This window comes from Phalangium opilio, unplaced genomic scaffold (genome assembly GCF_054372755.1).
Source record: "Phalangium opilio isolate 3A_F unplaced genomic scaffold, DU_Popi_V2 ptg001170l_1, whole genome shotgun sequence".
Classification (NCBI taxonomy): domain Eukaryota; kingdom Metazoa; phylum Arthropoda; class Arachnida; order Opiliones; family Phalangiidae; genus Phalangium; species Phalangium opilio.
Window position 1 is genome coordinate 4,945,355 of NW_028324255.1, and position 144,179 is coordinate 5,089,533.

General features: G+C 39.9%; 32 non-coding genes and 10 pseudogenes across 32 annotated transcripts; all 42 read right to left on the reverse strand.

Moving 5' to 3' along the window:
* Window positions 1-17,641: 17,641 nt before the first annotated feature.
* On the reverse strand, window positions 17,642-17,714 carry TRNAH-GUG (transfer RNA histidin (anticodon GUG)). The gene has a single exon. It is a non-coding gene; the product is annotated as a tRNA-His (tRNA).
* A 1,103-nt stretch (window positions 17,715-18,817) lies between these two features.
* TRNAH-GUG (transfer RNA histidin (anticodon GUG)) lies at window positions 18,818-18,890 on the reverse strand. Its single transcript has one exon. It is a non-coding gene; the product is annotated as a tRNA-His (tRNA).
* A 1,250-nt stretch (window positions 18,891-20,140) lies between these two features.
* TRNAH-GUG (transfer RNA histidin (anticodon GUG)) lies at window positions 20,141-20,213 on the reverse strand. The gene has a single exon. It is a non-coding gene; the product is annotated as a tRNA-His (tRNA).
* A 1,103-nt stretch (window positions 20,214-21,316) lies between these two features.
* Window positions 21,317-21,389, reverse strand: TRNAH-GUG (transfer RNA histidin (anticodon GUG)). The gene has a single exon. It is a non-coding gene; the product is annotated as a tRNA-His (tRNA).
* An 809-nt stretch (window positions 21,390-22,198) lies between these two features.
* TRNAH-GUG (transfer RNA histidin (anticodon GUG)) lies at window positions 22,199-22,271 on the reverse strand. The gene has a single exon. It is a non-coding gene; the product is annotated as a tRNA-His (tRNA).
* A 74-nt stretch (window positions 22,272-22,345) lies between these two features.
* TRNAH-GUG (transfer RNA histidin (anticodon GUG)) lies at window positions 22,346-22,418 on the reverse strand. Its single transcript has one exon. It is a non-coding gene; the product is annotated as a tRNA-His (tRNA).
* A 1,397-nt stretch (window positions 22,419-23,815) lies between these two features.
* TRNAH-GUG (transfer RNA histidin (anticodon GUG)) lies at window positions 23,816-23,888 on the reverse strand. Its single transcript has one exon. It is a non-coding gene; the product is annotated as a tRNA-His (tRNA).
* A 1,250-nt stretch (window positions 23,889-25,138) lies between these two features.
* Window positions 25,139-25,211, reverse strand: TRNAH-GUG (transfer RNA histidin (anticodon GUG)). The gene has a single exon. It is a non-coding gene; the product is annotated as a tRNA-His (tRNA).
* A 1,103-nt stretch (window positions 25,212-26,314) lies between these two features.
* On the reverse strand, window positions 26,315-26,387 carry TRNAH-GUG (transfer RNA histidin (anticodon GUG)). Its single transcript has one exon. It is a non-coding gene; the product is annotated as a tRNA-His (tRNA).
* Window positions 26,388-27,343: 956 nt separating this feature from the next.
* On the reverse strand, window positions 27,344-27,416 carry TRNAH-GUG (transfer RNA histidin (anticodon GUG)). The gene has a single exon. It is a non-coding gene; the product is annotated as a tRNA-His (tRNA).
* A 221-nt stretch (window positions 27,417-27,637) lies between these two features.
* TRNAH-GUG (transfer RNA histidin (anticodon GUG)) lies at window positions 27,638-27,710 on the reverse strand. Its single transcript has one exon. It is a non-coding gene; the product is annotated as a tRNA-His (tRNA).
* Window positions 27,711-28,519: 809 nt separating this feature from the next.
* On the reverse strand, window positions 28,520-28,592 carry TRNAH-GUG (transfer RNA histidin (anticodon GUG)). Its single transcript has one exon. It is a non-coding gene; the product is annotated as a tRNA-His (tRNA).
* A 956-nt stretch (window positions 28,593-29,548) lies between these two features.
* Window positions 29,549-29,621, reverse strand: TRNAH-GUG (transfer RNA histidin (anticodon GUG)). Its single transcript has one exon. It is a non-coding gene; the product is annotated as a tRNA-His (tRNA).
* A 221-nt stretch (window positions 29,622-29,842) lies between these two features.
* Window positions 29,843-29,915, reverse strand: TRNAH-GUG (transfer RNA histidin (anticodon GUG)). The gene has a single exon. It is a non-coding gene; the product is annotated as a tRNA-His (tRNA).
* An 809-nt stretch (window positions 29,916-30,724) lies between these two features.
* Window positions 30,725-30,797, reverse strand: TRNAH-GUG (transfer RNA histidin (anticodon GUG)). Its single transcript has one exon. It is a non-coding gene; the product is annotated as a tRNA-His (tRNA).
* Window positions 30,798-31,018: 221 nt separating this feature from the next.
* TRNAH-GUG (transfer RNA histidin (anticodon GUG)) lies at window positions 31,019-31,091 on the reverse strand. The gene has a single exon. It is a non-coding gene; the product is annotated as a tRNA-His (tRNA).
* A 1,250-nt stretch (window positions 31,092-32,341) lies between these two features.
* Window positions 32,342-32,414, reverse strand: TRNAH-GUG (transfer RNA histidin (anticodon GUG)). Its single transcript has one exon. It is a non-coding gene; the product is annotated as a tRNA-His (tRNA).
* A 221-nt stretch (window positions 32,415-32,635) lies between these two features.
* Window positions 32,636-32,708, reverse strand: TRNAH-GUG (transfer RNA histidin (anticodon GUG)). The gene has a single exon. It is a non-coding gene; the product is annotated as a tRNA-His (tRNA).
* An 809-nt stretch (window positions 32,709-33,517) lies between these two features.
* On the reverse strand, window positions 33,518-33,590 carry TRNAH-GUG (transfer RNA histidin (anticodon GUG)). The gene has a single exon. It is a non-coding gene; the product is annotated as a tRNA-His (tRNA).
* A 662-nt stretch (window positions 33,591-34,252) lies between these two features.
* TRNAH-GUG (transfer RNA histidin (anticodon GUG)) lies at window positions 34,253-34,325 on the reverse strand. Its single transcript has one exon. It is a non-coding gene; the product is annotated as a tRNA-His (tRNA).
* Window positions 34,326-38,368: 4,043 nt separating this feature from the next.
* TRNAH-GUG (transfer RNA histidin (anticodon GUG)) lies at window positions 38,369-38,441 on the reverse strand. The gene has a single exon. It is a non-coding gene; the product is annotated as a tRNA-His (tRNA).
* Window positions 38,442-39,103: 662 nt separating this feature from the next.
* Window positions 39,104-39,176, reverse strand: TRNAH-GUG (transfer RNA histidin (anticodon GUG)). Its single transcript has one exon. It is a non-coding gene; the product is annotated as a tRNA-His (tRNA).
* An 809-nt stretch (window positions 39,177-39,985) lies between these two features.
* TRNAH-GUG (transfer RNA histidin (anticodon GUG)) lies at window positions 39,986-40,058 on the reverse strand. The gene has a single exon. It is a non-coding gene; the product is annotated as a tRNA-His (tRNA).
* Window positions 40,059-40,720: 662 nt separating this feature from the next.
* Window positions 40,721-40,793, reverse strand: TRNAH-GUG (transfer RNA histidin (anticodon GUG)). Its single transcript has one exon. It is a non-coding gene; the product is annotated as a tRNA-His (tRNA).
* Window positions 40,794-41,161: 368 nt separating this feature from the next.
* TRNAH-GUG (transfer RNA histidin (anticodon GUG)) lies at window positions 41,162-41,234 on the reverse strand. The gene has a single exon. It is a non-coding gene; the product is annotated as a tRNA-His (tRNA).
* A 662-nt stretch (window positions 41,235-41,896) lies between these two features.
* On the reverse strand, window positions 41,897-41,969 carry TRNAH-GUG (transfer RNA histidin (anticodon GUG)). The gene has a single exon. It is a non-coding gene; the product is annotated as a tRNA-His (tRNA).
* A 955-nt stretch (window positions 41,970-42,924) lies between these two features.
* Window positions 42,925-42,997, reverse strand: TRNAH-GUG (transfer RNA histidin (anticodon GUG)). The gene has a single exon. It is a non-coding gene; the product is annotated as a tRNA-His (tRNA).
* A 662-nt stretch (window positions 42,998-43,659) lies between these two features.
* TRNAH-GUG (transfer RNA histidin (anticodon GUG)) lies at window positions 43,660-43,732 on the reverse strand. Its single transcript has one exon. It is a non-coding gene; the product is annotated as a tRNA-His (tRNA).
* An 809-nt stretch (window positions 43,733-44,541) lies between these two features.
* TRNAH-GUG (transfer RNA histidin (anticodon GUG)) lies at window positions 44,542-44,614 on the reverse strand. The gene has a single exon. It is a non-coding gene; the product is annotated as a tRNA-His (tRNA).
* A 1,103-nt stretch (window positions 44,615-45,717) lies between these two features.
* Window positions 45,718-45,790, reverse strand: TRNAH-GUG (transfer RNA histidin (anticodon GUG)). The gene has a single exon. It is a non-coding gene; the product is annotated as a tRNA-His (tRNA).
* Window positions 45,791-50,097: 4,307 nt separating this feature from the next.
* On the reverse strand, window positions 50,098-50,170 carry TRNAH-GUG (transfer RNA histidin (anticodon GUG)). Its single transcript has one exon. It is a non-coding gene; the product is annotated as a tRNA-His (tRNA).
* A 1,806-nt stretch (window positions 50,171-51,976) lies between these two features.
* On the reverse strand, window positions 51,977-52,049 carry TRNAH-GUG (transfer RNA histidin (anticodon GUG)). The gene has a single exon. It is a non-coding gene; the product is annotated as a tRNA-His (tRNA).
* Window positions 52,050-106,809: 54,760 nt separating this feature from the next.
* On the reverse strand, window positions 106,810-106,928 carry LOC149584422 (5S ribosomal RNA; annotated as a pseudogene).
* Window positions 106,929-107,051: 123 nt separating this feature from the next.
* Window positions 107,052-107,170, reverse strand: LOC149584423 (5S ribosomal RNA; annotated as a pseudogene).
* A 137-nt stretch (window positions 107,171-107,307) lies between these two features.
* On the reverse strand, window positions 107,308-107,426 carry LOC149584424 (5S ribosomal RNA; annotated as a pseudogene).
* A 600-nt stretch (window positions 107,427-108,026) lies between these two features.
* On the reverse strand, window positions 108,027-108,145 carry LOC149584425 (5S ribosomal RNA; annotated as a pseudogene).
* Window positions 108,146-108,268: 123 nt separating this feature from the next.
* Window positions 108,269-108,387, reverse strand: LOC149584426 (5S ribosomal RNA; annotated as a pseudogene).
* Window positions 108,388-108,524: 137 nt separating this feature from the next.
* On the reverse strand, window positions 108,525-108,643 carry LOC149584427 (5S ribosomal RNA; annotated as a pseudogene).
* Window positions 108,644-109,003: 360 nt separating this feature from the next.
* On the reverse strand, window positions 109,004-109,122 carry LOC149584428 (5S ribosomal RNA; annotated as a pseudogene).
* A 580-nt stretch (window positions 109,123-109,702) lies between these two features.
* Window positions 109,703-109,820, reverse strand: LOC149584429 (5S ribosomal RNA; annotated as a pseudogene).
* A 123-nt stretch (window positions 109,821-109,943) lies between these two features.
* LOC149584430 (5S ribosomal RNA) lies at window positions 109,944-110,062 on the reverse strand (annotated as a pseudogene).
* A 137-nt stretch (window positions 110,063-110,199) lies between these two features.
* Window positions 110,200-110,318, reverse strand: LOC149584431 (5S ribosomal RNA; annotated as a pseudogene).
* Window positions 110,319-144,179: the final 33,861 nt, after the last annotated feature.

Consider the following 144,179-nt stretch of genomic DNA (forward strand, 5'->3'; position numbering starts at 1 on the left):
CGTATCTCCAGTAGAAACAGAGCTACGAGCCTGCAAAATTTATTTTCAAAAATCAAAAGTAACCTTCTAACAATAAGTGAGACAAAAAATAAGTTGACGACGATATTGCGGTAGCCTCAAGCTTAAAGTATCCTTGTATGGGGAGCAAAGAGTATTATAACATATCCAAAGGAGATCCCAGTATCTCTTGTAGAACAAGAGTTATGAGCCTCCAAAAGTTAGTGCAAAAATCATAAGTAACATAATAAAAATAAGTGAGACGATACCAAAGTTGACGAACATTTTGCTTAATATCTCGGCCAATGTTTGTCGTAGCTCAATGTTTTTAGTATGGTTAGATGGGGGACAATTTTGACTATAACATATCCTAAGGACATCCCCGTATCTCTAGTAGACACAGAGTTATGGGCCTGCAAAGTATAGTCTAATGCATTTCCTATGGAGGGGTTTGTTTGTTTACGATTAGCTTAATTACTCGACTGCTGTTTGTCGTAGCTCAATGTTTTTAATATGGTTAGATGGGGGACAAATTGGACTATAACATACTCAAAGGACATCCCCGTATCTCCAGTAGAAACAGATTTACGAGCCTGCAAAGTATAGTCTAATGCATTTCCTATGGAGGGGGTTTGTTTCGTTACGTTTTGCTTAAGTACTCGGCCCCTGTTTGTCGTAGCCCAAAGTTTTTAGTATGGTTAGATGGGGGACAATTTGGACTATAACATATCCTAAGGACATCCCCGTATCTCTAGTAGACACAGAGTTATGGGCCTGCAAAATATAGTCTACTGCATTTCCTATGGACGGGTTGTTTGTTTACGTTTAGCTTAATTACTCGGCCCTTGTTTGTCGTAGCTCATTATTTGTAGTATGGTTAGATGGGGGACAAATTGGACTATAACATACTCAAAGGACATCCCCGTATCTCCAGTAGAAACAGATTTACGAGCCTGCAAAGTATAGTCTAATGCATTTCCTATGGAGGGGGTTTGTTTCGTTACGTTTTGCTTATGTACTCGGCCCCTGTTTGTCGTAGCCCAAAGTTTTTAGTATGGTTAGATGGGGGACAATTTGGACTATAACATATCCTAAGGACATCCCCGTATCTCTAGTAGATACAGAGTTATGGGCCTGCAAAGTATAGTCTAATGCATTTGCTATGGACGGGTTGTTTGTTTACGTTTAGCTTAATTACTCGGCCCCTGTTTGTCGTAGCTCAATGTTTTTAGTATGGTTAGATGGGGGACAAATTGGACTATAACATACTCAAAGGACATCCCCGTATCTCCAATAGAAACAGAGTTACGAGCCTGCAAACTATAGTCTAATGCATTTCCAATGGAGGGGGTTTGTTTCGTTACGTTTTGCTTAAGTACTCGGCCCCTGTTTGTCGTAGCCCAAAGTTTTTAGTATGGTTAGATGGGGGACAATTTGGACTATAACATATCCTAAGGACATCCCCGTATCTCTAGTAGACACAGAGTTATGGGCCTGCAAAGTATAGTCTAATGCATTTGCTATGGACGGGTTGTTTGTTTACGTTTAGCTTAATTACTCGGCCCTTGTTTGTCGTAGCTCATTATTTGTAGTATGGTTAGATGGGGGACAAATTGACTATAACATACTCAAAGGACATCCCCGTATCTCCAGTAGAAACAGATTTACGAGCCTGCAAAGTATAGTCTAATGCATTTCCTATGGAGGGGGTTTGTTTCGTTACGTTTTGCTTAAGTACTCGGCCCTTGTTTGTCGTAGCCCAAAGTTTTTAGTATGGTTAGATGGGGGACAATTTGGACTATAACATATCCTAAGGACATCCCCGTATCTCTAGTAGATACAGAGTTATGGGCCTGCAAAGTATAGTCTAATGCATTTCCTATGGAGGGGTTTGTTTGTTTACGATTAGCTTAATTACTCGACTGCTGTTTGTCGTAGCTCAATGTTTTTAATATGGTTAGATGGGGGACAAATTGGACTATAACATACTCAAAGGACATCCCCGTATCTCCAGTAGAAACAGAGTTACGAGCCTGCAAAGTATAGTCTAATGCATTTTCTATGGAGGGGTTTGTTTCGTTACGTTTTGCTTAAGTACTCGGCCCCTGTTTGTCGTAGCCCAAAGTTTTTAGTATGGTTAGATGGGGGACAATTTGTACTATAACATATCCTAAGGACATCCCCGTATCTCTAGTAGACACAGAGTTATGGGCCTGCAAAATATAGTCTAATGCATTTCCTATGGACGGGTTGTTTGTTTACGTTTAGCTTAATAACTCGGCCCTTGTTTGTCGTAGCTCATTATTTGTAGTATGGTTAGATGGGGGACAAATTGGACTATAACATACTCAAAGGACATCCCCGTATCTCCAGTAGAAACAGATTTACGAGCCTGCAAAGTATAGTCTAATGCATTTCCTATGGAGGGGGTTTGTTTCGTTACGTTTTGCTTAAGTACTCGGCCCCTGTTTGTCGTAGCCCAAAGTTTTTAGTATGGTTAGATGGGGGACAATTTGGACTATAACATATCCTAAGGACATCCCCGTATCTCTAGTAGACACAGAGTTATGGGCCTGCAAAATATAGTCTACTGCATTTCCTATGGACGGGTTGTTTGTTTACGTTTAGCTTAATTACTCGGCCCTTGTTTGTCGTAGCTCATTATTTGTAGTATGGTTAGATGGGGGACAAATTGGATTATAACATACTCAAAGGACATCCCCGTATCTCCAGTAGAAACAGATTTACGAGCCTGCAAAGTATAGTCTAATGCATTTCCTATGGAGGGGGTTTGTTTCGTTACGTTTTGCTTATGTACTCGGCCCCTGTTTGTCGTAGCCCAAAGTTTTTAGTATGGTTAGATGGGGGACAATTTGGACTATAACATATCCTAAGGACATCCCCGTATCTCTAGTAGATACAGAGTTATGGGCCTGCAAAGTATAGTCTAATGCATTTCCTATGGAGGGGTTTGTTTGTTTACGATTAGCTTAATTACTCGACTGCTGTTTGTCGTAGCTCAATGTTTTTAATATGGTTAGATGGGGGACAAATTGGACTATAACATACTCAAAGGACATCCCCGTATCTCCAGTAGAAACAGAGTTACGAGCCTGCAAAGTATAGTCTAATGCATTTTCTATGGAGGGGTTTGTTTGTTCACGTATTGCTTAATTACTTGACCCTGTTCTTTCGATTAAAAATAATAACATATCTTTAGTGTAGCGGTTATCGCATCCGCCTCACTCTCGGAAGGCCACAGGTTCGAAACCGCGAAGTTTTTTTTTTTGCTTGGAACATGCAAAGACCTTTATAATTATCCGAACATTTGTGTCAAGGTCACATTATTTACATCCCCGTATCTCTGGTAGAACCAGAGTTACGAGCCTGCAAAGTTTATTTTCAAAAATCAAAAGTAACCTTCTAACAATAAGTGAGACAAAAAATAAGTTGACGACGATATTGAGGTAGCCTCAAGTTTAAAGTATCCTTGTATGGGGAGCAAAGAGTACTATAACATATCCAAAGGAGATCCCAGTATCTCTTGTAGAACAAGAGTTATGAGCCTCCAAAATTTAGTGCAAAAATCATAAGTAACATAATAAAAATAAGTGAGACGATACCAAAGTTGACGAACATTTTGCTTAATATCTCGGCCAATGTTTGTCGTAGCTCAATGTTTTTAGTATGGTTAGATGGGGGACAATTTGGACTATAACATATCCTAAGGACATCCCCGTATCTCTAGTAGACACAGAGTTATGGGCCTGCAAAGTATAGTCTAATGCATTTGCTATGGACGGGTTGTTTGTTTACGTTTAGCTTAATTACTCGGCCCCTGTTTGTCGTAGCTCAATGTTTTTAGTATGGTTAGATGGGGGACAAATTGGACTATAACATACTCAAAGGACATCCCCGTATCTCCAATAGAAACAGAGTTACGAGCCTGCAAACTATAGTCTAATGCATTTCCTATGGAGGGGGTTTGTTTCGTTACGTTTTGCTTAAGTACTCGGCCCCTGTTTGTCGTAGCCCAAAGTTTTTAGTATGGTTAGATGGGGGACAATTTGGACTATAACATATCCTAAGGACATCCCCGTATCTCTAGTAGACACAGAGTTATGGGCCTGCAAAGTATAGTCTAATGCATTTCCTATGGAGGGGTTTGTTTGTTTACGATTAGCTTAATTACTCGACTACTGTTTGTCGTAGCTCAATGTTTTTAGTATGGTTAGATGGGGGACAAATTGGACTATAACATACTCAAAGGACATCCCCGTATCTCGAGTAGAAACAGAGTTACGAGCCTGCAAAATATAGTCTAATGCATTTTCTATGGAGGGGTTTGTTTGTTCACGTATTGCTTAATTACTTGACCCTGTTCTTTCGATTAAAAATAATAACATATCTTTAGTGTAGCGGTTATCGCATCCGCCTCACTCTCGGAAGGCCACAGGTTCGAAACCACGAAGTTTTTTTTTTTTGTTTGGAACATGCAAAGACCTTTATAATTATCCGAACATTTGTGTCAAGGTCACATTATTTACATCCCCGTATCTCTGGTAGAACCAGAGTTACGAGCCTCCAGAATTTAGTCTAATGTATTTCCTATGGAGGGGTTTGTTTGTATACGATTAGCTTAATTACTCGACTACTGTTTGTAGTAGCCCTAATTCTTAGTATGGCTAGATGGGGGACAAATTGGTCTATAACATACTCAAAGGACATCCCCGTATCTCCAGTAGAAACAGAGTTACGAGCCTGCAAAGTATATTTTCAAAAATCAAAAGTAACCTTCTAACAATAAGTGAGACAAAAAGTATGTTGACGACGATATTGAGGTAGCCTCAAGTTTAAAGTATCCTTGTATGGGGAGCAAAGAGTACTATAACATATCCAAAGGAGATCCCAGTATCTCTTGTAGAACAAGTGTTATGAGCCTCCAAAGTTTAGTGCAAAAATCATAAGTAACATAATAAAAATAAGTGAGACGATACCAAAGTTGACGAACATTTTGCTTAATATCTCGGCTCTACGACAAACATGACCGAACCACCAACCTATTGGTTAACAGCCGAACGCGCTAACCATTGCGCCACGGAAGCCCAAAAATTAAATGCTCGTCAGGTATTGTGTAAAAACCTTGACTTTTTACGTCACATCTGAGACCTCACAACACCGTTCCCGGATGGGCTCGAACCACTAACCTATTGGTTAACAGCCGAACGCGCTAACCATTGAGCCACGGAAGTTCAGAAATTAAATGGTTGTCACGTATTGTGGAAAAGTTATGACCTTTTACGCTACATCTGAGACCCTACAACACCTCTCCCGGGTGGGCTCGTACCACCAACCTTTCGATTAACAGCTGATCGCGCTAACCATTGCGCCACGGAAGCCCAAAAATTCAATGTTCGACAGGTATTGTGGAAAAACTCTGACATTTTATGTTACATTTGAGACGTCACAACACCGCTCCCGGGAGGGCTCAAACCACCAGTCTTTTGAATAGCAGCTGAACGCGCTAACCATTGCGCCACGGAAGCCCAAAAATTAAATGGTCGTCAGGTATTGTGTAAAAACCTTGACTTTTTACGTCACATCTGAGACCTCACAACACCGCTCCCGGATGGGCTCGAACCACCAACCTATTGGTTAACAGCCGAACGCGCTAACCATTGAGCCACGGAAGCTCAGAAATTAAATGGTTGTCACGTATTGTGGAAAAGTTTTGACTTTTTACGCTACATCTGAGACCCCACAACACCTCTCCCGGGTGGGCTCGAACCTTCAACCTTTCGATTAACAGCTGAACGCGTTAATCATTGCGTCACGGAAGCCCAAGAATTAAATGTTCGTCAGGTATTGTGAAAAACTCTGACATTTTACGTTACATCTGAGACCTCACAACACCGCTCCCGGATGGGCTCGAACCACCAATCTATTGGTTAAAAGCCGAACGTGCCACGGAAGCCCAAAAATTAAATGGTCGTCAGGTATTGTGGAAAAACTTTGGCTTTCTACGTTACATTTGAGATCACACAACACCGCTCCCGGATGGGCTCGAACCACCAACCTATTGGTTAACAGCCGAACGCGCTAACCATTGCGCCACGGAAGCCCAAAAGTTAAGTGCTCGTCAGGTATTATGTAAAAACCTTGACTTTTTACGTCACATCTGAGACCTCACAACACCGCTCCCGGATGGGGTCGAACCACCAACCTATTGGTTAACAGCCGAACGCGCTAACCATTGAGCCACGGAAGCTCAGAAATTAAATGGTTGTCAGGTATTGTGGAAAACCTTGACTTTTTACGTCACATCTGAGACCTCACAACACCGCTCCCGGATGGGCTCGAACCACCAACCTATTGGTTAACAGCCGAACGCGCTAACCATTGCGCCAAGGAAGCCCAAAATTTAAATGCTCGTCAGGTATTGTGTAAAAACCTTGACTTTTTACGTCACATCTGAGACCTCAAAACACCGCTCCCGGATGGGCTCGAACCACCAACCTATTGCTTAACAGCCGAACGCGCTAACCATTGCGCCACGGAAGCCCAAAACCTAAATGCTCGTCAGGTATTGTGCAAAAAACTTGACTTTTTACGTCACATCTGAGACCTCACAACACCGCTCCCGGATGGGGTCGAACCACCAAACTATTGGTTAACAGCCGAACGCGCTAACCATTGCGCCACGGAAGCCCGAAAGTTAAATACTCGTCAGGTATTGTGTAAAAACCTTGACTTCTTACGTCACATCTGAGACCTCACAACACCGCTCCCGGATGGGCTCGAACCACCAACCTATTGGTTAACAGCCGAACGCGCTAACCATTGCGCCACGGAAGCCCAAAAGTTAAGTGCTCGTCAGGTATTGTGTAAAAACCTTGACTTTTTACGTCACATCTGAGACCTCACAACACCGCTCCCGGATGGGCTCGAACCACCAACCTATTGGTTAACAGCCGAACGCGCTAACCATTGAGCCACGGAAGCTCAGAAATTTAATGGTTGTCAGGTGTTGTGGAAAAACTTTGGCTTTCTACGTTACATTTGAGACCCCACAACACCTCTCCCGGGTGGGCTCGAACCACCAACCTTTCGATTAACAGCTGAACGCGCTAACCATTGCGCCACGGAATCCCAAAAATTAAATGCTCGTCAGGTATTGTGTAAAAACCTTGACTTTTTACGTCACATCTGAGACCTCACAACACCGCTCCCGGATGGGCTCGAACCACCAACCTATTGGTTAACAGCCGAACGCGCTAACCATTGCGCCACGGAAGCCCAAAAGTTAAATGCTCGTTAGGTATTGTGTAAAAACCTTGACTTTTTACGTCACATCTGAGACCTCACAACACCGCTCCCGGATGGGCTCGAACCACCAACCTATTGGTTAACAGCCGAACGCGCTAACCATTGCGCCACGGAAGCCCAAAAGTTAAATGCTCGTCAGGTATTATGTAAAAACCTTGACTTTTTACGTCACATCTGAGACCTCACAACACCGCTCCCGGATGGGGTCGAACCACCAACCTATTGGTTAACAGCCGAACGCGCTAACCATTGAGCCACGGAAGCTCAGAAATTAAATGGTTGTCAGGTATTGTGGAAAACCTTGACTTTTTACGTCACATCTGAGACCTCACAACACCGCTCCCGGATGGGCTCGAACCACCAACCTATTGGTTAACAGCCGAACGCGCTAACCATTGCGCCATGGAAGCCCAAAATTTAAATGCTCGTCAGGTATTGTGTAAAAACCTTGACTTTTTACGTCACATCTGAGACCTCACAACACCGCTGCCGGATGGGCTCGAACCACCAACCTATTGCTTAACAGCCGAACACGCTAACCATTGCGCCACGGAAGCCCAAAAGTTAAATGCTCGTCAGGTATTATGTAAAAACCTTGACTTCTTACGTCACATCTGAGACCTCACAACACCGCTCCCGGATGGGCTCGAACCACCAACCTATTGGTTAACAGCCGAACGCGCTAACCATTGCGCCACGGAAGCCCAAAAGTTAAGTGCTCGTCAGGTATTGTGTAAAAACCTTGACTTTTTACGTCACATCTGAGACCTCACAACACCGCTCCCGGATGGGCTCGAACCACCAACCTATTGGTTAACAGCCGAACGCGCTAACCATTGAGCCACGGAAGCTCAGAAATTTAATGGTTGTCAGGTGTTGTGGAAAAACTTTGGCTTTCTACGTTACATTTGAGACCCCACAACACCTCTCCCGGGTGGGCTCGAACCACCAACCTTTCGATTAACAGCTGAACGCGCTAACCATTGCGCCACGGAATCCCAAAAATTAAATGCTCGTCAGGTATTGTGTAAAAACCTTGACTTTTTACGTCACATCTGAGACCTCACAACACCGCTCCCGGATGGGCTCGAACCACCAACCTATTGGTTAACAGCCGAACGCGCTAACCATTGCGCCACGGAAGCCCAAAAGTTAAATGCTCGTTAGGTATTGTGTAAAAACCTTGACTTTTTACGTCACATCTGAGACCTCACAACACCGCTCCCGGATGGGCTCGAACCACCAACCTATTGGTTAACAGCCGAACGCGCTAACCATTGCGCCACGGAAGCCCAAAAGTTAAATGCTCGTCAGGTATTATGTAAAAACCTTGACTTTTTACGTCACATCTGAGACCTCACAACACCGCTCCCGGATGGGGTCGAACCACCAACCTATTGGTTAACAGCCGAACGCGCTAACCATTGAGCCACGGAAGCTCAGAAATTAAATGGTTGTCAGGTATTGTGGAAAACCTTGACTTTTTACGTCACATCTGAGACCTCACAACACCGCTCCCGGATGGGCTCGAACCACCAACCTATTGGTTAACAGCCGAACGCGCTAACCATTGCGCCATGGAAGCCCAAAATTTAAATGCTCGTCAGGTATTGTGTAAAAACCTTGACTTTTTACGTCACATCTGAGACCTCACAACACCGCTGCCGGATGGGCTCGAACCACCAACCTATTGCTTAACAGCCGAACACGCTAACCATTGCGCCACGGAAGCCCAAAAGTTAAATGCTCGTCAGGTATTATGTAAAAACCTTGACTTTTTACGTCACATCTGAGACCTCACAACACCGCTCCCGGATGGGGTCGAACCACCAACCTATTGGTTAACAGCCGAACGCGCTAACCATTGAGCCACGGAAGCTCAGAAATTAAATGGTTGTCAGGTATTGTGGAAAACCTTGACTTTTTACGTCTCATCTGAGACCTCACAACACCGCTCCCGGATGGGCTCGAACCACCAACCTATTGGTTAACAGCCGAACGCGCTAACCATTGCGCCAAGGAAGCCCAAAATTTAAATGCTCGTCAGGTATTGTGTAAAAACCTTGACTTTTTACGTCACATCTGAGACCTCACAACACCGCTCCCGGATGGGCTCGAACCACCAACCTATTGCTTAACAGCCGAACGCGCTAACCATTGCGACACGGAAGCCCAAAACCTAAATGCTCGTCAGGTATTGTGCAAAAAACTTGACTTTTTACGTCACATCTGAGACCTCACAACACCGCTCCCGGATGGGCTCGAACCACCAACCTATTGGTTAACAGCCGAACGCGCTAACCATTGAGCCACGGAAGCTCAGAAATTTAATGGTTGTCAGGTGTTGTGGAAAAACTTTGGCTTTCTACGTTACATTTGAGACCCCACAACACCTCTCCCGGGTGGGATCGAACCACCAACCTTTCGATTAACAGCTGAACGCGCTAAACATTGCGCCACGGAATCCCAAAAATTAAATGCTCGTCAGGTATTGTGTAAAAACCTTGACTTTTTACGTCACATCTGAGACCTCACAACACCGCTCCCGGATGGGCTCGAACCACCAACCTATTGGTTAACAGCCGAACGCGCTAACCATTGCGCCACGGAAGCCCAAAAGTTAAATGCTCGTTAGGTATTGTGTAAAAACCTTGACTTTTTACGTCACATCTGAGACCTCACAACACCGCTCCCGGATGGGCTCGAACCACCAACCTATTGGTTAACAGCCGAACGCGCTAACCATTGAGCCACGGAAGCTCAGAAATTAAATGGTTGTCAGGTATAGTGGAAAACCTTGACTTTTTACGTCACATCTGAGACCTCACAACACCGCTCCCGGATGGGCTCGAACCACCAACCTATTGGTTAACAGCCGAACGCGCTAACCATTGCGCCAAGGAAGCCCAAAATTTAAATGCTCGTCAGGTATTGTGTAAAAACCTTAACTTTTTACGTCACATCTGAGACCTCACAACACCGCTCCCGGATGGGCTCGAACCACCAACCTATTGCTTAACAGCCGAACGCGCTAACCATTGCGCCACGGAAGCCCAAAACCTAAATGCTCGTCAGGTATTGTGCAAAAAACTTGACTTTTTACGTCACATCTGAGACCTCACAACACCGCTCCCGGATGGGCTCAAACCACCAACCTATTGGTTAACAGCCGAACGCGTTAACCATTGCGCCACGGAAGCCCAAAAGTTTTAACTCGTCAGGTATTGTGTAAAAACCTTGACTTCTTACGTCACATCTGAGACCTCACAACACCGCTCCCGGATGGGCTCGAACCACCAACCTATTGGTTAACAGCCGAACGCGCTAACCATTGCGCCACGGAAGCCCAAATGTTAAATGCTCGTCAGGTCTTGTGTCAAAACCTTGACTTTTTACGTCACATCTGAGACCTCACAACACCGCTCCCGGATGGGCTCGAACCACCAACCTATTGGTTAACATCCGAACGCGCTAACCATGCGCCACGGAAGCCCAAAAGTTAAATACTCGTCAGGTATTGTGTAAAAACCTTGACTTCTTACGTCACATCTGAGACCTCACAACACCGCTCCCGGATGGGCTCGAACCACCAACCTATTGGTTAACAGCCGAACGCGCTAACCATTGCGCCAAGGAAGCCCAAAATTTAAATGCTCGTCAGGTATTGTGTAAAAACCTTGACTTTTTACGTCACATCTGAGACCTCAAAACACCGCTCCCGGATGGGCTCGAACCACCAACCTATTGCTTAACAGCCGAACGCGCTAACCATTGCGCCACGGAAGCCCAAAACCTAAATGCTCGTCAGGTATTGTGCAAAAAACTTGACTTTTTACGTCACATCTGAGACCTCACAACACCGCTCCCGGATGGGCTCGAACCACCAACCTATTGGTTAACAGCCGAACGCGCTAACCATTGCGCCACGGAAGCCCGAAAGTTAAATACTCGTCAGGTATTGTGTAAAAACCTTGACTTCTTACGTCACATCTGAGACCTCACAACACCGCTCCCGGATGGGCTCGAACCACCAACCTATTGGTTAACAGCCGAACGCGCTAACCATTGCGCCACGGAAGCCCAAAAGTTAAGTGCTCGTCAGGTATTGTGTAAAAACCTTGACTTTTTACGTCACATCTGAGACCTCACAACACCGCTCCCGGATGGGCTCGAACCACCAACCTATTGGTTAACAGCCGAACGCGCTAACCATTGAGCCACGGAAGCTCAGAAATTTAATGGTTGTCAGGTGTTGTGGAAAAACTTTGGCTTTCTACGTTACATTTGAGACCCCACAACACCTCTCCCGGGTGGGCTCGAACCACCAACCTTTCGATTAACAGCTGAACGCGCTAACCATTGCGCCACGGAATCCCAAAAATTAAATGCTCGTCAGGTATTGTGTAAAAACCTTGACTTTTTACGTCACATCTGAGACCTCACAACACCGCTCCCGGATGGGCTCGAACCACCAACCTATTGGTTAACAGCCGAACGCGCTAACCATTGCGCCACGGAAGCCCAAAAGTTAAATGCTCGTTAGGTATTGTGTAAAAACCTTGACTTTTTACGTCACATCTGAGACCTCACAACACCGCTCCCGGATGGGCTCGAACCACCAACCTATTGGTTAACAGCCGAACGCGCTAACCATTGCGCCACGGAAGCCCAAAAGTTAAATGCTCGTCAGGTATTATGTAAAAACCTTGACTTTTTACGTCACATCTGAGACCTCACAACACCGCTCCCGGATGGGGTCGAACCACCAACCTATTGGTTAACAGCCGAACGCGCTAACCATTGAGCCACGGAAGCTCAGAAATTAAATGGTTGTCAGGTATTGTGGAAAACCTTGACTTTTTACGTCACATCTGAGACCTCACAACACCGCTCCCGGATGGGCTCGAACCACCAACCTATTGGTTAACAGCCGAACGCGCTAACCATTGCGCCAAGGAAGCCCAAAATTTAAATGCTCGTCAGGTATTGTGTAAAAACCTTGACTTTTTACGTCACATCTGAGACCTCACAACACCGCTGCCGGATGGGCTCGAACCACCTACCTATTGCTTAACAGCCGAACACGCTAACCATTGCGCCACGGAAGCCCAAAAGTTAAATGCTCGTCAGGTATTATGTAAAAACCTTGACTTTTTACGTCACATCTGAGACCTCACAACACCGCTCCCGGATGGGGTCGAACCACCAACCTATTGGTTAACAGCCGAACGCGCTAACCATTGAGCCACGGAAGCTCAGAAATTAAATGGTTGTCAGGTATTGTGGAAAACCTTGACTTTTTACGTCACATCTGAGACCTCACAACACCGCTCCCGGATGGGCTCGAACCACCAACCTATTGGTTAACAGCCGAACGCGCTAACCATTGCGCCAAGGAAGCCCAAAATTTAAATGCTCGTCAGGTATTGTGTAAAAACCTTGACTTTTTACGTCACATCTGAGACCTCACAACACCGCTCCCGGATGGGCTCGAACCACCAACCTATTGCTTAACAGCCGAACGCGCTAACCATTGCGACACGGAAGCCCAAAACCTAAATGCTCGTCAGGTATTGTGCAAAAAACTTGACTTTTTACGTCACATCTGAGACCTCACAACACCGCTCCCGGATGGGCTCGAACCACCAACCTATTGGTTAACAGCCGAACGCGCTAACCATTGAGCCACGGAAGCTCAGAAATTTAATGGTTGTCAGGTGTTGTGGAAAAACTTTGGCTTTCTACGTTACATTTGAGACCCCACAACACCTCTCCCGGGTGGGATCGAACCACCAACCTTTCGATTAACAGCTGAACGCGCTAACCATTGCGCCACGGAATCCCAAAAATTAAATGCTCGTCAGGTATTGTGTAAAAACCTTGACTTTTTACGTCACATCTGAGACCTCACAACACCGCTCCCGGATGGGCTCGAACCACCAACCTATTGGTTAACAGCCGAACGCGCTAACCATTGCGCCACGGAAGCCCAAAAGTTAAATGCTCGTTAGGTATTGTGTAAAAACCTTGACTTTTTACGTCACATCTGAGACCTCACAACACCGCTCCCGGATGGGCTCGAACCACCAACCTATTGGTTAACAGCCGAACGCGCTAACCATTGAGCCACGGAAGCTCAGAAATTAAATGGTTGTCAGGTATTGTGGAAAACCTTGACTTTTTACGTCACATCTGAGACCTCACAACACCGCTCCCGGATGGGCTCGAACCACCAACCTATTGGTTAACAGCCGAACGCGCTAACCATTGCGCCAAGGAAGCCCAAAATTTAAATGCTCGTCAGGTATTGTGTAAAAACCTTAACTTTTTACGTCACATCTGAGACCTCACAACACCGCTCCCGGATGGGCTCGAACCACCAACCTATTGCTTAACAGCCGAACGCGCTAACCATTGCGCCACGGAAGCCCAAAACCTAAATGCTCGTCAGGTATTGTGCAAAAAACTTGACTTTTTACGTCACATCTGAGACCTCACAACACCGCTCCCGGATGGGCTCAAACCACCAACCTATTGGTTAACAGCCGAACGCGTTAACCATTGCGCCACGGAAGCCCAAAAGTTTTAACTCGTCAGGTATTGTGTAAAAACCTTGACTTCTTACGTCACATCTGAGACCTCACAACACCGCTCCCGGATGGGCTCGAACCACCAACCTATTGGTTAACAGCCGAACGCGCTAACCATTGCGCCACGGAAGCCCAAATGTTAAATGCTCGTCAGGTCTTGTGTCAAAACCTTGACTTTTTACGTCACATCTGAGACCTCACAACACCGCTCCCGGATGGGCTCGAACCACCAACCTATTGGTTAACATCCGAACGCGCTAACCATGCGCCACGGAAGCCCAAAAGTTAAATACTCGTCAGGTATTGTGTAAAAACCTTGACTTCTTACGTCACATCTGAGACCTCACAACACCGCTCCCGGATGGGCTCGAACCACCAACCTATTGGTTAACAGCCGAACGCGCTAACCATGCGCCACGGAAGCCCAAAAGTTAAATACTCGTCAGGTATTGTGTAAAAACCTTGACTTCTTACGTCACATCTGAGACCTCACAACACCGCTCCCGGATGGGCTCGAACCACCAACCTATTGGTTAACAGCCGAACGCGCTAACCATTGCGCCACGGAAGCCCAAAAGTTAAATGCTCGTCAGGTATTGTGTAAAAACCTTGACTTTTTACGTCACATCTGAGACCTCACAACACCGCTCCCGGATGGGCTCGAACCACCAACCTATTGGTTAACAGCCGAACGCGCTAACCATTGAGCCACGGAAGCTCAGAAATTAAATGGTTGTCAGGTGTTGTGGAAAAACTTTGGCTTTCTACGTTACATTTGAGACCCCACAACACCTCTCCCGGATGGGCTCGAACCACCAACCTTTCGATTAACAGCTGAACGCGCTAACCATTGCGCCACGGAATCCCAAAAATTAAATGCTCGTCAGGTATTGTGTAAAAACCTTGACTTTTTACGTCACATCTGAGACCTAACAACACCGCTCCCGGATGGGCTCGAACCACCAACCTATTGGTTAACAGCCGAACGCGCTAACCATGCGCCACGGAAGCCCAAAAGTTAAATACTCGTCAGGTATTGTGTAAAAACCTTGACTTCTTACGTCACATCTGAGACCTCACAACACCGCTCCCGGATGGGCTCGAACCACCAACCTATTGGTTAACAGCCGAACGCGCTAACCATTGCGCCACGGAAGCCCAAAAGTTAAATGCTCGTTAGGTATTGTGTAAAAACCTTGACTTTTTACGTCACATCTGAGACCTCACAACACCGCTCCCGGATGGGCTCGAACCACCAACCTATTGGTTAACAGCCGAACGCGCTAACCATTGAGCCACGGAAGCTCAGAAATTAAATGGTTGTCAGGTGTTGTGGAAAAACTTTGGCTTTCTACGTTACATTTGAGACCCCACAACACCTTTCCCGGGTGGGCTCGAACCACCAACCTTTCGATTAACAGCTGAACGCGCTAACCATTTTGCCACGGAATCCCAAAAATTAAATGCTCGTCAGGTATTGTGTAAAAACCTTGACTTTTTACGTCACATCTGAGACCTCACAACACCGCTCCCGGATGGGCTCGAACCACCAACCTATTGGTTAACAGCCGAACGCGCTAACCATTGATCCACGGAAGCTCAGAAATTAAATGGTTGTCAGGTATTGTGGAAAAACTTTGGCTTTCTACGTTACATTTGAGACCCCACAACACCTTTCCCGGGTGGGCTCGAACCACCAACCTTTCAATTAACAGCTGAACGCGCTAACCATTGCGCCACGGAAGCCCAAAAATTAAATGCTCGTCAGGTATTGTGTAAAAACCTTGACTTTTTACGTCACATCTGAGACCTCACAACACCGCTCCCGGATGGGCTCGAACCACCAACCTATTGGTTAACAGCCGAACGCGCTAACCATTGCGCCACGGAAGCCCAAATGTTAAATGCTCGTCAGGTCTTGTGTCAAAACCTTGACTTTTTACGTCACATCTGAGACCTCACAACACCGCTCCCGGATGGGCTCGAACCACCAACCTATTGGTTAACATCCGAACGCGCTAACCATGCGCCACGGAAGCCCAAAAGTTAAATACTCGTCAGGTATTGTGTAAAAACCTTGACTTCTTACGTCACATCTGAGACCTCACAACACCGCTCCCGGATGGGCTCGAACCACCAACCTATTGGTTAACAGCCGAACGCGCTAACCATGCGCCACGGAAGCCCAAAAGTTAAATACTCGTCAGGTATTGTGTAAAAACCTTGACTTCTTACGTCACATCTGAGACCTCACAACACCGCTCCCGGATGGGCTCGAACCACCAACCTATTGGTTAACAGCCGAACGCGCTAACCATTGCGCCACGGAAGCCCAAAAGTTAAATGCTCGTCAGGTATTGTGTAAAAACCTTGACTTTTTACGTCACATCTGAGACCTCACAACACCGCTCCCGGATGGGCTCGAACCACCAACCTATTGGTTAACAGCCGAACGCGCTAACCATTGAGCCACGGAAGCTCAGAAATTAAATGGTTGTCAGGTGTTGTGGAAAAACTTTGGCTTTCTACGTTACATTTGAGACCCCACAACACCTCTCCCGGATGGGCTCGAACCACCAACCTTTCGATTAACAGCTGAACGCGCTAACCATTGCGCCACGGAATCCCAAAAATTAAATGCTCGTCAGGTATTGTGTAAAAACCTTGACTTTTTACGTCACATCTGAGACCTAACAACACCGCTCCCGGATGGGCTCGAACCACCAACCTATTGGTTAACAGCCGAACGCGCTAACCATGCGCCACGGAAGCCCAAAAGTTAAATACTCGTCAGGTATTGTGTAAAAACCTTGACTTCTTACGTCACATCTGAGACCTCACAACACCGCTCCCGGATGGGCTCGAACCACCAACCTATTGGTTAACAGCCGAACGCGCTAACCATTGCGCCACGGAAGCCCAAAAGTTAAATGCTCGTCAGGTATTGTGTAAAAACCTTCACTTTTTACGTCACATCTGAGACCTCACAACACCGCTCCCGGATGGGCTCGAACCACCAACCTATTGGTTAACAGCCGAACGCGCTAACCATTGAGCCACGGAAGCTCAGAAATTAAATGGTTGTCAGGTGTTGTGGAAAAACTTTGGCTTTCTACGTTACATTTGAGACCCCACAACACCTTTCCCGGGTGGGCTCGAACCACCAACCTTTCGATTAACAGCTGAACGCGCTAACCATTTTGCCACGGAATCCCAAAAATTAAATGCTCGTCAGGTATTGTGTAAAAACCTTGACTTTTTACGTCACATCTGAGACCTCACAACACCGCTCCCGGATGGGCTCGAACCACCAACCTATTGGTTAACAGCCGAACGCGCTAACCATTGATCCACGGAAGCTCAGAAATTAAATGGTTGTCAGGTATTGTGGAAAAACTTTGGCTTTCTACGTTACATTTGAGACCCCACAACACCTTTCCCGGGTGGGCTCGAACCACCAACCTTTCAATTAACAGCTGAACGCGCTAACCATTGCGCCACGGAAGCCCAAAAATTAAATGCTCGTCAGGTATTGTGTAAAAACCTTGACTTTTTACGTCACATCTGAGACCTCACAACACCGCTCCCGGATGGGCTCGAACCACCAACCTATTGGTTAACAGCCGAACGCGCTAACCATTGCGCCACGGAAGCCCAAAAGTTAAATGCTCGTCAGGTATTGTGTAAAAAGCTTGACTTTTTACGTCAAATCTGAGACCTCACAACACCGCTCCCGGATGGGGTCGAACCACCAACCTATTGGTTCACAGCCGAACGCGCTAACCATTGCGCCACGGAAGCCCAAAAGTTAAATACTCGTCAGGTATTGTGTAAAAACCTTGACTTCTTACGTCACATCTGAGACCTCACAACACCGCTCCCGGATGGGCTCGAACCACCAACCTATTGGTTAACAGCCGAACTTGCTAACCATTGCGCCACGGAAGCACAAAATTTAAATGCTCGTCAGGTATTGTGTAAAAAACTTGACTTTTTACGTCACATCTGAGACCTCACAACACCGCTCCCGGATTGGCTCGAACCACCAACCTATTGGTTAACAGCCGAACGCGCTAACCATTGCGCCACGGAAGCCCAAAAGTTAAATGCTCGTTAGGTATTGTGTAAAAACCTTGACTTTTTACGTCACATCTGAGACCTCACAACACCGCTCCCGGATGGGCTCGAACCACCAACCTTTTGGTTAACAGCCGAACGCGCTAACCATTGCGCCACGGAAGCCCAAAAGTTAAATGCTCGTCAGGTATTATGTAAAAACCTTGACTTTTTACGTCACATCTGAGACCTCACAACACCGCTCCCGGATGGGCTCGAACCAACAACCTATTGGTTAACAGCCGAACGCGCTAACCATTGCGCCACGGAAGCACAAAAGTTAAATGCTCGTCAGGTATTGTGTAAAAACCTTGACTTTTTACGTCACATCTGAGACCTCACAACACCGCTCCCGGATGGGCTCGAACCACCAACCTATTGGTTAACAGCCGAACGCGCTAACCATTGCGCCACGGAAGCCCAAAAGTTAAATACTCGTTAGGTATTGTGTAAAAACCTTGACTTTTTACGTCACATCTGAGACCTCACAACACCGCTCCCGGATGGGCTCGAACCACCAACCTATTGGTTAACAGCCGAACGCGCTAACCATTGCGCCACGGAAGCCCAAAAGTTAAATGCTCGTCAGGTATTATGTAAAAACCTTGACTTTTTACGTCACATCTGAGACCTCACAACACCGCTCCCGGATGGGCTCGAACCACCAACCTATTGGTTAACAGCCGAACGCGCTAACCATTGCGCCACGGAAGCCCAAAAGATAAATGCTCGTCAGGTATTGTGTAAAAACCTTGACTTTTTACGTCAAATCTGAGACCTCACAACACCGCTCCCGGATGGGGTCGAACCACCAACCTATTGGTTCACAGCCGAACGCGCTAACCATTGCGCCACGGAAGCACAAAAGTTAAATGCTCGTCAGGTATTGTGTAAAAACCTTGACTTTTTACGTCACATCTGAGACCTCACAACACCGCTCCCGGATGGGCTCGAACCACCAACCTATTGGTTAACAGCCGAACGCGCTAACCATTGCGCCACGGAAGCCCAAAAGTTAAATGCTCGTTAGGTATTGTGTAAAAACCTTGACTTTTTACGTCACATCTGAGACCTCACAACACCGCTCCCGGATGGGCTCGAACCACCAACCTTTCGGTTAACAGCCGAACGCGCTAACCATTGCGCCACGGAAGCCCAAAAGTTAAATACTCGTCAGGTATTGTGTAAAAACCTTGACTTCTTACGTCACATCTGAGACCTCACAACACCGCTCCCGGATGGGCTCGAACCACCAACCTATTGGTTAACAGCCGAACGCGCTAACCATTGCGCCACGGAAGCCCAAAAGTTAAATGCTCGTTAGGTATTGTGTAAAAACCTTGACTTTTTACGTCACATCTGAGACCTCACAACACCGCTCCCGGATGGGCTCGAACCACCAACCTATTGGTTAACAGCCGAACGCGCTAACCATTGCGCCACGGAAGCACAAAAGTTAAATGCTCGTCAGGTATTGTGTAAAAACCTTGACTTTTTACGTCACATCTGAGACCTCACAACACCGCTCCCGGATGGGCTCGAACCACCAACCTATTGGTTAACAGCCGAAGGCGCTAACCATTGCGCCACGGAAGCCCAAAAGTTAAATGCTCGTCAGGTATTATGTAAAAACCTTGACTTTTTACGTCACATCTGAGACCTCACAACACCGCTCCCGGATGGGGTCGAACCACCAACCTATTGGTTAACAGCCGAACGCGCTAACTATTGCGCCACGGAAGCCCAAAAATTAAATGGTCGTCAGGTATTGTGGAAAAACTTTGGCTTTCTACGTTACATTTGAGATCACACAACACCGCTCCCGGATGGGCTCGAACCACCAACCTATTGGTTAACAGCCGAACGCGCTAACCATTGATCCACGGAAGCTCAGAAATTAAATGGTTGTCAGGTATTGTGGAAAAACTTTGGCTTTCTACGTTACATTTGAGACCCCACAACACCTTTCCCGGGTGGGCTCGAACCACCAACCTTTCGATTAACAGCCGAACGCGCTAACCATTGCGCCACGGAAGCCCAAAAGTTAAATGCTCGTCAGGTATTGTGTAAAAACCTTGACTTTTTACGTCAAATCTGAGACCTCACAACACCGCTCCCGGATGGGGTCGAACCACCAACCTATTGGTTCACAGCCGAACGCGCTAACCATTGCGCCACGGAAGCCCAAAAGTTAAATACTCGTCAGGTATTGTGTAAAAACCTTGACTTCTTACGTCACATCTGAGACCTCACAACACCGCTCCCGGATGGGCTCGAACCACCAACCTATTGGTTAACAGCCGAACGCGCTAACCATTGCGCCACGGAAGCACAAAATTTAAATGCTCGTCAGGTATTGTGTAAAAAACTTGACTTTTTACGTCACATCTGAGACCTCACAACACCGCTCCCGGATTGGCTCGAACCACCAACCTATTGGTTAACAGCCGAACGCGCTAACCATTGCGCCACGGAAGCCCAAAAGTTAAATGCTCGTTAGGTATTGTGTAAAAACCTTGACTTTTTACGTCACATCTGAGACCTCACAACACCGCTCCCGGATGGGCTCGAACCACCAACCTTTTGGTTAACAGCCGAACGCGCTAACCATTGCGCCACGGAAGCCCAAAAGTTAAATGCTCGTCAGGTATTATGTAAAAACCTTGACTTTTTACGTCACATCTGAGACCTCACAACACCGCTCCCGGATGGGCTCGAACCACCAACCTATTGGTTAACAGCCGAACGCGCTAACCATTGCGCCACGGAAGCACAAAAGTTAAATGCTCGTCAGGTATTGTGTAAAAACCTTGACTTTTTACGTCACATCTGAGACCTCACAACACCGCTCCCGGATGGGCTCGAACCACCAACCTATTGGTTAACAGCCGAACGCGCTAACCATTGCGCCACGGAAGCCCAAAAGTTAAATACTCGTTAGGTATTGTGTAAAAACCTTGACTTTTTACGTCACATCTGAGACCTCACAACACCGCTCCCGGATGGGCTCGAACCACCAACCTATTGGTTAACAGCCGAACGCGCTAACCATTGCGCCACGGAAGCCCAAAAGTTAAATGCTCGTCAGGTATTATGTAAAAACCTTGACTTTTTACGTCACATCTGAGACCTCACAACACCGCTCCCGGATGGGCTCGAACCACCAACCTATTGGTTAACAGCCGAACGCGCTAACCATTGCGCCACGGAAGCCCAAAAGTTAAATGCTCGTCAGGTATTGTGTAAAAACCTTGACTTTTTACGTCAAATCTGAGACCTCACAACACCGCTCCCGGATGGGGTCGAACCACCAACCTATTGGTTCACAGCCGAACGCGCTAACCATTGCGCCACGGAAGCACAAAAGTTAAATGCTCGTCAGGTATTGTGTAAAAACCTTGACTTTTTACGTCACATCTGAGACCTCACAACACCGCTCCCGGATGGGCTCGAACCACCAACCTATTGGTTAACAGCCGAACGCGCTAACCATTGCGCCACGGAAGCACAAAAGTTAAATGCTCGTCAGGTATTGTGTAAAAACCTTGACTTTTTACGTCACATCTGAGACCTCACAACACCGCTCCCGGATGGGCTCGAACCACCAACCTATTGGTTAACAGCCGAACGCGCTAACCATTGCGCCACGGAAGCCCAAAAGTTAAATGCTCGTCAGGTATTATGTAAAAACCTTGACTTTTTACGTCACATCTGAGACCTCACAACACCGCTCCCGGATGGGGTCGAACCACCAACCTATTGGTTAACAGCCGAACGCGCTAACTATTGCGCCACGGAAGCCCAAAAATTAAATGGTCGTCAGGTATTGTGGAAAAACTTTGGCTTTCTACGTTACATTTGAGATCACACAACACCGCTCCCGGATGGGCTCGAACCACCAACCTATTGGTTAACAGCCGAACGCGCTAACCATTGATCCACGGAAGCTCAGAAATTAAATGGTTGTCAGGTATTGTGGAAAAACTTTGGCTTTCTACGTTACATTTGAGACCCCACAACACCTTTCCCGGGTGGGCTCGAACCACCAACCTTTCGATTAACAGCCGAACGCGCTAACCATTGCGCCACGGAAGCCCAAAAGTTAAATGCTCGTCAGGTATTGTGTAAAAACCTTGACTTTTTACGTCAAATCTGAGACCTCACAACACCGCTCCCGGATGGGGTCGAACCACCAACCTATTGGTTCACAGCCGAACGCGCTAACCATTGCGCCACGGAAGCACAAAAGTTAAATGCTCGTCAGGTATTGTGTAAAAACCTTGACTTTTTACGTCAAATCTGAGACCTCACAACACCGCTCCCGGATGGGGTCGAACCACCAACCTATTGGTTCACAGCCGAACGCGCTAACCATTGCGCCACGGAAGCACAAAAGTTAAATGCTCGTCAGGTATTGTGTAAAAACCTTGACTTTTTACGTCACATCTGAGACCTCACAACACCGCTCCCGGATGGGCTCGAACCACCAACCTATTGGTTAACAGCCGAACGCGCTAACCATTGCGCCACGGAAGCCCAAAAGTTAAATGCTCGTTAGGTATTGTGTAAAAACCTTGACTTTTTACGTCACATCTGAGACCTCACAACACCGCTCCCGGATGGGCTCGAACCACCAACCTATTGGTTAACAGCCGAACGCGCTAACCATTGCGCCACGGAAGCCCAAAAGTTAAATGCTCGTCAGGTATTGTGTAAAAACCTTGACTTTTTACGTCAAATCTGAGACCTCACAACACCGCTCCCGGATGGGCTCGAACCACCAACCTATTGGTTAACAGCCGAACGCGCTAACCATTGCGCCACGGAAGCCCAAAAGTTAAATGCTCGTTAGGTATTGTGTAAAAACCTTGACTTTTTACGTCACATCTGAGACCTCACAACACCGCTCCCGGATGGGCTCGAACCACCAACCTTTCGGTTAACAGCCGAACGCGCTAACCATTGCGCCACGGAAGCCCAAAAGTTAAATACTCGTCAGGTATTGTGTAAAAACCTTGACTTCTTACGTCACATCTGAGACCTCACAACACCGCTCCCGGATGGGCTCGAACCACCAACCTATTGGTTAACAGCCGAACGCGCTAACCATTGCGCCACGGAAGCCCAAAAGTTAAATGCTCGTTAGGTATTGTGTAAAAACCTTGACTTTTTACGTCACATCTGAGACCTCACAACACCGCTCCCGGATGGGCTCGAACCACCAACCTATTGGTTAACAGCCGAACGCGCTAACCATTGCGCCACGGAAGCCCAAAAGTTAAATGCTCGTCAGGTATTATGTAAAAACCTTGACTTTTTACGTCACATCTGAGACCTCACAACACCGCTCCCGGATGGGGTCGAACCACCAACCTATTGGTTAACAGCCGAACGCGCTAACTATTGCGCCACGGAAGCCCAAAAATTAAATGGTCGTCAGGTATTGTGGAAAAACTTTGGCTTTCTACGTTACATTTGAGATCACACAACAACGCTCCCGGATGGGCTCGAACCACCAACCTATTGGTTAACAGCCGAACGCGCTAACCACTGATCCACGGAAGCTCAGAAATTAAATGGTTGTCAGGTATTGTGGAAAAACTTTGGCTTTCTACGTTACATTTGAGACCCCACAACACCTTTCCCGGGTGGGCTCGAACCACCAACCTTTCGATTAACAGCCGAACGCGCTAACCATTGCGCCACGGAAGCCCAAAAGTTAAATGCTCGTCAGGTATTGTGTAAAAACCTTGACTTTTTACGTCAAATCTGAGACCTCACAACACCGCTCCCGGATGGGGTCGAACCACCAACCTATTGGTTCACAGCCGAACGCGCTAACCATTGCGCCACGGAAGCACAAAAGTTAAATGCTCGTCAGGTATTGTGTAAAAACCTTGACTTTTTACGTCACATCTGAGACCTCACAACACCGCTCCCGGATGGGCTCGAACCACCAACCTATTGGTTAACAGCCGAACGCGCTAACCATTGCGCCACGGAAGCCCAAAAGTTAAATGCTCGTTAGGTATTGTGTAAAAACCTTGACTTTTTACGTCACATCTGAGACCTCACAACACCGCTCCCGGATGGGCTCGAACCACCAACCTATTGGTTAACAGCCGAACGCGCTAACCATTGCGCCACGGAAGCCCAAAAGTTAAATGCTCGTTAGGTATTGTGTAAAAACCTTGACTTTTTACGTCACATCTGAGACCTCACAACACCGCTCCCGGATGGGCTCGAACCACCAACCTATTGGTTAACAGCCGAACGCGCTAACCATTGCGCCACGGAAGCCCAAAAGTTAAATGCTCGTCAGGTATTATGTAAAAACCTTGACTTTTTACGTCACATCTGAGACCTCACAACACCGCTCCCGGATGGGGTCGAACCACCAACCTATTGGTTAACAGCCGAACGCGCTAACCATTGCGCCACGGAAGCCCAAAAGTTAAATGCTCGTTAGGTATTGTGTAAAAACCTTGACTTTTTACGTCACATCTGAGACCTCACAACACCGCTCCCGGATGGGCTCGAACCACCAACCTATTGGTTAACAGCCGAACGCGCTAACCATTGCGCCACGGAAGCCCAAAAGTTAAATGCTCGTCAGGTATTATGTAAAAACCTTGACTTTTTACGTCACATCTGAGACCTCACAACACCGCTCCCGGATGGGGTCGAACCACCAACCTATTGGTTAACAGCCGAACGCGCTAACTATTGCGCCACGGAAGCCCAAAAATTAAATGGTCGTCAGGTATTGTGGAAAAACTTTGGCTTTCTACGTTACATTTGAGATCACACAACAACGCTCCCGGATGGGCTCGAACCACCAACCTATTGGTTAACAGCCGAACGCGCTAACAACTGATCCACGGAAGCTCAGAAATTAAATGGTTGTCAGGTATTGTGGAAAAACTTTGGCTTTCTACGTTACATTTGAGACCCCACAACACCTTTCCCGGGTGGGCTCGAACCACCAACCTTTCGATTAACAGCCGAACGCGCTAACCATTGCGCCACGGAAGCCCAAAAGTTAAATGCTCGTCAGGTATTGTGTAAAAACCTTGACTTTTTACGTCAAATCTGAGACCTCACAACACCGCTCCCGGATGGGGTCGAACCACCAACCTATTGGTTCACAGCCGAACGCGCTAACCATTGCGCCACGGAAGCACAAAAGTTAAATGCTCGTCAGGTATTGTGTAAAAACCTTGACTTTTTACGTCACATCTGAGACCTCACAACACCGCTCCCGGATGGGCTCGAACCACCAACCTATTGGTTAACAGCCGAACGCGCTAACCATTGCGCCACGGAAGCCCAAAAGTTAAATGCTCGTTAGGTATTGTGTAAAAACCTTGACTTTTTACGTCACATCTGAGACCTCACAACACCGCTCCCGGATGGGCTCGAACCACCAACCTATTGGTTAACAGCCGAACGCGCTAACCATTGCGCCACGGAAGCCCAAAAGTTAAATGCTCGTTAGGTATTGTGTAAAAACCTTGACTTTTTACGTCACATCTGAGACCTCACAACACCGCTCCCGGATGGGCTCGAACCACCAACCTATTGGTTAACAGCCGAACGCGCTAACCATTGCGCCACGGAAGCCCAAAAGTTAAATGCTCGTCAGGTATTATGTAAAAACCTTGACTTTTTACGTCACATCTGAGACCTCACAACACCGCTCCCGGATGGGGTCGAACCACCAACCTATTGGTTAACAGCCGAACGCGCTAACCATTGATCCACGGAAGCTCAGAAATTAAATGGTTGTCAGGTATTGTGGAAAAACTTTGGCTTTCTACGTTACATTTGAGACCCCACAACACCTTTCCCGGGTGGGCTCGAACCACCAACCTTTCGATTAACAGCCGAACGCGCTAACCATTGCGCCACGGAAGCCCAAAAGTTAAATGCTCGTCAGGTATTATGTAAAAACCTTGACTTTTTACGTCACATCTGAGACCTCACAACACCGCTCCCGGATGGGGTCGAACCACCAACCTATTGGTTAACAGCCGAACGCGCTAACCATTGATCCACGGAAGCTCAGAAACTAAATGGTTGTCAGGTATTGTGGAAAAACTTTGGCTTTCTACGTTACATTTGAGACCCCACAACACCTTTCCCGGGTGGGCTCGAACCACCAACCTTTCGATTAACAGCCGAACGCGCTAACCATTGCGCCACGGAAGCCCAAAAGTTAAATGCTCGTCAGGTATTGTGTAAAAACCTTGACTTTTTACGTCAAATCTGAGACCTCACAACACCGCTCCCGGATGGGGTCGAACCACCAACCTATTGGTTCACAGCCGAACGCGCTAACCATTGCGCCACGGAAGCACAAAAGTTAAATGCTCGTCAGGTATTGTGTAAAAACCTTGACTTTTTACGTCACATCTGAGACCTCACAACACCGCTCCCGGATGGGCTCGAACCACCAACCTATTGGTTAACAGCCGAACGCGCTAACCATTGCGCCACGGAAGCCCAAAAGTTAAATGCTCGTTAGGTATTGTGTAAAAACCTTGACTTTTTACGTCACATCTGAGACCTCACAACACCGCTCCCGGATGGGCTCGAACCACCAACCTATTGGTTAACAGCCGAACGCGCTAACCATTGCGCCACGGAAGCCCAAAAGTTAAATGCTCGTTAGGTATTGTGTAAAAACCTTGACTTTTTACGTCACATCTGAGACCTCACAACACCGCTCCCGGATGGGCTCGAACCACCAACCTATTGGTTAACAGCCGAACGCGCTAACCATTGCGCCACGGAAGCCCAAAAGTTAAATGCTCGTCAGGTATTATGTAAAAACCTTGACTTTTTACGTCACATCTGAGACCTCACAACACCGCTCCCGGATGGGGTCGAACCACCAACCTATTGGTTAACAGCCGAACGCGCTAACCATTGCGCCACGGAAGCCCAAAAATTAAATGGTCGTCAGGTATTGTGGAAAAACTTTGGCTTTCTACGTTACATTTGAGATCACACAACACCGCTCCCGGATGGCCTCGAACCACCAACCTATTGGTTAACAGCCGAACGCGCTAACCATTGATCCACGGAAGCTCAGAAATTAAATGGTTGTCAGGTATTGTGGAAAAACTTTGGCTTTCTACGTTACATTTGAGACCCCACAACACCTTTCCCGGGTGGGCTCGAACCACCAACCTTTCGATTAACAGCCGAACGCGCTAACCATTGCGCCACGGAAGCCCAAAAGTTAAATGCTCGTCAGGTATTGTGTAAAAACCTTGACTTTTTACGTCAAATCTGAGACCTCACAACACCGCTCCCGGATGGGGTCGAACCACCAACCTATTGGTTCACAGCCGAACGCGCTAACCATTGCGCCACGGAAGCACAAAAGTTAAATGCTCGTCAGGTATTGTGGAAAAACTTTGGCTTTCTACGTTACATTTGAGACCCCACAACACCTTTCCCGGGTGGGCTCGAACCACCAACCTTTCGATTAACAGCCGAACGCGCTAACCATTGCGCCACGGAAGCCCAAAAGTTAAATGCTCGTCAGGTATTGTGTAAAAACCTTGACTTTTTACGTCAAATCTGAGACCTCACAACACCGCTCCCGGATGGGGTCGAACCACCAACCTATTGGTTCACAGCCGAACGCGCTAACCATTGCGCCACGGAAGCACAAAAGTTAAATGCTCGTCAGGTATTGTGTAAAAACCTTGACTTTTTACGTCACATCTGAGACCTCACAACACCGCTCCCGGATGGGCTCGAACCACCAACCTATTGGTTAACAGCCGAACGCGCTAACCATTGCGCCACGGAAGCCCAAAAGTTAAATGCTCGTTAGGTATTGTGTAAAAACCTTGACTTTTTACGTCACATCTGAGACCTCACAACACCGCTCCCGGATGGGCTCGAACCACCAACCTATTGGTTAACAGCCGAACGCGCTAACCATTGCGCCACGGAAGCCCAAAAGTTAAATGCTCGTTAGGTATTGTGTAAAAACCTTGACTTTTTACGTCACATCTGAGACCTCACAACACCGCTCCCGGATGGGCTCGAACCACCAACCTATTGGTTAACAGCCGAACGCGCTAACCATTGCGCCACGGAAGCCCAAAAGTTAAATGCTCGTCAGGTATTATGTAAAAACCTTGACTTTTTACGTCACATCTGAGACCTCACAACACCGCTCCCGAATGGGGTCGAACCACCAACCTATTGGTTAACAGCCGAACGCGCTAACCATTGATCCACGGAAGCTCAGAAATTAAATGGTTGTCAGGTATTGTGGAAAAACTTTGGCTTTCTACGTTACATTTGAGACCCCACAACACCTTTCCCGGGTGGGCTCGAACCACCAACCTTTCGATTAACAGCCGAACGCGCTAACCATTGCGCCACGGAAGCCCAAAAGTTAAATGCTCGTCAGGTATTGTGTAAAAACCTTGACTTTTTACGTCAAATCTGAGACCTCACAACACCGCTCCCGGATGGGGTCGAACCACCAACCTATTGGTTCACAGCCGAACGCGCTAACCATTGCGCCACGGAAGCACAAAAGTTAAATGCTCGTCAGGTATTGTGTAAAAACCTTGACTTTTTACGTCACATCTGAGACCTCACAACACCGCTCCCGGATGGGCTCGAACCACCAACCTATTGGTTAACAGCCGAACGCGCTAACCATTGCGCCACGGAAGCCCAAAAGTTAAATGCTCGTTAGGTATTGTGTAAAAACCTTGACTTTTTACGTCACATCTGAGACCTCACAACACCGCTCCCGGATGGGCTCGAACCACCAACCTATTGGTTAACAGCCGAACGCGCTAACCATTGCGCCACGGAAGCCCAAAAGTTAAATGCTCGTTAGGTATTGTGTAAAAACCTTGACTTTTTACGTCACATCTGAGACCTCACAACACCGCTCCCGGATGGGCTCGAACCACCAACCTATTGGTTAACAGCCGAACGCGCTAACCATTGCGCCACGGAAGCCCAAAAGTTAAATGCTCGTCAGGTATTATGTAAAAACCTTGACTTTTTACGTCACATCTGAGACCTCACAACACCGCTCCCGGATGGGGTCGAACCACCAACCTATTGGTTAACAGCCGAACGCGCTAACCATTGCGCCACGGAAGCCCAAAAATTAAATGGTCGTCAGGTATTGTGGAAAAACTTTGGCTTTCTACGTTACATTTGAGATCACACAACACCGCTCCCGGATGGCCTCGAACCACCAACCTATTGGTTAACAGCCGAACGCGCTAACCATTGATCCACGGAAGCTCAGAAATTAAATGGTTGTCAGGTATTGTGGAAAAACTTTGGCTTTCTACGTTACATTTGAGACCCCACAACACCTTTCCCGGGTGGGCTCGAACCACCAACCTTTCGATTAACAGCCGAACGCGCTAACCATTGCGCCACGGAAGCCCAAAAGTTAAATGCTCGTCAGGTATTGTGTAAAAACCTTGACTTTTTACGTCAAATCTGAGACCTCACAACACCGCTCCCGGATGGGGTCGAACCACCAACCTATTGGTTCACAGCCGAACGCGCTAACCATTGCGCCACGGAAGCACAAAAACTAAATGCTCGTCAGGTATTGTGGAAAAACTTTGGCTTTCTACGTTACATTTGAGACCCCACAACACCTTTCCCGGGTGGGCTCGAACCACCAACCTTTCGATTAACAGCCGAACGCGCTAACCATTGCGCCACGGAAGCCCAAAAGTTAAATGCTCGTCAGGTATTGTGTAAAAACCTTGACTTTTTACGTCAAATCTGAGACCTCACAACACCGCTCCCGGATGGGGTCGAACCACCAACCTATTGGTTCACAGCCGAACGCGCTAACCATTGCGCCACGGAAGCACAAAAGTTAAATGCTCGTCAGGTATTGTGTAAAAACCTTGACTTTTTACGTCACATCTGAGACCTCACAACACCGCTCCCGGATGGGCTCGAACCACCAACCTATTGGTTAACAGCCGAACGCGCTAACCATTGCGCCACGGAAGCCCAAAAGTTAAATGCTCGTTAGGTATTGTGTAAAAACCTTGACTTTTTACGTCACATCTGAGACCTCACAACACCGCTCCCGGATGGGCTCGAACCACCAACCTATTGGTTAACAGCCGAACGCGCTAACCATTGCGCCACGGAAGCCCAAAAGTTAAATGCTCGTTAGGTATTGTGTAAAAACCTTGACTTTTTACGTCACATCTGAGACCTCACAACACCGCTCCCGGATGGGCTCGAACCACCAACCTATTGGTTAACAGCCGAACGCGCTAACCATTGCGCCACGGAAGCCCAAAAGTTAAATGCTCGTCAGGTATTATGTAAAAACCTTGACTTTTTACGTCACATCTGAGACCTCACAACACCGCTCCCGAATGGGGTCGAACCACCAACCTATTGGTTAACAGCCGAACGCGCTAACCATTGATCCACGGAAGCTCAGAAATTAAATGGTTGTCAGGTATTGTGGAAAAACTTTGGCTTTCTACGTTACATTTGAGACCCCACAACACCTTTCCCGGGTGGGCTCGAACCACCAACCTTTCGATTAACAGCCGAACGCGCTAACCATTGCGCCACGGAAGCCCAAAAGTTAAATGCTCGTCAGGTATTGTGTAAAAACCTTGACTTTTTACGTCAAATCTGAGACCTCACAACACCGCTCCCGGATGGGGTCGAACCACCAACCTATTGGTTCACAGCCGAACGCGCTAACCATTGCGCCACGGAAGCACAAAAGTTAAATGCTCGTCAGGTATTGTGTAAAAACCTTGACTTTTTACGTCACATCTGAGACCTCACAACACCGCTCCCGGATGGGCTCGAACCACCAACCTATTGGTTAACAGCCGAACGCGCTAACCATTGCGCCACGGAAGCCCAAAAGTTAAATGCTCGTCAGGTATTGTGTAAAAACCTTGACTTTTTACGTCAAATCTGAGACCTCACAACACCGCTCCCGGATGGGGTCGAACCACCAACCTATTGGTTCACAGCCGAACGCGCTAACCATTGCGCCACGGAAGCGCAAAAGTTAAATGCTCGTCAGGTATTGTGTAAAAACCTTGACTTTTTACGTCACATCTGAGACCTCACAACACCGCTCCCGGATGGGCTCGAACCACCAACCTATTGGTTAACAGCCGAACGCGCTAACCATTGCGCCACGGAAGCCCAAAAGTTAAATGCTCGTTAGGTATTGTGTAAAAACCTTGACTTTTTACGTCACATCTGAGACCTCACAACACCGCTCCCGGATGGGCTCGAACCACCAACCTTTCGGTTAACAGCCGAACGCGCTAACCATTGCGCCACGGAAGCCCAAAAGTTAAATACTCGTCAGGTATTGTGTAAAAACCTTGACTTCTTACGTCACATCTGAGACCTCACAACACCGCTCCCGGATGGGCTCGAACCACCAACCTATTGGTTAACAGCCGAACGCGCTAACCATTGCGCCACGGAAGCCCAAAAGTTAAATGCTCGTTAGGTATTGTGTAAAAACCTTGACTTTTTACGTCACATCTGAGACCTCACAACACCGCTCCCGGATGGGCTCGAACCACCAACCTATTGGTTAACAGCCGAACGCGCTAACCATTGCGCCACGGAAGCACAAAAGTTAAATGCTCGTCAGGTATTGTGTAAAAACCTTGACTTTTTACGTCACATCTGAGACCTCACAACACCGCTCCCGGATGGGCTCGAACCACCAACCTATTGGTTAACAGCCGAACGCGCTAACCATTGCGCCACGGAAGCCCAAAAGTTAAATGCTCGTCAGGTATTATGTAAAAACCTTGACTTTTTACGTCACATCTGAGACCTCACAACACCGCTCCCGGATGGGGTCGAACCACCAACCTATTGGTTAACAGCCGAACGCGCTAACTATTGCGCCACGGAAGCCAAAAAATTAAATGGTCGTCAGGTATTGTGGAAAAACTTTGGCTTTCTACGTTACATTTGAGATCACACAACAACGCTCCCGGATGGGCTCGAACCACCAACCTATTGGTTAACAGCCGAACGCGCTAACCATTGATCCACGGAAGCTCAGAAATTAAATGGTTGTCAGGTATTGTGGAAAAACTTTGGCTTTCTACGTTACATTTGAGACCCCACAACACCTTTCCCGGGTGGGCTCGAACCACCAACCTTTCGATTAACAGCCGAACGCGCTAACCATTGCGCCACGGAAGCCCAAAAGTTAAATGCTCGTCAGGTATTGTGTAAAAACCTTGAATTTTTACGTCAAATCTGAGACCTCACAACACCGCTCCCGGATGGGGTCGAACCACCAACCTATTGGTTCACAGCCGAACGCGCTAACCATTGCGCCACGGAAGCACAAAAGTTAAATGCTCGTCAGGTATTGTGTAAAAACCTTGACTTTTTACGTCACATCTGAGACCTCACAACACCGCTCCCGGATGGGCTCGAACCACCAACCTTTCGATTAACAGCCGAACGCGCTAACCATTGCGCCACGGAAGCCCAAAAGTTAAATGCTCGTCAGGTATTGTGTAAAAACCTTGAATTTTTACGTCAAATCTGAGACCTCACAACACCGCTCCCGGATGGGGTCGAACCACCAACCTATTGGTTCACAGCCGAACGCGCTAACCATTGCGCCACGGAAGCACAAAAGTTAAATGCTCGTCAGGTATTGTGTAAAAACCTTGACTTTTTACGTCACATCTGAGACCTCACAACACCGCTCCCGGATGGGCTCGAACCACCAACCTATTGGTTAACAGCCGAACGCGCTAACCATTGCGCCACGGAAGCACAAAAGTTAAATGCTCGTCAGGTATTGTGTAAAAACCTTGACTTTTTACGTCACATCTGAGACCTCACAACACCGCTCCCGGATGGGCTCGAACCACCAACCTATTGGTTAACAGCCGAACGCGCTAACCATTGCGCCACGGAAGCCCAAAAGTTAAATGCTCGTCAGGTATTATGTAAAAACCTTGACTTTTTACGTCACATCTGAGACCTCACAACACCGCTCCCGGATGGGGTCGAACCACCAACCTATTGGTTAACAGCCGAACGCGCTAACTATTGCGCCACGGAAGCCAAAAAATTAAATGGTCGTCAGGTATTGTGGAAAAACTTTGGCTTTCTACGTTACATTTGAGATCACACAACAACGCTCCCGGATGGGCTCGAACCACCAACCTATTGGTTAACAGCCGAACGCGCTAACCATTGATCCACGGAAGCTCAGAAATTAAATGGTTGTCAGGTATTGTGGAAAAACTTTGGCTTTCTACGTTACATTTGAGACCCCACAACACCTTTCCCGGGTGGGCTCGAACCACCAACCTTTCGATTAACAGCCGAACGCGCTAACCATTGCGCCACGGAAGCCCAAAAGTTAAATGCTCGTCAGGTATTGTGTAAAAACCTTGAATTTTTACGTCAAATCTGAGACCTCACAACACCGCTCCCGGATGGGGTCGAACCACCAACCTATTGGTTCACAGCCGAACGCGCTAACCATTGCGCCACGGAAGCACAAAAGTTAAATGCTCGTCAGGTATTGTGTAAAAACCTTGACTTTTTACGTCACATCTGAGACCTCACAACACCGCTCCCGGATGGGCTCGAACCACCAACCTATTGGTTAACAACCGAACGCGCTAACCATTGCGCCACGGAAGCCCAAAAGTTAAATGCTCGTTAGGTATTGTGTAAAAACCTTGACTTTTTACGTCACATCTGAGACCTCACAACACCGCTCCCGGATGGGCTCGAACCACCAACCTATTGGTTAACAGCCGAACGCGCTAACCATTGCGCCACGGAAGCCCAAAAGTTAAATGCTCGTTAGGTATTGTGTAAAAACCTTGACTTTTTACGTCACATCTGAGACCTCACAACACCGCTCCCGGATGGGCTCGAACCACCAACCTATTGGTTAACAGCCGAACGCGCTAACCATTGCGCCACGGAAGCCCAAAAGTTAAATGCTCGTTAGGTATTGTGTAAAAACCTTGACTTTTTACGTCACATCTGAGACCTCACAACACCGCTCCCGGATGGGCTCGAACCACCAACCTATTGGTTAACAGCCGAACGCGCTAACCATTGCGCCACGGAAGCCCAAAAGTTAAATGCTCGTCAGGTATTGTGTAAAAACCTTGACTTTTTACGTCAAATCTGAGACCTCACAACACCGCTCCCGGATGGGCTCGAACCACCAACCTATTGGTTCACAGCCGAACGCGCTAACCATTGCGCCACGGAAGCGCAAAAGTTAAATGCTCGTCAGGTATTGTGTAAAAACCTTGACTTTTTACGTCACATCTGAGACCTCACAACACCGCTCCCGGATGGGCTCGAACCACCAACCTATTGGTTAACAGCCGAACGCGCTAACCATTGCGCCACGGAAGCCCAAAAGTTAAATGCTCGTTAGGTATTGTGTAAAAACCTTGACTTTTTACGTCACATCTGAGACCTCACAACACCGCTCCCGGATGGGCTCGAACCACCAACCTTTCGGTTAACAGCCGAACGCGCTAACCATTGCGCCACGGAAGCCCAAAAGTTAAATACTCGTCAGGTATTGTGTAAAAACCTTGACTTCTTACGTCACATCTGAGACCTCACAACACTGCTCCCGGATGGGCTCGAACCACCAACCTATTGGTTAACAGCCGAAACCGCTAACCATTGCGCCACGGAAGCCCAAAAGTTAAATGCTCGTTAGGTATTGTGTAAAAACCTTGACTTTTTACGTCACATCTGAGACCTCACAACACCGCTCCCGGATGGGCTCGAACCACCAACCTATTGGTTAACAGCCGAACGCGCTAACCATTGCTTCACGGAAGCACAAAAGTTAAATGCTCGTCAGGTATTGTGTAAAAACCTTGACTTTTTACGTCACATCTGAGACCTCACAACACCGCTCCCGGATGGGCTCGAACCACCAACCTATTGGTTAACAGCCGAACGCGCTAACCATTGCGCCACGGAAGCCCAAAAGTTAAATGCTCGTTAGGTATTGTGTAAAAACCTTGACTTTTTACGTCACATCTGAGACCTCACAACACCGCTCCCGGATGGGCTCGAACCACCAACCTATTGGTTAACAGCCGAACGCGCTAACCATTGCGCCACGGAAGCCCAAAAGTTAAATGCTCGTTAGGTATTGTGTAAAAACCTTGACTTTTTACGTCACATCTGAGACCTCACAACACCGCTCCCGGATGGGCTCGAACCACCAACCTATTGGTTAACAGCCGAACGCGCTAACCATTGCGCCACGGAAGCCCAAAAGTTAAATGCTCGTCAGGTATTATGTAAAAACCTTGACTTTTTACGTCACATCTGAGACCTCACAACACCGCTCCCGGATGGGCTCGAACCACCAACCTATTGGTTAACAGCCGATCGCGCTAACCATTGCGCCACGGAAGCCCAAAAGTTAAATGCTCGTCAGGTATTATGTAAAAACCTTGACTTTTTACGTCACATCTGAGACCTCACAACACCGCTCCCGGATGGGGTCGAACCACCAACCTATTGGTTAACAGCCGAACGCGCTAACTATTGCGCCACGGAAGCCCAAAAATTAAATGGTCGTCAGGTATTGTGGAAAAACTTTGGCTTTCTACGTTACATTTGAGATCACACAACACCGCTCCCGGATGGGCTCGAACCACCAACCTATTGGTTAACAGCCGAACGCGCTAACCATTGATCCACGGAAGCTCAGAAATTAAATGGTTGTCAGGTATTGTGGAAAAACTTTGGCTTTCTACGTTACATTTGAGACCCCACAACACCTTTCCCGGGTGGGCTCGAACCACCAACCTTTCGATTAACAGCCGAACGCGCTAACCATTGCGCCACGGAAGCCCAAAAGTTAAATGCTCGTCAGGTATTGTGTAAAAACCTTGACTTTTTACGTCAAATCTGAGACCTCACAACACCGCTCCCGGATGGGGTCGAACCACCAACCTATTGGTTAACAGCCGAACGCGCTAACCATTGCGCCACGGAAGCCCAAAAGTTAAATGCTCGTTAGGTATTGTGTAAAAACCTTGACTTTTTACGTCACATCTGAGACCTCACAACACCGCTCCCGGATGGGCTCGAACCACCAACCTATTGGTTAACAGCCGAACGCGCTAACCATTGCGCCACGGAAGCACAAAAGTTAAATGCTCGTCAGGTATTGTGTAAAAACCTTGACTTTTTACGTCACATCTGAGACCTCACAACACCGCTCCCGGATGGGCTCGAACCACCAACCTATTGGTTAACAGCCGAACGCGCTAACCATTGCTTCACGGAAGCACAAAAGTTAAATGCTCGTCAGGTATTGTGTAAAAACCTTGACTTTTTACGTCACATCTGAGACCTCACAACACCGCTCCCGGATGGGCTCGAACCACCAACCTATTGGTTAACAGCCGAACGCGCTAACCATTGCGCCACGGAAGCCCAAAAGTTAAATGCTCGTTAGGTATTGTGTAAAAACCTTGACTTTTTACGTCACATCTGAGACCTCACAACACCGCTCCCGGATGGGCTCGAACCACCAACCTATTGGTTAACAGCCGAACGCGCTAACCATTGCGCCACGGAAGCCCAAAAGTTAAATGCTCGTTAGGTATTGTGTAAAAACCTTGACTTTTTACGTCACATCTGAGACCTCACAACACCGCTCCCGGATGGGCTCGAACCACCAACCTATTGGTTAACAGCCGAACGCGCTAACCATTGCGCCACGGAAGCCCAAAAGTTAAATGCTCGTCAGGTATTATGTAAAAACCTTGACTTTTTACGTCACATCTGAGACCTCACAACACCGCTCCCGGATGGGCTCGAACCACCAACCTATTGGTTAACAGCCGAACGCGCTAACCATTGCGCCACGGAAGCCCAAAAGTTAAATGCTCGTCAGGTATTATGTAAAAACCTTGACTTTTTACGTCACATCTGAGACCTCACAACACCGCTCCCGGATGGGGTCGAACCACCAACCTATTGGTTAACAGCCGAACGCGCTAACTATTGCGCCACGGAAGCCCAAAAATTAAATGGTCGTCAGGTATTGTGGAAAAACTTTGGCTTTCTACGTTACATTTGAGATCACACAACACCGCTCCCGGATGGGCTCGAACCACCAACCTATTGGTTAACAGCCGAACGCGCTAACCATTGATCCACGGAAGCTCAGAAATTAAATGGTTGTCAGGTATTGTGGAAAAACTTTGGCTTTCTACGTTACATTTGAGACCCCACAACACCTTTCCCGGGTGGGCTCGAACCACCAACCTTTCGATTAACAGCCGAACGCGCTAACCATTGCGCCACGGAAGCCCAAAAGTTAAATGCTCGTCAGGTATTGTGTAAAAACCTTGACTTTTTACGTCAAATCTGAGACCTCACAACACCGCTCCCGGATGGGGTCGAACCACCAACCTATTGGTTAACAGCCGAACGCGCTAACCATTGCGCCACGGAAGCCCAAAAGTTAAATGCTCGTTAGGTATTGTGTAAAAACCTTGACTTTTTACGTCACATCTGAGACCTCACAACACCGCTCCCGGATGGGCTCGAACCACCAACCTATTGGTTAACAGCCGAACGCGCTAACCATTGCGCCACGGAAGCACAAAAGTTAAATGCTCGTCAGGTATTGTGTAAAAACCTTGACTTTTTACGTCACATCTGAGACCTCACAACACCGCTCCCGGATGGGCTCGAACCACCAACCTATTGGTTAACAGCCGAACGCGCTAACCATTGCGCCACGGAAGCCCAAAAGTTAAATGCTCGTCAGGTATTATGTAAAAACCTTGACTTTTTACGTCACATCTGAGACCTCACAACACCGCTCCCGGATGGGGTCGAACCACCAACCTATTGGTTAACAGCCGAACGCGCTAACTATTGCGCCACGGAAGCCCAAAAATTAAATGGTCGTCAGGTATTGTGGAAAAACTTTGGCTTTCTACGTTACATTTGAGATCACACAACAACGCTCCCGGATGGGCTCGAACCACCAACCTATTGGTTAACAGCCGAACGCGCTAACCATTGATCCACGGAAGCTCAGAAATTAAATGGTTGTCAGGTATTGTGGAAAAACTTTGGCTTTCTACGTTACATTTGAGACCCCACAACACCTTTCCCGGGTGGGCTCGAACCACCAACCTTTCGATTAACAGCCGAACGCGCTAACCATTGCGCCACGGAAGCCCAAAAGTTAAATGCTCGTCAGGTATTGTGTAAAAACCTTGACTTTTTACGTCAAATCTGAGACCTCACAACACCGCTCCCGGATGGGGTCGAACCACCAACCTATTGGTTCACAGCCGAACGCGCTAACCATTGCGCCACGGAAGCACAAAAGTTAAATGCTCGTCAGGTATTGTGTAAAAACCTTGACTTTTTACGTCACATCTGAGACCTCACAACACCGCTCCCGGATGGGCTCGAACCACCAACCTATTGGTTAACAACCGAACGCGCTAACCATTGCGCCACGGAAGCCCAAAAGTTAAATGCTCGTTAGGTATTGTGTAAAAACCTTGACTTTTTACGTCACATCTGAGACCTCACAACACCGCTCCCGGATGGGCTCGAACCACCAACCTATTGGTTAACAGCCGAACGCGCTAACCATTGCGCCACGGAAGCCCAAAAGTTAAATGCTCGTTAGGTATTGTGTAAAAACCTTGACTTTTTACGTCACATCTGAGACCTCACAACACCGCTCCCGGATGGGCTCGAACCACCAACCTATTGGTTAACAGCCGAACGCGCTAACCATTGCGCCACGGAAGCCCAAAAGTTAAATGCTCGTTAGGTATTGTGTAAAAACCTTGACTTTTTACGTCACATCTGAGACCTCACAACACCGCTCCCGGATGGGCTCGAACCACCAACCTATTGGTTAACAGCCGAACGCGCTAACCATTGCGCCACGGAAGCCCAAAAGTTAAATGCTCGTCAGGTATTGTGTAAAAACCTTGACTTTTTACGTCAAATCTGAGACCTCACAACACCGCTCCCGGATGGGGTCGAACCACCAACCTATTGGTTCACAGCCGAACGCGCTAACCATTGCGCCACGGAAGCGCAAAAGTTAAATGCTCGTCAGGTATTGTGTAAAAACCTTGAATTTTTACGTCACATCTGAGACCTCACAACACCGCTCCCGGATGGGCTCGAACCACCAACCTATTGGTTAACAGCCGAACGCGCTAACCATTGCGCCACGGAAGCCCAAAAGTTAAATGCTCGTTAGGTATTGTGTAAAAACCTTGACTTTTTACGTCACATCTGAGACCTCACAACACCGCTCCCGGATGGGCTCGAACCACCAACCTTTCGGTTAACAGCCGAACGCGCTAACCATTGCGCCACGGAAGCCCAAAAGTTAAATACTCGTCAGGTATTGTGTAAAAACCTTGACTTCTTACGTCACATCTGAGACCTCACAACACTGCTCCCGGATGGGCTCGAACCACCAACCTATTGGTTAACAGCCGAAACCGCTAACCATTGCGCCACGGAAGCCCAAAAGTTAAATGCTCGTTAGGTATTGTGTAAAAACCTTGACTTTTTACGTCACATCTGAGACCTCACAACACCGCTCCCGGATGGGCTCGAACCACCAACCTATTGGTTAACAGCCGAACGCGCTAACCATTGCTTCACGGAAGCACAAAAGTTAAATGCTCGTCAGGTATTGTGTAAAAACCTTGACTTTTTACGTCACATCTGAGACCTCACAACACCGCTCCCGGATGGGCTCGAACCACCAACCTATTGGTTAACAGCCGAACGCGCTAACCATTGCGCCACGGAAGCCCAAAAGTTAAATGCTCGTCAGGTATTGTGTAAAAACCTTGACTTTTTACGTCAAATCTGAGACCTCACAACACCGCTCCCGGATGGGGTCGAACCACCAACCTATTGGTTCACAGCCGAACGCGCTAACCATTGCGCCACGGAAGCACAAAAGTTAAATGCTCGTCAGGTATTGTGTAAAAACCTTGACTTTTTACGTCACATCTGAGACCTCACAACACCGCTCCCGGATGGGCTCGAACCACCAACCTATTGGTTAACAGCCGAACGCGCTAACCATTGCGCCACGGAAGCCCAAAAGTTAAATGCTCGTTAGGTATTGTGTAAAAACCTTGACTTTTTACGTCACATCTGAGACCTCACAACACCGCTCCCGGATGGGGTCGAACCACCAACCTATTGGTTAACAGCCGAACGCGCTAACTTTTGCGCCACGGAAGCCCAAAAATTAAATGGTCGTCAGGTATTGTGGAAAAACTTTGGCTTTCTACGTTACATTTGAGATCACACAACAACGCTCCCGGATGGGCTCGAACTACCAACCTATTGGTTAACAGCCGAACGCGCTAACCATTGATCCACGGAAGCTCAGAAATTAAATGGTTGTCAGGTATTGTGGAAAAACTTTGGCTTTCTACGTTACATTTGAGACCCCACAATACCTTTCCCGGGTGGGCTCGAACCACCAACCTTTCGATTAACAGCCGAACGCGCTAACCATTGCGCCACGGAAGCCCAAAAGTTAAATTCTCGTCAGGTATTGTGTAAAAACCTTGACTTTTTACGTCAAATCTGAGACCTCACAACACCGCTCCCGGATGGGGTCGAACCACCAACCTATTGGTTCACAGCCGAACGCGCTAACCATTGCGCCACGGAAGCACAAAAGTTAAATGCTCGTCAGGTATTGTGTAAAAACCTTGACTTTTTACGTCACATCTGAGACCTCACAACACCGCTCCCGGATGGGCTCGAACCACCAACCTATTGGTTAACAGCCGAACGCGCTAACCATTGCGCCACGGAAGCCCAAAAGTTAAATGCTCGTTAGGTATTGTGTAAAAACCTTGACTTTTTACGTCACATCTGAGACCTCACAACACCGCTCCCGGATGGGCTCGAACCACCAACCTATTGGTTAACAGCCGAACGCGCTAACCATTGCGCCACGGAAGCCCAAAAGTTAAATGCTCGTCAGGTATTGTGTAAAAACCTTGACTTTTTACGTCAAATCTGAGACCTCACAACACCGCTCCCGGATGGGGTCGAACCACCAACCTATTGGTTCACAGCCGAACGCGCTAACCATTGCGCCACGGAAGCACAAAAGTTAAATGCTCGTCAGGTATTGTGTAAAAACCTTGACTTTTTACGTCACATCTGAGACCTCACAACACCGCTCCCGGATGGGCTCGAACCACCAACCTATTGGTTAACAGCCGAACGCGCTAACCATTGCGCCACGGAAGCCCAAAAGTTAAATGCTCGTTAGGTATTGTGTAAAAACCTTGACTTTTTACGTCACATCTGAGACCTCACAACACCGCTCCCGGATGGGGTCGAACCACCAACCTATTGGTTAACAGCCGAACGCGCTAACTTTTGCGCCACGGAAGCCCAAAAATTAAATGGTCGTCAGGTATTGTGGAAAAACTTTGGCTTTCTACGTTACATTTGAGATCACACAACAACGCTCCCGGATGGGCTCGAACTACCAACCTATTGGTTAACAGCCGAACGCGCTAACCATTGATCCACGGAAGCTCAGAAATTAAATGGTTGTCAGGTATTGTGGAAAAACTTTGGCTTTCTACGTTACATTTGAGACCCCACAATACCTTTCCCGGGTGGGCTCGAACCACCAACCTTTCGATTAACAACCGAACGCGCTAACCATTGCGCCACGGAAGCCCAAAAGTTAAATGCTCGTCAGGTATTGTGTAAAAACCTTGACTTTTTACGTCAAATCTGAGACCTCACAACACCGCTCCCGGATGGGGTCGAACCACCAACCTATTGGTTCACAGCCGAACGCGCTAACCATTGCGCCACGGAAGCACAAAAGTTAAATGCTCGTCAGGTATTGTGTAAAAACCTTGACTTTTTACGTCACATCTGAGACCTCACAACACCGCTCCCGGATGGGCTCGAACCACCAACCTATTGGTTAACAGCCGAACGCGCTAACCATTGCGCCACGGAAGCCCAAAAGTTAAATGCTCGTTAGGTATTGTGTAAAAACCTTGACTTTTTACGTCACATCTGAGACCTCACAACACCGCTCCCGGATGGGCTCGAACCACCAACCTATTGGTTAACAGCCGAACGCGCTAACCATTGCGCCACGGAAGCCCAAAAGTTAAATGCTCGTTAGGTATTGTGTAAAAACCTTGACTTTTTACGTCACATCTGAGACCTCACAACACCGCTCCCGGATGGGCTCGAACCACCAACCTATTGGTTAACAGCCGAACGCGCTAACCATTGCGCCACGGAAGCCCAAAAGTTAAAGCTCGTCAGGTATTATGTAAAAACCTTGACTTTTTACGTCACATCTGAGACCTCACAACACCGCTCCCGGATGGGGTCGAACCACCAATCTATTGGTTAACAGCCGAACGCGCTAACTATTGCGCCACGGAAGCCCAAAAATTAAATGGTCGTCAGGTATTGTGGAAAAACTTTGGCTTTCTACGTTACATTTGAGATCACACAACACCGCTCCCGGATGGGCTCGAACCACCAACCTATTGGTTAACAGCCGAACGCGCTAACCATTGATCCACGGAAGCTCAAAAATTAAATGGTTGTCAGGTATTGTGGAAAAACTTTGGCTTTCTACGTTACATTTGAGACCCCACAACACCTTTCCCGGGTGGGCTCGAACCACCAACCTTTCGATTAACAGCCGAACGCGCTAACCATTGCGCCACGGAAGCCCAAAAGTTAAATGCTCGTCAGGTATTGTGTAAAAACCTTGACTTTTTACGTCAAATCTGAGACCTCACAACACCGCTCCCGGATGGGGTCGAACCACCAACCTATTGGTTCACAGCCGAACGCGCTAACCATTGCGCCACGGAAGCACAAAAGTTAAATGCTCGTCAGGTATTGTGTAAAAACCTTGACTTTTTACGTCACATCTGAGACCTCACAACACCGCTCCCGGATGGGCTCGAACCACCAACCTATTGGTTAACAGCCGAACGCGCTAACCATTGCGCCACGGAAGCCCGAAAGTTAAATGCTCGTTAGGTATTGTGTAAAAACCTTGACTTTTTACGTCACATCTGAGACCTCACAACACCGCTCCCGGATGGGCTCGAACCACCAACCTTTCGGTTAACAGCCGAACGCGCTAACCATTGCGCCACGGAAGCCCAAAAGTTAAATACTCGTCAGGTATTGTGTAAAAACCTTGACTTCTTACGTCACATCTGAGACCTCACAACACCGCTCCCGGATGGGCTCGAACCACCAACCTATTGGTTAACAGCCGAACGCGCTAACCATTGCGCCACGGAAGCCCAAAAGTTAAATGCTCGTTAGGTATTGTGTAAAAACCTTGACTTTTTACGTCACATCTGAGACCTCACAACACCGCTCCCGGATGGGCTCGAACCACCAACCTATTGGTTAACAGCCGAACGCGCTAACCATTGCGCCACGGAAGCCCAAAAGTTAAATGCTCGTCAGGTATTGTGTAAAAACCTTGACTTTTTACGTCAAATCTGAGACCTCACAACACCGCTCCCGGATGGGGTCGAACCACCAACCTATTGGTTCACAGCCGAACGCGCTAACCATTGCGCCACGGAAGCACAAAAGTTAAATGCTCGTCAGGTATTGTGTAAAAACCTTGACTTTTTACGTCACATCTGAGACCTCACAACACCGCTCCCGGATGGGCTCGAACCACCAACCTATTGGTTAACAGCCGAACGCGCTAACCATTGCGCCACGGAAGCACAAAAGTTAAATGCTCGTCAGGTATTGTGTAAAAACCTTGACTTTTTACGTCACATCTGAGACCTCACAACACCGCTCCCGGATGGGCTCGAACCACCAACCTATTGGTTAACAGCCGAACGCGCTAACCATTGCGCCACGGAAGCCCAAAATTTAAATGCTCGTCAGGTATTATGTAAAAACCTTGACTTTTTACGTCACATCTGAGACCTCACAACACCGCTCCCGGATGGGGTCGAACCACCAACCTATTGGTTAACAGCCGAACGCGCTAACTATTGCGCCACGGAAGCCCAAAAATTAAATGGTCGTCAGGTATTGTGGAAAAACTTTGGCTTTCTACGTTACATTTGAGATCACACAACACCGCTCCCGGATGGGCTCGAACCACCAACCTATTGGTTAACAGCCGAACGCGCTAACCATTGATCCACGGAAGCTCAGAAATTAAATGGTTGTCAGGTATTGTGGAAAAACTTTGGCTTTCTACGTTACATTTGAGACCCCACAACACCTTTCCCGGGTGGGCTCGAACCACCAACCTTTCGATTAACAGCCGAACGCGCTAACCATTGCGCCACGGAAGCCCAAAAGTTAAATGCTCGTCAGGTATTGTGTAAAAACCTTGACTTTTTACGTCAAATCTGAGACCTCACAACACCGCTCCCGGATGGGGTCGAACCACCAACCTATTGGTTCACAGCCGAACGCGCTAACCATTGCGCCACGGAAGCACAAAAGTTAAATGCTCGTCAGGTATTGTGTAAAAACCTTGACTTTTTACGTCACATCTGAGACCTCACAACACCGCTCCCGGATGGGCTCGAACCACCAACCTATTGGTTAACAGCCGAACGCGCTAACCATTGCGCCACGGAAGCCCAAAAGTTAAATGCTCGTTAGGTATTGTGTAAAAACCTTGACTTTTTACGTCACATCTGAGACCTCACAACACCGCTCCCGGATGGGCTCGAACCACCAACCTTTTGGTTAACAGCCGAACGCGCTAACCATTGCGCCACGGAAGCCCAAAAGTTAAATACTCGTCAGGTATTGTGTAAAAACCTTGACTTCTTACGTCACATCTGAGACCTCACAACACCGCTCCCGGATGGGTTCGAACCACCAACCTATTGGTTAACAGCCGAACGCGCTAACCATTGCGCCACGGAAGCACAAAAGTTAAATGCTCGTCAGGTATTGTGTAAAAACCTTGACTTTTTACGTCACATCTGAGACCTCACAACACCGCTCCCGGATGGGCTCGAACCACCAACCTATTGGTTAACAGCCGAACGCGCTAACCATTGCGCCACGGAAGCCCAAAATTTAAATGCTCGTCAGGTATTATGTAAAAACCTTGACTTTTTACGTCACATCTGAGACCTCACAACACCGCTCCCGGATGGGGTCGAACCACCAACCTATTGGTTAACAGCCGAACGCGCTAACTATTGCGCCACGGAAGCCCAAAAATTAAATGGTCGTCAGGTATTGTGGAAAAACTTTGGCTTTCTACGTTACATTTGAGATCACACAACACCGCTCCCGGATGGGCTCGAACCACCAACCTATTGGTTAACAGCCGAACGCGCTAACCATTGATCCACGGAAGCTCAGAAATTAAATGGTTGTCAGGTATTGTGGAAAAACTTTGGCTTTCTACGTTACATTTGAGACCCCACAACACCTTTCCCGGGTGGGCTCGAACCACCAACCTTTCGATTAACAGACGAACGCGCTAACCATTGCGCCACGGAAGCCCAAAAGTTAAATGCTCGTCAGGTATTGTGTAAAAACCTTGACTTTTTACGTCAAATCTGAGACCTCACAACACCGCTCCCGGATGGGGTCGAACCACCAACCTATTGGTTCACAGCCGAACGCGCTAACCATTGCGCCACGGAAGCACAAAAGTTAAATGCTCGTCAGGTATTGTGTAAAAACCTTGACTTTTTACGTCACATCTGAGACCTCACAACACCGCTCCCGGATGGGCTCGAACCACCAACCTATTGGTTAACAGCCGAACGCGCTAACCATTGCGCCACGGAAGCCCAAAAGTTAAATGCTCGTTAGGTATTGTGTAAAAACCTTGACTTTTTACGTCACATCTGAGACCTCACAACACCGCTCCCGGATGGGCTCGAACCACCAACCTTTTGGTTAACAGCCGAACGCGCTAACCATTGCGCCACGGAAGCCCAAAAGTTAAATACTCGTCAGGTATTGTGTAAAAACCTTGACTTCTTACGTCACATCTGAGACCTCACAACACCGCTCCCGGATGGGTTCGAACCACCAACCTATTGGTTAACAGCCGAACGCGCTAACCATTGCGCCACGGAAGCACAAAAGTTAAATGCTCGTCAGGTATTGTGTAAAAACCTTGACTTTTTACGTCACATCTGAGACCTCACAACACCGCTCCCGGATGGGCTCGAACCACCAACCTATTGGTTAACAGCCGAACGCGCTAACCATTGCGCCACGGAAGCCCAAAAGTTAAATGCTCGTTAGGTATTGTGTAAAAACCTTGACTTTTTACGTCACATCTGAGACCTCACAACACCGCTCCCGGATGGGCTCGAACCACCAACCTATTGGTTAACAGCCGAACGCGCTAACCATTGCGCCACGGAAGCCCAAAAGTTAAATGCTCGTCAGGTATTATGTAAAAACCTTGACTTTTTACGTCACATCTGAGACCTCACAACACCGCTCCCGGATGGGCTCGAACCACCAACCTATTGGTTAACAGCCGAACGCGCTAACCATTGATCCACGGAAGCTCAGAAATTAAATGGTTGTCAGGTATTGTGGAAAAACTTTGGCTTTCTACGTTACATTTGAGACCCCACAACACCTTTCCCGGGTGGGCTCGAACCACCAACCTTTCGATTAACAGCTGAACGCGCTAACCATTATGCCACGGAAGCCCAAAAATTAAATGCTCGTCAGGTATTGTGTAAAAACCTTGACTTTTTACGTCACATCTGAGACCTCACAACACCGCTCCCGGATGGGCTCGAACCACCAACCTATTGGTTAACAGCCGAACGCGCTAACCATTGCGCCACGGAAGCCCAAAAATTAAATGGTCGTCATTTATTGTGCAAAAACTTTGGCTTTCTACGTTACATTTGAGAACCCACAACACCGCTCCCGGATGGGCTCGAACCACCAACCTATTGGTTAACAGCCGAACGTGCTAACCATTGCGCCACGGAAGCCCAAAAATTAAATGGTCGTCAGGTATTGTGGAAAAACTTTGGCTTTCTACGTTACATTTGAGATCACACAACACCGCTCCCGGGTGGGCTCGAACCACCAACCTATTGGTTAACAGCCGAACGCGCTAACCATTGCGCCACGGAAGCCAAGAAATTAAAAGGTTGTCAGGTATTGTGGAAAAGTTTTGACTTTTCACGCTACGTCTGAGACCCCACAACACCTCTCTCGGGTGGGCTCGAACCACCAACCTTTTGAATAACAGCTGAGCGCGCTAACCATTGCGCCACGGAAGCCCAAAAATTAAATGTTCGTCAGGTATTGTGGAAAAACTCTGACATTTTACGTTACATCTGAGACGTCACAACACCGCTCCAGGGAGGGCTCAAACAACCAGTCTTCTGAATTGCAGCTGAACGCGCTAACCATTGCGCCACGGAAGCCCATAAATTAAATGGTCGTCAGGTATTGTGGAAAAACCTTGACTTTTTACGTTACATCTGAGACCTCACAACACCGCTCCCAGATGGGCTCGAACCACCAACCTTTCAGTCGGTTAACAGCCGAACGCGCTAACCATTGCGCCACGGAAGCCCAAATATTAAATGGTCGTCAGGTATTGTGGAAAAACCTTGACTTCTTACGTCACATCTGAGACCTCACAACACCGCTCCCGGGTGGGCTCGAACCTTCAACCTTTTGTATAACAGTTGAGCGCGCTAACCATTGCGCCACGGAAGCCCAAAAATATAATGTTCGTCAGGTATTGTGGAAAAACCTTGATTTTACTTCACATCTGAGACGTCACAACACCGCTCCCGGATGGGCTCGAACCACCAACCTATTGGTTAACAGCCGAACGCGCTAAACATTAAGCCACGGAAGCTCAGGAATTAAATCGTTGTCAGGTATTGTGGAAAAACCTTGATTTTTTACGTCACATCTGAGACGTCACAACACCGCTCCTGGATTGGCTCGAACCACCAACCTATTTGTTAACAGCCAAACGCGCTAACCATTGAGCCACGGAAGCTCAGAAATTAAATGTTTGTCAGGTATTGTGGAAAGGTTATGACTTTTTACGTTACATCTGAGACCCTACAACACCTCTCCCGGGTGGGCTCGAACCACTAACCTTTCGGTTAACAGCCGAACGCGCTAACCATTGAGCCACGGAAGCTCAGAAATTAAATGGTTGTCACGTAATGTGTAAAAGTTTTGACTTTTTGCGCTACATCTGAGACCACACAACACCTTTCCCGGTTGGGCTCGAACCAACAATCTTTCGATTAACAGCTGAACGCGCTAACCATTGCGCCACGGAAGCCCAAAAATGAAATGGTCGTCAGGTATTGTGGAAAAACTTTTACTTTCTACGTTACATTTGAGACCCCACAACACCGCTCCTGGGTGGGCCGAACGCGCTAACCATTGAGCCACAGAAGCTCAGAAATTAAATGGTTGTCACGTATTGTGGAAATGTTCTGACTTTTTACGCTACATCTGAGACCCCACAACACCTCTCCCGGGTGGGCTCGAACCACCAAATTTTCGATTAACAGCTGAAAGCGCTAACCAATTGCGCCACGGACGCCCAAAAATTAAATGTTCGTCAGGTATTTTGGAAAAACTAACATTTTACGTTACATCTGAGACGTCACAACACCGCTCCCGGGTGGGCTCAAACCACCAGTCTTTTGAATAGCAGCTGAACGCGCTAACCATTGCGCCACGGAAGCCCAAAAATTAATTGGTCGTCAGGTATTGTGGAAAAACCTTGACTTTTGACGTCATCTTGAGACGTCACAACACCTCTCCCGGATGGGCTCGAACCACCAATCTTTCGGTTAACAGCCGAACGCGCTAACCATTGAGCCACGGACGCCCAAAAATTAAATGTTCGTCAGGTATTTTGGAAAAACTCTAACATTTTACGTTACATCTGAGACGTCACAACACCGCTCCCGGGTGGGCTCAAACCACCAGTCTTTTGAATAGCAGCTGAACGCGCTAACCATTGCGCCACGGAAGCCCAAAAATTAATTGGTCGTCAGGTATTGTGGAAAAACCTTGACTTTTGACGTCATCTTGAGACGTCACAACACCGCTCCCGGATGGGCTCGAACCACCAACCTATTTGTTAACAGCCGAACGCGCTAACCATTGAGCCACGGAAGCTCTGAAATTAAATGGTTGTCACGTATTGTGGAAATGTTTTGACTTTTTCCGCTACATCTGAGACTGTACAACACCTCTCCCGGGTGGGCTCGAACCACCAACCTTTCGATTAACAGCTGAACGCGCTAACCGTTGCGCCACGGAAGCCAAAAAATTAAATGTTCGTCAGGGATTGTGGAAAAACTCTGACTTTTTACGTCACATCTGAGACCTCACAACACCGCTCCCGGATGGGGTCGAACCACCAACCTATTGGTTAACAGCCGAACCCGCTAACTATTGCGCCACGGAAGCCCAAAAATTAAATGGTCGTCAGGTATTGTGGAAAAACTTTGGCTTTCTACGTTACATTTGAGATCACACAACACCGCTCCCGGATGGGCTCGAACCACCAACCTATTGGTTAACAGCCGAACGCGCTAACCATTGATCCACGGAAGCTCAGAAATTAAATGGTTGTCAGGTATTGTGGAAAAACTTTGGCTTTCTACGTTACATTTGAGACCCCACAACACCTTTCCCGGGTGGGCTCGAACCACCAACCTTTCGATTAACAGCTGAACGCGCTAACCATTATGCCACGGAAGCCCAAAAATTAAATGCTCGTCAGGTATTGTGTAAAAACCTTGACTTTTTACGTCACATCTGAGACCTCACAACACCGCTCCCGGATGGGCTCGAACCACCAACCTATTGGTTAACAGCCGAACGCGCTAACCATTGCGCCACGGAAGCCCAAAAGTTAAATGCTCGTCAGGTATTGTGTAAAAACCTTGACATTTACGTCAAATCTGAGACCTCACAACACCGCTCCCGGATGGGGTCGAACCACCAACCTATTGGTTCACAGCCGAACGCGCTAACCATTGCACCACGGAAGCTCAGAAATTAAATGGTTGTCACGTAATGTGTAAAAGTTTTGACTTTTTGCGCTACATCTGAGACCACACAACACCTTTCCCGGTTGGGCTCGAACCAACAATCTTTCGATTAACAGCTGAACGCGCTAACCATTGCGCCACGGAAGCCCAAAAATGAAATGGTCGTCAGGTATTGTGGAAAAACTTTTACTTTCTACGTTACATTTGAGACCCCACAACACCGCTCCTGGGTGGGCCGAACGCGCTAACCATTGAGCCACAGAAGCTCAGAAATTAAATGGTTGTCACGTATTGTGGAAATGTTCTGACTTTTTACGCTACATCTGAGACCCCACAACACCTCTCCCGGGTGGGCTCGAACCACCAAATTTTCGATTAACAGCTGAAAGCGCTAACCAATTGCGCCACGGACGCCCAAAAATTAAATGTTCGTCAGGTATTTTGGAAAAACTAACATTTTACGTTACATCTGAGACGTCACAACACCGCTCCCGGGTGGGCTCAAACCACCAGTCTTTTGAATAGCAGCTGAACGCGCTAACCATTGCGCCACGGAAGCCCAAAAATTAATTGGTCGTCAGGTATTGTGGAAAAACCTTGACTTTTGACGTCATCTTGAGACGTCACAACACCTCTCCCGGATGGGCTCGAACCACCAATCTTTCGGTTAACAGCCGAACGCGCTAACCATTGAGCCACGGACGCCCAAAAATTAAATGTTCGTCAGGTATTTTGGAAAAACTCTAACATTTTACGTTACATCTGAGACGTCACAACACCGCTCCCGGGTGGGCTCAAACCACCAGTCTTTTGAATAGCAGCTGAACGCGCTAACCATTGCGCCACGGAAGCCCAAAAATTAATTGGTCGTCAGGTATTGTGGAAAAACCTTGACTTTTGACGTCATCTTGAGACGTCACAACACCGCTCCCGGATGGGCTCGAACCACCAACCTATTTGTTAACAGCCGAACGCGCTAACCATTGAGCCACGGAAGCTCTGAAATTAAATGGTTGTCACGTATTGTGGAAATGTTTTGACTTTTTCCGCTACATCTGAGACTGTACAACACCTCTCCCGGGTGGGCTCGAACCACCAACCTTTCGATTAACAGCTGAACGCGCTAACCGTTGCGCCACGGAAGCCAAAAAATTAAATGTTCGTCAGGGATTGTGGAAAAACTCTGACTTTTTACGTCACATCTGAGACCTCACAACACCGCTCCCGGATGGGGTCGAACCACCAACCTATTGGTTAACAGCCGAACCCGCTAACTATTGCGCCACGGAAGCCCAAAAATTAAATGGTCGTCAGGTATTGTGGAAAAACTTTGGCTTTCTACGTTACATTTGAGATCACACAACACCGCTCCCGGATGGGCTCGAACCACCAACCTATTGGTTAACAGCCGAACGCGCTAACCATTGATCCACGGAAGCTCAGAAATTAAATGGTTGTCAGGTATTGTGGAAAAACTTTGGCTTTCTACGTTACATTTGAGACCCCACAACACCTTTCCCGGGTGGGCTCGAACCACCAACCTTTCGACTAACAGCTGAACGCGCTAACCATTATGCCACGGAAGCCCAAAAATTAAATGCTCGTCAGGTATTGTGTAAAAACCTTGACTTTTTACGTCACATCTGAGACCTCACAACACCGCTCCCGGATGGGCTCGAACCACCAACCTATTGGTTAACAGCCGAACGCGCTAACCATTGCGCCACGGAAGCCCAAAAGTTAAATGCTCGTCAGGTATTGTGTAAAAACCTTGACATTTACGTCAAATCTGAGACCTCACAACACCGCTCCCGGATGGGGTCGAACCACCAACCTATTGGTTCACAGCCGAACGCGCTAACCATTGCACCACGGAAGCCCAAAAATTAAATGGTCGTCATTTATTGTGCAAAAACTTTGGCTTTCTACGTTACATTTGAGATCACACAACACCGCTCCCGGGTGGGCTCGAACCACCAACCTATTGGTTAACAGCCGAACGCGCTAACCATTGCGCCACGGAAGCCAAGAAATTAAAAGGTTGTCAGGTATTGTGGAAAAGTTTTGACTTTTCACGCTACGTCTGAGACCCCACAACACCTCTCTCGGGTGGGCTCGAACCACCAACCTTTTGAATAACAGCTGAGCGCGCTAACCATTGCGCCACGGAAGCCCAAAAATTAAATGTTCGTCAGGTATTGTGGAAAAACTCTGACATTTTACGTTACATCTGAGACGTCACAACACCGCTCCAGGGAGGGCTCAAACAACCAGTCTTCTGAATTGCAGCTGAACGCGCTTACCATTGCGCCACGGAAGCCCATAAATTAAATGGTCGTCAGGTATTGTGGAAAAACCTTGACTTTTTACGTTACATCTGAGAGCTCACAACACCGCTCCCGGGTGGGCTCGAACCTTCAACCTTTTGTATAACAGTTGAGCGCGCTAACCATTGCGCCACGGAAGCCCAAAAATAAAATGTTCGTCAGGTATTGTGGAAAAACCTTGATTTTACTTCACATCTGAGACGTCACAACACCGCTCCCGGATGGGCTCGAACCACCAACCTATTGGTTAACAGCCGAACGCGCTAACCATTGAGCCACGGAAGCTCAGAAATTAAATCGTTGTCAGGTATTGTGGAAAAACCTTGATTTTTTACGTCACATCTGAGACGTCACAACACCGCTCCTGGATTGGCTCGAACCACAAACCTATTTGTTAACAGCCAAACTCGCTAACCATTGAGCCACGGAAGCTCAGAAATTAAATGTTTGTCAGGTATTGTGGAAAGGTTATGACTTTTTACGTTACATCTGAGACCCTTCAACACCTCTCCCGGGTGGGCTCGAACCACCAACCTTTCGGTTAACAGCCGAACGCGCTAACCATTGAGCCACGGAAGCTCAGAAATTAAATGGTTGTCACGTAATGTGTAAAAGTTTTGACTTTTTGCGCTACATCTGAGACCACACAACACCTCTCCCGGTTGGGCTCGAACCAACAATCTTTCGATTAACAGCTGAACGTGCTAACCATTGCGCCACGGAAGCCCAAAAATGAAATGGTCGTCAGGTATTGTCGAAAAACTTTTACTTTCTACGTTACATTTGAGACCCCACAACACCGCTCCTGGGTGGGCCGAACGCGCTAACCATTGAGCCACAGAAGCTCAGAAATTAAATGGTTGTCACGTATTGTGGAAATGTTTTGACTTTTTACGCTACATCTGAGACCCCACAACACCTCTCCCGGGTGGGCTCGAACCACCAAATTTTCGATTAACAGCTGAAAGCGCTAACCAATTGCGCCACGGACGCCCAAAAATTAAATGTTCGTCAGGTATTTTGGAAAAACTAACATTTTACGTTACATCTGAGACGTCACAACACCGCTCCCGGGTGGGCTCAAACCACCAGTCTTTTGAATAGCAGCTGAACGCGCTAACCATTGCGCCACGGAAGCCCAAAAATTAATTGGTCGTCAGGTATTGTGGAAAAACCTTGACTTTTGACGTCATCTTGAGACGTCACAACACCTCTCCCGGATGGGCTCGAACCACCAATCTTTCGGTTAACAGCCGAACGCGCTAACCATTGAGCCACGGACGCCCAAAAATTAAATGTTCGTCAGGTATTTTGGAAAAACTCTAACATTTTACGTTACATCTGAGACGTCACAACACCGCTCCCGGGTGGGCTCAAACCACCAGTCTTTTGAATAGCAGCTGAACTTGCTAACCATTGCGCCACGGAAGCCCAAAAATTAAATGGTCGTCAGGTATTGTGGAAAAACCTTGACTTTTGACGTCGTCTTGAGACGTCACAACACCGCTCCCGGATGGGCTCGAACCACCAACCTATTTGTTAACAGCCGAACGCGCTAACCATTGAGCCACGGAAGCTCTGAAATTAAATGGTTGTCAAGTATTGTGGAAAAGTTTTGACTTTTTACGCTACATCTGAGACCACACAACACCTCTCCCGGATGGGCTCGAACCACCAACCTTTCGATTAACAGCTGAACGCGCTAACCAATTGCGCCACGGACGCCCAAAAATTAAATGTTCGTCAGGTATTTTGGAAAAACTCTAACATTTCACGTTTCATGTGAGACGTCACAACACCGCTCCCGGGTGGGCTCAAACCACCAGTCTTTTGAATAGCAGCTGAACGCGCTAACCATTGCGCCACGGAAGCCCAAAAATTAATTGGTCGTCAGGTATTGTGGAAAAACCTTGACTTTTGACGTCATCTTGAGACGTCACAACACCGCTCCCGGATGGGCTCGAACCACCAACCTATTTGTTAACAGCCGAACGCGCTAACCATTGAGCCACGGAAGCTCTGAAATTAAATGGTTGTCACGTATTGTGGAAATGTTTTGACTTTTTCCGCTACATCTGAGACCGTACAACACCTCTCCCGGGTGGGCTCGAACCACCAACCTTTCGATTAACAGCTGAACGCGCTAACCATTGCGCCACGGAAGCCAAAAAATTAAATGTTCGTCAGGGATTGTGGAAAAACTCTGACATTTTACGTTACATCTGAGACGTCACAACAACGCTCCCGGGAGGGCTCAAACCACCAGTCTTTTGAATAGCAGCTGAACGCGCTAACCATTGCGCCACGGAAGCCCAAAAATTAAATGGTCGTCAGGTATTTTGGAAAAACCTTGACTTTTTACGTCACATCTGACACGTCACAACACCGCTCCCGGATGCGCTCGAACCACCAACCTATTTGTTAACAGCCGAACGCGCTAACCATTGAGCCACGGAAGCTCTGAAATTAAATGGTTGTCACGTATTGTGGAAAAGTTTTGACTTTTTACGCTACATCTGAGACCACACAACACCTCTCCCGGGTGTGCTCGAACCACCAATCTTTCGATTAACAGCTGAACGCGCTAAACATTGCGCCACGGAAGCCCAAAAATTAAATGTTCGTCAGGTATTGTGGAAAAACTCTGATATTTTACGTTACATCTGAGACGTCACAACACCGCTCCCGGAAGGCCTCAACGATTTTGAAAATGTTATTAAAAATCAAGGTACATTTTTAATTATTGTTCAATCGAGATGAAATCACTTTCAATGAGTGTTTTATAGGGAATTAAGCTGAATTCGGTCAAACATTTCTCCAGAAAAAAATGCATTCAAAAGTGTACCGAAAAAATCGCATGTTTTTCTTCTTCAAGATACAAAATCCGTGACAACGATTTCTTATTGAAAAATTTAATTTTAACAGTTTTTTAAATGAATATCGTTCCATTTGCTTGAATTAAAGCAAAATGTATAAAAATAATGGTTTCAGTGGTTATATTTGAAAATAGTGAAGAAATACTCAAAATATGCTTCTTTGGCCGTGAAACGTCGATTTTGAAAATGTTATTATAAATCGAGGTAAATTTTTATTTATTGTTCAATCGAGATGAAATCACTTTTAATGAGTGTTTTATTGGGAATTAAGCTGAATTCGGTCAAAAATTTCTCCAGAAAAAAATGCATTCAAAAAAGTACCGAGAAAATCGCATGTTTTTCTTCTTCAAGATACAAAATCCGTGACAACGATTTCTTATTGAAAAATTTAATTTTAACAGTTTTTTGATTGAATATCGTTACATTTGCTTGAATTAAAGCAAAAAGTATAAAAATAATGGTTTCAGTGAACATATTTGAAAATAGTGAAGAAATACTCAAAGTAAGCTTCTTTGGACGTGAAACGTCGATTTTGAAAATGTTATTAAAAATCGAGGTAAATTTTTAATTATTGTTCAATCGAGATGAAATCACTTTCAATGAGTGTTTTATAGGCAATTAAGCTGAATTCGGTCAAACATTTCTCCAGAAAAAAATGCATTCAAAAGTGTACCGAAAAAATCGCATTTTTTTTTCTTCAAGATACAAAATCCGTGACAACGATTTCTTATTTAAAATTGAATTTTAACAGTTTGTTGAATGAATATCGTTACATTTGCTTGAATTAACGCAAAAATTACAAAAATAATGGTTTCAGTGGTTATATTTGAAAACAGTGAACAAATACTCAAAATGTTTTTCTTAGGCCGAGTTACGTCGATTTTGAAAATGTTATTAAAAATCGAGGTACATTTTTATTTATTGTTCAATCGAGATGAAATCACTTTCAATGAGTGTTTTATAGGGAATTAAGCTGAATTCGGTCAAAAATTTCTCCTAAAAAAAATGCATTCAAAAAAGTACCAAAAAAATCGCATGTTTTTCTTCTTCAAGATATAAAATCCGTGACAACGATTTCTTATTGAAAAATTTAATTTTAACAGTTTTTTGATTGAATATCGTTACATTTGCTTGAATTAAAGCAAAAAGTATAAAAATAATGCTTTCAGTGAACATGTTTGAAAATAGTGAAGAAATACTCAAAGTATGCTTCTTTGGCCGTGAAACGTCGATTTTGAAAATGTTATCAAAAATCGAGGTAAATTTTTAATTATTGTTCAATCGAGATGAAATCACTCTCAATGAGTGTTTTATAGGGAATTAAGCTGAATTCGGTCAAAAATTTCTCCTGAAAAAAATGCATTCAAAAAAGTACCGAAAAAATCGCATGTTTTTCTTCTTCAAGATACAAAATCCGTGACAACGATTTCTTATTGAAAAATTGAATTTTAACAGTTTTTTGAATGAATATCGTTACATTTGCTTGAATTAAAGCAAAAAGTATAAAAATAATGGTTTCAGTGGTTATTTTTGAAAATAGTGAAGAAATACTCAAAATATGCTTCTTTGGCCGTGAAACGTCGATTTTGAAAATGTTATTAAAAATCGAGGTAAATTTTTAATTATTGTTCAATCGAGATGAAATCACTTTCAATGAGTGTTTTATAGGGAATTAAGCTGAATTCGGTCAAGCATTTCTCCAGAAAAAAATGCATTCAAAAAAGTACCGAAAAAATCGCATGTTTTTCTTCTTCAAGATACAAAATCCGTGACAACAATTTCTTATTTAAAATTGAATTTTAACAGTTTGTTGAATGAATATCGTTACATTTGCTTGAATTAACGCAAAAATTACAAAAATAATTGTTTCAGTGGTTATATTTGAAAACAGTGAACAAATACTCAAAATGTTTTTCTTAGGCCGAGTTACGTCGATTTTGAAAATGTTATTAAAAATCGAGGTAAATTTTTAATTATTGTTCAATCGAGATGAAATCACTTTCAATGAGTGTTTTATAGGGAATTAAGCTGAATTCGGTCAAACATTTCTCCAGAAAAAAATGCATTCAAAAAAGTACCGAAAAAATCGCATGTTTTTCTTCTTCAAGATACAAAATCCGTGACAACGATTTCTTATTTAAAATTGAATTTTAACAGTTTGTTGAATGAATATCGTTACATTTGCTTGAATTAACGCAAAAATTACAAAAATAATGGTTTCAGTGGTTATATTTGAAAACAGTGAACAAATACTCAAAATGTTTTTCTTAGGCCGAGTTACGTCGATTTTGAAAATGTTATTAAAAATCGAGGTACATTTTTATTTATTGTTCAATCGAGATGAAATCACTTTCAATGAGTGTTTTATAGGGAATTAAGCTGAATTCGGTCAAAAATTTCTCCAGAAAAAAATGCATTCAAAAAAGTACCGAAAAAATCGCATGTTTTTCTTCTTCAAGATACAAAATCCGTGACAACGATTTCTTATTGAAAAATTGAATTTTAACAGTTTTTTGAATGAATATCGTTACATTTGCTTGAATTAAAGCAAAAAGTATAAAAATAATGGTTTCAGTGAAAATATTTGTAAATAGTGAACAAATACTCAAAATGTTTTTCTTAGGCCGAGTTACGTCGATTTTGAAAATGTAATTAAAAATCGAGGTATATTTTTATTTATTGTTCAATCGAGATGAAATCACTTTTATAGGGAATTAAGCTGAATTCGGTCAAAAATTTCTCCAGAAAAAAATGCATTCAAAAAAGTACCGAAAAAATCGCATGTTTTTCTTCTTCAAGATACAAAATCCGTGACAACGATTTCTTATTGAAAAATTGAATTTTAACAGTTTTTTGAATGAATATCGTTACATTTGCTTGAATTAAAGCAAAAAGTATAAAAATAATGGTTTCAGTGGTTATTTTTGAAAATAGTGAAGAAATACTCAAAATATGCTTCTTTGGCCGTGAAACGTCGATTTTGAAAATGTTATTAAAAATCGAGGTACATTTTTATTTATTGTTCAATCGAGATGAAATCACTTTTAATGAGTGTTTTATAGGCAATTAAGCTGAATTCGGTCAAAAATTTCTCCAGAAAAAAATGCATTCAAAAAAGTACCGAAAAAATCGCATGTTTTTTTTCTTCAAGATACAAAATCCGTGACAACGATTTCATATTTAAAATTGAATTTTAACAGTTTGTTGAATGAATATCGTTACATTTGCTTGCATTAAAGCAAAAAGTATAAAAATAATGGTTTCAGTGGTTATTTTTGAAAATAGTGAAGAAATACTCAAAATGTTTTTCTTAGGCCGAGTTACGTCGATTTTGAAAATGTTATTAAAAATCGAGGTACATTTTTATTTATTGTTCAGTCGAGATGAAATCACTTTCAATGAGTGTTTTATAGGGAATTAAGCTGAATTCGGTCAAGCATTTCTCCAGAAAAAAATGCATTCAAAAAAGTACCGAAAAAATCGCATGTTTTTCTTCTTCAAGATACAAAATCCGTGACAACGATTTCTTATTTAAAATTGAATTTTAACAGTTTGTTGAATGAATATCGTTACATTTGCTTGAATTAACGCAAAAATTACAAAAATAATTGTTTCAGTGGTTATATTTGAAAACAGTGAACAAATACTCAAAATGTTTTTCTTAGGCCGAGTTACGTCGATTTTGAAAATGTTATTAAAAATCGAGGTAAATTTTTAATTATTGTTCAATCGAGATGAAATCACTTTCAATGAGTGTTTTATAGGGAATTAAGCTGAATTCGGTCAAACATTTCTCCAGAAAAAAATGCATTCAAAAAAGTACCGAAAAAATCGCATGTTTTTCTTCTTCAAGATACAAAATCCGTGACAACGATTTCTTATTTAAAATTGAATTTTAACAGTTTGTTGAATGAATATCGTTACATTTGCTTGAATTAACGCAAAAATTACAAAAATAATGGTTTCAGTGGTTATATTTGAAAACAGTGAACAAATACTCAAAATGTTTTTCTTAGGCCGAGTTACGTCGATTTTGAAAATGTTATTAAAAATCGAGGTACATTTTTATTTATTGTTCAATCGAGATGAAATCACTTTCAATGAGTGTTTTATAGGGAATTAAGCTGAATTCGGTCAAAAATTTCTCCAGAAAAAAATGCATTCAAAAAAGTACCGAAAAAATCGCATGTTTTTCTTCTTCAAGATACAAAATCCGTGACAACGATTTCTTATTGAAAAATTGAATTTTAACAGTTTTTTGAATGAATATCGTTACATTTGCTTGAATTAAAGCAAAAAGTATAAAAATAATGGTTTCAGTGGTTATTTTTGAAAATAGTGACGAAATACTCAAAATATGCTTCTTTGGCCGTGAAACGTCGATTTTGAAAATGTTATTAAAAATCGAGGTACTTTTTTATTTATTGTTCAATCGAGATGAAATCACTTTTAATGAGTGTTTTATAGGGAATTAAGCTGAATTCGGTCAAAAATTTCTCCTGAAAAAAATGCATTCAAAAAAGTACCGAAAAAATCGCATGTTTTTCTTCTTCAAGATACAAAATCCGTGACAACGATTTCTTATTGAAAAATTTAATTTTAACAGATTTTTGATTGAATATCGTTACATTTGCTTGAATTAAAGCAAAAAGTATAAAAATAATGGTTTCAGTGAACATATTTGAAAATAGTGAAGAAATACTCAAAGTAAGCTTCTTTGGCCGTGAAACGTCGATTTTGAAAATGTTATTTAAAATCGAGGTAAATTTTTAATTATTGTTCAATCGAGATGAAATCACTTTCAATGAGTGTTTTATAGGGAATTAAGCTGAATTCGGTCAAACATTTCTCCAGAAAAAAATGCATTCAAAAAAGTACCGAAAAAATCGCATGTTTTTCTTCTTCAAGATACAAAATCCGTGACAACGATTTCTTATTTAAAATTGAATTTTAACAGTTTGTTGAATGAATATCGTTACATTTGCTTGAATTAACGCAAAAATTACAAAAATAATGGTTTCAGTGGTTATATTTGAAAACAGTGAACAAATACTCAAAATGTTTTTCTTAGGCAGAGTTACGTCGATTTTGAAAATGTAATTAAAAATCGAGGTATATTTTTATTTATTGTTCAATCGAGATGAAATCACTTTTATTGAGTGTTTTATAGGGAATTAAGCTGAATTCGGTCAAAAATTTCTACAGAAAAAAATGCATTCAAAAAAGTACCGAAAAAATCGCATGTTTTTCTTCTTCAAGATACAAAATCCGTGACAACGATTTCTTATTGAAAAATTTAATTTTAACAGTTTTTTGATTGAATATCGTTACATTTGCTTGAATTAAAGCAAAAAGTATAAAAATAATGGTTTCAGTGAACATATTTGAAAATAGTGAAGAAATACTCAAAGTAAGCTTCTTTGGCCGTGAAACGTCGATTTTGAAAATGTTATTAAAAATCGAGGTACATTTTTATTTATTGTTCAATCGAGATGAAATCACTTTTAATGAGTGTTTTATAGGCAATTAAGCTGAATTCGGTCAAAAATTTCTCCAGAAAAAAATGCATTCAAAAAAGTACCGAAAAAATCGCATGTTTTTTTTCTTCAAGATACAAAATCCGTGACAACGATTTCATATTTAAAATTGAATTTTAACAGTTTGTTGAATGAATATCGTTACATTTGCTTGCATTAAAGCAAAAAGTATAAAAATAATGGTTTCAGTGGTTATTTTTGAAAATAGTGAAGAAATACTCAAAATGTTTTTCTTAGGCCGAGTTACGTCGATTTTGAAAATGTTATTAAAAATCGAGGTACATTTTTATTTATTGTTCAGTCGAGATGAAATCACTTTCAATGAGTGTTTTATAGGGAATTAAGCTGAATTCGGTCAAGCATTTCTCCAGAAAAAAATGCATTCAAAAAAGTACCGAAAAAATCGCATGTTTTTCTTCTTCAAGATACAAAATCCGTGACAACGATTTCTTATTTAAAATTGAATTTTAACAGTTTGTTGAATGAATATCGTTACATTTGCTTGAATTAACGCAAAAATTACAAAAATAATTGTTTCAGTGGTTATATTTGAAAACAGTGAACAAATACTCAAAATGTTTTTCTTAGGCCGAGTTACGTCGATTTTGAAAATGTTATTAAAAATCGAGGTAAATTTTTAATTATTGTTCAATCGAGATGAAATCACTTTCAATGAGTGTTTTATAGGGAATTAAGCTGAATTCGGTCAAACATTTCTCCAGAAAAAAATGCATTCAAAAAAGTACCGAAAAAATCGCATGTTTTTCTTCTTCAAGATACAAAATCCGTGACAACGATTTCTTATTTAAAATTGAATTTTAACAGTTTGTTGAATGAATATCGTTACATTTGCTTGAATTAACGCAAAAATTACAAAAATAATGGTTTCAGTGGTTATATTTGAAAACAGTGAACAAATACTCAAAATGTTTTTCTTAGGCCGAGTTACGTCGATTTTGAAAATGTTATTAAAAATCGAGGTACATTTTTATTTATTGTTCAATCGAGATGAAATCACTTTCAATGAGTGTTTTATAGGGAATTAAGCTGAATTCGGTCAAAAATTTCTCCAGAAAAAAATGCATTCAAAAAAGTACCGAAAAAATCGCATGTTTTTCTTCTTCAAGATACAAAATCCGTGACAACGATTTCTTATTGAAAAATTGAATTTTAACAGTTTTTTGAATGAATATCGTTACATTTGCTTGAATTAAAGCAAAAAGTATAAAAATAATGGTTTCAGTGGTTATTTTTGAAAATAGTGACGAAATACTCAAAATATGCTTCTTTGGCCGTGAAACGTCGATTTTGAAAATGTTATTAAAAATCGAGGTACTTTTTTATTTATTGTTCAATCGAGATGAAATCACTTTTAATGAGTGTTTTATAGGGAATTAAGCTGAATTCGGTCAAAAATTTCTCCTGAAAAAAATGCATTCAAAAAAGTACCGAAAAAATCGCATGTTTTTCTTCTTCAAGATACAAAATCCGTGACAACGATTTCTTATTGAAAAATTTAATTTTAACAGATTTTTGATTGAATATCGTTACATTTGCTTGAATTAAAGCAAAAAGTATAAAAATAATGGTTTCAGTGAACATATTTGAAAATAGTGAAGAAATACTCAAAGTAAGCTTCTTTGGCCGTGAAACGTCGATTTTGAAAATGTTATTTAAAATCGAGGTAAATTTTTAATTATTGTTCAATCGAGATGAAATCACTTTCAATGAGTGTTTTATAGGGAATTAAGCTGAATTCGGTCAAACATTTCTCCAGAAAAAAATGCATTCAAAAAAGTACCGAAAAAATCGCATGTTTTTCTTCTTCAAGATACAAAATCCGTGACAACGATTTCTTATTTAAAATTGAATTTTAACAGTTTGTTGAATGAATATCGTTACATTTGCTTGAATTAACGCAAAAATTACAAAAATAATGGTTTCAGTGGTTATATTTGAAAACAGTGAACAAATACTCAAAATGTTTTTCTTAGGCAGAGTTACGTCGATTTTGAAAATGTAATTAAAAATCGAGGTATATTTTTATTTATTGTTCAATCGAGATGAAATCACTTTTATTGAGTGTTTTATAGGGAATTAAGCTGAATTCGGTCAAAAATTTCTACAGAAAAAAATGCATTCAAAAAAGTACCGAAAAAATCGCATGTTTTTCTTCTTCAAGATACAAAATCCGTGACAACGATTTCTTATTGAAAAATTTAATTTTAACAGTTTTTTGATTGAATATCGTTACATTTGCTTGAATTAAAGCAAAAAGTATAAAAATAATGGTTTCAGTGAACATATTTGAAAATAGTGAAGAAATACTCAAAGTAAGCTTCTTTGGCCGTGAAACGTCGATTTTGAAAATGTTATTAAAAATCGAGGTACATTTTTATTTATTGTTCAATCGAGATGAAATCACTTTTAATGAGTGTTTTATAGGCAATTAAGCTGAATTCGGTCAAAAATTTCTCCAGAAAAAAATGCATTCAAAAAAGTACCGAAAAAATCGCATGTTTTTTTTCTTCAAGATACAAAATCCGTGACAACGATTTCATATTTAAAATTGAATTTTAACAGTTTGTTGAATGAATATCGTTACATTTGCTTGCATTAAAGCAAAAAGTATAAAAATAATGGTTTCAGTGGTTATTTTTGAAAATAGTGAAGAAATACTCAAAATGTTTTTCTTAGGCCGAGTTACGTCGATTTTGAAAATGTTATTAAAAATCGAGGTACATTTTTATTTATTGTTCAGTCGAGATGAAATCACTTTCAATGAGTGTTTTATAGGGAATTAAGCTGAATTCGGTCAAGCATTTCTCCAGAAAAAAATGCATTCAAAAAAGTACCGAAAAAATCGCATGTTTTTCTTCTTCAAGATACAAAATCCGTGACAACGATTTCTTATTTAAAATTGAATTTTAACAGTTTGTTGAATGAATATCGTTACATTTGCTTGAATTAACGCAAAAATTACAAAAATAATTGTTTCAGTGGTTATATTTGAAAACAGTGAACAAATACTCAAAATGTTTTTCTTAGGCCGAGTTACGTCGATTTTGAAAATGTTATTAAAAATCGAGGTAAATTTTTAATTATTGTTCAATCGAGATGAAATCACTTTCAATGAGTGTTTTATAGGGAATTAAGCTGAATTCGGTCAAACATTTCTCCAGAAAAAAATGCATTCAAAAAAGTACCGAAAAAATCGCATGTTTTTCTTCTTCAAGATACAAAATCCGTGACAACGATTTCTTATTTAAAATTGAATTTTAACAGTTTGTTGAATGAATATCGTTACATTTGCTTGAATTAACGCAAAAATTACAAAAATAATGGTTTCAGTGGTTATATTTGAAAACAGTGAACAAATACTCAAAATGTTTTTCTTAGGCCGAGTTACGTCGATTTTGAAAATGTTATTAAAAATCGAGGTACATTTTTATTTATTGTTCAATCGAGATGAAATCACTTTCAATGAGTGTTTTATAGGGAATTAAGCTGAATTCGGTCAAAAATTTCTCCAGAAAAAAATGCATTCAAAAAAGTACCGAAAAAATCGCATGTTTTTCTTCTTCAAGATACAAAATCCGTGACAACGATTTCTTATTGAAAAATTGAATTTTAACAGTTTTTTGAATGAATATCGTTACATTTGCTTGAATTAAAGCAAAAAGTATAAAAATAATGGTTTCAGTGGTTATTTTTGAAAATAGTGACGAAATACTCAAAATATGCTTCTTTGGCCGTGAAACGTCGATTTTGAAAATGTTATTAAAAATCGAGGTACTTTTTTATTTATTGTTCAATCGAGATGAAATCACTTTTAATGAGTGTTTTATAGGGAATTAAGCTGAATTCGGTCAAAAATTTCTCCTGAAAAAAATGCATTCAAAAAAGTACCGAAAAAATCGCATGTTTTTCTTCTTCAAGATACAAAATCCGTGACAACGATTTCTTATTGAAAAATTTAATTTTAACAGATTTTTGATTGAATATCGTTACATTTGCTTGAATTAAAGCAAAAAGTATAAAAATAATGGTTTCAGTGAACATATTTGAAAATAGTGAAGAAATACTCAAAGTAAGCTTCTTTGGCCGTGAAACGTCGATTTTGAAAATGTTATTTAAAATCGAGGTAAATTTTTAATTATTGTTCAATCGAGATGAAATCACTTTCAATGAGTGTTTTATAGGGAATTAAGCTGAATTCGGTCAAACATTTCTCCAGAAAAAAATGCATTCAAAAAAGTACCGAAAAAATCGCATGTTTTTCTTCTTCAAGATACAAAATCCGTGACAACGATTTCTTATTGAAAAATTGAATTTTAACAGTTTTTTGAATGAATATCGTTACATTTGCTTGAATTATAGCAAAAAGTATGAAAATAATGGTTTCAGTGAATATATTTGTAAATAGTGAACAAATACTCAAAATGTTTTTCTTAGGCAGAGTTACGTCGATTTTGAAAATGTAATTAAAAATCGAGGTATATTTTTATTTATTGTTCAATCGAGATGAAATCACTTTTATTGAGTGTTTTATAGGGAATTAAGCTGAATTCGGTCAAACATTTCTCCAGAAAAAAATGCATTTAAAAGTGTACCGAAAAAATCGAATGTTTTTTTTCTTCAAGATACAAAATCCGTGACAACGATTTCTTATTTAAAATTGAATTTTAACAGTTTGTTGAATGAATATCGTTACATTTGCTTGAATTAACGCAAAAATTACAAAAATAATGGTTTCAGTGGTTATTTTTGAAAATAGTGACGAAATACTCAAAATATGCTTCTTTGGCCGTGAAACGTCGATTTTGAAAATGTTATTAAAAATCGAGGTACTTTTTTATTTATTGTTCAATCGAGATGAAATCACTTTTAATGAGTGTTTTATAGGGAATTAAGCTGAATTCTATCAAAAATTTCTCCTGAAAAAAATGCATTCAAAAAAGTACCGAAAAAATCGCATGTTTTTCTTCTTCAAGATACAAAATCCGTGACAACGATTTCTTATTGAAAAATTTAATTTTAACAGATTTTTGATTGAATATCGTTACATTTGCTTGAATTAAAGCAAAAAGTATAAAAATAATGGTTTCAGTGAACATATTTGAAAATAGTGAAGAAATACTCAAAGTAAGCTTCTTTGGCCGTGAAACGTCGATTTTGAAAATGTTATTTAAAATCGAGGTAAATTTTTAATTATTGTTCAATCGAGATGAAATCACTTTCAATGAGTGTTTTATAGGGAATTAAGCTGAATTCGGTCAAACATTTCTCCAGAAAAAAATGCATTCAAAAAAGTACCGAAAAAATCGCATGTTTTTCTTCTTCAAGATACAAAATCCGTGACAACGATTTCTTATTGAAAAATTGAATTTTAACAGTTTTTTGAATGAATATCGTTACATTTGCTTGAATTATAGCAAAAAGTATGAAAATAATGGTTTCAGTGAATATATTTGTAAATAGTGAACAAATACTCAAAATGTTTTTCTTAGGCAGAGTTACGTCGATTTTGAAAATGTAATTAAAAATCGAGGTATATTTTTATTTATTGTTCAATCGAGATGAAATCACTTTTATTGAGTGTTTTATAGGGAATTAAGCTGAATTCGGTCAAAAATTTCTACAGAAAAAAATGCATTCAAAAAAGTACCGAAAAAATCGCATGTTTTTCTTCTTCAAGATACAAAATCCGTGACAACGATTTCTTATTGAAAAATTTAATTTTAACAGTTTTTTGATTGAATATCGTTACATTTGCTTGAATTAAAGCAAAAAGTATAAAAATAATGGTTTCAGTGAACATATTTGAAAATAGTGAAGAAATACTCAAAGTAAGCTTCTTTGGCCGTGAGACGTCGATTTTGAAAATGTTATTAAAAATCGAGGTACATTTTTATTTATTGTTCAATCGAGATGAAATCACTTTTAATGAGTGTTTTATAGGCAATTAAGCTGAATTCGGTCAAAAATTTCTCCAGAAAAAAATGCATTCAAAAAAGTACCGAAAAAATCGCATGTTTTTTTTCTTCAAGATACAAAATCCGTGACAACGATTTCTTATTTAAAATTGAATTTTAACAGTTTGTTGAATGAATATCGTTACATTTGCTTGCATTAAAGCAAAAAGTATAAAAATAATGGTTTCAGTGGTTATTTTTGAAAATAGTGAAGAAATACTCAAAATGTTTTTCTTAGGCCGAGTTACGTCGATTTTGAAAATGTTATTAAAAATCGAGGTACATTTTTATTTATTGTTCAGTCGAGATGAAATCACTTTCAATGAGTGTTTTATAGGGAATTAAGCTGAATTCGGTCAAAAATTTCTCGAGAAAAAAATGCATTCAAAAAAGTACCGAAAAAATCGCATGTTTTTCTTCTTCAAGATACAAAATCCGTGACAACGATTTCTTATTGAAAAATTGAATTTTAACAGTTTTTTGAATGAATATCGTTACACTTGCTTGAAATAAAGCAAAAAGTATAAAAATAATGGTTTCAGTGAATATATTTGTAAATAGTGAAGAAATACTCAAAATATGCTTCGTTGGCGGTGAAACGTCGATTTTTAAAATGTTATTAAAAATCGAGGTACATTTTTAATTATTGTTCAATCGAGATGAAATCACTTTTAATGAGTGTTTTATAGGGAATTAAGCTGAATTCGGTCAAACATTTCTCCAGAAAAAAATGCATTTAAAAGTGTACCGAAAAAATCGAATGTTTTTTTTCTTCAAGATACAAAATCCGTGACAACGATTTCTTATTTAAAATTGAATTTTAACAGTTTTTTGAATGAATATCGTTACATTGCTTGAATTAAAGCAAAATGTATAAAAATAATGGTTTCAGTGAACATATTTGAAAATAGTGAAGAAATACTCAAAGTATGCTTCTTTGGCCGTGAAACGTCGATTTTGAAAATGTTATTAAAAATCGAGGTAAATTTTTAATTATTGTTCAATCAAGATGAAATCACTTTCAAAGAGTGTTTTATAGGGAATTAAGCTGAATTCGGTCAAACATTTCTCCAAAAAAAATGCATTCAAAAGTGTACCGAAAAAATCGCATGTTTTTTTCTTCAAGATACAATATCCGTGACAACGATTTCTTATTGAAAATTGAATTTTAACAGTTTTTTGAATGAATATCGTTACATTGCTTGAATTAAAGCAAAAAGTATAAAAATAATGGTTTCAGTGGTTATATTTGAAAATAGTGAAGAAATACTCAAAATATGCTTCTTTGGCCGTGAAACGTCGATTTTGAAAATGTTATTAAAAATCGAGGTACATTTTTACTTATTGTTCAATCGAGATGAAATCACTTTTAATGAGTGTTTTATAGGCAATTAAGCTGAATTCGGTCAAAAATTTCTCCTGAAAAAAATGCATTCAAAAGTGTACCGAAAAAATCGCATGTTTTTTTCTTCAAGATACAAAATCCGTGACAACGATTTCTTATTTAAAATTGAATTTTAACAGTTTGTTTAATGAATATCGTTACATTTGCTTGAATTAACGCAAAAATTACAAAAATAATGGTTTCAGTGGTTATATTTGAAAACAGTGAACAAATACTCAAAATGTTTTTCTTAGGCCGAGTTACGTCGATTTTGAAAATCTTATTAAAAATCGAGGTACATTTTTATTTATTGTTCAATCGAGATGAAATCACTTTCAATGAGTGTTTTATAGGGAATTAAGCTGAAATCGGTCAAAAATTTCTCCAGAAAAAATGCATTCAAAAAAGTACCGAAAAAATCGCATGTTTTTCTTCTTCAAGATACAAAATCCGTGACAACGATTTCTTATTGAAAAATTGAATTTTAACAGTTTTTTGAATGAATATCGTTACATTTGCTTGAATTATAGCAAAAAGTATGAAAATAATGGTTTCAGTGAATATATTTGTAAATAGTGAACAAATACTCAAAATGTTTTTCTTAGGCCGAGTTACGTCGATTTTGAAAATGTTATTAAAAATCGAGGTATATTTTCATTTATTGTTCAATCGAGATGAAATCACTTTTATTGAGTGTTTTATAGGGAATTAAGCTGAATTCGGTCAAACATTTCTCCAGAAAAAAATGCATTCAAAAGTGTACCGAAAAAATCGCATGTTTTTTTTCTTCAAGATACAAAATCCGTGACAACGATTTCTTATTGAAAAATTTAATTTTAACAGTTTATTGAATGAATATCGTTACATTGCTTGAATTAAAGCAAAATGTATAAAAATAATGGTTTCAGTGAACATATTTGAAAATAGTGAAGAAATACTCAAAGTAAGCTTCTTTGGCCGTGAAACGTCGATTTTGAAAATGTTATTAAAAATCGAGGTACATTTTTATTTATTGTTCAATCGATATGAAATCACTTTTAATGAGTGTTTTATAGGCAATTAAGCTGAATTCGGTCAAAAATTTCTCCAGAAAAAAATGCATTCAAAAAAGTACCGAAAAAATCGCATGTTTTTTTTCTTCAAGATACAAAATCCGTGACAACGATTTCTTATTTAAAACTGAATTTTAACAGTTTGTTGAATGAATATCGTTACATTTGCTTGCATTAAAGCAAAAAGTATAAAAATAATGGTTTCAGTGGTTATTTTTGAAAATAGTGAAGAAATACTCAAAATGTTTTTCTTAGGCCGAGTTACGTCGATTTTGAAAATGTTATTAAAAATCGAGGTACATTTTTATTTATTGTTCAGTCGAGATGAAATCACTTTCAATGAGTGTTTTATAGGGAATTAAGCTGAATTCGGTCAAAAATTTCTCCAGAAAAAAATGCATTCAAAAAAGTACCGAAAAAATCGCATGTTTTTCTTCTTCAAGATACAAAATCCGTGACAACGATTTCTTATTGAAAAATTGAATTTTAACAGTTTTTTGAATGAATATCGTTACACTTGCTTGAAATAAAGCAAAAAGTATAAAAATAATGGTTTCAGTGAATATATTTGTAAATAGTGAAGAAATACTCAAAATATGCTTCGTTGGCGGTGAAACGTCGATTTTTAAAATGTTATTAAAAATCGAGGTACATTTTTAATTATTGTTCAATCGAGATGAAATCACTTTTAATGAGTGTTTTATAGGGAATTAAGCTGAATTCGGTCAAACATTTCTCCAGAAAAAAATGCATTTAAAAGTGTACCGAAAAAATCGAATGTTTTTTTTCTTCAAGATACAAAATCCGTGACAACGATTTCTTATTTAAAATTGAATTTTAACAGTTTGTTGAATGAATATCGTTACATTTGCTTGAATTAACGCAAAAATTACAAAAATAATGGTTTCAGTGGTTATATTTGAAAACAGGGAACAAATACTCAAAATGTTTTTCTTAGGCCGAGTTACGTCGATTTTGAAAATGTTATTAAAAATCGAGGTACATTTTAATTTATTGTTCAATCGAGATGAAATCACTTTTATTGAGTGTTTTATAGGGAATTAAGCTGAATTCGGTCAAAAATTTCTCCAGAAAAAAATGCATTCAAAAGTGTACCGAAAAAATCGCATGTTTTTCTTCTTCAAGATACAAAATCCGTGACAACGATTTCTTATTGAAAAATTGAATTTTAACAGTTTTTTGAATGAATATCGTTACATTTGCTTGAATTATAGCAAAAAGTATGAAAATAATGGTTTCAGTGAATATATTTGTAAATAGTGAACAAATACTCAAAATGTTTTTCTTAGGCCGAGTTACGTCGATTTTGAAAATGTTATTAAAAATCGAGGTATATTTTCATTTATTGTTCAATCGAGATGAAATCACTTTTATTGAGTGTTTTATAGGGAATTAAGCTGAATTCGGTCAAACATTTCTCCAGAAAAAAATGCATTCAAAAGTGTACCGAAAAAATCGCATGTTTTTTTTCTTCAAGATACAAAATCCGTGACAACGATTTCTTATTGAAAAATTTAATTTTAACAGTTTATTGAATGAATATCGTTACATTGCTTGAATTAAAGCAAAATGTATAAAAATAATGGTTTCAGTGAACATATTTGAAAATAGTGAAGAAATACTCAAAGTAAGCTTCTTTGGCCGTGAAACGTCGATTTTGAAAATGTTATTAAAAATCGAGGTACATTTTTATTTATTGTTCAATCGATATGAAATCACTTTTAATGAGTGTTTTATAGGCAATTAAGCTGAATTCGGTCAAAAATTTCTCCAGAAAAAAATGCATTCAAAAAAGTACCGAAAAAATCGCATGTTTTTTTTCTTCAAGATACAAAATCCGTGACAACGATTTCTTATTTAAAATTGAATTTTAACAGTTTGTTGAATGAATATCGTTACATTTGCTTGCATTAAAGCAAAAAGTATAAAAATAATGGTTTCAGTGGTTATTTTTGAAAATAGTGAAGAAATACTCAAAATGTTTTTCTTAGGCCGAGTTACGTCGATTTTGAAAATGTTATTAAAAATCGAGGTACATTTTTATTTATTGTTCAGTCGAGATGAAATCACTTTCAATGAGTGTTTTATAGGGAATTAAGCTGAATTCGGTCAAAAATTTCTCCAGAAAAAAATGCATTCAAAAAAGTACCGAAAAAATCGCATGTTTTTCTTCTTCAAGATACAAAATCCGTGACAACGATTTCTTATTGAAAAATTGAATTTTAACAGTTTTTTGAATGAATATCGTTACACTTGCTTGAAATAAAGCAAAAAGTATAAAAATAATGGTTTCAGTGAATATATTTGTAAATAGTGAAGAAATACTCAAAATATGCTTCGTTGGCGGTGAAACGTCGATTTTTAAAATGTTATTAAAAATCGAGGTACATTTTTAATTATTGTTCAATCGAGATGAAATCACTTTTAATGAGTGTTTTATAGGGAATTAAGCTGAATTCGGTCAAACATTTCTCCAGAAAAAAATGCATTTAAAAGTGTACCGAAAAAATCGAATGTTTTTTTTCTTCAAGATACAAAATCCGTGACAACGATTTCTTATTTAAAATTGAATTTTAACAGTTTGTTGAATGAATATCGTTACATTTGCTTGAATTAACGCAAAAATTACAAAAATAATGGTTTCAGTGGTTATATTTGAAAACAGGGAACAAATACTCAAAATGTTTTTCTTAGGCCGAGTTACGTCGATTTTGAAAATGTTATTAAAAATCGAGGTACATTTTAATTTATTGTTCAATCGAGATGAAATCACTTTTATTGAGTGTTTTATAGGGAATTAAGCTGAATTCGGTCAAAAATTTCTCCAGAAAAAAATGCATTCAAAAGTGTACCGAAAAAATCGCATGTTTTTTTTCTTCAAGATACAAAATCCGTGACAACGATTTCTTATTTAAAATTGAATTTTAACAGTTTTTTGAATGAATATCGTTACATTGCTTGAATTAAAGCAAAATGTATAAAAATAATGATTTCAGTGGTTATATTTGAAAACAGTGAACAAATACTCAAAATGTTTTTCTTAGGCCGAGTTACGTCGATTTTGAAAATGTTATTAAAAATCGAGGTACATTTTAATTTATTGTTCAATCGAGATGAAATCACTTTTATTGAGTGTTTTATAGGGAATTAAGCTGAATTCGGTCAAAAATTTCTCCAGAAAAAAATGCATTCAAAAGTGTACCGAAAAAATCGCATGTTTTTTTCTTCAAGATACAAAATCCGTGACAACGATTTCTTATTTAAAATTGAATTTTAACAGTTTATTGAATGAATATCGTTACATTGCTTGAATTAAAGCAAAATGTATAAAAATAATGGTTTCAGTGAACATATTTGAAAATAGTGAAGAAATACTCAAAGTATGCTTCTTTGGCCGTGAAACGTCGATTTTGAAAATGTTATTAAAAATCGAGGTAAATTTTTAATTATTGTTCAATCAAGATGAAATCACTTTCAAAGAGTGTTTTATAGGGAATTAAGCTGAATTCGGTCAAACATTTCTCCAAAAAAAATGCATTCAAAAGTGTACCGAAAAAATCGCATGTTTTTTTCTTCAAGATACAATATCCGTGACAACGATTTCTTATTGAAAATTGAATTTTAACAGTTTTTGGAATGAATATCGTTACATTGCTTGAATTAAAGCAAAAAGTATAAAAATAATGGTTTCAGTGGTTATATTTGAAAATAGTGAAGAAATACTCAAAATATGCTTCTTTGGCCGTGAAACGTCGATTTTGAAAATGTTATTAAAAATCGAGGTACATTTTTACTTATTGTTCAATCGAGATGAAATCACTTTTAATGAGTGTTTTATAGGCAATTAAGCTGAATTCGGTCAAAAATTTCTCCTGAAAAAAATGCATTCAAAAGTGTACCGAAAAAATCGCATGTTTTTTTTCTTCAAGATACAAAATCCGTGACAACGATTTCTTATTTAAAATTGAATTTTAACAGTTTGTTTAATGAATATCGTTACATTTGCTTGAATTAACGCAAAAATTACAAAAATAATGGTTTCAGTGGTTATATTTGAAAACAGTGAACAAATACTCAAAATGTTTTTCTTAGGCCGAGTTACGTCGATTTTGAAAATGTTATTAAAAATCGAGGTACATTTTTATTTATTGTTCAATCGAGATGAAATCACTTTCAATGAGTGTTTTATAGGGAATTAAGCTGAATTCGGTCAAAAATTTCTCCAGAAAAAAATGCATTCAAAAAAGTACCGAAAAAATCGCATGTTTTTTTCTTCAAGATACAAAATCCGTGACAACGATTTCTTATTTAAAATTGAATTTTAACAGTTTGTTGAATGAATATCGTTACATTTGCTTGCATTAAAGCAAAAAGTATAAAAATAATGGTTTCAGTGGTTATTTTTGAAAATAGTGAAGAAATACTCAAAATATGCTTCTTTGGCCGTGAAACGTCGATTTTGAAAATGTTATTAAAAATCGAGGTACATTTTTATTTATTGTTCAATCGAGATGAAATCACTTTTAATGAGTGTTTTATAGGGAATTAAGCTGAATTCGGTCAAAAATTTCTCCTGAAAAAAATGCATTCAAAAAAGTACCGAAAAAATCGCATGTTTTTCTTCTTCAAGATACAAAATCCGTGACAACGATTTCTTATTGAAAAATTTAATTTTAACAGTTTTTTGATTGAATATCGTTACATTTGCTTGAATTAAAGCAAAAAGTATAAAAATAATGGTTTCAGTGAACATATTTGAAAATAGTGAACAAATACTCAAAATGTTTTTCTTAGGCCGAGTTACGTCGATTTTGAAAATGTTATTAAAAATCGAGGTACATTTTTATTTATTGTTCAATCGAGATGAAATCACTTTCAATGAGTGTTTTATAGGGAATTAAGCTGAATTCGGTCAAAAATTTCTCCAGAAAAAAATGCATTCAAAAAAGTAACGAAAAAATCGCATGTTTTTTTCTTCAAGATACAAAATCCGTGACAACGATTTCTTATTTAAAATTGAATTTTAACAGTTTGTTGAATGAATATCGTTACATTTGCTTGCATTAAAGCAAAAAGTATAAAAATAATGGTTTCAGTGGTTATTTTTGAAAATAGTGAAGAAATACTCAAAATATGCTTCTTTGGCCGTGAAACGTCGATTTTGAAAATGTTATTAAAAATCGAGGTACATTTTTATTTATTGTTCAATCGAGATGAAATCACTTTTAATGAGTGTTTTATAGGGAATTAAGCTGAATTCGGTCAAAAATTTCTCCTGAAAAAAATGCATTCAAAAAAGTACCGAAAAAATCGCATGTTTTTCTTCTTCAAGATACAAAATCCGTGACAACGATTTCTTATTGAAAAATTTAATTTTAACAGTTTTTTGATTGAATATCGTTACATTTGCTTGAATTAAAGCAAAAAGTATAAAAATAATGGTTTCAGTGAACATATTTGAAAATAGTGAAGAAATACTCAAAGTAAGCTTCTTTGGCCGTGAAACGTCGATTTTGAAAATGTTATTAAAAATCGAGGTAAATTTTTAATTATTGTTCAATCGAGATGAAATCACTTTCAATGAGTGTTTTATAGGGAATTAAGCTGAATTCGGTCAAACATTTCTCCAGAAAAAAATGCATTCAAAAAAGTACCGAAAAAATCGCATGTTTTTTTTCTTCAAGATACAAAACCCGTGACAACGATTTCTTATTTAAAATTGAATTTTAACAGTTTATTGAATGAATATCGTTACATTGCTTGAATTAAAGCAAAATGTATAAAAATAATGGTTTCAGTGAACATATTTGAAAATAGTGAAGAAATACTCAAAGTAAGCTTCTTTGGCCGTGAAACGTCGATTTTGAAAATGTTATTAAAAATCGAGGTACATTTTTATTTATTGTTCAATCGAGATGAAATCACTTTTAATGAGTGTTTTATAGGCAATTAAGCTGAATTCGGTCAAAAATTTCTCCTGAAAAAAATGCATTCAAAAGTGTACCGAAAAAATCGCATGTTTTTTTTCTTCAAGATACAAAATCCGTGACAACGATTTCTTATTGAAAAATTTAATTTTAACAGTTTTTTGAATGAATATCGTTACATTTGCTTGAATTATAGCAAAAAGTATAAAAATAATGGTTTCAGTGAATATATTTGTAAATAGTGAACAAATACTCAAAATGTTTTTCTTAGGCCGAGTTACGTCGATTTTGAAAATGTTATTAAAAATCGAGGTATATTTTTATTTATTGTTCAATCGAGATGAAATCACTTTTATTGAGTGTTTTATAGGGAATTAAGCTGAATTCAGTCAAAAATTTCTCCAGAAAAAAATGCATTCAAAAAAGTACCGAAAAAATCGCATGTTTTTTTTCTTCAAGATACAAAATCCGTGACAACGATTTCTTATTTAAAATTGAATTTTAACAGTTTATTGAATGAATATCGTTACATTGCTTGAATTAAAGCAAAATGTATAAAAATAATGGTTTCAGTGAACATATTTGAAAATAGTGAAGAAATACTCAAAGTATGCTTCTTTGGCCGTGAAACGTCGATTTTGAAAATGTTATTAAAAATCGAGGTAAATTTTTAATTATTGTTCAATCAAGATGAAATCACTTTCAAAGAGTGTTTTATAGGGAATTAAGCTGAATTCGGTCAAACATTTCTCCAAAAAAAATGCATTCAAAAGTGTACCGAAATAATCGCATGTTTTTTTCTTCAAGATACAATATCCGTGACAACGATTTCTTATTGAATATTGAATTTTAACAGTTTTTTGAATGAATATCGTTACATTGCTTGAATTAAAGCAAAAAGTATAAAAATAATGGTTTCAGTGGTTATATTTGAAAATAGTGAAGAAATACTCAAAATATGCTTCTTTGGCCGTGAAACGTCGATTTTGAAAATGTTATTAAAAATCGAGGTAAATTTTTAATTATTGTTCAATCGAGATGAAATCACTTTCAATGAGTGTTTTATAGGGAATTAAGCTGAATTCGGTCAAACATTTCTCCAGAAAAAAATGCATTCAAAAAAGTACCGAAAAAATCGCATGTTTTTCTTCTTCAAGATACAAAATCCGTGACAACGATTTCTTATTGAAAAATTGAATTTTAACAGTTTTTTGAATGAATATCGTTACATTTGCTTGAATTATAGCAAAAAGTATAAAAATAATGGTTTCAGTGAATATATTTGTAAATAGTGAACAAATACTCAAAATGTTTTTCTTAGGCCGAGTTACGTCGATTTTGAAAATGTTATTAAAAATCGAGGTATATTTTTATTTATTGTTCAATCGAGATGAAATCACTTTTATTGAGTGTTTTATAGGGAATTAAGCTGAATTCGGTCAAAAATTTCTAAAGAAAAAAATGCATTCAAAAAAGTACCGAAAAAATCGCATGTTTTTTTTCTTCAAGATACAAAATCCGTGACAACGATTTCATATTTAAAATTGAATTTTAACAGTTTGTTGAATGAATATCGTTACATTTGCTTGCATTAAAGCAAAAAGTATAAAAATAATGGTTTCAGTGGTTATTTTTGAAAATAGTGAAGAAATACTCAAAATATGCTTCTTTGGCCGTGAAACGTCGATTTTGAAAATGTTATTAAAAATCGAGGTACATTTTTACTTATTGTTCAATCGAGATGAAATCACTTTTAATGAGTGTTTTATAGGCAATTAAGCTGAATTCGGTCAAAAATTTCTCCTGAAAAAAATGCATTCAAAAGTGTAAAGAAAAAATCGCATGTTTTTTTTCTTCAAGATACAAAATCCGTGACAACAATTTCTTATTGAAAAAATGAATTTTAACAGTTTTTTGAATGAATATCGTTACATTTGCTTGAATTATAGCAAAAAGTATAAAAATAATGGTTTCAGTGAATATATTTGTAAATAGTGAACAAATACTTAAAATGTTTTTCTTAGGCCGAGTTACGTCGATTTTGAAAATGTTATTAAAAATCGAGGTATATTTTTATTTATTGTTCAATCGAGATGAAATCACTTTTATTGAGTGTTTTATAGGGAATTAAGCTGAATTCGGTCAAAAATTTCTCCAGAAAAAAATGCATTCAAAAAAGTACCGAAAAAATCGCATGTTTTTTTTCTTCAAGATACAAAATCCGTGACAACGATTTCTTATTTAAAATTGAATTTTAACAGTTTATTGAATGAATATCGTTACATTGCTTGAATTAAAGCAAAATGTATAAAAATAATGGTTTCAGTGAACATATTTGAAAATAGTGAAGAAATACTCAAAGTATGCTTCTTTGGCCGTGAAACGTCGATTTTGAAAATGTAATTAAAAATCGAGGTAAATTTTTAATTATTGTTCAATCAAGATGAAATCACTTTCAAAGAGTGTTTTATAGGGAATTAAGCTGAATTCGGTCAAACATTTCTCCAAAAAAAATGCATTCAAAAGTGTACCGAAATAATCGCATGTTTTTTTCTTCAAGATACAATATCCGTGACAACGATTTCTTATTGAAAATTGAATTTTAACAGTTTTTTGAATGAATATCGTTACATTGCTTGAATTAAAGCAAAAAGTATAAAAATAATGGTTTCAGTGAACATATTTGAAAATAGTGAAGAAATACTCAAAGTAAGCTTCTTTGGCCGTGAAACGTCGATTTTGAAAATGTTATTAAAAATCGAGGTAAATTTTTAATTATTGTTCAATCGAGATGAAATCACTTTCAATGAGTGTTTTATAGGGAATTAAGCTGAATTCGGTCAAACATTTCTCCAGAAAAAATTGCATTCAAAAAAGTACCGAAAAAATCGCATGTTTTTCTTCCTCAAAATACAAAATCCGTGACAACGATTTCTTATTTAAAATTGAAATTTAACAGTTTGTTGAATGAATATCGTTACATTTGCTTGAATTAACGCAAAAATTACAAAAATAATGGTTTCAGTGGTTATATTTGAAAACAGTGAACAAATACTCAAAATGTTTTTCTTAGGCCGAGTTACGTCGATTTTGAAAATGTTATTAAAAATCGAGGTACATTTTTATTTATTATTCAATCGAGATGAAATAACTTTCAATGAGTGTTTTATAGGGAATTAAGCTGAATTCGGTCAAAAATTTCTCCAGAAAAAAATGCATTCAAAAAAGTACCGAAAAAATCGCATGTTTTTCTTCTTCAAGATACAAAATCCGTGACAACGATTTCTTATTGAAAAATTGAATTTTAACAGTTTTTTGAATGAATATCGTTACATTTGCTTGAATTATAGCAAAAAGTATAAAAATAATGGTTTCAGTGAATATATTTGTAAATAGTGAACAAATACTCAAAATGTTTTTCTTAGGCCGAGTTACGTCGATTTTGAAAATGTTATTAAAAATCGAGGTATATTTTTATTTATTGTTCAATCGAGATGAAATCACTTTTATTGAGTGTTTTATAGGGAATTAAGCTGAATTCGGTCAAAAATTTCTCCAGAAAAAAATGCATTCAAAAAAGTACCGAAAAAATCGCATGTTTTTTTTCTTCAAGATACAAAATCCGTGACAACGATTTCTTATTTAAAATTGAATTTTAACAGTTTGTTGAATGAATATCGTTACATTTGCTTGCATTAAAGCAAAAAGTATAAAAATAATGGTTTCAGTGGTTATTTTTGAAAATAGTGAAGAAATACTCAAAATATGCTTCTTTGGCCGTGAAACGTCGATTTTGAAAATGTTATTAAAAATCGAGGTACATTTTTACTTATTGTTCAATCGAGATGAAATCACTTTTAATGAGTGTTTTATAGGCAATTAAGCTGAATTCGGTCAAAAATTTCTCCTGAAAAAAATGCATTCAAAAGTGTACCGAAAAAATCGCATGTTTTTTTTCTTCAAGATACAAAATCCGTGACAACAATTTCTTATTGAAAAATTGAATTTTAACAGTTTTTTGAATGAATATCGTTACATTTGCTTGAATTATAGCAAAAAGTATAAAAATAATGGTTTCAGTGAATATATTTGTAAATAGTGAACAAATACTCAAAATGTTTTTCTTAGGCCGAGTTACGTCGATTTTGAAAATGTTATTAAAAATCGAGGTATATTTTTATTTATTGTTCAATCGAGATGAAATCACTTTTATTGAGTGTTTTATAGGGAATTAAGCTGAATTCAGTCAAAAATTTCTCCAGAAAAAAATGCATTCAAAAAAGTACCGAAAAAATCGCATGTTTTTTTTCTTCAAGATACAAAATCCGTGACAACGATTTCTTATTTAAAATTGAATTTTAACAGTTTATTGAATGAATATCGTTACATTGCTTGAATTAAAGCAAAATGTATAAAAATAATGGTTTCAGTGAACATATTTGAAAATAGTGAAGAAATACTCAAAGTATGCTTCTTTGGCCGTGAAACGTCGATTTTGAAAATGTTATTAAAAATCGAGGTAAATTTTTAATTATTGTTCAATCAAGATGAAATCACTTTCAAAGAGTGTTTTATAGGGAATTAAGCTGAATTCGGTCAAACATTTCTCCAAAAAAAATGCATTCAAAAGTGTACCGAAATAATCGCATGTTTTTTTCTTCAAGATACAATATCCGTGACAACGATTTCTTATTGAAAATTGAATTTTAACAGTTTTTTGAATGAATATCGTTACATTGCTTGAATTAAAGCAAAAAGTATAAAAATAATGGTTTCAGTGGTTATATTTGAAAATAGTGAAGAAATACTCAAAATATGCTTCTTTGGCCGTGAAACGTCGATTTTGAAAATGTTATTAAAAATCGAGGTACATTTTTATTTATTGTTCAATCGAGATGAAATCACTTTTAATGAGTGTTTTATAGGCAATTAAGCAGAATTCGGTCAAAAATGTCTCCTGAAAAAAATGCATTCAAAAGTGTACCGAAAAAATCGCATGTTTTTTTTCTTCAAGATACAAAATCCGTGACAACGATTTCTTATTGAAAAATTTAATTTTAACAGTTTTTTGATTGAATTAAAGCAAAAAGTATAAAAATAATGGTTTCAGTGAACATATTTGAAAATAGTGAAGAAATACTCAAAGTAAGCTTCTTTGGCCGTGAAACGTCGATTTTGAAAATGTTATTAAAAATCGAGGTAAATTTTTAATTATTGTTCAATCGAGATGAAATCACTTTCAATGAGTGTTTTATAGGGAATTAAGCTGAATTCGGTCAAACATTTCTCCAGAAAAAAATGCATTCAAAAAAGTACCGAAAAAATCGCATGTTTTTCTTCTTCAAGATACAAAATCCGTGACAACGATTTCTTATTTAAAATTGAAATTTAACAGTTTGTTGAATGAATATCGTTACATTTTCTTGAATTAACGCAAAAATTACAAAAATAATGGTTTCAGTGGTTATATTTGAAAACAGTGAACAAATACTCAAAATGTTTTTCTTAGGCCGAGTTACGTCGATTTTGAAAATGTTATTAAAAATCGAGGTACATTTTTATTTATTGTTCAATCGAGATGAAATAACTTTCAATGAGTGTTTTATAGGGAATTAAGCTGAATTCGGTCAAAAATTTCTCCAGAAAAAAATGCATTCAAAAAAGTACCGAAAAAATCGCATGTTTTTTTTCTTCAAGATACAAAATCCGTGACAACGATTTCTTATTTAAAATTGAATTTTAACAGTTTGTTGAATGAATATCGTTACATTTGCTTGCATTAAAGCAAAAAGTATAAAAATAATGGTTTCAGTGGTTATTTTTGAAAATAGTGAAGAAATACTCAAAATATGCTTCTTTGGCCGTGAAACGTCGATTTTGAAAATGTTATTAAAAATCGAGGTACATTTTTACTTATTGTTCAATCGAGATGAAATCACTTTTAATGAGTGTTTTATAGGCAATTAAGCTGAATTCGGTCAAAAATTTCTCCTGAAAAAAATGCATTCAAAAGTGTACCGAAAAAATCGCATGTTTTTTTTCTTCAAGATACAAAATCCGTGACAACAATTTCTTATTGAAAAATTGAATTTTAACAGTTTTTTGAATGAATATCGTTACATTTGCTTGAATTATAGCAAAAAGTATAAAAATAATGGTTTCAGTGAATATATTTGTAAATAGTGAACAAATACTCAAAATGTTTTTCTTAGGCCGAGTTACGTCGATTTTGAAAATGTTATTAAAAATCGAGGTATATTTTTATTTATTGTTCAATCGAGATGAAATCACTTTTATTGAGTGTTTTATAGGGAATTAAGCTGAATTCAGTCAAAAATTTCTCCAGAAAAAAATGCATTCAAAAAAGTACCGAAAAAATCGCATGTTTTTTTTCTTCAAGATACAAAATCCGTGACAACGATTTCTTATTTAAAATTGAATTTTAACAGTTTATTGAATGAATATCGTTACATTGCTTGAATTAAAGCAAAATGTATAAAAATAATGGTTTCAGTGAACATATTTGAAAATAGTGAAGAAATACTCAAAGTATGCTTCTTTGGCCGTGAAACGTCGATTTTGAAAATGTTATTAAAAATCGAGGTAAATTTTTAATTATTGTTCAATCAAGATGAAATCACTTTCAAAGAGTGTTTTATAGGGAATTAAGCTGAATTCGGTCAAACATTTCTCCAAAAAAAATGCATTCAAAAGTGTACCGAAATAATCGCATGTTTTTTTCTTCAAGATACAATATCCGTGACAACGATTTCTTATTGAAAATTGAATTTTAACAGTTTTTTGAATGAATATCGTTACATTGCTTGAATTAAAGCAAAAAGTATAAAAATAATGGTTTCAGTGGTTATATTTGAAAATAGTGAAGAAATACTCAAAATATGCTTCTTTGGCCGTGAAACGTCGATTTTGAAAATGTTATTAAAAATCGAGGTACATTTTTATTTATTGTTCAATCGAGATGAAATCACTTTTAATGAGTGTTTTATAGGCAATTAAGCAGAATTCGGTCAAAAATGTCTCCTGAAAAAAATGCATTCAAAAGTGTACCGAAAAAATCGCATGTTTTTTTTCTTCAAGATACAAAATCCGTGACAACGATTTCTTATTGAAAAATTTAATTTTAACAGTTTTTTGATTGAATTAAAGCAAAAAGTATAAAAATAATGGTTTCAGTGAACATATTTGAAAATAGTGAAGAAATACTCAAAGTAAGCTTCTTTGGCCGTGAAACGTCGATTTTGAAAATGTTATTAAAAATCGAGGTAAATTTTTAATTATTGTTCAATCGAGATGAAATCACTTTCAATGAGTGTTTTATAGGGAATTAAGCTGAATTCGGTCAAACATTTCTCCAGAAAAAAATGCATTCAAAAAAGTACCGAAAAAATCGCATGTTTTTCTTCTTCAAGATACAAAATCCGTGACAACGATTTCTTATTTAAAATTGAAATTTAACAGTTTGTTGAATGAATATCGTTACATTTTCTTGAATTAACGCAAAAATTACAAAAATAATGGTTTCAGTGGTTATATTTGAAAACAGTGAACAAATACTCAAAATGTTTTTCTTAGGCCGAGTTACGTCGATTTTGAAAATGTTATTAAAAATCGAGGTACATTTTTATTTATTGTTCAATCGAGATGAAATAACTTTCAATGAGTGTTTTATAGGGAATTAAGCTGAATTCGGTCAAAAATTTCTCCAGAAAAAAATGCATTCAAAAAAGTACCGAAAAAATCGCATGTTTTTCTTCTTCAAGATACAAAATCCGTGACAACGATTTCTTATTGAAAAATTGAATTTTAACAGTTTTTTGAATGAATATCGTTACATTTGCTTGAATTATAGCAAAAAGTATAAAAATAATGGTTTCAGTGAATATATTTGTAAATAGTGAACAAATACTCAAAATGTTTTTCTTAGGCCGAGTTACGTCGATTTTGAAAATGTTATTAAAAATCGAGGTATATTTTTATTTATTGTTCAATCGAGATGAAATCACTTTTATTGAGTGTTTTATAGGGAATTAAGCTGAATTCGGTCAAAAATTTCTCCAGAAAAAAATGCATTCAAAAAAGTACCGAAAAAATCGCATGTTTTTTTTCTTCAAGATACAAAATCCGTGACAACGATTTCTTATTTAAAATTGAATTTTAACAGTTTGTTGAATGAATATCGTTACATTTGCTTGCATTAAAGCAAAAAGTATAAAAATAATGGTTTCAGTGGTTATTTTTGAAAATAGTGAAGAAATACTCAAAATATGCTTCTTTGGCCGTGAAACGTCGATTTTGAAAATGTTATTAAAAATCGAGGTACATTTTTACTTATTGTTCAATCGAGATGAAATCACTTTTAATGAGTGTTTTATAGGCAATTAAGCTGAATTCGGTCAAAAATTTCTCCTGAAAAAAATGCATTCAAAAGTGTACCGAAAAAATCGCATGTTTTTTTTCTTCAAGATACAAAATCCGTGACAACAATTTCTTATTGAAAAATTGAATTTTAACAGTTTTTTGAATGAATATCGTTACATTTGCTTGAATTATAGCAAAAAGTATAAAAATAATGGTTTCAGTGAATATATTTGTAAATAGTGAACAAATACTTAAAATGTTTTTCTTTGGCCGAGTTACGTCGATTTTGAAAATGTTATTAAAAATCGAGGTATATTTTTATTTATTGTTCAATCGAGATGAAATCACTTTTATTGAGTGTTTTATAGGGAATTAAGCTGAATTCGGTCAAAAATTTCTCCAGAAAAAAATGCATTCAAAAAAGTACCGAAAAAATCGCATGTTTTTTTTCTTCAAGATACAAAATCCGTGACAACGATTTCTTATTTAAAATTGAATTTTAACAGTTTATTGAATGAATATCGTTACATTGCTTGAATTAAAGCAAAATGTATAAAAATAATGGTTTCAGTGAACATATTTGAAAATAGTGAAGAAATACTCAAAGTATGCTTCTTTGGCCGTGAAACGTCGATTTTGAAAATGTAATTAAAAATCGAGGTAAATTTTTAATTATTGTTCAATCAAGATGAAATCACTTTCAAAGAGTGTTTTATAGGGAATTAAGCTGAATTCGGTCAAACATTTCTCCAAAAAAAATGCATTCAAAAGTGTACCGAAATAATCGCATGTTTTTTTCTTCAAGATACAATATCCGTGACAACGATTTCTTATTGAAAATTGAATTTTAACAGTTTTTTGAATGAATATCGTTACATTGCTTGAATTAAAGCAAAAAGTATAAAAATAATGGTTTCAGTGAACATATTTGAAAATAGTGAAGAAATACTCAAAGTAAGCTTCTTTGGCCGTGAAACGTCGATTTTGAAAATGTTATTAAAAATCGAGGTAAATTTTTAATTATTGTTCAATCGAGATGAAATCACTTTCAATGAGTGTTTTATAGGGAATTAAGCTGAATTCGGTCAAACATTTCTCCAGAAAAAAATGCATTCAAAAAAGTACCGAAAAAATCGCATGTTTTTCTTCTTCAAGATACAAAATCCGTGACAACGATTTCTTATTTAAAATTGAAATTTAACAGTTTGTTGAATGAATATCGTTACATTTGCTTGAATTAACGCAAAAATTACAAAAATAATGGTTTCAGTGGTTATATTTGAAAACAGTGAACAAATACTCAAAATGTTTTTCTTAGGCCGAGTTACGTCGATTTTGAAAATGTTATTAAAAATCGAGGTACATTTTTATTTATTGTTCAATCGAGATGAAATAACTTTCAATGAGTGTTTTATAGGGAATTAAGCTGAATTCGGTCAAACATTTCTCCAGAAAAAAATGCATTCAAAAAAGTACCGAAAAAATCGCATGTTTTTTTTCTTCAAGATACAAAATCCGTGACAACGATTTCTTATTTAAAATTGAATTTTAACAGTTTGTTGAATGAATATCGTTACATTTGCTTGCATTAAAGCAAAAAGTATAAAAATAATGGTTTCAGTGGTTATTTTTGAAAATAGTGAAGAAATACTCAAAATATGCTTCTTTGGCCGTGAAACGTCGATTTTGAAAATGTTATTAAAAATCGAGGTACATTTTTACTTATTGTTCAATCGAGATGAAATCACTTTTAATGAGTGTTTTATAGGCAATTAAGCTGAATTCGGTCAAAAATTTCTCCTGAAAAAAATGCATTCAAAAGTGTACCGAAAAAATCGCATGTTTTTTTTCTTCAAGATACAAAATCCGTGACAACAATTTCTTATTGAAAAATTGAATTTTAACAGTTTTTTGAATGAATATCGTTACATTTGCTTGAATTATAGCAAAAAGTATAAAAATAATGGTTTCAGTGAATATATTTGTAAATAGTGAACAAATACTTAAAATGTTTTTCTTAGGCCGAGTTACGTCGATTTTGAAAATGTTATTAAAAATCGAGGTATATTTTTATTTATTGTTCAATCGAGATGAAATCACTTTTATTGAGTGTTTTATAGGGAATTAAGCTGAATTCGGTCAAAAATTTCTCCAGAAAAAAATGCATTCAAAAAAGTACCGAAAAAATCGCATGTTTTTTTTCTTCAAGATACAAAATCCGCGACAACGATTTCTTATTTAAAATTGAATTTTAACAGTTTATTGAATGAATATCGTTACATTGCTTGAATTAAAGCAAAATGTAAAAAAATAATGGTTTCAGTGAACATAATTGAAAATAGTGAAGAAATACTCAAAGTATGCTTCTTTGGCCGTGAAACGTCGATTTTGAAAATGTAATTAAAAATCGAGGTAAATTTTTAATTATTGTTCAATCAAGATGAAATCACTTTCAAAGATTGTTTTATAGGGAATTAAGCTGAATTCGGTCAAACATTTCTCCAAAAAAATGCATTCAAAAGTGTACCGAAATAATCGCATGTTTTTTTCTTCAAGATACAATATCCGTGACAACGATTTCTTATTGAAAATTGAATTTTAACAGTTTTTTGAATGAATATCGTTACATTGCTTGAATTAAAGCAAAAAGTATAAAAATAATGGTTTCAGTGGTTATATTTGAAAATAGTGAAGAAATACTCAAAATATGCTTCTTTGGCCGTGAAACGTCGATTTTGAAAATGTTATTAAAAATCGAGGTACATTTTTATTTATTGTTCAATCGAGATGAAATCACTTTTAATGAGTGTTTTATAGGCAATTAAGCAGAATTCGGTCAAAAATTTCTCCTGAAAAAAATGCATTCAAAAGTGTACCGAAAAAATCGCATGTTTTTTTTCTTCAAGATACAAAATCCGTGACAACGATTTCTTATTGAAAAATTTAATTTTAACAGTTTTTTGATTGAATATCGTTACATTTGCTTGAATTAAAGGAAAAAGTATAAAAATAATGGTTTCAGTGAACATATTTGAAAATAGTGAAGAAATACTCAAAGTAAGCTTCTTTGGCCGTGAAACGTCGATTTTGAAAATGTTATTAAAAATCGAGGTAAATTTCTAATTATTGTTCAATCGAGATGAAATCACTTTCAATGAGTGTTTTATAGGGAATTAAGCTGAATTCGGTCAAACATTTCTCCAGAAAAAAATGCATTCAAAAAAGTACCGAAAAAATCGCATGTTTTTTTTCTTCAAGATACAAAATCCGTGACAACGATTTCTTATTTAAAATTGAATTTTAACAGTTTATTGAATGAATATCGTTACATTGCTTGAATTAAAGCAAAATGTATAAAAATAATGGTGTCAGTGAACATATTTGAAAATAGTGAAGAAATACTCAAAGTATGCTTCTTTGGCCGTGAAACGTCGATTTTGAAAATGTAATTAAAAATCGAGGTAAATTTTTAATTATTGTTCAATCAAGATGAAATCACTTTCAAAGAGTGTTTTATAGGGAATTAAGCTGAATTCGGTCAAACATTTCTCCAAAAAAAATGCATTCAAAAGTGTACCGAAATAATCGCATGTTTTTTTCTTCAAGATACAATATCCGTGACAACGATTTCTTATTGAAAATTGAATTTTAACAGTTTTTTGAATGAATATCGTTACATTGCTTGAATTAAAGCAAAAAGTATAAAAATAATGGTTTCAGTGGTTATATTTGAAAATAGTGAAGAAATACTCAAAATATGCTTCTTTGGCCGTGAAACGTCGATTTTGAAAATGTTATTAAAAATCGAGGTACATTTTTATTTATTGTTCAATCGAGATGAAATCACTTTTAATGAGTGTTTTATAGGCAATTAAGCAGAATTCGGTCAAAAATTTCTCCTGAAAAAAATGCATTCAAAAGTGTACCGAAAAAATCGCATGTTTTTTTTCTTCAAGATACAAAATCCGTGACAACGATTTCTTATTGAAAAATTTAATTTTAACAGTCTTTTGATTGAATATCGTTACATTTGCTTGAATTAAAGCAAAAAGTATAAAAATAATGGTTTCAGTGAACATATTTGAAAATAGTGAAGAAATACTCAAAGTAAGCTTCTTTGGCCGTGAAACGTCGATTTTGAAAATGTTATTAAAAATCGAGGTAAATTTTTAATTATTGTTCAATCGAGATGAAATCACTTTCAATGAGTGTTTTATAGGGAATTAAGCTGAATTCGGTCAAACATTTCTCCAGAAAAAAATGCATTCAAAAAAGTACCGAAAAAATCGCATGTTTTTTTCTTCAAGATACAAAATCCGTGACAACGATTTCTTATTTAAAATTGAATTTTAACAGTTTATTGAATGAATATCGTTACATTGCTTGAATTAAAGCAAAATGTATAAAAATAATGGTTTCAGTGAACATATTTGAAAATAGTGAAGAAATACTCAAAGTATGCTTCTTTGGCCGTGAAACGTCGATTTTGAAAATGTAATTAAAAATCGAGGTAAATTTTTAATTATTGTTCAATCAAGATGAAATCACTTTCAAAGAGTGTTTTATAGGGAATTAAGCTGAATTCGGTCAAACATTTCTCCAAAAAAAATGCATTCAAAAGTGTACCGAAAAAATCGCATGTTTTTTTCTTCAAGATACAATATCCGTGACAACGATTTCTTATTGAAAATTGAATTTTAACAGTCTTTTGATTGAATATCGTTACATTTGCTTGAATTAAAGCAAAAAGTATAAAAATAATGGTTTCAGTGAACATATTTGAAAACAGTGAACAAATACTCAAAATGTATTTCTTAGGCCGAGTTACGTCGATTTTGAAAATGTTATTAAAAATCGAGGTACATTTTTATTTATTGTTCAATCGAGATGAAATCACTTTTAATGAGTGTTTTATAGGCAATTAAGCTGAATTCGGTCAAAAATTTCTCCTGAAAAAAATTCATTCAAAAGTGTACCGAAAAAATCGCATGTTTTTTTTCTTCAAGATACAAAATCCGTGACAACGATTTCTTATTTAAAATTGAATTTTAACAGTTTGTTGAATGAATATCGTTACATTTGCTTGCATTAAAGCAAAAAGTATAAAAATAATGGTTTCAGTGGTTATTTTTGAAAATAGTGAAGAAATACTGAAAATGTTTTTCTTAGGCCGAGTTACGTCGATTTTGAAAATGTTATTAAAAATCGAGGTACATTTTTATTTATTGTTCAATCGAGATGAAATCACTTTCAATGAGTGTTTTATAGAGAATTAAGCTGAATTCAGTCAAAAATTTCTCCAGAAAAAAATGCATTCAAAAAAGTACCGAAAAAATCGCATGTTTTTCTTCTTCAAGATACAAAATCCGTGACAACGATTTCTTATTGAAAAATTGAATTTTAACAGTTTTTTGAATGAATATCGTTATATTTGCTTGAATTAAAGCAAAAAGTATAAAAATAATGGTTTCAGTGAATATTTTTGTAAATAGTGAAGAAATACTCAAAATATGCTTCGTTGGCGGTGAAACGTCGATTTTTAAAATGTTATTAAAAATCGAGGTACATTTTTAATTATTGTTCAATCGAGATGAAATCACTTTTAATGAGTGTTTTATAGGGAATTAAGCTGAATTCGGTCAAACATTTCTCCAGAAAAAAATGCATTTAAAAGTGTACCGAAAAAATCGCATGTTTTTTTTCTTCAAGATACAAAATCCGTGACAACGATTTCTTATTTAAAATTGAATTTTAACAGTTTGTTGAATGAATATAATTACATTTGCTTGAATTAACGCAAAAATTACAAAAATAATGGTTTCAGTGGTTATATTTGAAAACAGTGAACAAATACTCAAAATGTTTTTCTTAGGCCGAGTTACGTCGATTTTGAAAATGTTATTAAAAATCGAGGTAAATTTTTAATTATTGTTCAATCAAGATGAAATCACTTTCAAAGAGTGTTTTATAGGGAATTAAGCTGAATTCGGTCAAACATTTCTCCAAAAAAAATGCATTCAAAAGTGTACCGAAAAAATCGCATGTTTTTTCCTTCAAGATACAATATCCGTGACAACGATTTCTTATTGAAAATTGAATTTTAACAGTTTTTTGAATGAATATCGTTACATTGCTTGAATTAAAGCAAAAAGTATAAAAATAATGGTTTCAGTGGTTATATTTGAAAATAGTGAAGAAATACTCAAAATATGCTTCTTTGGCCGTGAAACGTCGATTTTGAAAATGTTATTAAAAATCGAGGTACATTTTTATTTATTGTTCAATCGAGATGAAATCACTTTTAATGAGTGTTTTATAGGCAATTAAGATGAATTCGGTCAAAAATTTCTCCTGAAAAAAATGCATTCAAAAGTGTACCGAAAAAATCGCATGTTTTTTTTCTTCAAGATACAAAATCCGTGACAACGATTTCTTATTTAAAATTGAATTTTAACAGTTTGTTGAATGAATATCGTTACATTTGCTTGCATTAAAGCAAAAAGTATAAAAATAATGGTTTCAGTGGTTATTTTTGAGAATAGTGAAGAAATACTCAAAATGTTTTTCTTAGGCCGAGTTACGTCGATTTTGAAAATGTTATTAAAAATCGAGGTACATTTTTATTTACTGTTCAATCGAGATGAAATCACTTTCAATGAGTGTTTTATAGGGAATTAAGCAGAATTCGGTCAAACATTTCTCCAGAAAAAAATGCATTCAAAAAAGTACCGAAAAAATCGCATGTTTTTCTTCTTCAAGATACAAAATCCGTGACAACGATTTCTTATTGAAAAATTGAATTTTAACAGTTTTTTGAATGAATATCGTTACATTTGCTTGAATTATAGCAAAAAGTATAAAAATAATGGTTTCAGTGAATATATTTGTAAATAGTGAACAAATACTCAAAATGTTTTTCTTAGGCCGAGTTACGTCGATTTTGAAAATGTTATTAAAAATCGAGGTATATTTTTATTTATTGTTCAATCGAGATGAAATCACTTTTATTGAGTGTTTTATAGGGAATTAAGCTGAATTCGGTCAAAAATTTCTCCAGAAAAAAATGCATTCAAAAAAGTACCGAAAAAATCGCATGTTTTTTTTCTTCAAGATACAAAATCCGTGACAACGATTTCTTATTTAAAATTGAATTTTAACAGTTTGTTGAATGAATATCGTTACATTTGCTTGCATTAAAGCAAAAAGTATAAAAATAATGGTTTCAGTGGTTATTTTTGAAAATAGTGAAGAAATACTCAAAATGTTTTTCTTAGGCCGAGTTACGTCGATTTTGAAAATGTTATTAAAAATCGAGGTACATTTTTATTTATTGTTCAATCGAGATGAAATCACTTTTATTGAGTGTTTTATAGGGAATTAAGCTGAATTCGGTCAAAAATTTCTCCAGAAAAAAATGCATTCAAAAGTGTACCGAAAAAATCGCATGTTTTTTTTCTTCAAGATACAAAATCCGTGACAACGATTTCTTATTTAAAATTGAATTTTAACAGTTTATTGAATGAATATCGTTACATTGCTTGAATTAAAGCAAAATGTATAAAAATAATGGTTTCAGTGAACATATTTGAAAATAGTGAAGAAATACTCAAAGTATGCTTCTTTGGCCGTGAAACGTCGATTTTGAAAATGTTATTAAAAATCGAGGTAAATTTTTAATTATTGTTCAATCAAGATGAAATCACTTTCAAAGAGTGTTTTATAGGGAATTAAGCTGAATTCGGTCAAACATTTCTCCTGAAAAAAATGCATTCAAAAAAGTACCGAAAAAATCGCATGTTTTTCTTCTTCAAGATACAAAATCCGTGACAACGATTTCTTATTTAAAATTGAATTTTAACAGTTTATTGAATGAATATCGTTACATTGCTTGAATTAAAGCAAAATGTATAAAAATAATGGTTTCAGTGAACATATTTGAAAATAGTGAAGAAATACTCAAAATATGCTAACTTTGGCCGTGAAACGTCGATTTTGAAAATGTTATTAAAAATCGAGGTACATTTTTATTTATTGTTCAATCGAGATGAAATCACTTTTAATGAGTGTTTTATAGGGAATTAAGCTGAATTCGGTCAAACATTTCTCCTGAAAAAAATGCATTCAAAAAAGTACCGAAAAAATCGCATGTTTTTCTTCTTCAAGATACAAAATCCGTGACAACGATTTCTTATTTAAAATCGAATTTTAACAGTTTATTGAATGAATATCGTTACATTGCTTGAATTAAAGCAAAATGTATAAAAATAATGGTTTCAGTGAACATATTTGAAAATAGTGAAGAAATACTCAAAATATGCTTCTTTGGCAATGAAACGTCGATTTTGAAAATGTTATTAAAAATCGAGGTAAATTTTTAATTATTGTTCAATCAAGATGAAATCACTTTCAAAGAGTGTTTTATAGGGAATTAAGCTGAATTCGGTCAAACATTTCTCCAAAAAAAATGCATTCAAAAGTGTACCGAAAAAATCGCATGTTTTTTTCTTCAAGATACAATATCCGTGACAACGATTTCTTATTGAAAATTGAATTTTAACAGTTTGTTGAATGAATATCGTTACATTTGCTTGAATTAACGCAAAAATTACAAAAATAATGGTTTCAGTGGTTATATTTGAAAACAGTGAACAAATACTCAAAATGTTTTTCTTAGGCCGAGTTACGTCGATTTTGAAAATGTTATTAAAAATCGAGGTACATTTTTATTTATTGTTCAATCGAGATGAAATCACTTTTAATGAGTGTTTTATAGGCAATTAAGCTGAATTCGGTCAAAAATTTCTCCTGAAAAAAATTCATTCAAAAGTGTACCGAAAAAATCGCATGTTTTTTTTCTTCAAGATACAAAATCCGTGACAACGATTTCTTATTTAAAATTGAATTTTAACAGTTTGTTGAATGAATATCGTTACATTTGCTTGCATTAAAGCAAAAAGTATAAAAATAATGGTTTCAGTGGTTATTTTTGAAAATAGTGAAGAAATACTGAAAATGTTTTTCTTAGGCCGAGTTACGTCGATTTTGAAAATGTTATTAAAAATCGAGGTACATTTTTATTTATTGTTCAATCGAGATGAAATCACTTTCAATGAGTGTTTTATAGAGAATTAAGCTGAATTCGGTCAAAAATTTCTCCAGAAAAAAATGCATTCAAAAAAGTACCGAAAAAATCGCATGTTTTTCTTCTTCAAGATACAAAATCCGTGACAACGATTTCTTATTGAAAAATTGAATTTTAACAGTTTTTTGAATGAATATCGTTATATTTGCTTGAATTAAAGCAAAAAGTATAAAAATAATGGTTTCAGTGAATATTTTTGTAAATAGTGAAGAAATACTCAAAATATGCTTCGTTGGCGGTGAAACGTCGATTTTTAAAATGTTATTAAAAATCGAGGTACATTTTTAATTATTGTTCAATCGAGATGAAATCACTTTTAATGAGTGTTTTATAGGGAATTAAGCTGAATTCGGTCAAACATTTCTCCAGAAAAAAATGCATTTAAAAGTGTACCGAAAAAATCGCATGTTTTTTTTCTTCAAGATACAAAATCCGTGACAACGATTTCTTATTTAAAATTGAATTTTAACAGTTTGTTGAATGAATATCGTTACATTTGCTTGAATTAACGCAAAAATTACAAAAATAATGGTTTCAGTGGTTATATTTGAAAACAGTGAACAAATACTCAAAATGTTTTTCTTAGGCCGAGTTACGTCGATTTTGAAAATGTTATTAAAAATCGAGGTAAATTTTTAATTATTGTTCAATCAAGATGAAATCACTTTCAAAGAGTGTTTTATAGGGAATTAAGCTGAATTCGGTCAAACATTTCTCCAAAAAAAATGCATTCAAAAGTGTACCGAAAAAATCGCATGTTTTTTCCTTCAAGATACAATATCCGTGACAACGATTTCTTATTGAAAATTGAATTTTAACAGTTTTTTGAATGAATATCGTTACATTGCTTGAATTAAAGCAAAAAGTATAAAAATAATGGTTTCAGTGGTTATATTTGAAAATAGTGAAGAAATACTCAAAATATGCTTCTTTGGCCGTGAAACGTCGATTTTGAAAATGTTATTAAAAATCGAGGTACATTTTTATTTATTGTTCAATCGAGATGAAATCACTTTTAATGAGTGTTTTATAGGCAATTAAGCTGAATTCGGTCAAAAATTTCTCCTGAAAAAAATGCATTCAAAAGTGTACCGAAAAAATCGCATGTTTTTTTTCTTCAAGATACAAAATCCGTGACAACGATTTCTTATTTAAAATTGAATTTTAACAGTTTGTTGAATGAATATCGTTACATTTGCTTGCATTAAAGCAAAAAGTATAAAAATAATGGTTTCAGTGGTTATTTTTGAAAATAGTGAAGAAATACTCAAAATGTTTTTCTTAGGCCGAGTTACGTCGATTTTGAAAATGTTATTAAAAATCGAGGTAAATTTTTAATTATTGTTCAATCAAGATGAAATCACTTTCAAAGAGTGTTTTATAGGGAATTAAGCTGAATTCGGTCAAACATTTCTCCAAAAAAAATGCATTCAAAAGTGTACCGAAAAAATCGCATGTTTTTTCCTTCAAGATACAATATCCGTGACAACGATTTCTTATTGAAAATTGAATTTTAACAGTTTTTTGAATGAATATCGTTACATTGCTTGAATTAAAGCAAAAAGTATAAAAATAATGGTTTCAGTGGTTATATTTGAAAATAGTGAAGAAATACTCAAAATATGCTTCTTTGGCCGTGAAACGTCGATTTTGAAAATGTTATTAAAAATCGAGGTACATTTTTATTTATTGTTCAATCGAGATGAAATCACTTTTAATGAGTGTTTTATAGGCAATTAAGCTGAATTCGGTCAAAAATTTCTCCTGAAAAAAATGCATTCAAAAGTGTACCGAAAAAATCGCATGTTTTTTTTCTTCAAGATACAAAATCCGTGACAACGATTTCTTATTTAAATTGAATTTTAACAGTTTGTTGAATGAATATCGTTACATTTGCTTGCATTAAAGTAAAAAGTATAAAAATAATGGTTTCAGTGGTTATTTTTGAAAATAGTGAAGAAATACTCAAAATGTTTTTCTTAGGCCGAGTTACGTCGATTTTGAAAATGTTATTAAAAATCGAGGTACATTTTTATTTACTGTTCAATCGAGATGAAATCACTTTCAATGAGTGTTTTATAGGGAATTAAGCAGAATTCGGTCAAACATTTCTCCAGAAAAAAATGCATTCAAAAAAGTACCGAAAAAATCGCAAGTTTTTCTTCTTCAAGATACAAAATCCGTGACAACGATTTCTTATTGAAAAATTGAATTTTAACAGTTTTTTGAATGAATATCGTTACATTTGCTTGAATTATAGCAAAAAGTATAAAAATAATGGTTTCAGTGAATATATTTGTAAATAGTGAACAAATACTCAAAATGTTTTTCTTAGGCCGAGTTACGTCGATTTTGAAAATGTTATTAAAAATCGAGGTACATTTTTATTTACTGTTCAATCGAGATGAAATCACTTTCAATGAGTGTTTTATAGGGAATTAAGCAGAATTCGGTCAAACATTTCTCCAGAAAAAAATGCATTCAAAAAAGTACCGAAAAAATCGCAAGTTTTTTTTCTTCAAGATACAAAATCCGTGACAACGATTTCTTATTTAAAATTGAATTTTAACAGTTTATTGAATGAATATCGTTACATTGCTTGAATTAAAGCAAAATGTATAAAAATAATGGTTTCAGTGAACATATTTGAAAATAGTGAAGAAATACTCAAAGTATGCTTCTTTGGCCGTGAAACGTCGATTTTGAAAATGTTATTAAAAATCGAGGTAAATTTTTAATTATTGTTCAATCAAGATGAAATCACTTTCAAAGAGTGTTTTATAGGGAATTAAGCTGAATTCGGTCAAACATTTCTCCAAAAAAAATGCATTCAAAAGTGTACCGAAAAAATCGCATGTTTTTTTCTTCAAGATACAATATCCGTGACAACGATTTCTTATTGAAAATTGAATTTTAACAGTTTTTTGAATGAATATCGTTACATTGCTTGAATTAAAGCAAAAAGTATAAAAAAATGGTTTCAGTGGTTATATTTGAAAATAGTGAAGAAATACTCAAAATATGCTTCTTTGGCCGTGAAACGTCGATTTTGAAAATGTTATTAAAAATCGAGGTACATTTTTATTTATTGTTCAATCGAGATGAAATCACTTTTAATGAGTGTTTTATAGGCAATTAAGCTGAATTCGGTCAAAAATTTCTCCTGAAAAAAATGCATTCAAAAGTGTACCGAAAAAATCGCATGTTTTTTTTCTTCAAGATACAAAATCCGTGACAACGATTTCTTATTGAAAATTGAATTTTAACAGTTTTTTGAATGAATATCGTTATATTGCTTGAATTAAAGCAAAAAGTATAAAAATAATTGTTTCAGTGGTTATATTTGAAAATAGTGAAGAAATACTCAAAATATGCTTCTTTGGCCGTGAAACGTCGATTTTGAAAATGTTATTAAAAATCGAGGTACATTTTTATTTATTGTTCAATCGAGATGAAATCACTTTTAATGAGTGTTTTATAGGGAATTAAGCTGAATTCGGTCAAAAATTTCTCCTGAAAAAAATGCATTCAAAAAAGTACCGAAAAAATCGCATGTTTTTCTTCTTCAAGATACAAAATCAGTGACAACGATTTCTTATTGAAAAATTGAATTTTAACAGTTTTTTGAATGAATATCGTTACATTTGCTTGAATTAAAGCAAAAAGTATAAAAATAATGGTTTCAGTGGTTATATTTGAAAATAGTGAAGAAATACTCAAAATATGCTTCTTTGGCCGTGAAACGTAGATTTTGAAAATGTTATTAAAAATCGAGGTACATTTTTATTTATTGTTCAATCGAGATGAAATCACTTTTAATGAGTGTTTTATAGGGAATTAAGCTGAATTCGGTCAAACATTTCTCCAGAAAAAAAATCATTTAAAAGTGTACCGAAAAAATCGCATGTTTTTTTTCTTCAAGATACAAAATCCGTGACAACGATTTCTTATTTAAAATTGAATTTTAACAGTTTGTTGAATGAATATCGTTACATTTGCTTGAATTAACGCAAAAATTACAAAAATAATGGTTTCAGTGGTTATATTTGAAAATAGTGAACAAATACTCAAAATGTTTTTCTTAGGCCGAGTTACGTCGATTTTGAAAATGTTATTAAAAATCGAGGTACATTTTTATTTATTGTTCAATCTAGATGAAATCCCTTTTATTGAGTGTTTTATAGGGAATTAAGCTGAATTCGGTCAAAAATTTCTCCAGAAAAAAAGCATTCAAAAAAGTACCGAAAAAATCGCATGTTTTTCTTCTTCAAGATACAAAATCCGTGACAACGATTTCTTATTGAAAAATTTAATTTTAACAGTTTTTTGATTGAATATCGTTACATTTGCTTGAATTAAAGCAAAAAGTATAAATATAATGGTTTCAGTGAACATATTTGAAAATAGTGAAGAAATACTCAAAGTAAGCTTCTTTGGCCGTGAAACGTCGATTTTGAAAATGTTATTAAAAATCGAGGTAAATTTTTAATTATTGTTCAATCGAGATGAAATCACTTTTAATGAGTGTTTTATAGGGAATTAAGCTGAATTCGGTCAAACATTTCTCCAGAAAAAAATGCATTTAAAAGTGTACCGAAAAAATCGCATGTTTTTTTTCTTCAAGATACAAAATCCGTGACAACGATTTCTTATTTAAAATTGAATTTTAACAGTTTGTTGAATGAATATCGTTACATTTGCTTGAATTAACGCAAAAATTACAAAAATAATGGTTTCAGTGGTTATATTTGAAAACAGTGAAGAAATACTCAAAGTAAGCTTCTTTGGCCGTGAAACGTCGATTTTGAAAATGTTATTAAAAATCGAGGTAAATTTTTAATTATTGTTCAATCGAGATGAAATCACTTTCAATGAGTGTTTTATAGGGAATTAAGCTGAATTCGGTCAAATATTTCTCCAGAAAATAATGCATTTAAAAGTGTACCGAAAAAATCGCATGTTTTTCTTCTTCAAGATACAAAATCCGTGACAACGATTTCTTATTTAAAATTGAATTTTAACAGTTTGTTGAATGAATATCGTTACATTTGCTTGAATTAGCGCAAAAATTACAAAAATAATGGTTTCAGTGGTTATATTTGAAAACAGTGAACAAATACTCAAAATGTTTTTCTTAGGCCGAGTTACGTCGATTTTGAAAATGTTATTAAAAATCGAGGTACATTTTTATTTATTGTTCAATCGAGATGAAATCACTTTTATTGAGTGTTTTATAGGGAATTAAGCTGAATTCGGTCAAAAATTTCTCCAGAAAAAAATGCATTCAAAAAAGTACTGAAAAAATCGCATGTTTTTCTTCTTCAAGATACAAAATCAGTGACAACGATTTCTTATTGAAAAATTTAATTTTAACAGTTTTTTGATTGAATATCGTTACATTTGCTTGAATTAAAGCAAAAAGTATAAAAATAATGGTTTCAGTGTATATATTTGTAAATAGTGAAGAAATACTCAAAATATGCTTCGTTGGCGGTGAAACGTCGATTTTTAAAATGTTATTAAAAATCGAGGTACATTTTTAATTATTGTTCAATCGAGATGAAATCACTTTTAATGAGTGTTTTATAGGGAATTAAGCTGAATTCGGTCAATTATTTCTCCAGAAAAAAATGCATTCAAAAGTGTACCGAAAAAGTCGCATGTTTTTTTTCTTCAAGATACAAAATCCGTGACAACGATTTCTTATTTAAAATTGAATTTTAACAGTTTGTTGAATGAATATCGTTACATTTGCTTGAATTAACGCAAAAATTACAAAAATAATGGTTTCAGTGGTTATATTTGAAAACAGTGAACAAATACTCAAAATGTTTTTCTTAGGTCGAGTTACGTCGATTTTGAAAATGTTATTAAAAATCGAGGTACATTTTTATTTATTGTTCAATCGAGATGAAATCACTTTTAATGAGTGTTTTATAGGGAATTAAGCTGAATTCGGTCAAACATTTCTCCAGAAAAAAAATCATTTAAAAGTGTACCGAAAAAATAGCATGTTTTTTTTCTTCAAGATACAAAATCCGTGACAACGATTTCTTATTTAAAATTGAATTTTAACAGTTTGTTGAATGAATATCGTTACATTTGCTTGAATTAACGCAAAAATTACAAAAATAATGGTTTCAGTGGTTATATTTGAAAATAGTGAACAAATACTCAAAATGTTTTTCTTAGGCCGAGTTACGTCGATTTTGAAAATGTTATTAAAAATCGAGGTACATTTTTATTTATTGTTCAATCTAGATGAAATCACTTTTATTGAGTGTTTTATAGGGAATTAAGCTGAATTCGGTCAAAAATTTCTCCAGAAAAAAATGCATTCAAAAAAGTACCGAAAAAATCGCATGTTTTGCTTCTTCAAGATACAAAATCCGTGACAACGATTTCTTATTGAAAAATTTAATTTTAACAGTTTTTTGATTGAATATCGTTACATTTGCTTGAATTAAAGCAAAAAGTATAAAAATAATGGTTTCAGTGAACATATTTGAAAATAGTGAAGAAATACTCAAAGTAAGCTTCTTTGGCCGTGAAACGTCGATTTTGAAAATGTTATTAAAAATCGAGGTAAATTTTTAATTATTGTTCAATCGAGATGAAATCACTTTTAATGAGTGTTTTATAGGGAATTAAGCTGAATTCGGTCAAACATTTCTCCAGAAAAAAATGCTTTAAAAAGTGTACCGAAAAAATCGCATGTTTTTTTTCTTCAAGATACAAAATCCGTGACAACGATTTCTTATTTAAAATTGAATTTTAACAGTTTGTTGAATGAATATCGTTACATTTGCTTGAATTAACGCAAAAGTTACAAAAATAATGGTTTCAGTGGTTATATTTGAAAACAGTGAACAAATACTCAAAATGTTTTTCTTAGGCCGAGTTACGTCGATTTTGAAAATGTTATTAAAAATCGAGGTACATTTTTATTTATTGTTCAATCGAGATGAAATCACTCTCAATGAGTGTTTTATAGGGAATTAAGCTGAATTCGGTCACAAATTTCTCCAGAAAAAAATGCATTCAAAAAAGTACCGAAAAAATCGCATGTTTTTCTTCTTCAAGATACAAAATCCGTGACAACGATTTCTTATTGAAAAATCGAATTTTAACAGTTTTTTGAATGAATATCGTTACATTTGCTTGAATTAAAGCAAAAAGTATAAAAATAATGGTTTCAGTGAACATATTTGTAAATAGTGAAGAAATACTCAAAATATGCTTCGTTGGCGGTGAAACGTCGATTTTTAAAATGTTATTAAAAATCGAGGTACATTTTTAATTATTGTTCAATCGAGATGAAATCACTTTTAATGAGTGTTTTATAGGGAACTAAGCTGAATTAGGTCAAAAATTTCTCCAGAAAAAAATGCATTCAAAATAGTACCGAAAAAATCGCATGTATTTCTTCTTCAAGATACAAAATCCGTGACAACGATTTCTTATTGAAAAATTTAATTTTAACAGTTTTTTGATTGAATATCGTTACATTTGCTTGAATTAAAGCAAAAAGTATAAAAATAATGGTTTCAGTGTATATATTTGTAAATAGTGAAGAAATACTCAAAATATGCTTCGTTGGCGGTGAAACGTCGATTTTTAAAATGTTATTAAAAATCGAGGTACATTTTTAATTATTGTTCAATCGAGATGAAATCACTTTTAATGAGTGTTTTATAGGGAATTAAGCTGAATTCGGTCAATTATTTCTCCAGAAAAAAATGCATTCAAAAGTGTACCGAAAAAATCGCATGTTTTTTTTCTTCAAGATACAAAATCCGTGACAACGATTTCTTATTTAAAATTGAATTTTAACAGTTTGTTGAATGAATATCGTTACATTTGCTTGAATTAACGCAAAAGTTACAAAAATAATGGTTTCAGTGGTTATATTTGAAAACAGTGAACAAATACTCAAAATGTTTTTCTTAGGCCGAGTTACGTCGATTTTGAAAATGTTATTAAAAATCGAGGTACATTTTTATTTATTGTTCAATCGAGATGAAATCACTCTCAATGAGTGTTTTATAGGGAATTAAGCTGAATTCGGTCACAAATTTCTCCAGAAAAAAATGCATTCAAAAAAGTACCGAAAAAATCGCATGTTTTTCTTCTTCAAGATACAAAATCCGTGACAACGATTTCTTATTGAAAAATCGAATTTTAACAGTTTTTTGAATGAATATCGTTACATTTGCTTGAATTAAAGCAAAAAGTATAAAAATAATGGTTTCAGTGAACATATTTGTAAATAGTGAAGAAATACTCAAAATATGCTTCGTTGGCGGTGAAACGTCGATTTTTAAAATGTTATTAAAAATCGAGGTACATTTTTAATTATTGTTCAATCGAGATGAAATCACTTTTAATGAGTGTTTTATAGGGAACTAAGCTGAATTAGGTCAAAAATTTCTCCAGAAAAAAATGCATTCAAAATAGTACCGAAAAAATCGCATGTTTTTCTTCTTCAAGATACAAAATCCGTGACAACGATTTCTTATTGAAAAATTTAATTTTAACAGTTTTTTGATTGAATATCGTTACATTTGCTTGAATTAAAGCAAAAAGTATAAAAATAATGGTTTCAGTGTATATATTTGTAAATAGTGAAGAAATACTCAAAATATGCTTCGTTGGCGGTGAAACGTCGATTTTTAAAATGTTATTAAAAATCGAGGTACATTTTTAATTATTGTTCAATCGAGATGAAATCACTTTTAATGAGTGTTTTATAGGGAATTAAGCTGAATTCGGTCAATTATTTCTCCAGAAAAAAATGCATTCAAAAGTGTACCGAAAAAATCGCATGTTTTTTTTCTTCAAGATACAAAATCCGTGACAACGATTTCTTATTTAAAATTGAATTTTAACAGTTTGTTGAATGAATATCGTTACATTTGCTTGAATTAACGCAAAAATTACAAAAATAATGGTTTCAGTGGTTATATTTGAAAACAGTGAACAAATACTCAAAATGTTTTTCTTAGGTCGAGTTACGTCGATTTTGAAAATGTTATTAAAAATCGAGGTACATTTTTATTTATTGTTCAATCGAGATGAAATCACTTTTAATGAGTGTTTTATAGGGAATTAAGCTGAATTCGGTCAAACATTTCTCCAGAAAAAAAATCATTTAAAAGTGTACCGAAAAAATCGCATGTTTTTTTTCTTCAAGATACAAAATCCGTGACAACGATTTCTTATTTAAAATTGAATTTTAACAGTTTGTTGAATGAATATCGTTACATTTGCTTGAATTAACGCAAAAATTACAAAAATAATGGTTTCAGTGGTTATATTTGAAAATAGTGAACAAATACTCAAAATGTTTTTCTTAGGCTGAGTTACGTCGATTTTGAAAATGTTATTAAAAATCGAGGTACATTTTTATTTATTGTTCAATCTAGATGAAATCACTTTTATTGAGTGTTTTATAGGGAATTAAGCTGAATTCGGTCAAAAATTTCTCCAGAAAAAAATGCATTCAAAAAAGTACCGAAAAAATCGCATGTTTTGCTTCTTCAAGATACAAAATCCGTGACAACGATTTCTTATTGAAAAATTTAATTTTAACAGTTTTTTGATTGAATATCGTTACATTTGCTTGAATTAAAGCAAAAAGTATAAAAATAATGGTTTCAGTGAACATATTTGAAAATAGTGAAGAAATACTCAAAGTAAGCTTCTTTGGCCGTGAAACGTCGATTTTGAAAATGTTATTAAAAATCGAGGTAAATTTTTAATTATTGTTCAATCGAGATGAAATCACTTTTAATGAGTGTTTTATAGGGAATTAAGCTGAATTCGGTCAAACATTTCTCCAGAAAAAAATGCTTTAAAAAGTGTACCGAAAAAATCGCATGTTTTTTTTCTTCAAGATACAAAATCCGTGACAACGATTTCTTATTTAAAATTGAATTTTAACAGTTTGTTGAATGAATATCGTTACATTTGCTTGAATTAACGCAAAAGTTACAAAAATAATGGTTTCAGTGGTTATATTTGAAAACAGTGAACAAATACTCAAAATGTTTTTCTTAGGCCGAGTTACGTCGATTTTGAAAATGTTATTAAAAATCGAGGTACATTTTTATTTATTGTTCAATCGAGATGAAATCACTCTCAATGAGTGTTTTATAGGGAATTAAGCTGAATTCGGTCACAAATTTCTCCAGAAAAAAATGCATTCAAAAAAGTACCGAAAAAATCGCATGTTTTTCTTCTTCAAGATACAAAATCCGTGACAACGATTTCTTATTGAAAAATCGAATTTTAACAGTTTTTTGAATGAATATCGTTACATTTGCTTGAATTAAAGCAAAAAGTATAAAAATAATGGTTTCAGTGAACATATTTGTAAATAGTGAAGAAATACTCAAAATATGCTTCGTTGGCGGTGAAACGTCGATTTTTAAAATGTTATTAAAAATCGAGGTAAATTTTTAATTATTGTTCAATCGAGATGAAATCACTTTCAATGAGTGTTTTATAGGGAATTAAGCTGAATTCGGTCAAATATTTTTCCAGAAAAAAATGCATTCAAAAAAGTACCGATAAAATCGCAGGTTTTTCTTCTTCAAGATACAAAATCCGTGACAACGATTTCTTATTGAAAAATTTAATTTTAATAGTTTTTTGATTGAATATCGTTACATTTGCTTGAATTAAAGCAAAAAGTATAAAAATAATGGTTTCAGTGAACATATTTGAAAATAGTGAAGAAATACTCAAAGTAAGCTTCTTTGGCCGTGAAACGTCGATTTTGAAAATGTTATTAAAAATCGAGGTAAATTTTTAATTATTGTTCAATCGAGATGAAATCACTTTTAATGAGTGTTTTATAGGGAATTAAGCTGAATTCGGTCAAACATTTCTCCAGAAAAAAATGCTTTAAAAAGTGTACCGAAAAAATCGCATGTTTTTTTTCTTCAAGATACAAAATCCGTGACAACGATTTCTTATTTAAAATTGAATTTTAACAGTTTGTTGAATGAATATCGTTACATTTGCTTGAATTAACGCAAAAGTTACAAAAATAATGGTTTCAGTGGTTATATTTGAAAACAGTGAACAAATACTCAAAATGTTTTTCTTAGGCCGAGTTACGTCGATTTTGAAAATGTTATTAAAAATCGAGGTACATTTTTATTTATTGTTCAATGAGATGAAATCACTCTCAATGAGTGTTTTATAGGGAATTAAGCTGAATTCGGTCACAAATTTCTCCAGAAAAAAATGCATTCAAAAAAGTACCGAAAAAATCGCATGTTTTTCTTCTTCAAGATAGAAAATCCGTGACAACGATTTCTTATTGAAAAATCGAATTTTAACAGTTTTTTGAATGAATATCGTTACATTTGCTTGAATTAAAGCAAAAAGTATAAAAATAATGGTTTCAGTGAACATATTTGTAAATAGTGAAGAAATACTCAAAATATGCTTCGTTGGCGGTGAAACGTCGATTTTTAAAATGTTATTAAAAATCGAGGTACATTTTTATTATTGTTCAATCGAGATGAAATCACTTTTAATGAGTGTTTTATAGGGAACTAAGCTGAATTAGGTCAAAAATTTCTCCAGAAAAAAATGCATTCAAAATAGTACCGAAAAAATCGCATGTTTTTCTTCTTCAAGATACAAAATCCCTGACAACGATTTCTTATTGAAAAATTTAATTTTAACAGTTTTTTGATTGAATATCGTTACATTTGCTTGAATTAAAGCAAAAAGTATAAAAATAATGGTTTCAGTGTATATATTTGTAAATAGTGAAGAAATACTCAAAATATGCTTCGTTGGCGGTGAAACGTCGATTTTTAAAATGTTATTAAAAATCGAGGTACATTTTTAATTATTGTTCAATCGAGATGAAATCACTTTTAATGAGTGTTTTATAGGGAATTAAGCTGAATTCGGTCAATTATTTCTCCAGAAAAAAATGCATTCAAAAGTGTACCGAAAAAATCGCATGTTTTTTTTCTTCAAGATACAAAATCCGTGACAACGATTTCTTATTTAAAATTGAATTTTAACAGTTTGTTGAATGAATATCGTTACATTGCTTGAATTAAAGCAAAAAGTATAAAAAAATGGTTTCAATGAATATATTTGAAAATAGTGAAGAAATACTCAAAGTATGCTTCTTTGGCCGTGAAACGTCGATTTTGAAAATGTTATTAAAAATCGAGGTAAATTTTTAATTATTGTTCAATCGAGATGAAATCACTTTCAATGAGTGTTTTATAGGGAATTAAGCTGAATTCGGTCAAACATTTCTCCAGAAAAAATGCATTCAAAATAGTACCGAAAAAATCGCATGTTTTTCTTCTTCAAGATACAAAATCCGTGACAACGATTTCTTATTGAAAAATTTAATTTTAACAGTTTTTTGATTGAATATCGTTACATTTGCTTGAATTAAAGCAAAAAGTATAAAAATAATGGTTTCAGTGTATATATTTGTAAATAGTGAAGAAATACTCAAAATATGCTTCGTTGGCGGTGAAACGTCGATTTTTAAAATGTTATTAAAAATCGAGGTACATTTTTAATTATTGTTCAATCGAGATGAAATCACTTTTAATGAGTGTTTTATAGGGAATTAAGCTGAATTCGGTCAATTATTTCTCCAGAAAAAAATGCATTCAAAAGTGTACCGAAAAAATCGCATGTTTTTTTTCTTCAAGATACAAAATCCGTGACAACGATTTCTTATTTAAAATTGAATTTTAACAGTTTGTTGAATGAATATCGTTACATTTGCTTGAATTAACGCAAAAATTACAAAAATAATGGTTTCAGTGGTTATATTTGAAAACAGTGAACAAATACTCAAAATGTTTTTCTTAGGTCGAGTTACGTCGATTTTGAAAATGTTATTAAAAATCGAGGTACATTTTTATTTATTGTTCAATCGAGATGAAATCACTTTTAATGAGTGTTTTATAGGGAATTAAGCTGAATTCGGTCAAAAATTTCTCCAGAAAAAAATTCATTCAAAAAAGTACCGAAAAAATCGCAGGTTTTTCTTCTTCAAGACACAAAATCCGTGAATACGATTTCTTATTGAAAATTGAATTTTAACAGTTTTTTGAATGAATATCGTTACATTGCTTGAATTAAAGCAAAAAGTATAAAAAAATGGTTTCAATGAATATATTTGAAAATAGTGAAGAAATACTCAAAGTATGCTTCTTTGGCCGTGAAACGTCGATTTTGAAAATGTTATTAAAAATCGAGGTAAATTTTTAATTATTGTTCAATCGAGATGAAATCACTTTCAATGAGTGTTTTATAGGGAATTAAGCTGAATTCGGTCAAATATTTCTCCAGAAAAAAATGCATTCAAAAAAGTACCGATAAAATCGCAGGTTTTTCTTCTTCAAGATACAAAATCCGTGACAACGATTTCTTATTGAAAAATTTAATTTTAATAGTTTTTTGATTGAATATCGTTACATTTGCTTGAATTAAAGCAAAAAGTATAAAAATAATGGTTTCAGTGAACATATTTGAAAATAGTGAAGAAATACTCAAAGTATGCATCTTTGGCCGTGAAACGTCGATTTTGAAAATGTTATTAAAAATCGAGGTAAATTTTTAATTATTGTTCAATCGAGATGAAATCACTTTCAATGAGTGTTTTATAGGGAATTTAGCTGAATTCGGTCAAACATTTCTCCAGAAAAAATGCATTCAAAAGTGTACCGAAAAAATCGCATGTTTTTTTTCTTCAAGATACAAAATCCGTGGCAACGATTTCTTATTTAAAATTGAATTTTAACAGTTTGTTGAATGAATATCGTTACATTTGCTTGAATTAACGCAAAAATTACAAAAATAATGGTTTCAGTGGTTATATTTGAAAACAGTGAACAAATACTCAAAATGTTTTTCTTAGGCCGAGTTACGTCGATTTTGAAAATGATATTAAAAATCGAGGTACATTTTTATTTATTGTTCAAATCTATTGGAATTTAAAAGAGGAAAAAAAAGTGAAAAAGCCAACGGCACGCAGTGTACCTAAGTGGTCTCCCTCCCAAGTAGTGACTGCGCTCGACGCTGCTTAACTTCGGTTTTCGGACGAGAACCGGTGTATTCAGCGTGATATGGCCGTTGCCGAGAGTGCTAGTTAATAATTTGAATTTAATTAACTTTCATCTTTATAAAACAATAACAAAAAAGAAGATATGTTTGCTTTTTTCATATCTATTAAAATTTAAAAGAGGAAAAAAAAGTGAAAAAGCCAACGTCACGCAGTGTTCCTAAGTGGTCTCCATCCCAAGTACTGACTGCGCTCGACGCTGCTTAACTTCGGTGATCGGACGAGAACCGCTGTAATCAGCGTGATATGGTCGTTGCCGAGAGTGCTAGTTAATAATTCGAATTTAAATTAAGTGAGACAAATTAACCTTCATCATTTTAAAACAATAACAAAATGAAAACATGTTTGCTTTTTTCATATCTATTAAAATTTAAAAGAGGAAAAAAAAGTGAAAAAGCCAACGGCACGCAGTGTTCCTAAGTGGTCTCCCTCCCAAGTAGTGACTGCGCTCGACGCTGCTTAACTTCAGTTATCGGACGAGAACCGGTGTATTCAGCGTGATATGGCCGTTGCCGAGAGTGCTAGTTAATAATTTTAATTTAATTAACTTTCATCTTTATAAAACAATAACAAAAAGAAGATATCTGTGCTTTTTCAAATCGGGTGGAATTTAAAAGAGGAAACAAAAGTGAAAAACCAACGGCACGCAGTATTCCCAAGTACTGACTGCGCTCGACGCTGCTAACGTCGGCGATCGGACGAGAACCGGTGTTCTCAGCGTGATATGGCCGTTGCCGAGAGTGCTAGTTAAAAATTCGAATTTAAATTAAGTGAGACAAATTAACCTTCATCTTTATAAAACAATAACAAAAAGAAGATATGTTTGCTTTTTTCATATCGGGTGGAATTTAAAAGAGGAAACAAAAGTGAAAAAGCCAACGGCACGCAGTATTCCCAAGTACTGACTGCGCTCGACGCTGCTAACGTCGGCGATCGGACGAGAACCGGTGTTCTCAGCGTGATATGGCCGTTGCCGAGAGTGCTAGATAATAATTCGAATTTAAATTAAGTGAGACAAACTAACCTTCATCTTTTTAAAACAATAACAAAAAGAAAATATGTTTGCTTTTTTCATATCTATTGGAATTTAAAAGAGGAAAAAAAAAAGTGAAAAAGCTAACGGCACGCAGTGTTCCTAAGTGGTCGCCCTCCCAAGTACTGACTGCGCTCGACGCTGCTTAACTTCGGTGATCGGACGAGAACGGGTGTATTCAGCGTGATTTGGCCGTTGCCGAGAGTGCTAGTTACTAATTTGAATTTAATTAACTTTCATCTTTATAAAACAATAACAAAAAAGAAGATATGTTTGCTTTTTTCATATCTATTAAAATTTAAAAGAGGAAAAAAAAGTGAAAAAGCCAACGGCACGCAGTGTTCCTAAGTGGTCTCCATCCCAAGTACTGACTGCCCTCGACGCTGCTTAACTTCGGTGATCGGACGAGAACCGCTGTATTCAGCGTGATATGGTCGTTGCCGAGAGTGCTAGTTAATAATTCGAATATAAATTAAGTGAGACCAATTAACCTTCATCATTTTAAAACAATAACAAAATGAAAACATGTTTGCTTTTTTCATATCTATTAAAATTTAAAAGAGGAAAAGAAAGTGAAAAAGCCAACGGCACGCAGTGTTCCTAAGTGGTCTCCCTCCCAAGTAGTGACTGCGCTCGACGCTGCTTAACTTCAGTTATCGGACGAGAACCGGTGTATTCAGCGTGATATGGCCGTTGCCGAGAGTGCTAGTTAATAATTTTAATTTAATTAACTTTCATCTTTATAAAACAATAACAAAAAGAAGATATGTGTGCTTTTTCAAATCGGGTGGAATTTAAAAGAGGAAACAAAAGTGAAAAACCAACGGCACGCAGTATTCCCAAGTACTGACTGCGCTCGACGCTGCTAACCTCGGCAATCGGACGAGAACCGGTGTTCTCAGCGTGATATGGCCGTTGCCGAGAGTGCTAGATAATAATTCGAATTTAAATTAAGTGAGACAAATTAACCTTCATCTTTTTAAAACAATAAAAAAAAGAAAATATGTTTGCTTTTTTCATATCTATTGGAATTTAAAAGAGGAAAAAAAAAGTGAAAAAGCTAACGGCACGCAGTGTTCCTAAGTTGTCGCCCTCCCAAGTACTGACTGCGCTCGACGCTGCTTAACTTCAGTTATCGGACGAGAACCGGTGTATTCAGCGTGATATGGCCGTTGCCGAGAGTGCTAGTTAATAATTTGAACTTAATTAACCTTCATCTTTATAAAAAATAACAATAAGAAGATATGTTTGTTTTTTCATATCTGGTGGAATTTAAGAGGAAACAAAAGTGAAAAAGCCATCGGCATGCAGTGCTCCCAAGTACTGACTGCGCTCGACGCTGCTTAACTTCGGTTATCGGACGAGAACCGGTGTATTCAGCGTGATACGGCCGTTGCCGAGAGTGCTAGTTAATAATTTGAATTTAATTAACTTTCATCTTTATAAAACAATAACAAAAAGAAGATATGTTTGCTTCTTTCATATCGGGTGGAATTTAAAAGAGGAAACAAAAGTGAAAAACCAACGGAACGCAGTATTCCCAAGTACTGTATGCGCTTGACGCTGCTTAACTTCGGTGATCGGACGAAAACCGGTGTTTTCAGCGTGATATGGCCGTTGCCGAGAGTGCTTGTTAATAATTCGAATTTAAATTAAGTGAGACAAATTAACCTTCATCATTTTAAAACAATAACAAAAAAAACATGTTTGCTTTTTTCATATCTATTAAAATTTATAAGAGGAAAAAAAAGTGAAAAAATCAACGGCACGCAGTGTTCCTAAGTGGTCTCCCTCCCAAGTACGACTGCGCTCGACGCTGCTTAACTTCGGTTATCGGACGAGAACCGGTGTATTCAGCGTGATATGGCCGTTGCCGAGAGTGCTAGTTAATAATTTGAATTTAATTAACTTTCATCTTTATAAAACAATAACAAAAAAGAAGATATGTTTGCTTTTTTCATATCTATTAAAATTTAAAAGAGGAAAAAAAAGTGAAAAAGCCAACGGCTCGCAGTGTTCCTAAGTGGTCTCCATCCCAAGTACTGACTGCGCTCGACGCTGCTTAACTTCGGTGATCGGACGAGAACCGCTTTTTTCAGCGTGATATGGTCGTTGCCGAGAGTACTAGTTAATAATTCGAATTTAAATTAAGTGAGACAAATTAACCATCATCTTTTTAAAACAATAACAAAAAGAAAATAAGTTTGCTCTTTTCAAATCTATTGGAATTTAAAAGAGGAAAAAAAAGTGAAAAAGCCAACTGCACGCAGTGTACGTAAGTGGTCTCCCTCCCAAGTAGTGACTACGCTCGACGCTGCTTAACTTCGGTTTTCGGACGAACACCGGTGTATTCAGCGTGATATGGCCGTTGCCGAGAGTGCTAGTTAATAATTTGAATTTAATTAACTTTCATCTTTATAAAACAATAACAAAAAGAAGATATGTGTGCTTTTTTCAAATCGGGTGGAATTTAATAGAGGAAACAAAAGTGAAAAACCAACGGCACGCAGTATTCCCAAGTACTGACTGCGCTCGACGCTGCTAACGTCGGCGATCGGACGAGAACCGGTGTTCTCAGCGTGATATGGCCGTTGCCGAGAGTGCTAGTTAAAAATTAAGTGAGACAAATTAACCTTCATCTTTATAACCTTGACTTTTTACGTCACATCTGAGACCTCACAACACCGCTCCCGGATGGGCTCGAACCACCAACCTATTGGTTAACCGCCGAACGCGCTAACCATTGCGCCACGGAAGCCCAAAAGTTAAATGCTCTTCAGGTATTGTGTAAAAACCTTGACTTTTTACGTCGCATCTGAGACCTCACAACACCGCTCCCGGATGGGGTCGAACCACCAACCTATTGGTTAACAGCCGAACGCGCTAACCATTGAGCCACGGAAGCTCAGAAATTAAATGGTTGTCAGGTGTTGTGGAAAAACTTTGGCTTTCTACGTTACATTTGAGACCCCACAACACCTCTCCCGCGTGGGCTCGAACCACTAACCTTTCGATTAACAGCTGAACGCGCTAACCATTGCGCCACGGAATCCCAAAAACTAAATGCTCGTCAGGTATTGTGTAAAAACCTTGACTTTTTACGTCACATCTGAGACCTCACAACACCGCTCCCGGATGGGCTCGAACCACCAACCTATTGATTAACAGCCGAACGCGCTAACCATTGCGCCACGGAAGCCCAAAAGTTAAATACTCGTCAGGTATTGTGTAAAAACCTTGACTTCTTACGTCACATCTGAGACCTCACAACACCGCTCCCGGATGGGCTCGAACCACCAACCTATTGGTTAACAGCCGAACGCGCTAACCATTGCGCCACGGAAGCCCAAAAGTTAAATGCTCGTCAGGTATTGTGTAAAAACCTTGACTTTTTACGTCACATCTGAGACCTCACAACACCTTTCCCGGATGGGCTCGAACCACCAACCTATTGGTTAACAGCCGAACGCGCTAACCATTGCGCCACGGAAGCCCAAAAGTTAAATGCTCGTTAGGTATTGTGTAAAAACCTTGACTTTTTACGTCACATCTGAGACCTCACAACACCGCTCCCGGATGGGCTCGAACCACCAACCTATTGGTTAACAGCCGAACGCGCTAACCATTGCGACACGGAAGCCCAAAAGTTAAATGCTCGTCAGGTATTATGTAAAAACCTTGACTTTTTACGTCACATCTGAGACCTCACAACACCGCTCCCGGATGGGGTCGAACCACCAACCTATTGGTTAACAGCCGAACGCGCTAACCATTGAGCCACGGAAGCTCAGAAATTAAATTGTTGTCAGGTATTGTGGAAAAACTTTGGCTTTGTACGTTAGGTTGGTGGTTCGAGCCCATCCGGGAGCGGTGTTGTGAGGTCTCAGATGTGACGTAAGAAGTCAAGGTTTTTACACAATACCTGACGAGTATTTAACTTTTGGGCTTCCGTGGCGCAATGGTTAGCGCGTTCGGCTGTTAACCAATAGGTTGGTGGTTCGAGCCCATCCGGGAGCGGTGTTGTGAGGTCTCAGATGTGACGTAAAAAGTCAAGGTTTTTACACAATACCTGACGAGCATTTAATTTTTGGGATTCCGTGGCAAAATGGTTAGCGCGTTCAGCTGTTAATCGAAAGGTTGGTGGTTCGAGACCACCCGGGAAAGGTGTTGTGGGGTCTCAAATGTAACGTAGAAAGCCAAAGTTTTTCCACAACACCTGACAACCATTTAATTTCTGAGCTTCCGTGGCTCAATGGTTAGCGCGTTCGGCTGTTAACCAATAGGTTGGTGGTTCGAGCCCATCCGGGAGCGGTGTTGTGAGGTCTCAGATGTGACGTAAAAAGTCAAGGTTTTTACACAATACCTGACGAGCATTTAACTTTTGGGCTTCCGTGGCGCAATGGTTAGCGCGTTCGGCTGTTAACCAATAGGTTGGTGGTTCGAGCCCATCCGGGAGCGGTGTTGTGAGGTCTCAGATGTGACGTAAGAAGTCAAGGTTTTTACACAATACCTGACGAGTATTTAACTTTTGGGCTTCCGTGGCGCAATGGTTAGCGCGTTCGGCTGTTAACCAATAGGTTGGTGGTTCGAGCCCATCCGGGAGCGGTGTTGTGAGGTCTCAGATGTGACGTAAAAAGTCAAGGTTTTTACACAATACCTGACGAGCATTTAATTTTTGGGATTCCGTGGCAAAATGGTTAGCGCGTTCAGCTGTTAATCGAAAGGTTGGTGGTTCGAGACCACCCGGGAAAGGTGTTGTGGGGTCTCAAATGTAACGTAGAAAGCCAAAGTTTTTCCACAACACCTGACAACCATTTAATTTCTGAGCTTCCGTGGCTCAATGGTTAGCGCGTTCGGCTGTTAACCAATAGGTTGGTGGTTCGAGCCCATCCGGGAGCGGTGTTGTGAGGTCTCAGATGTGACGTAAAAAGTCAAGGTTTTTACACAATACCTGACGAGCATTTAACTTTTGGGCTTCCGTGGCGCAATGGTTAGCGCGTTCGGCTGTTAACCAATAGGTTGGTGGTTCGAGCCCATCCGGGAGCGGTGTTGTGAGGTCTCAGATGTGACGTAAGAAGTCAAGGTTTTTACACAATACCTGACGAGTATTTAACTTTTGGGCTTCCGTGGCGCAATGGTTAGCGCGTTCGGCTGTTAACCAATAGGTTGGTGGTTCGAGCCCATCCGGGAGCGGTGTTGTTAGGTCTCAGATGTGACGTAAAAAGTCAAGGTTTTTACACAATACCTGACGAGCATTTAATTTTTGGGATTCCTTGGCGCAATGGTTAGCGCGTTCAGCTGTTAATCGAAAGGTTGGTGGTTCGAGCCCATCCGGGAGAGGTGTTGTGGGGTCTCAAATGTAACGTAGAAAGCCAAAGTTTTTCCACAACACCTGACAACCATTTAATTTCTGAGCTTCCGTGGCTCAATGGTTAGCGCGTTCGGATGTTAACCAATAGGTTGGTGGTTCGAGCCCATCCGGGAGCGGTGTTGTGAGGTCTCAGATGTGACGTAAGAAGTCAAGGTTTTTACACAATACCTGACGAGTTAAAACTTTTGGGCTTCCGTGGCGCAATGGTTAGCGCGTTCGGCTGTTAACCAATAGGTTGGTGGTTCGAGCCCATCCGGGAGCGGTGTTGTGAGGTCTCAGATGTGACGTAAAAAGTCAAGTTTTTTGCACAATACCTGACGAGCATTTAGGTTTTGGGCTTCCGTGGCGCAATGGTTAGCGCGTTCGGCTGTTAAGCAATAGGTTGGTGGTTCGAGCCCATCCGGGAAAGGTGTTGTGTGATCTCAAATGTAACGTAGAAAGCCAAAGTTTTTCCACAATACCTGACGACCATTTAATTTTTGGGCTTCCGTGGTGCAATAGTTAGCGCGTTCGGCTGTTAACCAATAGGTTGGTGGTTCGACCCCATCCGGGAGCGGTGTTGTGAGGTCTCAGATGTGACGTAAAAAGTCAAGGTTTTTACATAATACCTGACGAGCATTTAACTTTTGGGCTTCCGTGGCGCAATGGTTAGCGCGTTCGGCTGTTAACCAATAGGTTGGTGGTTCGAGCCCATCCGGGAGCGGTGTTGTGAGGTCTCAGATGTGACGTAAAAAGTCAAGGTTTTTACACAATACCTAACGAGCATTTAAGTTTTGGGCTTCCGTGGCGCAATGGTTAGCGCGTTCGGCTGTTAACCAATAGGTTGGTGGTTCGAGCCCATCCGGGAGCGGTGTTGTGAGGTCTCAGATGTGACGTAAAAAGTCAAGGTTTTTACATAATACCTGACGAGCATTTAACTTTTGGGCTTCCGTGGCGCAATGGTTAGCGCGTTCGGCTGTTAACCAATAGGTTGGTGGTTCGAGCCCATCCGGGAGCGGTGTTGTGAGGTCTCAGATGTGACGTAAAAAGTCAAGGTTTTTACACAATACCTAACGAGCATTTAAGTTTTGGGCTTCCGTGGCGGAATGGTTAGCGCGTTCGGCTGTTAACCAATAGGTTGGTGGTTCGAGCCCATCCGGGAGCGGTGTTGTGAGGTCTCAGATGTGACGTAAAAAGTCAAGGTTTTTACACAATACCTGACGAGCATTTAACTTTTGTGCTTCCGTGGCGCAATGGTTAGCGCGTTCGGCTGTTAACCAATAGGTTGGTGGTTCGAGCCCATCCGGGAGCGGTGTTGTGAGGTCTCAGATGTGACGTAAGAAGTCAAGGTTTTTACACAATACCTGACGAGTATTTAACTTTTGGGCTTCCGTGGCGCAATGGTTAGCGCGTTCGGCTGTTAACCAATAGGTTGGTGGTTCGAGCCCATCCGGGAGCGGTGTTGTGAGGTCTCAGATGTGACGTAAAAAGTCAAGGTTTTTACACAATACCTGACGAGCATTTAATTTTTGGGATTCCGTGGCAAAATGGTTAGCGCGTTCAGCTGTTAATCGAAAGGTTGGTGGTTCGAGACCACCCGGGAAAGGTGTTGTGGGGTCTCAAATGTAACGTAGAAAGCCAAAGTTTTTCCACAACACCTGACAACCATTTAATTTCTGAGCTTCCGTGGCTCAATGGTTAGCGCGTTCGGCTGTTAACCAATAGGTTGGTGGTTCGAGCCCATCCGGGAGCGGTGTTGTGAGGTCTCAGATGTGACCTAAAAAGTCAAGGTTTTTACACAATACCTGACGAGCATTTAACTTTTGGGCTTCCGTGGCGCAATGGTTAGCGCGTTCGGCTGTTAACCAATAGGTTGGTGGTTCGAGCCCATCCGGGAGCGGTGTTGTGAGGTCTCAGATGTGACGTAAGAAGTCAAGGTTTTTACACAATACCTGACGAGTATTTAACTTTTGGGCTTCCGTGGCGCAATGGTTAGCGCGTTCGGCTGTTAACCAATAGGTTGGTGGTTCGAGCCCATCCGGGAGCGGTGTTGTGAGGTCTCAGATGTGACGTAAAAAGTCAAGGTTTTTACACAATACCTGACGAGCATTTAAATTTTGGGCTTCCTTGGCGCAATGGTTAGCGCGTTCGGCTGTTAACCAATAGGTTGGTGGTTCGAGCCCACCCGGGAGCGGTGTTGTGTGATCTCAAATGTAACGTAGAAAGCCAAAGTTTTTCCACAATACCTGACGACCATTTAATTTTTGGGCTTCCGTGGCTCAATGGTTAGCGCGTTCGGATGTTAACCAATAGGTTGGTGGTTCGAGCCCATCCGGGAGCGGTGTTGTGAGGTCTCAGATGTGACGTAAGAAGTCAAGGTTTTTACACAATACCTGACGAGTTAAAACTTTTGGGCTTCCGTGGCGCAATGGTTAACGCGTTCGGCTGTTAACCAATAGGTTGGTGGTTCGAGCCCATCCGGGAGCGGTGTTGTGAGGTCTCAGATGTGACGTAAAAAGTCAAGTTTTTTGCACAATACCTGACGAGCATTTAGGTTTTGGGCTTCCGTGGCGCAATGGTTAGCGCGTTCGGCTGTTAAGCAATAGGTTGGTGGTTCGAGCCCATCCGGGAAAGGTGTTGTGGGGTCTCAAATGTAACGTACAAAGCCAAAGTTTTTCCACAATACCTGACAACCATTTAATTTCTGAGCTTCCGTGGATCAATGGTTAGCGCGTTCGGCTGTTAACCAATAGGTTGGTGGTTCGAGCCCATCCGTGAGCGGTGTTGTGTGATCTCAAATGTAACGTAGAAAGCCAAAGTTTTTCCACAATACCTGACGACCATTTAATTTTTGGGCTTCCGTGGCGCAATGGTTAGCGCGTTCGGCTGTTAACCAATAGGTTGGTGGTTCGAGCCCATCCGGGAGCGGTGTTGTGAGGTCTCAGATGTGACGTAAAAAGTCAAGGTTTTTACACAATACCTAACGAGCATTTAACTTTTGGGCTTCCGTGGCGCAATGGTTAGCGCGTTCGGCTGTTAACCAATAGGTTGGTGGTTCGAGCTCATCCGGGAGCGGTGTTGTGAGGTCTCAGATGTGACGTAAAAAGTCAAGGTTTTTACACAATACCTGACGAGCATTTAATTTTTGGGATTCCGTGGCGCAATGGTTAGCGCGTTCAGCTGTTAATCGAAAGGTTGGTGGTTCGAGCCCACCCGGGAGAGGTGTTGTGGGGTCTCAAATGTAACGTAGAAAGCCAAAGTTTTTCCACAACACCTGACAACCATTAAATTTCTGAGCTTCCGTGGTTCAATGGTTAGCGCGTTCGGCTGTTAACCAATAGGTTGGTGGTTCGAGCCCATCCGGGAGCGGTGTTGTGAGGTCTCAGATGTGACGTAAAAAGTCAAGTTTTTTGCACAATACCTGACGAGCATTTAGGTTTTGGGCTTCCGTGGCGCAATGGTTAGCGCGTTCGGCTGTTAAGCAATAGGTTGGTGGTTCGAGCCCATCCGGGAAAGGTGTTGTGGGGTCTCAAATGTAACGTACAAAGCCAAAGTTTTTCCACAATACCTGACAACCATTTAATTTCTGAGCTTCCGTGGATCAATGGTTAGCGCGTTCGGCTGTTAACCAATAGGTTGGTGGTTCGAGCCCATCCGTGAGCGGCGTTGTGTGATCTCAAATGTAACGTAGAAAGCCAAAGTTTTTCCACAATACCTGACGACCATTTAATTTTTGGGCTTCCGTGGCGCAATGGTTAGCACGTTCGGCTTTTAACCAATAGATTGGTGGTTCGAGCCCATCCGGGAGCGGTGTTGTGAGGTCTCAGATGTGACGTAAAAAGTCAAGGTTTTCCACAATACCTGACAACCATTTAATTTCTGAGCTTCCGTGGCTCAATGGTTAGCGCGTTCGGCTGTTAACCAATAGGTTGGTGGTTCGACCCCATCCGGGAGCGGTGTTGTGAGGTCTCAGATGTGACGTAAAAAGTCAAGGTTTTTACATAATACCTGACGAGCATTTAACTTTTGGGCTTCCGTGGCGCAATGGTTAGCGCGTTCGGCTGTTAACCAATAGGTTGGTGGTTCGAGCCCATCCGGGAGCGGTGTTGTGAGGTCTCAGATGTGACGTAAAAAGTCAAGGTTTTTACACAATACCTAACGAGCATTTAACTTTTGGGCTTCCGTGGCGCAATGGTTAGCGCGTTCGGCTGTTAACCAATAGGTTGGTGGTTCGAGCTCATCCGGGAGCGGTGTTGTGAGGTCTCAGATGTGACGTAAAAAGTCAAGGTTTTTACACAATACCTGACGAGCATTTAATTTTTGGGATTCCGTGGCGCAATGGTTAGCGCGTTCAGCTGTTAATCGAAAGGTTGGTGGTTCGAGCCCACCCAGGAGAGGTGTTGTGGGGTCTCAAATGTAACGTAGAAAGCCAAAGTTTTTCCACAACACCTGACAACCATTAAATTTCTGAGCTTCCGTGGCTCAATGGTTAGCGCGTTCGGCTGTTAACCAATAGGTTGGTGGTTCGAGCCCATCCGGGAGCGGTGTTGTGAGGTCTCAGATGTGACGTAAAAAGTCAAGGTTTTTACACAATACCTGACGAGCACTTAACTTTTGGGCTTCCGTGGCGCAATGGTTAGCGCGTTCGGCTGTTAACCAATAGGTTGGTGGTTCGAGCCCATCCGGGAGCGGTGTTGTGAGGTCTCAGATGTGACGTAAGAAGTCAAGGTTTTTACACAATACCTGACGAGTATTTAACTTTTGGGCTTCCATGGCGCAATGGTTAGCGCGTTCGGCTGTTAACCAATAGGTTGGTGGTTCGACCCCATCCGGGAGCGGTGTTGTGAGGTCTCAGATGTGACGTAAAAAGTCAAGTTTTTTGCACAATACCTGACGAGCATTTAGGTTTTGGGCTTCCGTGGCGCAATGGTTAGCGCGTTCGGCTGTTAAGCAATAGGTTGGTGGTTCGAGCCCATCCGGGAGCGGTGTTGTGAGGTCTAAGATGTGACGTAAAAAGTCAAGGTTTTTACACAATACCTGACGAGCATTTAAATTTTGGGCTTCCTTGGCGCAATGGTTAGCGCGTTCGGCTGTTAACCAATAGGTTGGTGGTTCGAGCCCATCCGGGAGCGGTGTTGTGAGGTCTCAGATGTGACGTAAAAAGTCAAGTTTTTTGCACAATACCTGACGAGCATTTAGGTTTTGGGCTTCCGTGGCGCAATGGTTAGCGCGTTCGGCTGTTAAGCAATAGGTTGGTGGTTCGAGCCCATCCGGGAAAGGTGTTGTGGGGTCTCAAATGTAACGTACAAAGCCAAAGTTTTTCCACAATACCTGACAACCATTTAATTTCTGAGCTTCCGTGGATCAATGGTTAGCGCGTTCGGCTGTTAACCAATAGGTTGGTGGTTCGAGCCCATCCGTGAGCGGCGTTGTGTGATCTCAAATGTAACGTAGAAAGCCAAAGTTTTTCCACAATACCTGACGACCATTTAATTTTTGGGCTTCCGTGGCGCAATGGTTAGCACGTTCGGCTTTTAACCAATAGATTGGTGGTTCGAACCCATCCGGGAGCGGTGTTGTGAGGTCTCAGATGTGACGTAAAAAGTCAAGGTTTTCCACAATACCTGACAACCATTTAATTTCTGAGCTTCCGTGGCTCAATGGTTAGCGCGTTCGGCTGTTAACCAATAGGTTGGTGGTTCGACCCCATCCGGGAGCGGTGTTGTGAGGTCTCAGATGTGACGTAAAAAGTCAAGGTTTTTACATAATACCTGACGAGCATTTAACTTTTGGGCTTCCGTGGCGCAATGGTTAGCGCGTTCGGCTGTTAACCAATAGGTTGGTGGTTCGAGCCCATCCGGGAGCGGTGTTGTGAGGTCTCAGATGTGACGTAAAAAGTCAAGGTTTTTACACAATACCTAACGAGCATTTAACTTTTGGGCTTCCGTGGCGCAATGGTTAGCGCGTTCGGCTGTTAACCAATAGGTTGGTGGTTCGAGCCCATCCGGGAGCGGTGTTGTGAGGTCTCAGATGTGACGTAAAAAGTCAAGTTTTTTGCACAATACCTGACGAGCATTTAGGTTTTGGGCTTCCGTGGCGCAATGGTTAGCGCGTTCGGCTGTTAAGCAATAGGTTGGTGGTTCGAGCCCATCCGGGAAAGGTGTTGTGGGGTCTCAAATGTAACGTACAAAGCCAAAGTTTTTCCACAATACCTGACAACCATTTAATTTCTGAGCTTCCGTGGATCAATGGTTAGCGCGTTCGGCTGTTAACCAATAGGTTGGTGGTTCGAGCCCATCCGTGAGCGGCGTTGTGTGATCTCAAATGTAAGGTAGAAAGCCAAAGTTTTTCCACAATACCTGACGACCATTTAATTTTTGGGCTTCCGTGGCGCAATGGTTAGCACGTTCGGCTTTTAACCAATAGATTGGTGGTTCGAGCCCATCCGGGAGCGGTGTTGTGAGGTCTCAGATGTGACGTAAAAAGTCAAGGTTTTCCACAATACCTGACAACCATTTAATTTCTGAGCTTCCGTGGCTCAATGGTTAGCGCGTTCGGCTGTTAACCAATAGGTTGGTGGTTCGACCCCATCCGGGAGCGGTGTTGTGAGGTCTCAGATGTGACGTAAAAAGTCAAGGTTTTTACATAATACCTGACGAGCATTTAACTTTTGGGCTTCCGTGGCGCAATGGTTAGCGCGTTCGGCTGTTAACCAATAGGTTGGTGGTTCGAGCCCATCCGGGAGCGGTGTTGTGAGGTCTCAGATGTGACGTAAAAAGTCAAGGTTTTTACACAATACCTAACGAGCATTTAACTTTTGGGCTTCCGTGGCGCAATGGTTAGCGCGTTCGGCTGTTAACCAATAGGTTGGTGGTTCGAGCTCATCCGGGAGCGGTGTTGTGAGGTCTCAGATGTGACGTAAAAAGTCAAGGTTTTTACACAATACCTGACGAGCATTTAATTTTTGGGATTCCGTGGCGCAATGGTTAGCGCGTTCAGCTGTTAATCGAAAGGTTGGTGGTTCGAGCCCACCCGGGAGAGGTGTTGTGGGGTCTCAAATGTAACGTAGAAAGCCAAAGTTTTTCCACAACACCTGACAACCATTAAATTTCTGAGCTTCCGTGGCTCAATGGTTAGCGCGTTCGGCTGTTAACCAATAGGTTGGTGGTTCGAGCCCATCCGGGAGCGGTGTTGTGAGGTCTCAGATGTGACGTAAAAAGTCAAGGTTTTTACACAATACCTGACGAGCACTTAACTTTTGGGCTTCCGTGGCGCAATGGTTAGCGCGTTCGGCTGTTAACCAATAGGTTGGTGGTTCGAGCCCATCCGGGAGCGGTGTTGTGAGGTCTCAGATGTGACGTAAGAAGTCAAGGTTTTTACACAATACCTGACGAGTATTTAACTTTTGGGCTTCCATGGCGCAATGGTTAGCGCGTTCGGCTGTTAACCAATAGGTTGGTGGTTCGACCCCATCCGGGAGCGGTGTTGTGAGGTCTCAGATGTGACGTAAAAAGTCAAGTTTTTTGCACAATACCTGACGAGCATTTAGGTTTTGGGCTTCCGTGGCGCAATGGTTAGCGCGTTCGGCTGTTAAGCAATAGGTTGGTGGTTCGAGCCCATCCGGGAGCGGTGTTGTGAGGTCTCAGATGTGACGTAAAAAGTCAAGGTTTTTACACAATACCTGACGAGCATTTAAATTTTGGGCTTCCTTGGCGCAATGGTTAGCGCGTTCGGCTGTTAACCAATAGGTTGGTGGTTCGACCCCATCCGGGAGCGGTGTTGTGAGGTCTCAGATGTGACGTAAAAAGTCAAGTTTTTTGCACAATACCTGACGAGCATTTAGGTTTTGGGCTTCCGTGGCGCAATGGTTAGCGCGTTCGGCTGTTAAGCAATAGGTTGGTGGTTCGAGCCCATCCGGGAGCGGTGTTGTGAGGTCTCAGATGTGACGTAAAAAGTCAAGGTTTTTACACAATACCTGACGAGCATTTAAATTTTGGGCTTCCTTGGCGCAATGGTTAGCGCATTCGGCTGTTATCCAATAGGTTGGTGGTTCGAGCCCATCCGGGAGCGGTGTTGTGAGGTCTCAGATGTGACGTAAAAAGTCAAGGTTTTCCACAATACCTGACAACCATTTAATTTCTGAGCTTCCGTGGCTCAATGGTTAGCGCGTTCGGCTGTTAACCAATAGGTTGGTGGTTCGACCCCATCCGGGAGCGGTGTTGTGAGGTCTCAGATGTGACGTAAAAAGTCAAGGTTTTTACATAATACCTGACGAGCATTTAACTTTTGGGCTTCCGTGGCGCAATGGTTAGCGCGTTCGGCTGTTAACCAATAGGTTGGTGGTTCGAGCCCATCCGGGAGCGGTGTTGTGAGGTCTCAGATGTGACGTAAAAAGTCAAGGTTTTTACACAATACCTAACGAGCATTTAACTTTTGGGCTTCCGTGGCGCAATGGTTAGCGCGTTCGGCTGTTAACCAATAGGTTGGTGGTTCGAGCCCATCCGGGAGCGGTGTTGTGAGGTCTCAGATGTGACGTAAAAAGTCAAGGTTTTTACACAATACCTGACGAGAATTTAATTTTTGGGATTCCGTGGCGCAATGGTTAGCGCGTTCAGCTGGTAATCGAAAGGTTGGTGGTTCGAGCCCACCCGGGAGAGGTGTTGTGGGGTCTCAAATGTAACGTAGAAAGCCAAAGTTTTTCCACAACACCTGACAACCATTAAATTTCTGAGCTTCCGTGGCTCAATGGTTAGCGCGTTCGGCTGTTAACCAATAGGTTGGTGGTTCGAGCCCATCCGGGAGCGGTGTTGTGAGGTCTCAGATGTGACGTAAAAAGTCAAGGTTTTTACACAATACCTGACGAGCACTTAACTTTTGGGCTTCCGTGGCGCAATGGTTAGCGCGTTCGGCTGTTAACCAAAAGTTTGGTGGTTCGAGCCCATCCGGGAGCGGTGTTGTGAGGTCTCAGATGTGACGTAAAAAGTCAAGTTTTTTGCACAATACCTGACGAGCATTTAGGTTTTGGGCTTCCGTGGCGCAATGGTTAGCGCGTTCGGCTGTTAAGCAATAGGTTGGTGGTTCGAGCCCATCCGGGAGCGGTGTTGTGAGGTCTCAGATGTGACGTAAAAAGTCATGGTTTTTGCACAATACCTGACGGGCATTTAGCTTTTGGGCTTCCGTGGCGCAATGGTTAGCGCGTTCGGCTGTTAAACAATAGGTTGGTGGTTCGAGCCCATCCGGGAGCGGTGTTGTGAGGTCTCAGATGTGACGTAAAAAGTCATGGTTTTTGCACAATACCTGACAGGCATTTAGCTTTTGGGCTTCCGTGGCGCAATGGTTAGCGCGTTCGGCTGTTAACCAATAGGTTGGTGGTTCGAGCCCATCCGGGAGCGGTGTTGTGAGGTCTCAGAGGTGACGTAAAAAGTCAAGGTTTTTACACAATACCTGACGAGCATTTAATTTTGGGCTTCCTTGGCGCAATGGTTAGCGCGTTCGGCTGTTAACCAATATGTTGGTGGTTCGAGCCCACCCGGGAGCGGTGTTGTGTGATCTCAAATGTAACGTAGAAAGCCAATGTTTTTCCACAATACCTGACGACCATTTAATTTTTGGGCTTCCGTGGCGCAATGGTTAGCACGTTCGGCTGTTAACCAATAGGTTGGTGGTTCGAGCTCATCCGGGAGCGGTGTTGTGAGGTCTCAGATGTGACGTAAAAAGTCAAGGTTTTCCACAATACCTGACAACCATTTAATTTCTGAGCTTCCGTGGCTCAATGGTTAGCGCGTTCGGCTGTTAACCAATAGGTTGGTGGTTCGAGCCCACCCGGGAGCGGTGTTGTGGGATCTGAAATGTAACGTAGAAAGCCAAAGTTTTTGCACAATAAATGACGACCATTTAATTTTTGGGCTTCCGTGGCGCAATGGTTAGCGCGTTCGGCTGTTAACCAATAGGTTGGTGGTTCGAGCCCATCCGGGAGCGGTGTTGTGAGGTCTCAGATGTGACGTAAAAAATCAAGGTTTTTACATAATACCTGACGAGCGTTTAACTTTTGGGCTTCCGTGGCGCAATGGTTAGCGCGTTCGGCTGTTAACCAATAGGTTGGTGGTTCGAGCCCATCCGGGAGCGGTGTTGTGAGGTCTCAGATGTGACGTAAAAGTCAAGGTTTTTACACAATACCTGACGAGCATTTAACTTTTGGGCTTCCGTGGCGCAATGGTTAGCGCGTTCGGCTGTTAACCAATAGGTTGGTGGTTCGAGCCCATCCCGGAGCGGTGTTGTGAGGTCTCAGATGTGACGTAAAAAGTCAAGGTTTTTGCACAATACCTGACGAGCATTTAACTTTTGGGCTTCCGTGGCGCAATGGTTAGCGCGTTCGGGTGTTAACCAATAGGTTGGTGGTTCGAGCCCATCCGGGAGCGGTGTTGTGAGGTCTCAGATGTGACGTAAAAAGTCATGGTTTTTGCACAATACCTGACGGGCATTTAATTTCTGAGCTTCCGTGGCTCAATGGTTAGCGCGTTCGGCTGTTAACCAATAGGTTGGTGGTTCGAGCCCATCCGGAGCGGTGTTGTCAGGTCTCAGAAGTGACGTAAAAAGTCAAGGTTTTTCCACAATACCTGACGAACATTTAATTTTTGGGCTTCCTTGGCGCAATGGTTAGCGCGTTCGGCTGTTAACCGAAAGGTTGGTGGTTCGAGCCCAACCGGGAGAGGTGTTGTAGGGTCTCAGATGTAACGTAATAAGTCATAACTTATCCACAATACCTGACAACCATTTAATTTCTGAGCTTCCGTGGCTCAATGGTTAGCGCGTTCGGCTGTTAACCAATAGGTTGGTGGTTCGAGCCCATCCGGGAGCGGTGTTGTGACGTCTCAGATGTAACGTAAAATGTCAGAGTTTTTCCACAATACCTGACGAACATTTAATTTTTGGGCTTCCGTGGCGCAATGATTAGCGCGTTCAGCTGTTAATCGAAAGGTTGAAGGTTCGAGCCCACCCGGGAGAGGTGTTGTAGGGTCTCAGATGTAACGTAAAAAGTCATAACTTATCAACAATACCTGACAACCATTTAATTTCTGAGCTTCCGTGGCTCAAAGGTTAGCGCGTTCGGCTGTTTACCAATAGGTGTGTGGTTCGAGCCCACCCGGGAGCGGTGTTTTGGGATCTCAAATGTAACGTTGAAAGCCAAAATTTTTCCACAATACCTGACGACCATTTAATTTTTGGGCTTCCGTGGCGCAATGGTCAGCGTGTTCAGCTGTTAACCGAAAGGTTGGTGGTTCGAGCCCATCCGGGAGCTGTGTTGTGACGTCTCAGATGTAACGTAAAATGTCAGAGTTTTTCCACAATACCTGACGAACATTTAATTTTTGGGCTTCCGTGGCGCAATTATTAGCGCGTTCAACTGTTAATCGAAAGGCTGGTGGTTCAAGCGCACCCGGAAGAGGTGTTGTGGGGTCTCAGATGTAGCGTAAAAAGTCAAAACTTATCGACAATACGTGACAACCATTTAATTTCTGAGCTTCCGTGGCTCAATGGTTAGCGCGTTCGGCTGTTAACCAATAGGTTGGTGGTTCGAGCCCACCCGGGAGCGGTTGGTGTGGTATCTCAAATGTAACGTAGAAATCCAAAATTTTGCCACAATACCTGACGACCATTAAATTTTTGGGCTTCCTTGGCGCAATGGTTAGCGCGTTCGGCTGTTAACCGAAAGGTTGGTGGTTCGAGCCCAACCGGAAGAGGTGTTGTAGGGTCTCAGATGTAACGTAAAAAGTCATAACTTATCCACAATACCTGACAACCATTTAATTTCTGAGCTTCCGTGGCTCAATGGTTAGCGCGTTCGGCTGTTAACCAATAGGTTGGTGGTTCGAGCCCATCCGGGAGCGGTGTTGTGACGACTCAGATGTAGCGTAAAAAGTCAAAACTTTTCCACAATACGTGACAACCATTTAATTTCTGAGCTTCCGTGGCTCAATGATTAGCGCGTTCGGCTGTTAACCAATAGGTTGGTGGTTCGAGCCCACCCGGGAGCGGTGTTGTGGGATCTCAAATGTAACGTAAAAATTCAAGGTTTTTCCACAATACCTGACGAACATTTAATTTTTGGGGTTCCTTGGGGCAATGGTTAGCGCGTTCGGCTGTTAACCGAAAGGTTGGTGGTTCGATGCCAACCGAGAGAGGTGTTGTAGGGTATCAGATATAACGTAATAAGTCATAACTTATCCACAATACCTGACAACCATTTAATTTCTGAGCTTCCGTGGCTCAATGGTTATCGCGTTCGGCTGTTAACCAATAGATTTGTGGTTCGAGCCCATCCTGGATGCGGTGTTGTGAGGTCTCAGATGTAACGTAAAATGTCAGAGTTTTTCACAATACCTGACGAACATTTAATTTTTGGGCTTCCGTGGCGCAATGATTAGCGCGTTTAGCTGTTAATCGAAAGGTTGAAGGTTCGAGCCCACCCGGGAGAGGTGTTGTGGGGACTCAGATGTAGCGTAAAAAGTCAAAACTTTTCCACAATACGTGACAACCATTTAATTTCTGAGCTTCCGTGGCTCAATGGTTAGCGCGTTCGGCTGTTAACCAATAGGTTGGTGGTTCGAGCCAATCCGGGAGTGGTGTTGTGAGGTCTCAGATGTGACGTAAAAAGTCAAGGTTTTTACACATTACCTGACGAGCATTTAACTTTGGGCTTCCGTGGCTCAATGGTTAGCGCGTTCGGCTGTTAACCAATAGGTTGGTGGTTCGAGCCCATCCGGGAGCGGTGTTTTGAGGTCTCAGATGTGACGTTAAAAGTCAAGGTTTTTCCAAAATACCTGACGACCATTTAATTTTTGGGCTTCCGTGGCGCAATGGTTAGCGCGTTCAGCTGCTATTCAAAAGACTGGTGGTTCGAGCCCATCCGGGAGCGGTGTTGAGACGTCTCAGATGTGACGTAAAAAGTCAAGGTTTTTTCCACAACAACTGACGACCATTTAAATTCTGAGCTTCCGTGGCTCAATGGTTAGCGAATTCGGCTGTTAACAAATAGGTTGGTGGTTCGAGCCCACCCGGGAGCGGTGTTTTGGGATCTCAAATGTAACGTTGAAAGCCAAAATTTTTCCACAATACCTGACGACCATTTAGTTTTTGGGCTTCCGTGGCGCAATGGTCAGCGCGTTCAGCTGTTAACCGAAAGGTTGGTGGTTCGAGCCCATCCGGGAGCGGTGTTGTGACGTCTCAGATGTAACGTAAAATGTCAGAGTTTTTCCACAATACCTGACGAACATTTAATTTTTGGGCTTCCGTGGCGCAATTATTAGCGCGTTCAACTGTTAATCGAAAGGCTGGTGGTTCAAGCGCACCCGGAAGAGGTGTTGTGGGGTCTCAGATGTAGCGTAAAAAATCAAAACTTATCGACAATACGTGACAACCATTTAATTTCTGAGCTTCCGTGGCTCAATGGTTAGCGCGTTCGGCTGTTAACCAATAGGTTGGTGGTTCGAGCCCATCCGGGAGCGGTGTTGTGAGGTCTCAGATGTGACGTAAAAAGTCAAGGTTTTTACACAATACCTGACGAGCATTTAACTTTGGGCTTCCGTGGCTCAATGGTTAGCGCGTTCGGCTGTTAACCAATAGGTTGGTGGTTCGAGCCCATCCGGGAGCGGTGTTGTGACGTCTCAGATGTAGCGTAAAAAGTCAAAACTTTTCCACAATACGTGACAACCATTTAATTTCTGAGCTTCCGTGGCTCAATGGTTAGCGCGTTCGGCTGTTAACCAATAGGTTGGTGGTTCGAGCCCATCCGGGAGCGGTATTGTGACGTCTCAGATGTGACGTTAAAAGTCAAGGTTTTTTTCCAAAATACCTGACGACCATTAAATTTTTGGGCTTCCGTGGCGCAATGGTTATCGCGTTCAGCTGCTATTCAAAAGACTGGTGGTTTAAGCCCTCCCGGGAGCGGTGTTGTGACGTCTCAAATGTAACATAAAATGTCAGAGTTTTTCCACAATACCTGTCGAACATTGAATTTTTGGGCTTCCGTGGCGCAATGGTTAGCGCGTTCAGCTGTTGATCGAAAGGTTGGTGGTACGAGCCCACCCGGGAGAGGTGCTGTGGGGTCTCAGATGTAGCGTAAAAAGTCAAAACTTTTCCACAATACGTGACAACCATTTAATTTCTGAGCTTCCGTGGCTCAATGATTAGCGCGTTCGGCTGTTAACCAATAGGTTGGTGGTTCGAGCCCACCCGGGAGCGGTGTTGTGGGATCTCAAATGTAACGTAAAAATTCAAGGTTTTTCCACAATACCTGACGAACATTTAATTTTTGGGGTTCCTTGGGGCAATGGTTAGCGCGTTCGGCTGTTAACCGAAAGGTTGGTGGTTCGATGCCAACCGAGAGAGGTGTTGTAGGGTATCAGATATAACGTAATAAGTCATAACTTATCCACAATACCTGACAACCATTTAATTTCTGAGCTTCCGTGGCTCAATGGTTATCGCGTTCGGCTGTTAACCAATAGATTTGTGGTTCGAGCCCATCCTGGATGCGGTGTTGTGAGGTCTCAGATGTAACGTAAAAAGTCAAGGTTTTTACACAATACCTGACGAGCATTTAACTTTGGGCTTCCGTGGCTCAATGGTTAGCGCGTTCGGCTGTTAACCAATAGGTTGGTGGTTCGAGCCCATCCGGGAGCGGTGTTGTGAGGTCTCAGATGTAACGTAAAATGTCAGAGTTTTTCCACAATACCTGACGAACATTTAATTTTTGGGTTTCCGTGACGCAATGATTAGCGCGTTCAGCTGTTAATCGAAAGGTTGAAGGTTCGAGCCCACCCGGGAGAGGTGTTGTGGGGTCTCAGATGTAGCGTAAGAAGTCAAGGTTTTTACACAATACGAACATTTTGCTAAATATCTCGGACCCTGTTTGTCGTAGCTCAATGTTTTTAGTATGGTTAGATGGGGGACAAATTGGAATAAAACATACTAAAAGGACATCCCCGTATCTCCAATAGAAACAGAGTTACGAGCCTGCAAACTATAGTCTAATGCATTTCCTATGGAGGGGGTTTGTTTCGTTACGTTTTGCTTAAGTACTCGGCCCCTGTTTGTCGTAGCCCAAAGTTTTTAGTATGGTTAGATGGGGGACAATTTGGGCTATAACATATCCTAAGGACATCCCCGTATCTCTAGTAGACACAGAGTTATGGGCCTGCAAAATATAGTCTAATGCATTTGCTATGGAGGGGTTTGTTTGTTTACGATTAGCTTAATTACTCGACTACTGTTTGTCGTAGCTCAATGTTTTTAGTATGGTTAGATGGGGGACAAATTGGACTATAACATACTCAAAGGACATCCCCGTATCTCCAGTAGAAACAGAGTTACGAGCCTGCAAAGTATAGTCTAATGCATTTTCTATAGAGGGGTTTGTTTTTTCACGTATTGCTTAATTACTTGACCCTGTTCTTTCGATTAAAAATAATAATATATCTTTAGTGTAGCGGTTATCGCATCCGCCTCACTCCCGGAAGGCCACAGGTTCGAAACCGCGAAGTTTTTTTTTTATAATTATCCGAACATTTGTGTCAAGGTCACATTATTTACATCCCCGTATCTCTGGTAGAACCAGAGTTACGAGCCTCCAGAATTTAGTCTAATGTATTTCCTATGGAGGGGGTTTGTTTGTTTACGATTAGCTTAATTACTCGACTACTGTTTGTCGTAGCCCTAATTCTTGGTATGGCTAGATGAAGGACAAATTGGTCTATAACATACTCAAAGGACATCCCCGTATCTCCAGTAGAAACAGAGTTACGAGCCTGCAAAATTTATTTTCAAAAATCAAAAGTAACCTTCTAACAATAAGTGAGACAAAAAATAAGTTGACGACGATATTGCGGTAGCCTCAAGTTTAAAGTATCCTTGTATGGGGAGCAAAGAGTACTATAACATATCCAAAGGAGATCCCAGTATCTCTTGTAGAACAAGAGTTATGAGCCTCCAAAGTTTAGTGCAAAAATCATAAGTAACATAATAAAAATAAGTGAGACGATACAAAAGTTGACGAACATTTTGCTTAATATCTCGGACCCTGTTTGTCCTAGCTCAATGTTTTTAGTATGGTTAGATGGGGGACAATTTGGGCTATAACATATCCTAAGGACATCCCCGTATCTCTAGTAGACACAGAGTTATGGGCCTGCAAAGTATAGTCTAATGCATTTGCTAAGGACGGGTTGTTTGTTTACGTTTAGCTTAATTACTCGGCCCCTGTTTGTCGTAGCTCAATGTTTTTAGTATGGTTAGATGGGGGACAAATTGGACTATAACATACTCAATGGACATCCCCGTATCTCCAATAGAAACAGAGTTACGAGCCTGCAAACTATAGTCTAATGCATTTCCTATGGAGGGGGTTTGTTTCGTTACGTTTTGCTTAAGTACTCGGCCCCTGTTTGTCGTAGCCCAAAGTTTTTAGTATGGTTAGATGGACGACAATTTGGACTATAACATATCCTAAGGACATCCCCGTATCTCTAGTAGACACAGAGTTATGGGCCTGCAAAGTATAGTCTAATGCATTTCCTATGGAGGGGTTTGTTTGTTTACGATTAGCTTAATTACTCGACTACTGTTTGTCGTAGCTCAATGTTTTTAGTATGGTTAGATGGGGGACAAATTGGACTATAACATACTCAAAGGACATCCCCGTATCTCCAGTAGAAACAGAGTTACGAGCCTGCAAAATATAGTCTAATGCATTTTCTATGGAGGGGTTTGTTTGTTCACGTATTGCTTAATTACTTGACCCTGTTCTTTCGATTAAAAATAATAACATATCTTTAGTGTAGCGGTTATCGCATCCGCCTCACTCTCGGAAGGCCACAGGTTCGAAACCACGAAGTTTTTTTTTTTGTTTGGAACATGCAAAGACCTTTATAATTATCCGAACATTTGTGTCAAGGTCACATTATTTACATCCCCGTATCTCTGGTAGAACCAGAGTTACGAGCCTCCAGAATTTAGTCTAATGTATTTCCTATGGAGGGGTTTGTTTGTATACGATTAGCTTAATTACTCGACTACTGTTTGTCGTAGCCCTAATTCTTAGTATGGCTAGATGGGGGACAAATTGGTCTATAACATACTCAAAGGACATCCCCGTATCTCCAGTAGAAACAGAGTTACGAGCCTGCAAAGTATATTTTCAAAAATCAAAAGTAACCTTCTAACAATAAGTGAGACAAAAAGTATGTTGACGACGATATTGAGGTAGCCTCAAGTTTAAAGTATCCTTGTATGGGGAGCAAAGAGTACTATAACATATCCAAAGGAGATCCCAGTATCTCTTGTAGAACAAGAGTTATGAGCCTCCAAAGTTTAGTGCAAAAATCATAAGTAACATAATAAAAATAAGTGAGACGATACCAAAGTTGACGAACATTTTGCTTAATATCTCGGCTCTACGACAAACATGGGCCGAACCACCAACCTATTGGTTAACAGCCGAACGCGCTACCCATTGCGCCACGGAAGCCCAAAAATTAAATGCTCGTCAGGTATTGTGTAAAAACCTTGACTTTTTACGTCACATCTGAGACCTCACAACACCGTTCCCGGATGGGCTCGAACCACTAACCTATTGGTTAACAGCCGAACGCGCTAACCATTGAGCCACGGAAGTTCAGAAATTAAATGGTTGTCACGTATTGTGGAAAAGTTATGACCTTTTACGCTACATCTGAGACCCTACAACACCTCTCCCGGGTGGGCTCGAACCACCAACCTTTCGGTTAACAGCCGAACGCGATAACCATTGCGCCACGGAAGCCCAAAAATTCAATGTTCGACAGGTATTGTGGAAAAACTCTGACATTTTATGTTACATTTGAGACGTCACAACACCGCTCCCGGGAGGGCTCAAACCACCAGTCTTTTGAATAGCAGCTGAACGCGCTAACCATTGCGCCACGGAAGCCCAAAAATTAAATGGTCGTCAGGTATTTTGGAAAAACCTTGACTTTTAACGTCACATCTGAGACGTCACAATACCGCTCCCGGATGGGCTCGAACCACCAACCTATTGGTTAACAGCCGAACGCGCTAACCATTGAGCCACGGAAGCTCAGAAATTAAATGGTTGTCACGTATTGTGGAAAAGTTTTGACTTTTTACGCTACATCTGAGACCCCACAACACCTCTCCCGGGTGGGCTCGAACCTTCAACCTTTCGATTAACAGCTGAACGCGCTAATCATTGCGTCACGGAAACCCAAAAATTAAATGTTCGTCAGGTATTGTGGAAAAACTCTGACATTTTACGTTACATCTGAGACCTCACAACACCGCTCCCGGATGGGCTCGAACCACCAACCTATTGGTTAACAGCCGAACGCGCTAACCATTGAGCCACGGAAGCCCAAAGTTAAATGCTCGTCAGGTATTGTGTAAAAACCTTGACTTTTTACGTCACATCTGAGACCTCACAACACCGCTCCCGGATGGGCTCGAACCACCAACCTATTGGTTAACAGCCGAACGCGCTAACCATTGAGCCACGGAAGCTCAGAAATTAAATGGTTGTCACGTATTGTGGAAAAGTTTTGACTTTTTACGCTACATCTGAGACCCCACAACACCTCTCCCGGGTGGGCTCGAACCTTCAACCTTTCGATTAACAGCTGAACGCGCTAATCATTGCGCCACGGAAGCCCAAAAATTAAATGTTCGTCAGGTATTGTGAAAAACTCTGACATTTTACGTTACATCTGAGACCTCACAACACCGCATCCTGGATGGGCTCGAACCACAAATCTATTGGTTAACAGCCGAACGCGATAACCATTGAGCCACGGAAGCTCAGAAATTAAATGGTTGTCAGGTATTGTGAATAAGTTATGACTTATTACGTTATATCTGATACCCTACAACACCTCTCTCGGTTGGCATCGAACCACCAACCTTTCGGTTAACAGCCGAACGCGCTAACCATTGCCCCAAGGAACCCCAAAAATTAAATGTTCGTCAGGTATTGTGGAAAAACCTTGAATTTTTACGTTACATTTGAGATCCCACAACACCGCTCCCGGGTGGGCTCGAACCACCAACCTATTGGTTAACAGCCGAACGCGCTAATCATTGAGCCACGGAAGCTCAGAAATTAAATGGTTGTCACGTATTGTGGAAAAGTTTTGACTTTTTACGCTACATCTGAGACCCCACAGCACCTCTCCCGGGTGGGCTCGTACCACCAACCTTTCGATTAACAGCTGAACGCGCTAACCATTGCGCCACGGAAGCCCAAAAATTCAATGTTCGACAGGTATTGTGGAAAAACTCTGACATTTTATGTTACATTTGAGACGTCACAACACCGCTCCCGGGAGGGCTTAAACCACCAGTCTTTTGAATAGCAGCTGAACGCGATAACCATTGCGCCACGGAAGATCAAAAAATTAAATGATCGTCAGGTATTTTGGAAAAACCTTGACTTTTAACGTCACATCTGAGACGTCACAATACCGCTCCCGGATGGGCTCGAACCACCAACCTATTGGTTAACAGCCGAACGCGCTAACCATTGAGCCACGGAAGCTCAGAAATTAAATGGTTGTCACGTATTGTGGAAACGTTTTGACTTTTTACGCTACATCTGAGACGTCACAACACCGCTCCCGGATGGGCTCGAACCACCAACCTATTGGTTAACAGCCGAACGCGCTAACCATTGAGCCACGGAAGCCCAAAGTTAAATGCTCGTCAGGTATTGTGTAAAAATCTTGACTTTTTACGTCACATCTGAGACCTCACAACACCGCTCCCGGATGGGCTCGAACCACCAACCTATTGGTTAACAGCCGAACGCGCTAACCATTGAGCCACGGAAGCTCAGAAATTAAATGGTTGTCACGTATTGTGGAAAAGTTTTGACTTTTTACGCTACATCTGAGACCCCACAACACCTCTCCCGGGTGGGCTCGAACCTTCAACCTTTCGATTAACAGCTGAACGCGCTAATCATTGCGCCACGGAAGCCCAAAAATTAAATGTTCGTCAGGTATTGTGGAAAAACTCTGACATTTTACGTTACATCTGAGACCTCACAACACCGCTCCCGGATGGGCTCGAACCACCAACCTATTGCTTAACAGCCGAACGCGCTAACCATTGCGCCACGGAAGCCCAAAAATTAAATGGTCGTCAGGTGTTGTGGAAAAAACCTTGACTTTTTACGTCACATCTGAGACGTCACAACACCGCTCCCGGATGGGCTCGAGCCACACACCTATTGGTTAACAGCCGAAAGCGCTAACCTTTGAGCCACGGAAGCTCAGAAATTAAATGGTTGTCGGGTATTGTGGATAAGTTATGACTTTTTACGTTACATCTGAGACCCTACAACACCTCTTCCGGTTGGGCTCGAACCACCAACCTTTCGGTTAACAGCCGAACGCGCTAACCATTGCGCCAAGGAAGCCCAAAAATTTAATGGTCGTCAGGTATTGTGGCAAAATTTTGGCTTTCTACGTTACATTTGAGATACCACACCAACCGCTCCCGGGTGGGCTCGAACCACCAACCTATTGGTTAACAGCCGAACGCGCTAACCATTGAGCCACGGAAGCTCAGAAACTAAATGGTTGTCACGTATTGTCGATAAGTTTTGACTTTTTACGCTACATCTGAGACCCCACAACACCTCTTCCGGGTGCGCTTGAACCACCAGCCTTTCGATTAACAGTTGAACGCGCTAATAATTGCGCCACGGAAGCCCAAAAATTAAATGTTCGTCAGGTATTGTGGAAAAACTCTGACATTTTACGTTACATCTGAGACGTCACAACACCGCTCCCGGATGGGCTCGAACCACCAACCTTTCGGTTAACAGCTGAACGCGCTGACCATTGCGCCACGGAAGCCCAAAAATTAAATGGTCGTCAGGTATTGTGGAAAAATTTTGGCTTTCAACGTTACATTTGAGATCCCAAAAAACCGCTCCCGGGTGGGCTCGAACCACCAACCTATTTGTTAACAGCCGAATTCGCTAACCATTGAGCCACGGAAGCTCTGAATTTAAATGGTCGTCAGGTGTTGTGGAAAAAACCTTGACTTTTTACGTCACATCTGAGACGTCTCAACACCGCTCCCGGATGGGCTCGAACCACACACCTATTGGTAAACAGCCGAACGCGCTAACCTTTGAGCCACGGAAGCTCAGAAATTAAATGGTTGTCAGGTATTGTTGATAAGTTATGACTTTTTACGTTACATCTGAGACCCTACAACACCTCTCCCGGGTGGGCTCGAACCTTCAACCTTTCGATTAACAGCTGAACGCGCTAATCATTGCGCCACGGAAGCCCAAAAATTAAATGTTCGTCAGGTATTGTGGAAAAATTCTGACATTTTACGTTACATCTGAGACGTCACAACACCGCTCCCGGATGGGCTCGAACCACCAACCTATTGGTTAACAGCCGAACGCGCTAACCATTGAGCCACGGAAGCTCAGAAATTAAATGGTTGTCAGGTATTGTGGATAAGTTATGACTTATTACGTTACATCTGAGACCCTACAACACCTCTCCCGGTTGGGCTCGAACCACCAACCTTTCGGTTAACAGCCGAACGCGCTAACCATTGCGCCAAGGAAGCCCAAAAATTAAATGTTCGTCAGGTATTGTGGAAAAACCTTGACTTTTTACGTCACTTCTGAGACCTGACAACACCGCTCCCGGATGGGCTCGAACCACCAACCTATTGGTTAACAGCCGAACGCGCTAACCATTGAGCCACGGAAGCTCAGAAATTAAATGGTCGTAACGTATTGTGGAAAAACTTTGCCTTTCTACGTTACATTTGAGATCCCACAACACCGCTCCCGGATGGGCTCGAACCACCAACCTATTGGTTAACAGCCGAACGCGCTAACCATTGCGCCACGGAAGCACAAAAGCTAAATGCCCGTCAGGTATTGTATAAAAACCATGACATTTTACGTCACATCTGAGACCTCACAACACCGCTCCCGGATGGGCTCGAACCACCAACCTATTGGTTAACAGCCGAACGCGCTAACCATTGCGCCACGGAAGCCCAAAAGTTAAATGCTCGTCAGGTATTGTGTAAAAACCTTGACTTTTTACGTCACATCTGAGACCTCACAACACCGCTCCCGGATGGGCTCGAACCACCAACCTATTGGTTAACAGCCGAACGCGCTAACCATTGCGCCACGGAAGCCCAAAAGTTAAACGCTCGTCAGGTATTATGTAAAAACCTTGATTTTTTACGTCACATCTGAGACCTCACAACACCGCTCCCGGATGTGGTCGAGCCACCACCCTATGGGTTAACAGCCGAACGCGCTAACCATTGCGCCACGGAAGCCCAAAAATTAAATGGTCGTCATTTATTGTGCAAAAACTTTGGCTTTCTACGTTACATTTCAGATCCCACAACACCGCTCCCGGGTGGGCTCGAACCACCAACCTATTGGTTAACAGCCGAACGCGCTAACCATTGAGCCACGGAAGCTCAGAAATTAAATGGTTGTCAGGTATTGTGGAAAACCTTGACTTTTTACGTCACATCTGAGACCTCACAACACCGCTCCCGGATGAGCTCGAACCACCAACCTATTGGTTAACAGCCGAACGTGCTAACCATTGCGCCACGGAAGCCCAAAAATTAAATGGTCGTCAGGTATTGTGGAAAAACATTGGCTTTCTACGTTACATTTGAGATCACACAACACCGCTCCCGGGTGGGCTCGAACCACCAACCTATTGGTTAACAGCCGAACGCGCTAACCATTGCGCCAAGGAAGCCCAAAATTTAAATGCTCGTCAGGTATTGTGTAAAAACCTTGACTTTTTACGTCACATCTGAGACCTCACAACACCGCTCCCGGATGGGCTCGAACCACCAACCTAGTGGTTAACAGCCGAACGCGCTAACCATTGCTCCACGGAAGCCCAAAAGCTAAATGCCCGTCAGGTATTGTGCAAAAACCATGACTTTTTACGTCACATCTGAGACCTCACAACACCGCTCCCGGGAGGGCTCAAACCACCAGTCTTTTGAATAGCAGCTGAACGCGCTAACCATTGCGCCACGGAAGCCCAAAAATTAAATGGTCGTCAGGTATTTTGGAAAAACCTTGACTTTTAACGTCACATCTGAGACGTCACAATACCGCTCCCGGATGGGCTCGAACCACCAACCTATTGGTTAACAGCCGAACGCGCTAACCATTGAGCCACGGAAGCTCAGAAATTAAATGGTTGTCACGTATTGTGGAAAAGTTTTTACTTTTTACGCTACATCTGAGACCCCACAACACCTCTCCCGGGTGGGCTCGAACCTTCAACCTTTCGATTAACAGCTGAACGCGCTAATCATTGCGTCACGGAAACCCAAAAATTAAATGTTCGTCAGGTATTGTGGAAAAACTCTGACATTTTACGTTACATCTGAGACCTCACAACACCGCTCCCGGATGGGCTCGAACCACCAACCTATTGGTTAACAGCCGAACGCGCTAACCATTGAGCCACGGAAGCCCAAAGTTAAATGCTCGTCAGGTATTGTGTAAAAACCTTGACTTTTTACGTCACATCTGAGACCTCACAACACCGCTCCCGGATGGGCTCGAACCACCAACCTATTGGTTAACAGCCGAACGCGCTAACCATTGAGCCACGGAAGCTCAGAAATTAAATGGTTGTCACGTATTGTGGAAAAGTTTTGACTTTTTACGCTACATCTGAGACCCCACAACACCTCTCCCGGGTGGGCTCGAACCTTCAACCTTTCGATTAACAGCTGAACGCGCTAATCATTGCGCCACGGAAGCCCAAAAATTAAATGTTCGTCAGGTATTGTGAAAAACTCTGACATTTTACGTTACATCTGAGACCTCACAACACCGCATCCTGGATGGGCTCGAACCACAAATCTATTGGTTAACAGCCGAACGCGATAACCATTGAGCCACGGAAGCTCAGAAATTAAATGGTTGTCAGGTATTGTGAATAAGTTATGACTTATTACGTTATATCTGATACCCTACAACACCTCTCTCGGTTGGCATCGAACCACCAACCTTTCGGTTAACAGCCGAACGCGCTAACCATTGCCCCAAGGAACCCCAAAAATTAAATGTTCGTCAGGTATTGTGGAAAAACCTTGAATTTTTACGTTACATTTGAGATCCCACAACACCGCTCCCGGGTGGGCTCGAACCACCAACCTATTGGTTAACAGCCGAACGCGCTAATCATTGAGCCACGGAAGCTCAGAAATTAAATGGTTGTCACGTATTGTGGAAAAGTTTTGACTTTTTACGCTACATCTGAGACCCCACAGCACCTCTCCCGGGTGGGCTCGTACCACCAACCTTTCGATTAACAGCTGAACGCGCTAACCATTGCGCCACGGAAGCCCAAAAATTCAATGTTCGACAGGTATTGTGGAAAAACTCTGACATTTTATGTTACATTTGAGACGTCACAACACCGCTCCCGGGAGGGCTTAAACCACCAGTCTTTAGAATAGCAGCTGAACGCGATAACCATTGCGCCACGGAAGATCAAAAAATTAAATGATCGTCAGGTATTTTGGAAAAACCTTGACTTTTAACGTCACATCTGAGACGTCACAATACCGCTCCCGGATGGGCTCGAACCACCAACCTATTGGTTAACAGCCGAACGCGCTAACCATTGAGCCACGGAAGCTCAGAAATTAAATGGTTGTCACGTATTGTGGAAACGTTTTGACTTTTTACGCTACATCTGAGACGTCACAACACCGCTCCCGGATGGGCTCGAACCACCAACCTATTGGTTAACAGCCGAACGCGCTAACCATTGAGCCACGGAAGCAAAAAGTTAAATGCTCGTCAGGTATTGTGTAAAAATCTTGACTTTTTACGTCACATCTGAGACCTCACAACACCGCTCCCGGATGGGCTCGAACCACCAACCTATTGGTTAACAGCCGAACGCGCTAACCATTGAGCCACGGAAGCTCAGAAATTAAATGGTTGTCACGTATTGTGGAAAAGTTTTGACTTTTTACGCTACATCTGAGACCCCACAACACCTCTCCCGGGTGGGCTCGAACCTTCAACCTTTCGATTAACAGCTGAACGCGCTAATCATTGCGCCACGGAAGCCCAAAAATTAAATGTTCGTCAGGTATTGTGGAAAAACTCTGACATTTTACGTTACATCTGAGACCTCACAACACCGCTCCCGGATGGGCTCGAACCACCAACCTATTGCTTAACAGCCGAACGCGCTAACCATTGCGCCACGGAAGCCCAAAAATTAAATGGTCGTCAGGTGTTGTGGAAAAAACCTTGACTTTTTACGTCACATCTGAGACGTCACAACACCGCTCCCGGATGGGCTCGAGCCACACACCTATTGGTTAACAGCCGAAAGCGCTAACCTTTGAGCCACGGAAGCTCAGAAATTAAATGGTTGTCGGGTATTGTGGATAAGTTATGACTTTTTACGTTACATCTGAGACCCTACAACACCTCTTCCGGTTGGGCTCGAACCACCAACCTTTCGGTTAACAGCCGAACGCGCTAACCATTGCGCCAAGGAAGCCCAAAAATTTAATGGTCGTCAGGTATTGTGGCAAAATTTTGGCTTTCTACGTTACATTTGAGATACCACACCAACCGCTCCCGGGTGGGCTCGAACCACCAACCTATTGGTTAACAGCCGAACGCGCTAACCATTGAGCCACGGAAGCTCAGAAACTAAATGGTTGTCACGTATTGTCGATAAGTTTTGACTTTTTACGCTACATCTGAGACCCCACAACACCTCTTCCGGGTGCGCTTGAACCACCAGCCTTTCGATTAACAGTTGAACGCGCTAATAATTGCGCCACGGAAGCCCAAAAATTAAATGTTCGTCAGGTATTGTGGAAAAACTCTGACATTTTACGTTACATCTGAGACGTCACAACACCGCTCCCGGATGGGCTCGAACCACCAACCTTTCGGTTAACAGCTGAACGCGCTGACCATTGCGCCACGGAAGCCCAAAAATTAAATGGTCGTCAGGTATTGTGGAAAAATTTTGGCTTTCAACGTTACATTTGAGATCCCAAAAAACCGCTCCCGGGTGGGCTCGAACCACCAACCTATTTGTTAACAGCCGAATTCGCTAACCATTGAGCCACGGAAGCTCTGAATTTAAATGGTCGTCAGGTGTTGTGGAAAAAACCTTGACTTTTTACGTCACATCTGAGACGTCTCAACACCGCTCCCGGATGGGCTCGAACCACACACCTATTGGTAAACAGCCGAACGCGCTAACCTTTGAGCCACGGAAGCTCAGAAATTAAATGGTTGTCAGGTATTGTTGATAAGTTATGACTTTTTACGTTACATCTGAGACCCTACAACACCTCTCCCGGGTGGGCTCGAACCTTCAACCTTTCGATTAACAGCTGAACGCGCTAATCATTGCGCCACGGAAGCCCAAAAATTAAATGTTCGTCAGGTATTGTGGAAAAATTCTGACATTTTACGTTACATCTGAGACGTCACAACACCGCTCCCGGATGGGCTCGAACCACCAACCTATTGGTTAACAGCCGAACGCGCTAACCATTGAGCCACGGAAGCTCAGAAATTAAATGGTTGTCAGGTATTGTGGATAAGTTATGACTTATTACGTTACATCTGAGACCCTACAACACCTCTCCCGGTTGGGCTCGAACCACCAACCTTTCGGTTAACAGCCGAACGCGCTAACCATTGCGCCAAGGAAGCCCAAAAATTAAATGTTCGTCAGGTATTGTGGAAAAACCTTGACTTTTTACGTCACTTCTGAGACCTGACAACACCGCTCCCGGATGGGCTCGAACCACCAACCTATTGGTTAACAGCCGAACGCGCTAACCATTGAGCCACGGAAGCTCAGAAATTAAATGGTCGTAACGTATTGTGGAAAAACTTTGCCTTTCTACGTTACATTTGAGATCCCACAACACCGCTCCCGGATGGGCTCGAACCACCAACCTATTGGTTAACAGCCGAACGCGCTAACCATTGCGCCACGGAAGCACAAAAGCTAAATGCCCGTCAGGTATTGTATAAAAACCATGACTTTTTACGTCACATCTGAGACCTCACAACACCGCTCCCGGATGGGCTCGAACCACCAACCTATTGGTTAACAGCCGAACGCGCTAACCATTGCGCCACGGAAGCCCAAAAGTTAAATGCTCGTCAGGTATTGTGTAAAAACCTTGACTTTTTACGTCACATCTGAGACCTCACAACACCGCTCCCGGATGGGCTCGAACCACCAACCTATTGGTTAACAGCCGAACGCGCTAACCATTGCGCCACGGAAGCCCAAAAGTTAAACGCTCGTCAGGTATTATGTAAAAACCTTGATTTTTTACGTCACATCTGAGACCTCACAACACCGCTCCCGGATGTGGTCGAGCCACCACCCTATGGGTTAACAGCCGAACGCGCTAACCATTGCGCCACGGAAGCCCAAAAATTAAATGGTCGTCATTTATTGTGCAAAAACTTTGGCTTTCTACGTTACATTTCAGATCCCACAACACCGCTCCCGGGTGGGCTCGAACCACCAACCTATTGGTTAACAGCCGAACGCGCTAACCATTGAGCCACGGAAGCTCAGAAATTAAATGGTTGTCAGGTATTGTGGAAAACCTTGACTTTTTACGTCACATCTGAGACCTCACAACACCGCTCCCGGATGAGCTCGAACCACCAACCTATTGGTTAACAGCCGAACGTGCTAACCATTGCGCCACGGAAGCCCAAAAATTAAATGGTCGTCAGGTATTGTGGAAAAACATTGGCTTTCTACGTTACATTTGAGATCACACAACACCGCTCCCGGGTGGGCTCGAACCACCAACCTATTGGTTAACAGCCGAACGCGCTAACCATTGCGCCAAGGAAGCCCAAAATTTAAATGCTCGTCAGGTATTGTGTAAAAACCTTGACTTTTTACGTCACATCTGAGACCTCACAACACCGCTCCCGGATGGGCTCGAACCACCAACCTAGTGGTTAACAGCCGAACGCGCTAACCATTGCTCCACGGAAGCCCAAAAGCTAAATGCCCGTCAGGTATTGTGCAAAAACCATGACTTTTTACGTCACATCTGAGACCTCACAACACCGCTCCCGGATGGGCTCGAACCACCAACCTATTGGTTAACAGCCGAACGCGCTAACCATTGCGCCACGGAAGCCCAAAAGTTAAATGCTCGTCAGGTATTGTGTAAAAACTTTGACTTTTTACCTCTCCGAGTGACGTATGTCACGGAGAGGTTCTAATTTCGACGTGTGTGTGTGTCTCTGTGTGTGTGTCTGTTGTTACACCCACGTGACCGCGTTCGCAGTTTCCAAATCGGAGCAAACGTGTTCGCCATTTCCGAACTGCTTTCACAGTCACGGAAATGGCTCCTTTACTTGAGTTCTCACACCACCATCTTCTCGTCTTCGTCCATTCCACTTGGACACCAGTCTGTACATACTGGCTTCTAATCACCACCATCTTTTGGTCTTCGTCCATCCCACATGGACACCAGTCTGTACATACTGGCTTCTAATCACCACCATCTTTTGGTCTTCGTCCATCCCACATGGACACCAGTCTGTACATACTGGCTTCTAATCACCACCATCTTCTGGTCTTCGTCCATCCCACATGGACACCAGTCTGTACATACTGGCTTCTAATCACCACCATCTTCTGGTCTTCGTCCATTCCACTTGGACACCAGTCTGTACACCTGGCTTCTACTCCATCGTCATCGTTGGGTTTAAGACATTCGCGGCGATCAGCTAGGGTTACGAGAAACGTCTAGCCTCCCTAGGGTGGGTTGTCCACCAAAGGTTTTCGCAATTGCGGTTGTTCTTGCTTTTAGCTGTAGTTCGACACCCTTATATACTACCTATTTGAGTAAGGTAATGCAACCGGCGTATGCTTCATTTCAAACGCCAATATTAGTCAAGTCTCTCAAGAATGTCTAATTGTTCTTTATCAACGCGATGTAACGCTCAATAAGGCGAACAACTAACGAAGAAAATATTTAATATTAATTATATTTATTTTAATATTTACGATAATCTTGTTTCTCAACTCAAAATTAAAACGGAAAGAGTTAAAAAGCAGTCTATGTTTTAGTCTGTGTATGTCCGTCCGTTAGTGCATCGCGTTAGCAGTTCGCTTTGTTTTGTGGAAAGAAATCCTACAAAACCTTAACATTTGGTTTTCTCATAATGTATAATTAATATATGGAAATATTTTTCGTAATTTCGATGCCTTTAGTGGTTTTGTAGCTATAAAGCTCTGTTTCATTTTGATATCCCAAGAACTTTTTTTAATATTATTATTTGAAATCGATGTTTATATATTACTTAAGCTATACTACATCTGTTTATAGCATAATCCTTTCTAAAGTGATTTCAAGAAGAACGCCACTATATTGGTCAAATGAACTTTCATCTGTCAATAGGCCTAGTGAACCATAAAGTAAACGCTAGGTTTTCGTTTCTGTAATGCAGAGACATTAACGGTTCAGAGTGAGCCGAAGTTAATTACACTTTTAAATAATCAGGCTAAGATTTTATAATCATGGTGGAAGTCTGGGCCGCGTTGAGCAGAGCTCAGCGCTGTTAGCAGTGTCCTACAGAACGGGATTTTGGTTATGAATTTTGACGGCACGGTGCTCAGCGTTGAGCCAGCGCGGTCACCAAAGAAAATAGTCAGGTGTTTGGATAACGTGACGTAAAACGCGTAGTTCTCAGCTTGGCGAAAAAAACATGGAGGAATTAATACAAATAGCTCTTGCTGATTCTGATCATAGAGACTAGAAACCCCAAGGAGTCTCAGGAATGCCTCAACTTGTTGCCCTTTTTCATGGTACACGCAACGGGTACACGGCGACTTCCGCTAAGCAAAATTAAACGGGCCGGAAGCTCTCATGTACCAATTTATGAGCAACATATTATTTGCGCTTGTAGAGCGGGGGACCTGCCACTCCTTGGGGTTTCTAGTCTCTATGTTCTGATGGGACTATAGCTATTTATTTGACGTGAAACCAGTTGATCACGCGAGAATTTTAAGAGATATGTTAGTTTCTATGTTTAATTATAAAAGTTGTTCTTATCTATCTCCATAAATATGTTATCATACAATTTTTGTTAAGCCTTTGTACCTTGCACGCTTTATTGCGCTAGCTTCATTTTTAAAACACCGATGACCGGAGAAAAGCTATGACGACAGATCTCACCGGTAAACGTTTTCCAAAATCCGCTGTCTTTTTTGGTGAGCTCTGCAGAACGCAGCCCAGATCAGTGAAAGGTCTGATCGTAATCGGATTATAGCTTCATGTTATCATGATTTTAATGGTGCACGTTTACTTTCAGTGTGTGTAGCCACAATTTAGCTTTGGTGTTATGTAACTTTAATCGTCATGTTGACAAACTAAGAAAATTGTTGAGGTGAAAGGAGAGGATAGTGTTTACATGGCAACCCTGTTGTGAATATGGCTTTGAACATAGAGGGTATACAGTTGAGGAGTAGCAAATTGGGCCTTTACAAAAACGTAAAGTTAATATCCCTCCAAAGTTTTATCTCTTCATTTCCCGTTTTTCCCCCATCGGATGATTTTAATGTGTACAAGTATATCCTTATTGGATGTAAAATGTCGTCTGATTTACAGTATATTTTCTATGCTTTGTATACTGCTTTAATATTTCATAAATTTTAACTTCAGTATTTGTTCATAAAAAAAAAGAAACATTTCCATAACTGGGTAAATAAGTTTGTAGGTAGTCCTTCTCTTGACTCGGAGAGGTAATATTTTGGTTT